The sequence below is a fragment of the Staurois parvus genome, unplaced genomic scaffold (genome assembly GCF_062004578.1).
Source record: "Staurois parvus isolate SC_StPar_1 unplaced genomic scaffold, SC_StPar_1.0 ptg000157l, whole genome shotgun sequence".
Classification (NCBI taxonomy): Eukaryota; Metazoa; Chordata; class Amphibia; order Anura; family Ranidae; genus Staurois; species Staurois parvus.
The window spans coordinates 4,128,065-4,272,243 of NW_028317953.1; the positions used below are offsets into that span (position 1 = coordinate 4,128,065).

Here is a 144,179-nt window from a genome sequence, read left to right on the forward strand (position 1 = left end):
CTACAGCAACTGGATGCCAGAAAGTGGCCGATAGGGCTATATACTGCATGACTACATAGGTGGTTTTTATAGTACTTTATTTTGGCCTCCCTCTCAGCAGGTGTGAAAAAGGCCACCATTTTTGAACGGTAGCGAGGGTCCAACAAGGTTTACAGCCAAAAGTCATCCCTCTGTCTGATGGTTATTATTCGGCTGTCGCTACGCAAGCAACCGAGCATGCTATGGGCCATTTGTGCCAAGGAATGCGAGGGACTCCCTGCCTCCATCTCCACAGCATACTGCCACGGTGCGTCTGGGTCCTCTGTCTCCTCCTCCTCTACCAGATGCTCCTGCTCCTCCACTCCTGTCCGCTGAGTGGAAAAACCACCCATTTCACTCAAAAATTCCTGAGCACCAATGTCCTCCTCTACCTCCTCCTCTTCTTCCTGTCCTGCCCCCACAGGGGTCATGTGGCGTTGAGATCTGTGCGCCACGTCTACCGCAGCCTGACCAGCCATTGTTAACAGCATTTGTTCCAGGACGTGCAACAGAGGAATGACGTCATTCATCCCATAGTCCTGCCGACTCACGAATAGCGTGGCCTCCTCAAAGGGCCTGAGCAAGCGGCAGGTGTCACGCATGAGCTGCCAATGGCTGACATCTAAGTTACACAGGGGAGTACCTTTATCCGCTTGTAACATCAGGAAATCGGTGATGGCCTTTCGCTGTTCGTAAAGGCGGTCTAACATATGTAGGGTTGAATTCCACCTTGTTGCAACGTCGCAGATCAGGCGATGCTGTAGAATTCCGTTCTGCCGCTGCAGCTCAAGGAGGGTGTGCTTTGCGGTGTAGGAATGGCTGAAATGCATGCAAAGTTTACGTGACATTTTAAGGATGTCTTGCAGTGGGATGGTGGATTTTAGGAACCGCTTGACAACCAGATTGAACACGTGAGCCATGCATGGCGCATGGCACAACCTTCCTTGACGCAGAGCAGACACCATGTTCTTTCCGTTGTCGGTCAACATGGTTCCGATTTTCAGTTTGCGCGGAGACAGCCATCTGTCGATTTCTCTGTTCATTACACTCAGAAGTTCCTCCCCTGTGTGACTACGTTCGCCAAGGCATACCAGGTGCAGCACAGCGTGACACCGTTGCGCCCTGCACATGTGATATACCGGTCGGGTAATGGGACTTGGCACGGGGGTGGCGGCTGAGGACACGGCGGAAGAAGAGGTGGTAGAGGCGGACATCTTTGCTGGACCAAGGACGTGCAAACGTGGAGGCAAAAGCGGCGTGACCTGTCCAAGTTGCTGGTGCGGCTGTGCCGGCACCACGTTCACCCAGTGGGCCGTAAATGACATGTACTGTCCCTGACCGTAGTTACAGCTCCACACGTCGGCGCTGCCGTGCACTTTGGCAGAGACCGACATGCTCAAAGACTGGCCCACCATCTCTTCTACATGTGAATGCAGGGCTGGCACTGCCTTTTTGGCGAAGAAATGCCGGCTTGGCACTCTCCACCGCGGCTCGGCACAAGCCATCATTTCTCGGAAAGGTGCTGAGTCCACCACTTGGAAAGGGAGGGACTGCAGCACCAGCAACTTGGACAGGAGGACGTTCAGCTTCTGCACCGTCGGGTGCGTGCTCGCAAACTGTTGTCTCTTGGAAACGGATTCCAAGAAAGACTGCTGATGGAATCCGTGAAGAGGAGTAGCAGGAGAAGGAGCATCTGAACGAGCGGAAGATGCCAACGAGCGACAACTCCCCTCAGCAGAGGTGTTGGAGCCTTGACTGGCTGATAGAGGGCGATTGACGTCGGGTGACGGAGCAAGTAACGGAGCGGGTGATGGAGCGGGGGCTGGGGCAGGCAGAACCGCCGTATCTTTATCACGGTTTTCCCAGGCCACCGAATGGCGACGCTGCATATGCTGACGCAATGCTGTAGTCCCAACATTGGCCCCCTGGCAACGCTTGACTTTCTGGCCACATAGTCGACATACGGCTACGTTTACTTCCTCGGGCGGCTTGACGAAAAATTGCCACACCGCCGAGTAGGAAACTTTGCCCCCGATACTCCTCACTGGCTGACTGCTACTTCCTCCGTGCACACCGGCACCACTACTGGCCGTGGTGGAAGGCTGCAGTGGAGCTGGTGCTCTACTCCGTGGCCGTTTGGCTCCACTGACACTGCTGCGACCCTGCTGCCTCCTGGGCAACCCACCGACTGTTTTGCTCGCTGCCAAGCTGCCACCCTCTTCTCCTGATGATGCGGAAGCAATAGCCTGATGACGACGAGGCTGCCAAGTGCGATCAGCCTCATCATCATCAATTAGGGTCTCCGCGTCACTACTAGCCCCCTCGGCTGCGTGTGGGTCAGGAGACAGACCTGTCTCTAGACCGGCTACCGAGCCACTCTCCTCGCCAGTACTTCTTCGCCTGGCTGCTGAAGAGGCGGATGTCTCCCCCCGTTCCTGACCGCCCTCTGTTAGCTCTTCCTCACTGTACAGTGGGGCTGAGCCCACAGCATGCGATACTTCGCTTGGTGAGGGAACACCAAAGGACAGGGGCAGGTCGAGGACACGTGATTTCAGTGGGCTTGCTCCCGGGCCATGCCAACTAACGGTTGTGTCTGATGTACCCACCGACCGTTGGCTGTAGGTGTCAGAGGTGACCTGGGAAGAGGAAGACGACCGAGTCAACCAATCGATGACGGCAGGGTTGTCGGTGGAGACACGACCGCTGGATGACACCGGGAGCACTGGCCTCTGGCTGCGACTAGTGCTGCCTCGACCCCTTCCTCTGCTGCCACATCTGCTCGCTCCTGAAACATTGCCTCCACTGCCACTCCTCTGCGTGTTGTCTGACATACTCTTTAATTCAATAAGCACCCCAAAAATAAAACCGGATTTAACTCTTTGAACGTACAATAGTGGTTGTGAAGCAGAAAGTCAGTTTATTTAGCACAATCGGTCAATTGCAGCTTGCCGTTGGCTGGAAACTGTACGTTTATGTCACTGGAATGCACTAATCACCCAAAAAATATTACCGCCACCCGGCGTGTATATGGATTTAACTCTTTGAACGTACAATAGTGGTTGTGAAGCAGAAAGTCAGTTTATTGTACACAATCGGTCAATTGCAGCTTGCCGTTGGCTGGAAACTGTACGTTTAGGTCACTGGAATGCACTAATCACCCAAAAAATATTACCGCCACCCGGCGTGTAAATGGATTTAACTCTTTGAACGTACAATAGTGGTTGTGAAGCAGAAAGTCAGTTTATTGTACACAATCGGTCAATTGCAGCTTGCCGTTGGCTGGAAACTGTACGTTTATGTCACTGGAATGCACTAATCACCCAAAAAATATTACCGCCAGCCGGCCTGTAAATGGATTTAACTCTTTGAACGTACAATAGTGGTTGTGAAGCAGAAAGTCAGTTTATTGTACACAATCGGTCAATTGCAGCTTGCCGTTGGCTGGAAACTGTACGTTTCTGTCACTGGAATGCACTAATCACCCAAAAAATATTACTGCCAGCCGGCGTGTAAATGGATTTAACTCTTTGAACGTACAATAGTGGTTGTGAAGCAGAAAGTCAGTTTATTTAGCACAATCGGTCAATTGCAGCTTGCCGTTGGCTGGAAACTGTACGTTTATGTCACTGGAATGCACTAATCACCCAAAAAATATTACCGCCACCCGGCGTGTAAATGGATCTAACTCTTTGAACGTACAATGGTGGTTGTGAAGCAGAAAGTCAGTTTATTGTACACAATCGGTCAATTGCAGCTTGCCGTTGGCTGGAAACTGTACGTTTCTGTCACTGGAATGCACTAATCACCCAAAAAATATTACCGCCAGCCGGCGTGTAAATGGATTTAACTCTTTGAACGTACAATAGTGGTTGTGAAGCAGAAAGTCAGTTTATTTAGCACAATCGGTCAATTGCAGCTTGCCGTTGGCTGGAAACTGTACGTTTATGTCACTGGAATGCACTAATCACCCAAAAAATATTACCGCCACCCGGCGTGTAAATGGATCTAACTCTTTGAACGTACAATAGTGGTTGTGAAGCAGAAAGTCAGTTTATTTAGCACAATCGGTCAATTGCAGCTTGCCGTTGGCTGGCAACTGTACGTTTATGTCACTGGAATGCACTAATCACCCAAAAAATATTACCGCCACCCGGCGTGTATATGGATTTAACTCTTTGAACGTACAATAGTGGTTGTGAAGCAGAAAGTCAGTTTATTTAGCACAATCGGTCAATTGCAGCTTGCCGTTGGCTGGAAACTGTACGTTTATGTCACTGGAATGCACTAATCACCCAAAAAATATTACCGCCACCCGGCGTGTAAATGGATCTAACTCTTTGAACGTACAATAGTGGTTGTGAAGCAGAAAGTCAGTTTATTGTACACAATCGGTCAATTGCAGCTTGCCGTTGGCTGGAAACTGTACGTTTCTGTCACTGGAATGCACTAATCACCCAAAAAATATTACCGCCAGCCGGCCTGTAAATGGATTTAACTCTTTGAACGTACAATAGTGGTTGTGAAGCAGAAAGTCAGTTTATTTTGCACAATCGGCAAACTGCAGCACCAACTGTGCACGACAGCCACCAAAAAAAAAAAGGGTGTATGTCACTTTAAATTTTCGATTCTTTGATAGCTGTGGCCCTGGGTAACGATTCTGTGTCCCTGAGTAACGATTCTGTGTCCCTGAGTAACGAGTCTGTGTCCCTGAGTAACGATTCTGTGTCCCTGAGTAACGATTCTGTGTCCCTGAGTAACGATTCTGTGTCCCTGAGTAACGATTCTGTGGCCCTAAAGTCTCTGTGGCCCTTACTCTGTCCCTTAATACAGACAGGTCTGTCTCTCTTGAATGACCGGAGGCTAATGGAGAATTCTAAGATGGCCGCGATTTATAGCTCCACCATTACACAGTGCTGGCTGGCTGCTGATTGGCTAATGCGATCACATGTCATGATTCATGACTCATGAATGCATTATGGGTCAGCGCGCCTTGTCTGCGCGCCTTCCCAGAGATCCCCGCCCCATCTTCTCTGTCCATTTTCTCCTGTCGCCACACATGCCGCCGCCATTTTTGGGAAAATTTGATTCGTGCATCCGAAGTTTGCTAATCTTCGGATTCGTCGCGAATCGAATTTTTCCAAATCTTTGGAACGAATTCCACTTCGTCATGTTCGATTCGCTCATCTCTAGTTAGGATGCTGGCTCCCTAACAACCCTGAGAAGGATTGTGTCACATTTAGCAGCAGTAGTAATACTGCTGCTAAATGTATCATTTACCACTGCTGAGTTTAAACATGGCTGAACAACCATTTAGCACAGCCATTCGCAGAACCCCAGAACAACTGAAATTCAATCTGAACCACGGTGCTCATTAATGCATGTTCAAGCTGGCCAGTTGTGTCAAAGTAATTCTCCTCTGGCCAATCTCTACTCTACTGTACAAAATGCCAAATATTTGCTTTTATCATATTTGGACATATTGTGCCAATATGGAGCAGACAGACACAGTTGTAAAAGAGTTTATGTGAAATCTCCATTAACAACTGTACATAATATTGTAATTATGAATATATTTCAGTTAGAGCTTTTTAAGTGTGGGTGTGGAATATGTCTTCTCATGAATCCCTGTTCTACAGATAGTGGGGGATGGTTTAAGTCACCACAGGGAATATTATATCCATTACAAATTTCTTTACTGTGTACCAGAAGATTTGACACTCCTCTGCTGAGAATCTTCTTTCAGTTCAGGTTTGGTGCCAGAGTTAATACCAAAGAAATGCAGCGCTTATAATAAAGTGCAATGGTGACATATAATGCGCAATCTGATGTGCTAACAAAGTGAACATATGCGTGATGTCTTTAATAAAGACAATAATTGGTAAAATGCAGCGAGGAGTCCCCATCCTTTGAAAGGAGTCACTAAGAGGTCCGGAGGTTTTACCCAGGTTGTTTCCAGTGCCATTGGAGTGTCACTCATCCATTGGGTCCTAGATGACTACTTACATTATATGCGCATTATTACTATACGTCTGGTGAGTGCAAGCACACCCCTTTTTTCTTCATATCACTGAAGTCACGAGCATATATTACCATTGACGAAAGTTCCCAGGATAACTGGCGCAATTTATTTGAATCATTTAAAGACTTTTTATATATATCAAATTGGTTGTTGTTATGTCACTATGAAATGATATCACATTTTACCAATTATTGTCTTTATTAAAGACATCACGCATATGTTCACTTTGTTAGCGCATCAGATTGCGCATTGTATGTCACCATTGCATTTTATTATGAGCGCTGCATTTCTTTGGTATTATATTTAGGATTTCAGGGGTTAATCTCATGCAAGCTGCTTTTTGATGTCTTAAAGCGCTCGTTATATCACTTTTTATTTACTTAGATTTTGGTGCCAGAGTTAGTTTATCTAATAATGGGACCTTAGCCTGTTGGCTTCACAAATATCCACTTCAAAGAAGTCCTCATTTAGATATGCAATGAAGGTGGCCAGCCTTTCATGAATACTTAATTTCCCAGGAAAAGTTAATGAACTGGAATACTTAATTAATACAAAAGGGTTGTGCTAAGATTTGCCTTAAAGGGGGTTGGTGTATGCTAAATACAGGGGATTTGAAGTTAGCCAATTATTAAAGGAAATAGATTTGGCAACCATTCAGAGCTACTCCATGAAAACTAATGGAGGAGAGGCCTATAATAATAGACACTAGATGGAGAGATAGGTCTTTGGAATACCAGTTACTAGAATGGGGACCTTACAGTTCCATGGTAATTATGGAATATATCCCTCGCACTTATATCTAAATGTTTGTTTTATGTCTTCTTTGTCTCACGTATGTGTTTTGTAATATGTTAGAGCTTTCTTAATAATGTTTCTTTTATGTACCTAGATAGATTATTTTTGTTAGTTTTAGACCTTCATACTATTTACCAATACATCTCTGTTGTTGTGTTTAAGATTCCACTACCAGGTAAGAATTCTTAATTTACCAAATCATATTAGAGAAATATTACATTTCATAATCTATAGATTTGGTCAAAACGAATAACCTTATCAGTGCGGTATTTATATAATGCTGCAGTCAAGCTGATGGGCCATTTTCTGACTGCAGCAGACTGTAGCATACTTGGACATATTCCGCGAATATGGGGCAGACAGACACAGTTAGAGACGCACTACAGACTTGGGGACTGGGCATGGTGAATTTTGCTGATAACTTTAATTGAACTAGTTATCTAATAGCACAACCCATCTGAGGGGCCTTTTTTGTCTGCTGTAGCAGCATGCATTTCACTCACTCTTCTTTCTTTTGGAGCTGGTCATCTAGCTGACGGGACAAAGTCAAAAATGTTTCTTCTGGCAATTGTTAGACTGAGCTTTTAGTGAAGGCTCTTTGGGGGATTGATATAGTATTATATACTTTAGTTTGGTTCGTTAGCTTATGTGAAAGCTTACTTTTGTGATCAGTTTCCTTCTCTTTCCTGGCTCTTGTGTCCATCCCATATGTTTAGCCTACATAAATCACATAAAAGTATATAGGAAACCAGAGATGCACCTATTTGATTAATAAACTGATACTTGCTAAGACTGAGTGTTAAGATTTCTTTTTTTTTACTAATGTATGACGCTAAATTCTATGAACAGTTTATGCATTAATTTTCTTATTTAAGAGTTCTTAGTTGAATGTGCTTGTTTGCATTTAAGTACAACGTATATCATTAGGCAAGATCATTGTGTCACTGTTTCTTAATGCATACTTTTTTACCAGACAAGCTAAGCTACAGTGTTTTGGCTTACTGCATCCTAGCTTTATTCTTTCATTCAAGATTAATGTTATTGTCATTAATGTAGATGAAGGGGTGGTGATAGTTTGGATATTATAAAGTGCTATCTAAAAAATCGAAGAAAAGCAATAATAATTGGTATCATAAAAGTGGAAATTAAAGACACAAAATTGAATTTGCACATTTGAGACATAAATTGCTCATAGTGGACTACATGATTGAAATAAAGGAATATCAGAAGCAATTGCATCAAAGACCATAATCTTATCCATTTCCTATTCACATAGCAAATGGGCACAGTTGTCATTTTTATTATTCTTTTGTGTACTATTGATTGCTTTTTTGTAATGTTAAGCTCGCCAGCAGTTACTTCAGAGCACAAATTGGAAGTCAGTTATTTGCCATTCTCAGCCCTGAGAAATAAATTATTATAGGCCTCTAAAGAATTGAGTGAACATATTAGGAAATAAACCACACTTGCCTCTGTAACACTTTAAGTGCTTAACATTGTTAGCTGCTAACATAGCTTTCATCATTAACAGAAATATTTTAAACTCTGAAAATCATAGCATAAAGTTTGTCTTTTCAGATTATTAACAATGTCACTCCCTTTGTAGGTAGCTACATTTTGAGTGCAGTTTTACTTCAGTACTTTCAAACATTAATTTGTGAGATAATTTGTTATATAAATTGATCAAACTGACAGGTATCCAATATGCAGAGGCCTAACACTTTCACTGCCAGATCAATTTTCTTTATTTTTCATGTGCATACTAAAATATCCATTATTGAAATGAAAATGTAGTCAAACCACCAAACAATATACAGTATGTCTTGTAAAAGCTGAGGAACTCTTGAATAAAACAATGGTAGTTGCAATTTTGTATGTTGCACAATATTTGTGCACATTTCTCAAATCATATTTTCATTAACAAATACACCAAAATTAATTTTAGTGCACAAAAACAAAATACAATCTTCCCATTTCGCATGTATCAAGTTTAATTTTCAGTAACTAATACAACAAATATTTTTAGTGCACACAAATGAAATACAATCTCGATATTATATATCAATCTCTAATAAATATAAATGATGAGACTGTTTCACATTATGGTAACAAAAAAGATAAAATGCGTATTCCCTTAGGGGAGATCTCAACCTACAGTTATTGGTCATAGGTCACTGACTCACCATATATTTTACAGTGGGGTACTCCAAAGCCATAATCATGTATGGAAAAAAAGACAAATAAGGGGCCAAAGGGGCCACTCTTACACAGGCTTTAAAGGAGGACCAACCGCAGTGTAATCAAACCATACAGCTTTATTAAGATCAAAGTTTTATAAAATTGTTCAGAATGACCAGCAATCCTCCAATCACCATTAAAATAAGGATAGATAATTTTATCACCTGAAGTAACAAGCCCGGGCTCCGCTCACCCACTCACACACAATGCCATTCATATGTTGGATCTAAGGATATGTATAGCATAACAGGCCATCAGTCTAAGGAAAGGGCAGTCAGCATAGACAGTTTGTCACATAGCGGACTGATCAAATCGACCCATTTGCTACCATTCAGTGAGTGATGGAACTAACCCTCTCCAAAGAATGCTGGCCAGACCCCAATGAGTCACCCAATATTCCATAAAGCAGGTACACCAAAGTCCATATATGGGTAAATATCCTTTAAAGCTCCACTGTCATGTACAACATGAGTTGCATATAGAAAGTCTGTTGTTGCAGCGGAACATGATATAGAAGTGGATGCCCCAACCTGTGTGGGATAGGGTTAGTCAACAATGAAAAAGCTATATGGACAGGGAAGGCTGAGCAAACGTCTAGTGTGACTCAATAATCAGAAGGCCAGCCATAAGGTGAATCTATTACTCAATTATGTCTGTATGCAGCCAATGCCCTTATGACATATATCGGGATTACACTCTGTATTGTGGACAGTCACAGTGGGCACAGGGAGCATAACTCGGGAATTAATGCAAGATACTAGCAAAATGATGGAGCCACAAACAATGAATCCAATAATTAAATTGAAATAGTAGCATAGGTATCGATACAAAATCACATGTAGTATACCCGAGGGCTCTCACCACTCCCATGTATTGGTCTGTGCTTGTGCCAGGCTATGCTTGCTGATATCCAGTCCTCCACATGTTATGCTGTGGCTTCATGAAGACGGGCTTTTAGTACTGTTGCCGGGCTATGCCCGCTGATATCCAGTCCTCCAAAAAGGGTATACTAGGGCTTTATGGTGACAGGCTATATATGTGGTGCTCTACATCAAGATCCACATGTTTAAGGCAAGTGGGAAGGTCCACCATTAGTTGCCAGATAGCGGACAGCTGGTGGCTGCGCTGCCAGTGGGGACAGGACCTGTGGCTCATTGATGCTGCCTACACCAACACATTTCACCTACGTGACCGTGAGCTTCATCAAGTCTTCTCTTTGTTTCACATTATGCACTAATAAATATAAAAGATGATACTGTGTTGCGTTGATAAACATCAGATATGTCAAACCTCAAAGTTGCAGGTATCTGTGAAATAACAAAAAATTATAATACTCATAATTGGGGTTGATTTGATGATTTTCTTTTTGTCTGGATAAAGTTTTTTTAAAAAAAAAGCGATTACTGAGCTTTGGGTATACAGAAGAACATTAAGCCTTTCTCAAATTATTTCCTTCTTCACTAATATTTTACAATTCAGCTGCAAAAAAAAAACTGTCTGATTTCACTTTGTCTTAATTTGCGTGATATTTTCTTATTTGGTCTATTAGGCTATTCATGATTTCTCAAGCAGTGCTATCAGTCAACTCAGTTCTTCCCTTGGTCTGCAGAACAACTCCTCCCTTATGTAAGGAGTTGAAGGAAGAGGGAGTATTTCTGTAGTGAGATAAGAAATGGACCTGGCTAAAGGCACTGCTTGGGTTTGCACTTATATGTTCACTTATAAAAGAGCATTTTTACTGTGAAATTTTCTTTTAGCTTAATAAGGCAAAGGTTTGCTGACTTAAATCATCAATTTTTCTTGCATTGTGATTGTGAATTCTTTGCAAAGTGAATTTTCACCATATTCACTAATCAAAGTGAAAATTTGCTTTACAAAATAAATATGCTCAACCCATGTTCAGACCACATTTAGCTTGTTTGACAAATGGACAAACTAAATGAGTGCTCAGCTGAGCTGAATCTCCAGCAGTGGCATTATTGTTGCAAAATGTAACAGCTTCCTTCCAGCTGTTTGATAGGGAGCCTACAGTTACTAAAAACCAGTTACATAATCCCACCTGGGCTGACAGGGAAATGTAAAGGAAGGGGTGTGGATTGTAAAATTGTAAAAATAAAAAGGGTGTCCCACCACTCCCCTAAATTCATATCAGGCCCTTCAGGTCTTAGGTTTTAGAGGGACTCCATAAAAAGGGCATAGTTCCTCCAAATTCCATACTAAACCCTTCTGGTCTGTTATGGATTTTGAGGAACATCATGCAAAAATAAGAAAAAAATGGGATACCTCTCAAAATCTAGCCAAGCATGATGCCTAGCAGGCCAGGAAATGTGTTGCTATACTGCCTCCAGCACTGTTTAGGGAACTTTAGAGCTGTTTCACACATGTGCAGTGCAGATTAATGCTCAGGTTTCACAGTTATTTGACACAGTAGTTGTTCAACAGTTCATGTCAGGTTTACATCAGGTTCAGGACAAGATTAGCTCAGGATCTTATCCTGTTCACACATCTGCAGTTTAGAAATAGAAATCAACAGCCTGTAATCCACACCTGAACCTGAAGGCACTACTCAGAAATCATACATGACTTTTTTTCAAACCACACAGAATCGGCACCGCCAGTGCTCCAGACATATGTGAACAAGCACCATAGCAAGCAATGTTTTTTCACATGTCATGCGGATTGGATGCAATTCAATCCGCATCCAATCCACATATATGTGAACCAACACTTAAAGTGCCAAACCATTATACCAGCATCAGAGGGCATTGAAATGTGCGAATCAAGAAGCTGTGAGAAAGGTGTTGGGAGTTAGTTGATGTTTTCATGTTTTTGTGAAAAGGTGAACTAGCTTTTTAACATTGGGTACATGCTTGTGTTACGGACTTTGTTTACATATTTTAAGCAACAACTTTGAACTTACAAAAAAAAAAAGAAAAGAAAAAGTAACAATACATGAATAACTATCAAATACCCAATAAAAAGGACAAAAAAGGACATATAAACAAAGAACATTAAATGAAATAACCTTAACTATCTTATCCTATACCATATCACATACCTAAATATCCTCTATATTTGCAGTACATTCTCTACTTTCTACACTGTTTTATGTAGGAATAAAAAAAGATTTAACCCTGCCCACGGTACAATTATGTTGCAGAAAGCAAGGTCCGTCAAAAACGAATAGTGGCAATGATATTTTAAGTGAAAAGCACTCAGTCTCACCATTTTCCTCAATCATTCTCCATCTACACCAATCCAAAGCTGAAAATTATCATATGAAATAGTAACATTTGACTCCATGTATATAGCAAAGCAAAATAAAATAAGTGTGAAATACACTTTGCAGTCACAGTATGTTCATGCTGATAGAATGCAAGGAGAATCACTGAATTTTGATACTGTGCTGCATTCACATGATCAAAGAGTTGATCTACTGTGCTATAAGGAACACATTCAATCAGCTCATTGCAGATTTTGTAAGATGATTTTTGGACTTCGGTGTGAGACATTGTTCATTACTGAAGTACACTTCTTTTCATGTGAAATTGGCCAGCTTCATGCAGTATAATGTTGCTTTAAGACAAGGTAAAATGAATGAAGACAGAAGGCTATAATAGCATATTTTAATTATCTTACAAGATAAAAGAGTATTTTAAGCTGTTATCTGTGTCTGTAATATATTTTCTGCAGCGATACAGAACATTTCATGTATATAGTATCTTAGATAGGCAGCTATGGTGAGAATATTTTACTTTTTATGTGATCAAAACTGAAGTCTGTAAAATGCATTGAAATAAATTGTTTTTATTTCAGTTTACCTAAATCAGAATAATTAAAAAAATATCCAAGCTGAAAATAGGTTTACAATATCTGTGTCAAGAAATACCCCTTAGAGGTTCATTGTTTTTAGACCTTAAATCAAATTTGGATATATTTTTAGTGCACCCTGTAAAAGAAAAACAAGAATATATACTAGATGGATGGATGGTAAGTTCTATCTTTGCTCTCTTTTAGAGCTATAGCCAAAGAGTCTGACACAGATGATACAACAAGTAAGGAAAAATCTACAATTAGATGCACTACTTATATATAACACTATAAAAAATGGCATTATTGAAACAATTAATATATAATTCAAACTCCACATTCATACAATGTATTTTTGAAATGTATTGCATTATATTCAGCAATACAATTACTCCCCACATATCCCAACTGTAGGTACATGGTCTTTATTTTTTTAATGAGACATTGAATGTCCTTGTTGCATGCATTTCATTTGCAGATGAATTCATGGATTTCTTTACCTTGTACACCAATGAGTAATTTCAAAATTATTGTACCATGTGTCACAGATTCATTGATAATGTTTTTGCTATAAGGGATGGAGAAACAATAGCAAAATTAGGGGGCCACACCACACACATCAACCACACTCACTGGTAAGCTAACAGAGGTTTCAGCTGCAGTCCGTACATCTTGGCTACACCCCCTCTAATGCATTTAATCCTGATTGGGCTTGGTCATAGAGCTGAAGCTTACCAACAAAATGGTTGATCTGTGGTGTGTACCCCCTAATTTTGCTATTTGTTCCATGGATTGTAATGTGCTCCTAGAGGGGATGGCACCCACTGTCAAAGGAAAACCGATGGAAGGATGAAGAGGAGGCATTTGAGTGGTTCTATTTTTTACATGTGGTCATGGGGTGGAGAAACAGACCATAATTTGAACTGACTGTTTTATGTTTTAAAATGTATTCTTACTAATAAAATGGAATACAAAGCATATATGGACACCAGAGTAAATAATGGATATAATAGAACTGACTCAGATCCTCACATTAAAAACTTACATCTCACAACCAAATAGTACAGTTTAATAGTTTTCATCCGTGATTTGCATTCCAGTCAGTTGAAAATGCATTCCACAACATCAGTTTATAACAGTTGGAAGTATTATTAGTGGTCTATTATGTAGAGAAGAGAGACTTCAAGAAGAGATTGAAATCACAATGTTTCCCTGCTGCATAAATTTACCACTCTGGAAGATTTTACCCACTTCATGACGAAGGCATTTTTTGCTATTCAGCACTGCTCTATTTTAACTAGCATTTGCTTGGTCATGCAACACTGTACCCAAATTAGATTTTATAATTTTTTTTCCCACTAATAGAGATTTATTTTGGTTGTATTTAATTACCACTGGGATTTTCAGTTTTTTCTATGCAAATGAAAAAATATTGAACATTTTGAAAAAAATATGTTTTTCTTTATTTCTGTTTTTGAAAACTGCAGTTTGTTTAATAGTTTTGCAAATAAATACTCTTTCTTCATACATTTAGACCAAAAGGTATTCTGCTAGTTTTTTTGTTTTGCAAAAATAAGTCTTCAGAGTCTACAAGGTATGGTATACAGTCATGGCCGAAATTGTTGGCACCCTTGATATTTCTCCAGGAAATCATGTATTTCTCACGAAACGTATTGCATTAACACATGTTTTGCTATACACATGTTTATTCCCTTTGTGTGTATTGGGACAAAACAAAAAAAGGGAGGAAAGAAAGCAAATTCGACATAATGTCACACAAACCTCCAAAAATGGGCTGGACAAAAGTATTGGCACCCTTTCACAACTGCGGATAAATAAGAATGTTACAAGCATGTGATGCTCCTGTAAACTCACCTGGGGCAAGTAACAGGTGTGGGCAATATAGAAATCACACCTGAAAGCAGATAAAAAGGAGAGACGTTCACTTAATCTTTGCATTGTGTGTCTGTCTGTGCCACACTAAGCATGGACAACAGAAAGAGGAGACGAGAACTGTCTGAGGACCTGAGAACCAAAATTGTGGCAAAATATCAACAATCTCAAGGTTACAAGTCCATCTCCAGAGAACTAGATTTGCCTTTGTCCACAGTGCGCAACATTATCAAGAAGTTTGCAACCCATGGCACTGTAGCTAATCTCCCTGGTCGTGGACGGATGAGGAAAATTGATGAAAGATTGCAACGCAGAATAGTCCGGATGGTGGATAAGCAGCCCCAAACATGTTCCAAAGACATTCAAGCTGTCCTGCAGGCTCAGGGAGCATCAGTGTCAGCGCGAACTATCCGTCGACATTTAAATGAAATGAAACGCTATGGCAGGAGACCCAGGAGGACCCCACTGCTGACACAGAGACATAAAAAAGCAAGACTACAGTTTGCCAAAATGTACTTGAGTAAGCCAAAAGCCTTCTGGGAAAACGTCTTGTGGACAGATGAGACCAAGATAGAGCTTTTCGGTAAAGCACATCATTCTACTGTTTACCGAAAACGGAATGAGGCCTACAAAGAACAAAACACAGTACCTACGGTAAAATATGGTGGAGGTTCAATGATGTTTTGGGGTTGTTTTGCTGCCTCTGGCACTGGGTGCCTTGACTGTGTGCAAGGCATCATGAAATCTGAGGATTACCAAAGGATTTTGGGTCGCACTGTAGGGCCCAGTGTCAGAAAGCTGGGTTTGCGTCCAAGATCCTGGGTCTTCCAGCAGGACAATGACCCCAAACATACGTCAAAAAGCACTCAGAAATGGATGGCAAAGAAGCGCTGGAGAGTTCTGAAGTGGCCAGCAATGAGCCCAGATCTAAATCCCATTGAACACCTGTGGAGAGATCTTAAAATTGCTGTTGGGAAAAGGTGTCCTTCCAATAAGAGAGACCTGGAGCTGTTTGCAAAGGAAGAGTGGTCCAAAATTCCGGGTGAGAGGTGTCAGAAGCTTATTGATGGTTATAGGAAGCGACTGATTTCAGTTATGTTTTCCAAAGGGTGTGCAACCAAATATTAAGTTAAGGGTGCCAATACTTTTGTCCAGCCCATTTTTGGGGTTTTGTGTGACATTATGTCATATTTGCTTTTCTGCCTCTGTTTTATATTTGTTCCAATACATACAAAGGGAATAAACATGTGTATAGCAAAACATGTGTTAATGCAATACCTTTTTTGTGTGAAATACTTGATTTTCAGGAAAAATATCAAGGGTGCCAACAATTTCGGCCATGACTGTATATTTGAAAACTGATAAATACAGATGGCCTATCTCATTTTGTGAGGTCCTAAACTGCCAGGACAGTACACATATGCCACAAATGACCCCTTTTTAGAAGGTAGACAGTCCAAGGTATTAGCATGTTGAGTTTTTGAGAATTTGTAATATTTTGGAAAATAAAGAAATTAAACACAATTTGTGAATTCACAATTTTGTATTACATACTGTCACCAGTGTAGTACAGAATCTTCATATGATTGGTATTGTGATGATCAGGGATATTGACTGATGATAATTTTTAATCCAATTTTTAAATGTTTTTGTTCTTTTTTTAACTATTTTTTTTTTTTAGTTGTTCCATTGTACTACTCGGGGGGTGATCAGGGATTTTTTATTTATTTATTTTTACACTGTGATTGCTGTTACAGTAATTATAGATTTCATTGATAACACCTGTGCTTACTCTAGTGCTGCTGTGATTGGCCCTCAGCTGTCACATGATACAGGGTGATGTGGCTGGCCCAGGTACCATGTGATAGCTGTGGGCCAATCATCGCATCACTATAAGAATCACAGCTGTTATGAACTAAGCTCATTCATAGCAGATTTTGTTGACATTGTGACCATGTGATCGCATAGTGATCACATGATCCCCCAGTCGATCAATGCTGTCGGGTACCAGGAAATCTAACAGGACATAGCAGTTATGAGAGCGGTGCACTGCATGCCCCAGGGGGCACGCTAGTGTGCATGTGCTTAGCAAAGTATATTTATGTTGTTGAGCCTAGCCATGCCACCCATCCACAGTAAAGGCACTGTGGGTGGGCGAAAAGTGGTTAAAGGATAAATGTAGGGATGAGCTCAGGGTTCTGACGGAACACAGCTCTGGACAAAACTTTCTTAGTTTGGACAGTTCAGTTTGAATACAAACTTTTGGGAATTACCCACCTGAAAGTCCCGTGCTTTGCAGAAAGCCATCATTGTTCAGAGACTTGCAGCTGACCTCTGGTCTTATCAGCTGACCAAAAATAAAGTTAAATGTTTTGGTCAGTGTTGTCTTTTTGCCAAATCCCAGGCCACAAACTCTAGGGGTACTTGCAAATGGTACTGATGTTTGAACATCAGTATTCCTGGTCAAACATTTTAACAATTTTATTTTGAGTTGATACATGTACCTCAGGCCAATGCCTAGTTGCACAGGCTCTTTGTATTAAATTAGCTTGCCTGTTAGTTCATAAATGGCCATGACTGATTTCTAAGATTAATCTACCATTGACTTAAATAAGACTTCAATTGGATTAAGGCATGTTTTGTTACGTTTGCAAACTTAGGCTGAATCTACACCCTGAGCATTAGGCTTAGAGATAGTCAACAGACAATAAGATAGAACTTTGCTATCCAAAACATGGACACCATCATAGATATGAATTTATGATATTTTACAGTATCATTAAACTTCTAGGCCAATTTTCTCTGTCCATAAAAAAAAGTTTACATGTAGGAAGTGTCATATATATATAGGCAGTACAGTGGCTAAATGGTTAGCACTTCCGCCTGGCAGTAATGGGGCCGTTGGTTCGAATCCCAGCCACGGCACCTCCTGCCTGGAGTTTGCATGTTCTCCCTGTGCCTGCGTGGGCTTCCTCTGGGTACTCCGGTTTCCTCCCACACTCCAAAGACATGCTGGTAGTTGAATTAGCTCCTGTCTGAAATTGGCCCTAGTACGTGTATGTGTACAGGTGAAACTCGAAAAATTAGAATATCGTGCAAAAGTTCATTTATTTCAGTAATGCAACTTAAAAGGTGAAACTAATATATGAGATAGACTCATTACATGCAAAGCAAGATAGTTCAAGCCGTGATTTGTTATAATTGTAATGATTATGGCTTACAGCTCATGAAAACCCCAAATCCACAATCTCAGAAAATTAGAATATTACATGCAATCAATAAAACAAGGATTGTATGTAGAACAATATCGGTCCTCTGAAAAGTATAAGCATGCATATGTACTCAGTACTTGGTTTGGGCCCCTTTTGCAGTAATTACTCCCTCAATGAGGCGTGACATGGAAGCTATCAGCCTGTGGCACTGCTGAGGTGTTATGGAATACCAGGATGCCTCAATAGCGGCCTTCAGCTCTTCTGCATTGTTCGGTCTCATGTCTCTCATCTTTCTCTTGGCAATGCCCCATAGATTCTCTATGGGGTTCGGGACAGGCGAATTCGCTGGCCAATCAAGCACAGTAATCCCACGGTCATTGAACCGGGTTTTGGTGCTTTTGGCAGTGTGGGCAGGTGCCAAGTCCTGCTGGAAAATGAAGTCAGCATCCCCATAAAGCTAGTCTGTGGAAAGAAGCATGAAGTGCTCCAAAATCTCCTGGTAGACAGCTGCGTTGACCCTGGACTTAATGAAGCACAGTAGACCAACACCAGCAGATGACATGGCTCCCCAAATCAACACAGACTGTAGAAACTTCACACTGGACTTCAAGCATCTTGCAGTGTGTGCCTCTCCATTCTTCCTCCATACTCTGGATCCTTGGTTTCCAAATGAGATGCAAAAGTTGCTCTCATCAGAAAAGAGGACTTTGGACCACTGTTTTTCTGTAGCCCAGGTAAGACGCTTCTGACGTTGTTTGTTGTTCAGGAGCGGCTTGACAAGAAGAATACAACATTTGAAGCCTATGTCCAGGATCCGTCTGTGTATGGTGGCTCTTGATGCACTGACTCCAGCCTCAGTCCACTCCTTGTTAAAGTCCCCAACACTTTTGAATGGCCTTTTCCTGACAATCCTCTCCAGGCTGCGGTCATCCCTGCTGCTTGTGCACCTTTTTCTTCCACACTTTTCCCTTCCAAATAACTTTCTATTAATGTGCTTTGATACAGCACTTTGGGAATATCCAACTTCTTTTGCAATTACCTTTTGAGGCTTTCCCTCCTTATGGAGGGTGTCAATGATGGTTTTCTGCACAACTGCCAGGTCAGCAGTCTTTCCCATGATTGTGATTCCTGCTGAACCAGACTGAGAGACCATTTAAAGGCTCAGGAACCCTTTGCAGGGTGTTATGGCTTAATTAGCTGATTAGAGTGGGACACTTTGAGCCTAGAATATTGAACCTTTTCACAATATTCTAATTTTCTGAGATTGTGGATTTAGGGTTTTCATGAGCTGTAAGCCATAATCATCACAAGTATGACAAATCACGGCTTTAACTATCTTGCTTTGCATGTAATTAGTCTATCTCATATATTAGTTTCACCTTTTAAGTTGCATTACTGAAATAAATGCACTTTTGCACGATATTCTAATTTTTCAAGTTTCACCTGTATGTATGAATGTAAGTTAGGGACCTTAGATTGTATGCCCCTTGTTTCACCTGTATGTCCCTTCAAGTTTCACCTGTATGTATGAATGTAAGTTAGGGACCTTAGATTGTATGCCCCTGTGTGTGTGTGTGTGCACCTTTTTTGGATAATATTATAATTATTTTGTTTTGTTATAATATATCCATATTCACCTTCCCTTCCTCACACATTGGAGGGTCCCACTACTACTGTTAACACTTTTAGTGAAGGCAGCGCTGCATTAGTTTATTCACAATATATATATCACCAGTCTGTTTTGTTTGACACTTTTTCCCCATGAAACTTTCACAGTGTTTACTTTATTTACATATTTACATTAGGTATTATTTACATGACCTGTATTGTGAATAAAACAATTGATTAGCATACAATTACAAAGATAAAATGTATTATTCTTTTACAATATTTAATAGTCAGTATCATGTATTGGAGTAGTCATGGTCTCTATAAACATGGCCACCATTATAAAATCTCTTTTAAGATTTGTTTTAAAAAAATGCATGATAATATGTACTTATTTTTTTATGTATTTTTTTTTTATTTTAGAAAGTTGCTGATGTTCTTACCACTTTCTCCCAGATATGATCTTTTCTTAAATTAGGTTTCACATATTCTGCAAATTTTCTATCATAGTCTTTGTTTTGTATGTGCACCATATCCTTTATCTCTTCTAAGGTCATCATAGATGTCATTTACCTTTTTCCTTATCTTTTGGTTTCTGGATTTTGCTAATTTCTCGGCAGTCATGGAGATTTGGTTTTCTGCAGCACCTCAGGAATCTTCCTCCAACATTGTGGTCCAAAATGGTAACCAGAAACTGTGGGAATGGGATTCATTATGGGAGTTCCCTCAAGGAGAATGTTCTGAGGTCATTATTTTACCTGACTGATGACTTTTCTTGTAAGATAGAAAATCTCATTGATATTGTGCATAACACAACCAGTGAAACTGTAGCTTTCCCCACCTTATATGCAGCAACAGGCCACCAAAGCATTGTAACAATAAGCTTAGAGACTGGGTTGCCTGTGAGCACTTGGAGTGAAGGAGCTAGTCCTAAGCCTGTAGCAGATGTAAAAATATTTAGAAGGACTGTACTAGGAGCTAGCAAATTATATTTACTTTTTATTGCGTCAACCATCTGCCGGCTGATGGGGACCTTGAAGACATTGGTGCGCTTATTGAACAGATATTCCTCCACACAGTGTAATAGTCTAAATTAGTAGTGAGTTCCTTATTGTACAAGACTGGGAGTGAACCAGGCAAGCAAGTTATGGCTTGATGGTGAAAGGCCCAGCCAGGCAACACAGATTTCAAAGAGCTGTTAAGTGTTAATATCAGAAAATTGGTGGGTCTGAGATTCACTCACCAGATCCCCCAATCCATATCAGCAGACTGTATTAATGGAGGGGCCCCTCTTTGGTGTGATGGTGATGCCCACCGACCTCCTGCAGCAATCTGGTAGATGGCAGACTGAATTGGCACAATGCACCAGGATTCTGGCTTCTTTGTAACAGGAGTGGGTAACAGAAGAGGTGGATTTTTGCACAGTGCTTTCTGTTTGGGTTCCCCTATGGCAAGTGGATGAGTCTCAAAGTGGGAACTGATAACAGCAGATGGCTGCAGGTACCCTGGCAAACTGTAGTGTTAGTGGCTTTCTGAGGTGTAAACCTGCTGGCATCTCAAAAAAAATCCAGTATATATATTATAGTTTGTAGGCAAACCAACCAATATACACTTATTGGGATTTTTTATCAAAGACATGTAGCAAAATACATTTTGGCCAAAATTTATGAAAAATTGTTTTATTTTTCAAAATTTTCGGTCTTTATTAATTTAGATCGCAAAAAAATAAATAACCCAGTGGTGACCAAATACCACCAAAAGACAGCCTTATTTGTGTGAAAAAAAATATAAATGTTGTTTGGGTGCAATGTTATATGACCATGCAAATACCAGTTAAATTAGTGCAGAGCTGTGTAGCAAAAAATGGCCTAGCCATGATGGGGATAACATGCAGCTCAAGTGGTTAATGAATTTGTTTAATGCACTATGAAATTTGAGCAGATTTACCGATGGTTTTATATATATTGATGTAATAAAGGGTATTTTACACTATTGGAGTCTCCTTCCCCCTTTTAACACATGATACCTCTGGCAAAGCGAATAATGAGGAGCATGGTGGATTGACTTACTGGAGTGGGGGAATCCATACATACAGACAAGTGCATGTAGACCAACTCTTAATTGAGAAGGTCATGGCTGTCTGGTGAGTTATCTTTGGTGATGGTGGTACACGCAGGGGGAGTGGAACACAAGAGCCAGGAAGTGGTGGTTTTGCATGAAGCACTTTATTTTACAGAAGTTTTACATTATTTCACTCTGTTGTGGAAGAACTGTTGCACTTTATGGATGATGGACTCATTTGTAGAATATATATGAAGTTTCTCATAAATGCTATTTTGTTATAGTAATAGGAATCACATGTGGACATTTGTTGGTTCGCATTATATTTACAGGAATCACATGTGGACATTTGTTGTTTTGCACTTTATCTATTTTGCACTTTAACCACTAGGAGACCGCCCACAGCACATACTGTATACTGCGGCAAAGCGTCCCCTGTGTGGAGGATCACGTATACAGTATAAACATGATTCTAAATTTGGGGGCGAGCGCAAGGTGCGCGAATGCCCTACCTGTGCCGCCAAACACGGCCCCGGGAGTCAATCACCGGGTCCCGGCCAGTGATTACCCGCTGGCGCCCGGTGATTACCGACAAACACCGAAAGGCACACTGTTCGGGATGGCTGAACTCTGCAGTTCCAATCAGTGTGCTTACAGTGAAGCACCCCCCCTCTAGTAAAACACTCCCAGCACACAGATAACCCTTTGATTGCCTCTCATTGTAAACCCCTTCCTGCCCAGTGCCATTAGTACAGTGTCAGTGCTTTTTTTTAGCACTGATCACTGTATTGGTGTCACTGGGGATGTCAGTGACCACAAGTTAGTTCACCCTAGTGTCAGAATGTCCGCCGCAGTCCTGCCATAAGTCGCTGATTGCCGCAATAAGTCACTGATCGCTATTATTAGCATAAAAAAAAAATCCAGTATCTATACTGCCATTTGTAAACGCTATAACTTTCACGTAAACCAATTAATTTACACGTATTGGGATTTTTTTTAGCAAAGAAGTTGCAGAATACATTTTGGCCTGAATTTATGCCGAAATTTGATTTTTAAATTTGTTTACTGGACATGTTTTATAGCAAAAAGTTCTAAATATTGTTTTTTTCTCAAAATTGTTAGCCCCAGGCGATCAAATACCACCAAAAGAAAGCTCAATTTGTGGGAAAAAAAAAATAACACAGCACCATCACGCAAATCGCTTCTTTAACTGCTTCCTGACTGCCCTATAGCAGAAATACTGCTACAGGGGAGCACGGGTGCGCAAAATCACGTATATATACGTGATTCACGCTCCCACGGTTTTCTCGCCCCTCCCAGATAGCATCAGATTGCTGGTCAGTACACCAGTAATCACATTTAACCCCTTGATTGCCAGGAACACGCTCATACACAGTAAACCTCTATTGCTAGTACAGTTTCTGAACGGATCAATGTCTTTGATCAGATCAGCACTATACCAGCATTCACATTATTATAGTGTCCCCAAAAAAGCAGCATTAGCGGGATCAGCCCCAGCACCTGCCAGCACCTGCAGTTAGCCTCCCAGCAAGTGCAGTGTCAGTAGGTCACTGTCACTCGATACATTGCACACAAAACCGCAGTGTTCGCAGAATCAGGCCCGATCTCTGTTAGCACTTGCCGGTAAATTTTGATGACTCTCATATGCAGCAGAGTACCAGTACTAGTGCCGCTCTACCTTTTGGTGAACTGGCGAGCACCAGCAGCCTAGTGCATCCTGATCTTTAACATACCGGCACTGCAGTACCACTTGGTGATGTGGCGAGTCCCATAAGTGCAGTAGGAGCTGGTGCAGTGGCGAGCACAAGCATTGTCCCGCAACCATCAAGAATCTGCACACAGGCCTGTAGAGCCCCTAGTATCCTTCTGGATGTGCTTGCAATTCCCGATTGGCAGTCCACAAATTCTACAGCAACCGTACTTCCCCCATTCCCCCATACTTCCTCACTGCCCAACCCTGAATTCAGATGGAAACAGCAACTTTAACTACTCCCCTTGATTTTTTTAAGCTGTTTTTCACGGAATATCTGTATGCATAGCTTGTGGATCAAAGCAATTTATACGCACAACAATTTATCGCCGCCAACCCAAATTAAAACCTTGCCAGACCATTCGCATGGAAACCCATTACGGTTTACGTATTTACATTTTTTTGGGCTTAACCCTCAACTAGGGCATTACTAAAAAAAATTAATTGAGTTTGTATTGGTCCACAGACCTGATTTATCATATGCCAGTGTTCTCTGCTGCCATGGTCAATCATAGATATGAGAGAATAATGTGTTTTATGCATTTCAATGACAACACACTCTGTCATCCTCGGTGTGACCCTGAATTTGACCCGCTCCACAAAATTCGGCCCCTCGTAGTTTCACCTTAACCAAAAATTTGCAGATGTCTATACTCCCCAGCAAAAAATCTGTGTTGATGAGTCCCTCATTCATTTTTCTGGCCGCCTTGCATTCAAACAATTTCTCCCCAGCAAGCATGCCAGATATGGGGTCAAGATGTAGAAGACCTGTGAGAGGGCAACAGACTATACATATAAGTGTTTTGGCTTTATGAGGGAAAATATAGTCACGTGGAGCCCCCCGGATGCCCAGACTACATGGAGAGTAGTGGCAAGATAGTTTGGGACCTGGTGTCATCCTTTTTCCATATGGGGTACCACTTATTTGCGGACAACTTTTATTCAAGTGTGCCACTATTTAGACATTTGTACAATCTTGGAATTGGCGCATGTGGCACCGTGTGACCTAATGTGTACCCACCATTAGAAGTGGGTGGATGCAGGGCAGTATATGCTAATGGTGGGCATACCACACACTTTTTCTGGCAGAGATTTCTTCTCTTTTTTCATGCAGCCAACAAGCTGCATACAAAAAAAAAAAAAAAAAGAACATAGCATATATATCCAACAAGGACCAGCGACGTACTGGTACATCACTGGACTTTGCATGGTTATACCAGGATGATGCCTACAGCTGCAGGCATCATCCTGGTATTGTTTTTTCAGCCGGCGATTGAATTTCATGTAAAAGCAATCCTAGTGACTAATTAGCTGCAGGATTGCTTTTACAAGGAGTGGGAGACGATGCACCCCCTCCCCCTCTGCCTTCCACAGCCTTGACGGCCATCAGGGGAACCTGAGAATGCAGCCGGTGTTTCTGCCAGCTGACCATAGAGCTGATTGGAGACCGGAATGGTGCCAATCATCTTTATAGTCTAAGAAATCAGAAGATACAAGGAGTTCATCACCTCGGTTTCACAGGATATAAACAGTGCCATTTGTAAATTAGGAAAGCATCTGATCACACCGATCTTGGTTTGATTAGATAATGTAAGGGCAGAGGATATATCTAGAGTCTGATAGACCCCAGATTTATCAAAAAAGAATACAGTATATGACAATGCCATTGAAGTTATAGGGGATATTTGCATTCCCTGTGATAACATTAAAAGTGATAAAAAAAAATGAAGTACAGTGTAAAAATAATTTAAAATATCAAAAGAACTTAAAAAAAAAAGCACCCTTGCCCCCCTCCCCACGCACACACCTGTGTGCACGAGCGTGGAACCTGTGCCAGTATGAAAACAGAGGTTGCACCATGCATGTGAGGTATCACTGTGAACGTCAGATTAAGGGCAGTAATTCTTGCACTAGTCCTCTTCTGTAAATATAAAAAATGGTAGCTTGTAAAGGCTTTTAAAGTGTTACCTATGAGCATGTCATGTTTGGTATCTATTTACTCAGCATACCATCATCTTTTATATTTACTAAATAATTGGCCAATATATTGTGCTTTTGTGCATTAAAAATAAAAAAGTGTATTTTTTTTTTAAATTTGCATTTGAAAAATCGCTGAGTGAGTACTAGTACAGCACCCACCATCTTCTTCACTAGGGTGTTTGCTTTAAAAATATACATAATGTTTTTGGGTTTAAATTAGTTTGCTAGCAAAAAATACAGATATTTTTTATGTGAACAAAAAGTGTCAGAAAAGGCTTGGTAGCCAGGTGGTTAGAAGAGTGAGTGATGTGTGGCATAAATTTCTAATGCTGGGCATAAAATGCCCCCACCCCCCAAAAAAGACCCCTTTTTGGATAGTAGACACCCCAAACTATTTGCTGAAAGGCATATTAAATCAAAGAAGAGTTTATGTTTTTACCACAAGTTTTTGGAAAATGACAAAAATATATTTTTTTATGTTTACACAAAATTGTAAATTAAATGATTTATTGCTCACTCATGCCATGGATATATGTGGAATTACTCCTCAAAATACATTCTTCTGCTTCTCCCAAGTATGCGAGTATGGGGGTACCACATGTAAGAGACTTTTTAGCAGTCTAGCCAAGTACAGGACCACAAAATCCAATAAGCACCTTCAGGCTTTTAAAGGGCTTTGTTTCCTCATTACACTTCCTGACTACCTATCACAGTTACGGAGGCCCTGAAATGCCAGGATAGCACCAAACCCCACACAATTACCCCTTTTTGGAAAGTAGATACCCCAAGGAATTTGATAAGAAGCATGAGTATTTTGCAGATTTTGTATGTTGCCACAAGGTTTTGAAAAATGAAGAAAGAAAACAAAAACATATTTTTTCTTTTTTTTATATATATATATATATATATATATATATATATATATATATATATATATATATATATATATATTTCAAAACCCTGTGAGAAAAAAAATAGATCTGCAAAATACTCACCATGCCTCTTTTTAAATTCCTTGGGGTGTCTACTTTCCAAAAATGGGCTCATTTGGGGGGTGGGGGTTGTTGCTATCCTGGCATTTCAGGGCCTCTGAAACAGTGATAGGTAGCGAGGAAGTGAAATGGGGAAGTTATGTACCTTCAGGCTTTCAAAGTGGTCATTGGATTTCAGGCTCCTGTATGTGGCTAGGCTCCCAAAAATGTGATATCCCCATACTCGGTAGAAGTAGCAGAATGTATTTTGGGGTGTAATTCCACATATACCCATGGCTTGTGTGAGAAATATATAATTTACATGACAACTTTGAGTAAAAAAAAAAAAAAGTGGAAAAGAAAAATAATCTTCCATGGACTCAATGGGGTTTATTTACTAAAGCTGGAGAGTCCAAAATCAGACTCCCTTCTGCATAGAAACCAATCAGCTTCTAACCTCAGCTTGTTCAATGAAGCTTTGGCAATGAAACCTGGAAGCTGATTGGTTTCTATGCAGAAGTGAGTCTGATTTTGCACTCTCCAGCTTTAGTAAATAAACCCCAATATGTCTCTCAGCAGATAGCTTAGGGCAGTGATGGCGAACCCGTGGCACGCGTGCCACAGCCGGCACGCCGAGCCTTATCTGTGGGCACGCCAGGAGAATACCGTATTTATCACTCCATAAGACGCACTTTTTTCCCCCCAAAAAAGGGGGGAAAATGTCAGTGCGTCTTATGGAGCGAATATAGAGCGGCCGGTCCGGTATTTCCACCGCCGCCGTGTCAGAATACCGGGCCGGCCGCTCAGCTCTGCAGTGGGACCTTACCTGTCCCTCTATCCAGCGGCGCGCTGTCTTCCCGGCTTCTGTAGTGTGCGTGACAGCCGGGTCCCAAGTGCGCATGCGCAAGAAGCAGTGCTCTTTGTGAATGGTAAGGCGGTACCTGGGACACATGACAGATCCCAGAAGCCGCCGGACCAATCACAAAGCGCAGCGCTTTTCGCGCATGCGCACTGGGCATCCGGCTGTCCGACGAGCGCCCACACTACAGAAGCCGGGAAGACAGCGCGCGGCTGGATAAAGGAACAGGTAAGATAAAAAAAAAACTCTGCGGAAGTAAGAGCGGGTACCTGTCAAATTCAGGTACCCGCTCCCCACCTCCCCAAAGGTCAGCAGTCATCTGTACTGTCCGCAGTCTCTGGTCATCCCTGTGCTGTGTCCGCAGTCTCTGGTCATCTCCTGTACTGTCCGCAGTCTCTGGTCATCCCTGTACTGTGTCCGCAGTCTCTGGTCATCTCCTGTACTGTGTCCGCAGTCTCTGGTCATCCCCTGTACTGTCCGGAGTCTCTGGTCATCTCCTGTACTGTGTCTGCAGTCTCTGGTCATCTCCTGTACTGTGTCCGCAGTCTCTGGTCATCCCTGTACTGTGTCCGCAGTCTCTGGTCATCTCCTGTACTGTGTCCGCAGTCTCTGGTCATCCCTGTACTGTGTCTGCAGTCTCTGGTCATCCCTGTACTGTGTCTGCAGTCTCTGGTCATCCCTGTACTGTGTCTGCAGTCTCTAGTCATCCCTGTACTGTGTCTGCAGTCTCTGGTCATCCCTGTACTGTGTCTGCAGTCTCTGGTCATCCCAGTACTGTCCGCAGTCTCTGGTCATCCCTGTACTGTTAATTAGTTTGCACTACTGTACGAGTTGTTTTTTCTAAACCAAAAGCTCGATATTCAGGTTTCATTGCAGTGTTGGCACTTTGAAAGAAATAAGTTGGTTTTGGGTTGCAGTTTGGGCACTCGGGCTCAAAAAGGTTCGCCATCACTGGCTTAGGGTGTCTACTTTCCGAAAAGGGGTCAATTGAGGGTGTTTGTACTAACCTGGTATTTTAGCACCTCAAGAAATGTGATGGGCAGTCAAAGTAAAAGCTGCGTAAATTCCATTATATATACCATAGTTTGTAGACGCTATAACTTTCACACAAAGCAATCAATATAGACTTCTTGGGAAGTCTATTTTCTTCTATTTTTTTAACCAAAAACATGTAGCAGCATACATTTTGGCCTAAATTTATGACGAAATTTGAGGTTTTTTTTATATTTTTCGTGACAGAAATGAGAAAATAGTGTTTTTTTAAAAAAGAAATTCAAAACTTTTTTTGTTTATAGCGCCAAAAATAAAAAGCGCAAAGGTGATCAAGTACCACCAAAAGAAAGCTCTATTTATGTAAAAAAAAGGACATAAAGTTTATTTATGTACCATATTTCATGATCGTCATTTCATTTAATTGTCAGTTAAACTAGTGCAGTGCTGTATAGCAAAAAAATTTAATTAGAGTATCTATACCATAGTTTGTAGACGCTATAACTTTCACACAAAGTAATCAATATACACTTATTGGGATTTTTTAACCAAAAACATGTAGCAGAATACATTTTGCCCTAAATGTACGACTAACTTTGAGTTTACTGTATATTTATTTTTATATTTTTGTTTATAGAGCAAAAAATAAAAAAAAAACTGCACAGGTGATCAAATACCACCAAAAGAAAGCTCTATTTGTGTGAAAAAAAGGACGTAAATTTCATTTGGGTACAGCATTGCATGACTGCGCAATTATCAGTTGAATTAGTGCAGCACCGTTTAGCAAAAAGAGGCCTGGTCATTAAGGGGGGTAAATCCTCTTGAAGGCAAATGGTTAAATTTATGTAAGTGCTGTATATCTTGGTTTATATTAATTACTGCATATTATTGTGTATATTACAGCAGCTATTGTGCATTAGGGGGGTAATAGAGTGTAAGTGTTTTGGTTATATGTAATTAATTTGTACATTTCAAAGAAAAGTTTAATGACTTATTGTTCATTTTACAAACAATCTCAAAAGACAAAATTTGCTCATAAACATACACTTAACTATTATGAACTGTATGTGCATGTGTTTTTATTTGTTTATATACAATCCTATTTATTTTTTAATGAAAATCTTTTAAATTTGTTTTATCAGATTTCCTTCCACATTTTATTGATATTTACTGAGATCTTCCATGCCTCATGCATATACCAAACTGGCTGAACTATGCCAGAGCATGCACAAAAAAACTGATGTTTTATATGTAAAAACAAAATTGCTAATTTAAGAATTGTCTTCAAGAAGGAGAATATTAAAATTCAGGCATCTGAAAAATCTGGTGCAAAAGCAGATGCAGTATATGTACCATGTTTGTGGTATTTTGAGAGCCTCAGGTTCTTGGCAGGTTAGGAGGTTTTCTACCAAAATCACCAGAACTGGATTAGTACTTATTAATGTACTCAAGTAGGATACTGCCAAGAAAAAAAAAAAAAAAAACTTTACTGCAATATCAATATTTGTTTAAATTCTTTTTCTTATCAATCAATTCACAAAACGATAATTCCTTATTTTTACAAAGAGCATATAACGACTTTCTGCATAACAAGTCAACCTTGAAAAAGTAAAAAATCTTATACACAAGCAATTGACAAGAAATGAAGCTTGTACACCACAATGAGATCATTGGAGCAGATACAGTACATGACATAATCAATACATAAGATAACAATGTATACTGTACTGTATCTGGTAAGGACAATCCCTGAATTATATAGTGGAAATGAAATCCTGCATGTAATTTCTATGCAGTTTATCCTACTCCCTTATAATAAGCCTTCCTCTGAACACTGTTCCTTTATGTTTTGGGTAGGTGACTGACAGTGAAAAATAAGTGATATAATAATTTCCTTTATTGTTAGATATTTCAGCTGCAGAAGATAATGCAAGCCTACACTACACTGCTTTTCCAGGAGAAAGCCTCCAAATCCAACAAAATCATCTATATAATTTTTCCTTTTTTGTCTTGCATTAGATTAGTGGTTGGTAATCATGGTTGTGTTGGTGCAATACCCAGTAGTCCCTTCATGTAAGTTCACCTACCTCCTAGCACAGCTTTTCCTTGCATTGTGTATCCTGTCAACCATAGATTGCGGTATATATCTAGATGTACTGCATCATTTTTGTGCAAAATTGTACAGTATGCAACAACAGTGGACAATTACATCATTTTTGTTAATTGACAGATTGATTGCTGTGTGGAAGATGCAGCTACAATATGCCATGATGCCAAATGCATTATCAACAACACACCATGCCTGGAAAAGTCTGTAGTTGTACATTTTTTGATCTGCTTACATTTTTCATAGGTAAGGGCCAGGGGCGGACTGACAACTCATGGGGCCCTGGGCAATAGGGGATCATGGGGCCCCTGTGTCCTTGCCCAAACTCAAAAAAGCCTATGAAAAAGGTACCAGGGGCATCTCATGGGGCCCCCTGATGACCCCTGACCCTAGGGCATTGCCAAAATGGTCAGTCCGCCCCTGGTAAGGGCTTCAATTAACACTCACTGAGAGCAAAGGTTTCATCAACAACAAAAATCAATCCATCTAATGTTTTCTCACTGCTTGGTATGTTTAAAGTGTTACTAAACCCACAACAGTAAAATTAGCCTGTATATGCAGTAAAGCATGCTTGTTATGCTCACTGTGGAACCTAAGGGCTTAATCCTCTGCATTGTGTAAAAAGGCTATTTGATCCTTTCTTCTCTGTTCCTCCCCTTTTTCAAGCAACCACCACTTATCTCCAGACTAAACTGTAGGCATGCACATGCTCAGTTTGGTGTATATTTCTAGAGAGTTTTTTTTTTCTTGGGAGAGTACATGTGATCAGCACAGGGCCAATCAGCACTGTCCAGACAGAGATCAGAGGATTTCCATCCTCCTAGAGAAGAAAGAAGACTCTTACTACAAACTAGTGCTGGGCTGGACACTGATAGAAGTCACAAGACTGCTCTAACTGCTGAGGAGAAAATCTATTATCACTCCAAGTGAAATCAGAAAAAGCTTTTGTAGGGTTTTAAGGCCCCTAACAAGAATCCTAATAGGCAATGTTTCATATGACTCATTTTGGTAGGAGTGCCAGATTAATGACCATCCATGACAGCTGGAGACCCTTCTATTTTTGTGGCTGATTTTAAAGTTCCCTAAGTAGTTTGAAATGATTGTCATGATATAAATTGGAGACTTGAGATGTAAAATAAATTCAAGTTTCCAGTAATAGTGTAATACAGGTTTATACAGTGGAAAGTGTTTCTTGCAAAACAAATGATGATTTTTATATGAGAGAAATGTCAGACTTGGCCTGGGTATAAAGTGGTTAAATTACCTTTTGGTCAGAGAACAACCCATCTTCATTTCAGGAAACTTCTGCATGTCCTTAAATGGTTTTTGGAAGTATCATAGGAAGTACTGGCAGGGGTCCTATGAATACCATTTGAAATACTGGGTAGGGAGCTGCTAAATCACTCAAACTGACAGACCAGTGAAACAGCCAGGCTGCAAAAAATGTTATGTCTGTGGAACTACAGGTGAAAAACCAACCCACATATCAGAGGAACTACAGGTACCAGAATAGCCTTGCATGTTTGTGAGCTAAATATAGCAGATCAGCTGCAGAGCTGATTTGTGACAGGTTTAGGCAATGTGATCTGAAAAAAAAACAATGGAAATGTTTTGAATGTTGTGTACAAGCTATTACTTCTATCGTAGTATTAAAACAATATTTCATTTTATTTTTTTTGCTCCAACTTTAAACTGGGAAGTGATTTTGACATTACAAATGGCAAAAATAATGCATGCAGTGTGCACAACATTTGTTTCAAATACTCTTAACTGTATATGTTTAGCCTGAATGCATCATTTTGTGTCAAGCCCAAAATGTGGCCTACTACAACAGCTAACATGCTGTTGATGTAGTGTGGACAATACTTCTTCCAACTCCAATTGATTCAATGCTGACTGTACAATATTTTTGCTTTGCGATTGTTATTTTTGATAAAAATTGCCTTGCCTCTACATCTTCAAATGTAGCTTACTACAAAGGATTATATGATGCACAGCATGTCTCTGTAATATTTCTGCAATGTGTCTGACAAAATCTCTTATATTTCTTGTTAAAAATTGCTTCAACTCTATACTGTATCTCTTTAAATGCAGCCTAATAAAAAGGTTTCCAGAATATGCAGCTTTTATCTGAAATATTTCTGCCTACTGCCTCTAATACAATCCACTGGATATTTTTTTAAACCCACTTCAACACCCCCTCTTGCATTACTGCCCAATCCAGCTGCGTATATTATTTTTATTATTCAATATTTTTACATAGTGCCAACAGTTTGCGCAGCGCTTTCCAAAATGAAGATAGAAATAACAGTTACAATACAATTTGGTACAAGAGGAAACAGAGGGCCTGCTCATTAGATCTTATAATCTAGGAGGAAGGGTTGGGTGATACAAAAAGGTAATAGCTGTGGGGGGATGAGATGGAGGAAATAAATGGCGGTTTACTGGGTAGAAGCAGGATAGGCTTCTTTAAAGAGAAAGGTTTTCAGGGATCATAAAAAGGTGGATAGATTAGGAGACAGCTGAGCAGATTGGGGTAGGGAGTTCCTTAGGATGGGAGAAGCTCAAGAGAAATCCTGGAGGCTAGCATGGGAGGAGGTGACATGGGAACTAGAACTTATATACTCCACATTCACTGTGTTTTGTCTGTCAGGGAAGCAGGAATCCAGCAAGGGTGATCAGATCAGTTGGCTGTACCTTAAGAAATCAGGAACCAGACTGGATAAGGTTAAAATAGGTTTATTAGGACAAATGACACACTTTCAACACCAACGCTAGTAAACCATAGAAAAATGCAGGTGAGAAATAAACGTGACAGTACAAAAACCTCAAATAATAACCTAACTATATACAAAATGGAGGGAGCACACGTGAAAAGAACAAGGTCAGGACAGGGACAGAAGACAAGGGGAGGAAATGGAATACAGGGAGCAGGTCACAGGAGCAGGATTTAGGGTCAGGTACAATGATAAGGCTCAGGCAGGGACACGGCTTGCAGGAAAAACAGTGAAGCAATGAACTTCAGTCAAGGGTGGGATTATATACCTCCCAGCAGCCCACGTCAGGTGCAGCCTAATTACGTGGACAGCCCAGCTGCTGAGAGACACCCACTGGTAGCCACCAGAACTGGGCCCTTTGACTCGGGGAACAATAGTGCCACCAGCAGGACAATGTGAATGCCAGTGTATTTACACTTTAGGATAGTTTGTTTTAACCGCTTAAGGCTCACCCACAGTACATTTACTGCTGTAGGGCGGCCCTCTGCGCAAAATCACGTATATATATATACACACATGATTCTGCATTTCCAGGTGGGGGCCACACGAGGCGCATGACAACCCTACCCGCGCCGCCAAACACCGTGTCCAAGCCGGTGATTACCGGCAATCAACGACAGGTAAAAGGGCTGCATTTTTTACAATGCAGCCCTTCTCCCTGTCAGTTTGGGCACACTGCTCAGGATGGCTGAGCACTGAGGCTTTGTGTGCAATGTATCAAGTGACAGTGACCTACTGACACTGCACTTGCTAGGAGAGAAGGGGGGGTAAGCATAGGGGCTAAACGCAGGTGCCGGGGCTGATCCCGCTAGAGCTGATTGGAGGCCGGAATGGTGCTGTGCTGCCACGCAGCTTTACTGTTTAGCAGTTGTTATTTACATGTTATGTTATAATGTTACTTGGCATCATCCACACACCCCTGCTGTTTCTGACTAGTTGGTTGCTTCCACCTTCCATTTCCTGTTGTAACGTCATTTTGTTTAGTGGTTATCAAGATACTGTAGAGTGAGGAAGTTATGTACATCACTGGAAATTTACCTATGAAAACACCTCTATGTTCATACCTTTGCTACCTTGAAGCATAAAGAAGCATTGGAAAAAACCTCTGAAGTTGTTATTCATTGAGTAAACTATCTGTTAAGGCGATCATTCAACTTGCTGCACACATTCTTACAGACTGGGTCTAAACGAATCTCGCCACAAGTACAACCGATGCCAAGACAGAACAGGTGCCAATCATCTCTATAGTCGGAAGCTATGAGAATTTCATCACTTCAGTTTTGCAAGATATAAACAGCGCCATTTGTAAATTGCGAAAGCATCTGATCACACCGATCTTGGTGAGATTAGATAATGTAAGGACAGAGGAGATATCTAGAGTCTGATAGACCCCAGATTTCTCAAAAAAGAATATATGACAATGCCCATTAAAGTTATAGGGGATATTTGCATTCCCTGTGATAGCATTAAAAGTGATCAAAAAAAAAATATGAAAGGGACAGTGTAAAAATAATTTAAAAAATCAAAATAACTTTAAAAAAAAATGCACCCCTTTTTGGAAAGTAGGTGTCTACGTTCCAAAAAGGGGTCATTTGGGGAGGTTTGGTGATATCCTGACATTTCAGGGCCTCCAAAACTGTGATAGGTAGTGAGGAAGTGAAATGAGGAAATTAAGCATCTTCAGGCTTTTAAAGAGGTAATTGGATTTCAGGCTTCTGTATGTGGCTAGGCTCCCAAAAAGTCTCACATATGATGTATCCCCATACTCAGTAGAAGTAGCAGAATGTATTTTGGGGTGTAATTCTACATATACCCATAGCTTGTGTGAGAAATATATAATTTAAATGACAACTTTGTGTAAAAAAAAATGTTTTCGTCATATTCTAAAAACTTGTGGAAAAAAATGAATCTTCCATGGACTCAATATGCCTCTCAGCAGATAGATTAGGGTGTCTACTTTCCGAAAAGGGGTCATTTGGGGGTATTTGTACTGTTCTGGTATTTTAGCACCTCAGGAAATGTGATGCAGTCAGAAAGTAAAAGCTGTGTTAATTCCATTATCTATACCATAGTTTGTAGATGCTATGACTTTCACACAAAGCAATCAATATACACTTACTGGGATTTTTTATCCAAAAACATGTAGCAGAATACATTTTGGCCTAAATTTATGATAAAATTTCATTTTTTTTAATATATTTTTTATGACAGAAATGAGAAAATACAGTTTTTTTTTCAAAACTTTGTTTATAGCGCTAGAAATCAAAAGCAAACAGGTGATCAAATACCACGGAAAGAAAGCTCTATTTGTTTGAAAAAAAAAAAAGGATGTAAATTTCATTTATTGCATGACCGCGCAATTGTCAGTTAAACTAGTGCAGTACTGTACACCAAAAAAATGGATTAAATTGCAGTATCTATACCATAGTTTGTAGATGCTATAACTTTTACGCAAAGCAATCAATATGCGCTTGCTGGAATTTTTTTTACCAAAAACGTAGCAGAATACATTTTGGCCTAAGTTTATGCCTAACTTTGAGTCTACTATATATTTTTTAAAGCCGAAAGTAAAAAATATAATTTTTATTAAAAATTTTCAGTCTTTTTTTGTTTATAGCGTGAAAAATAAAAAGTGCACAGATGATCAAATACCACTCAAAGAAAGCTCTGTGTGAAAAAAGGATGTAAATTTTGTTTGGGTACATCATTGCATGACCGCGCAGTTATTAGTTGAATTAGTGCAGTGCTGAATAGCAAAAAGAGGCATTGTCATTAAGGGGGGTAAAGTTCTCAGGATGGCAAGTAGTTAAGAGAGGGTTGTGTGTGTTCTGTGTTTTTGATTTTTTATACTATTTTACTTTTTTAGTGAAAGGGTTACATTTGAACATTTATTCCCCAGGAACCAATCCATGTCGACCAGATTTTAGCACATTTCTTGGGGCAATTACAGCTTTTATATGTTAATTTATAGAGGGACAAACCATTGTTAATGGCAAATCACCAGGAAGATATAGTGGGAGGTAGGGGAGACTTCCATTGTATAAGGATTTCCTTAAGTGAAAAAGAGGTAGTTTAAAAACAAACAATTTCACAAAATGAGCCAGTTCTGCATCATCCAAGACTCCCAATGGTAATATCTTAGGATTCCGACTAAGAGAAAAATCATAGGTATTCTTAAGATTTGCAAGTACTGCTTCCCAAAAGGGATAGATCTTGGAGCAGGTCTAAACTACATGGAAGAAAATGCCTTCAGTACGCTGAAAGCTACTACACAGGGAGATAACCAGAATGTAGGCATTGGGGTTGGAGGTAAAATACGCCCCATGGAGGAATTTTAGTTGTATCTTTGGCAGAAAGCATATTTGTAATATCATGGCTAACACAGTCTTCCCACTCAGCGAAAAGCATATTAGCAATATAGTGGCTAACACAGTCTTCCTGGTTATCTTCTGAAAAATCCAGCAGATCATCCTGCCATTTCTTAAATAGTCTTGTCAATTTAAGAGAGTGTGCAATGGAAAGCCTAAGATAGATAGAGAAAAAGGTTTTCCCAATTTCCCAATTACTCGTGTGAGTAACCTCTCACGAGGGTAGGATTCAAAGGTGATAGGGGCAGGAAACTGATTGCACTGCATGTGGTAGTTGTAGATATCTAAATAACATCCAATTAGGGAGATTGTATTTCATCTTAAGCGCAGCAAAGCTCATCAATTTACCATTGAACATAATATGTTTTAATGCTATGACACCTCAAGTAGTTACAATTTGTGAATCTGTCAGGGCCCACAAATCGGGAAGGTTAGGATTGTCCCATAAGGGTGTGTGAGGAGAGACAGACAGGGATGAGCAATAGCATTCTCTTCCCTGATTCCAGACTATGATGGTGATTCTCACCAGACAAATGAGTGAAGGATGTGCACAGGGGCCATGAAAAACCAGATTGCTTATAGTGCCATAAGACCCTACAAGCGCAGCCTCTAGAGAAACTGTTCAGTCGTCTAGTGTCTGGGAGAATCATTACCATATACAGTGACTGAGACCTCTGTCCAGTAGTACAGTTGGAAATATGGTAGGAATAGGCAGTCCAATTTGGCCAAAAAATAAATGTAAAGTTATGCACTTGGGGGTTAAGAATATGCATGCATCATACATACTAGGGGGAGTACAACTGGGGGATCAATGGTGGAGAATGATCTGGGTGGTCTGGTAGATCATAAGCTTAATAATAGCATGCAATGCCAAGCTGCCTTTTCAAAAGTGAGCACAATCGTTTCGTGTATTAAGAAATGTATGGACTTCAGAGAGAGATATCATTTTACCCCTGTACAAATCATTAGTAAGACCTCATCTGGAATATGCAGTTTTGTTTTGGGCACCAATTCACAGAGGATATCGGGGAAGCGGAGGAAGTACAGAGAAGGGCAACCAAACTGACAGGAGGCATGGAAGAGCTCAGCTATGAGGAGAGACTAGAGGTACTGAATTTATTCTCTCTTGAGAAGGAGGTTATGGGGCGATATGATCAACATGTATAAATACATAAATATAAAAAATCAGGGATATGGTGCTATATAAATGCTGCAAAAGCTCTGATACCCAGGTTCTGGAAGCAAATAGAGGCGCCGAAGGAAGAAGACTGGATTGAAGGAGTTGAGCAGATTAAAAAGATGGAAAGGTTGTGTCATGCCCAGGAAGATAGGATGGAGACCTATAATAGGAAATGGGAGAACTGGGAAAAAGCTAAGTTATATATGAAATATAGGAAAGATTAAAGAAAATAACAGGAAAATTGCACTTGCTGAGATAAAATAATGCAGAGAAAAGGAAAAGTAGGAAGATGGGATTAGGGTGGGGGTGGAGGAGGGGGGGGGGAAAGTTGGAATAGAGTAAATAAAGTGGAAACGTTGGATAATATAATGTATAAATATATTTATATGTCTGTATATTATGATGATGAAATGTATTTAAAATGAAAATCAATAAATATTTAAATTATAAAAAAAAAAAAAACATGTATAAATACATGGGTGTTCCATATGGTGAACTTGGTGAAGAGTTATTCAATTTAAGGCAATCACAGAGGACAAGGGGGCACTCTTTACATCTGGAGGAAAAGAGATTTAATCTCCAAAAATGGAAAGGTTTATTCACAGTAAGAGCTTTAAAAATGTGGAATAGACTGTCTCAAGAGCTGGTTTTGACCAGCTTAGTAGATTGGTTTAAAAAAGGCCTAGATTTTTTCCTAAATGTACACAATATAACTGGATACTAAAATGTAGAGGTAAAGTTGATCCACTGAATATCCGATTGCCTCTGGAGCAAATTGGATCATATTTTATTGGGTTCTTTTTTGCCTTCCTCTGGATCAACTGTGGGCATAGGATTGTGTATATATGATCGTAATTTTTTTTTCTTCTTTTATTAGTTGAACTAGATGGGCGTGTGTCTTTTTTTAACCAGACTAACTATGTAACCATGTAACTATGATTATGATGATGTATTATCTAATTTCTCCTCATATGTAGATGTCAGTCATGGGAGGTCCACCAAGTGAAAATAGATTCTCAGTTCTTCTCCATATCTCACCCTAGAACTATAGAGGAATTAATAAGAGGAAGCAAACTGTCACGGTCTGGGTCAGGTTCAGAGACCAGTTGCTACAGCAGTTGTAAGGCTTACCTGAAACCAGCAGGATTGGTACAACAGCGGCCCACCCTGGGAATGACGCAGGCTCACCTGAGGTGTGGGGTCTAAGCATCCACCGGTCTTCCCCAGAGCTCCTAATGGTGGAGATGGATTTGGCTGCGTGTGAATGCCAGGTCGCAGATCTCAGGATCACCCCACCAGGGAATGAATAGGCTGGAAACCAAAAGCAGATCAAACAGTTCAGGGATCAAACAGAAGTGGAGTCAGTCACAAGCCAAGGGTCGGTCACCAATGGTAGTAGATAGGATGAGGCAGCATCGTAGTCAGTAGCAAGCCAAAGGTCGGTAACGTAGATGTAGACAGCAGCAGGAACAGTAAGCGGGATATTGGCTGAGAAGGCACAATAATCTGGCAAAGGGGAAGTGCAGAGGCATGGCTTATATAGGAAGTTCATGGGAGGAGCAAGGAGTTCAAGGTTCAAGAGAAAACAGGGCCAAGGCAGGATCATCCAAAGATTTGTCAATTGAGCTGTCCAGCATTCCAGGTGGCTCAGTGAGAAGAAACATTGTCTCTTACTGCAGAAGGCCTAGGTTTGATCCCAGGCTCTGACACAAACACTCATTTATCAACACAGGGACAGTAAAGAGTTCACCAGCTGGGGACTTGATCCTAGAAATAGTAACATGATTATATTGTTCTCCAGTCGGGCACACCAGTAGCTTGCTTTTTTTTTTCCTTGCTTGAAGATTCTTTGGGATTGGTGTAGAAAAGCTTGTTTTTGATAGAGGGACAGACGAGAAGTACCATACTCAGAGTCTATTGCCAATAATTACAAGCTGATAAGTAACAAATTTAGGTATACATCTTCTCCAAAAGTGTTGCCTTTTCTAATTCAGTCCTCTAGGCCTGCTGTACCTGTTTTAAAATTGGTTTGATAGCTGCCCCTTGTGAACACCTTAAAGGAATCCCAGGTAACCACTGGAGGTGCAGAACCAGAATTATAAGTCCAATGCCAATCTAATTTAAAACAGTATGGTACATCTACCTTGGGGTCAGAAACCCAGAATCCGGAAAGTCTCTACAGGCCCTCAGAATGGGCCAGGGACTTAATAAGTTGCAATAGAAGTGGGGCATGGTCTGAAACACCATATTAGAGAATGCAAACATCATGAAACTGGAAAGGACGTGAGCACCCACCAATATCAAATCAATGTGGGAGAAAGATTTATGAGTGGCTAAATGGCAAGTGAGTGTTCATACAGACCAATTTCTCCACCTCCAAACATCTGTAAGATTACAAGTCTCAGCTCAAGACAGGAACTCTGCAGAAGCAGTGCTATCTGGGGTCAACCTATTGATCCCAGGGTCCAAACCCATGTTGAAATCACCAAGAATAAGAACATTATCTGTAGCTAGCTAAGTCAATATTGCAGAAAGAAGCCAATGGAGGTTGAGAGAGACCCAAAAGCACAACCTCAACACAGTCAATTATGGCATGCAGGAAATACAGTATATAGCAACCATCTGTAACCAGTACAAGGTTCATCAGATGAAAAGGAAGGGATTTATGTATCAGTATACTAACTTCCCTAGAATAATTTGTGTAGGAGGAATGGTAATGGTGGCCAACCTAGGGTCTTCTGGTGTATGCAGATGTGGGGCCATGTTTTCCAGATATTTTTACAAGCCATTGCTAGACAGATATGCATCCCCTGAGAAATCTTTCCATGAAATCCAAGTTGTTGAACAAATACATACATTTTTTTGTAGCTGAATAATAGCAGAAGTGGATATTTAGGTATATTTGTGTTAATCATACCAAAAATATAATTTATAACTTGATTCCAAAAGGTAGAGATATGTGGTCAGTGTCAAAAGCAAAAAGACAGGGAGGGCCACATAATGGACAGTTGAAATACTATCGACTATCTTTATTAGTGAGAAATGGTATAAATACTCTATGGATAAAATTGGTAAAGTCTTCAAGAACTTTTTCTACAAGAGTATTACCAGGAAAGTCTTTATTATTATTTTTTTTTAAGTTTTTGTCCAAAGCTGCTGTAGTGGCCTGTATAATGGCCTGTAGAGGTCAAATATAGAGTAAATGCATTTCTGCAACAGGTAGTTGACCAAAGAGAGAAGAAATGTTTTGTTTTTGTTCAAGAAGAAAGGGGACACCTTTGTTAGTCTTTTCGAATGCCAAGTTACATATCCCTCATATTGCATACTTTGAGGAAACATGGGATTGCATTTTATTGGAAGATATTAGCAGCAGTTTAAATGGTACTTTTTTCTTTGTAAATGTCCTTTTGCTTTAGTACATTGCACAGATGTGCCACTTCACATAAAGGTTTAAGGAATCACCAAAGCATGTTACTTAAAGGATAAGTTCACCTTTTTACAAAAAATAATAAATGCACATTTTTTTGCAGGTAAAAAAATGTGTATTTATTATTTTTTGTTTCTGGAGCCTCTAATGCATTGCACCAGCAATCAGCAGATCGCTGGTGCCATGCAGTTCTCCTGCAGACCTGTCAGTGTACCTGTGGTCATCCCATATGGGCAAGCAGATACCTACTGACAGAAAGACTCAATTAATTACCACGGCGCTCCTCAGCGTTATAATAGTTCATTGAGAACTACAAGCAGACAGCCGCAAAGGCTGTCGAAACGTGTAGCGTTCTTATTCACAAAATACTGTGAAAGAGTGACGCTGTCAGGCAGGCAGAGCTACTATGTGTTCACAATTTTTTTAATTGTTCAGCAAATGTACAGCAGAGAAAACAATGCTTGGTTCACTAATCATGACCAACTTTGTTTGCTGCAGCAATTTTCCAAGTTTCTCTCATTCACATTTAACCTTGATTATCAAATGCAAGCAATATTTGTTTTCTGCATATTTAAGACAGAGTAAAACCAAAATAAATCATTGCAATGTTAAGAAAGGTAACAATAAAGAATACAGGTGAAGAATAATACTTTAACCTATAATAAAATACTTTAAATTGAAAATCAGCATGCTCATGTTTTTTCCAGTTAGGAAAAAACAAATAGTAATTGAATAAAAACTAACACAATACTTCAAACCTCTACAGTCAATATATGCACATTGCCATCTGCTGACAGAATTCAGTAAATATCAATGCAATGCAGAGTCCTATATGGCATTTTTTTGTTTTGCTATTTTAACAAAAGGACAGTAAACTGCCTTTGCAAAAAAAGTAGGAATGACCTTTGTACTAAATGAAGTGAACAAACCAATTTGCTCAGCTACTGATTTACAAGAATTAAACCTACAACTTGTCTCACCAGGGAATATACAGTCCACATATCAACAAATTACTAAAATTAGATTTAGGCTTTGTAGAGGGAGCCAATAATATTGCCAGCTATGACTAAAGAATTGGTAAACTGCAAAGATGGCAAATCAGCTTCTTTTTTTTTTTTTGTCAAAGCTCAATTTAACAAGCTGAAGTTAGAACCCGATTGGCTAGCATGCACAACTGCACCAGATTTTGCACTCTCCAATTTTACATAATCAACCCCAGTGTGTCATGTAAATAAGCAAACCAGGACTCCAGAGCACAAAGAAAATAACTGACTGACAGAATTTGCAAGTGGGATATACCATAGCAGATCATCAAGATAGGATTCTAAGGCACTAAAAATAAATAGGATAGCTTTCCACTTTATCTTGCACATGGAGGATCACAGCTAGGATGAGCATCAATCAAGACTCAAAACTAAATGTAGGGAAATAATATAGATTTGCTAATCATTGTGTCAACACATCACCTCTTAGGTAAATTAGCCAGAGGTCTGTAGACTAAAATGAGGGCCCCTCTAAATTGCAGTTCTTTTATGGCCCCTAATAACAGATCTTTATACTAGTCTTCAGTGGTAATCTAATGTCCTATAAAAAGTTCTTTTATAGGGGCGTGGCTGGCAAGAGAGCAAGAGATTCCTGTCACAGGTAAACACAGTCTGGGCCAGGGGTGGACTGACAACTCATGGGGCCCTCGGGCAATAGGGGATCATGGGGCCCCTGTGTCCTTGCCCAAACTCAAAAAAGCCTATGAAAAAAGGTACCAGGGGCATGTCATGGGGCCCCCTACTGACCCGCGGCCCTCGGGCAGTGCCCGAGTTTCCAAAAGGTCAGTCTGCCCCTGGTCTGGGCCCTTTCTTATGGGACTTTCAACAATACGATGTATGGCATTGTCAACATGCTATGGAGCAGGATTACACATTCTTTTCAGCATGCCATAATTCCTATTAGTGCATTGACTTTTTCCTTACAGATCAATGGCTTCCAACAATCTACCGACCACTTGGTCTGACCACTCACCTATCTGCATCACTACTGAGGACAGTCCAGGCTCTACTGCTACCTATCTATGGTGGATGAACACTCACTTTCTGCAATTTGCCCCCTATTCAGAAGACCTTCATAAGAACCTGGAGGATTTCTTTTTAACCAACACAGACTCAGTATCTTATCCAACCACCTTGTGGGCTGCACATAAGGTCTATATACATGGCCTTTTCATACATCTTAGGGCTAAGAAGCAGAGGATGCAGCACATTAATGGACACAAGGGGGCACCAATCTGAGTGTAGAGGGTTAATCATTTATTAAAATGCATAAAAGTTTATAGCTGCTCACAAACAAAAGGAGTATGAAGGCATATAAAAGCAATCCTCAGATGAACCATCAAGAAGCCAGCGGTGTGAATATGGGTCCTGGTCCTACTGGATGGACGGGGATGGAGCCATCAGCTGTCAGCAGTGTTGGAAGCTTGAATTCGGTGCCGTTATCCAGCGTGGAATGCAAGGAAGTGCGAACCCAGCGGGCGACACATTGGGAAGCGAAGAGATGTCAGGTGACACGTTTCGAAGCAACTGCTTCTTCTTCAGACCTGACTGGTTGTGGGGAAGTCAGTCTCTTATAGGGAGAGGGCCAGACAAGGCGGGCTATCTGACGAGGACTGACATCGCTGGACTAGAGACAGGATCTGCAGCATGGATTTGCCGCTGGGATCGGAGTACCGCCGTGCGTCAGCAGAGGCATCGTCATTTAGAATATAATATTCTTATGTAGATAACTGACATGGACAGTATAAAAAATAAAGCTGGTGGTGCAACCAAATATTAATGACACTAATAAAATAAATCATATGAATATGTATTGTCATAAATGGGACTGTAGAACGTTATACAGGGGAGAACGAATGATAAAATATTACATTAAGGAGACCAAATGACGAAAAATAAAAAAACGATAAATACTGAATAATAAATAAGTAATAATAGATAGATAGATAGATAGATAGATAGATAGATTGTCAGCAGAGAGGTCCCTTGCAGAGGTTTAATCATATTGGAGTCAATGCCATCATATACGTATACATTATTATTATACAGTATTTATATAGCGCCAAAGGGTTTGCTCAGCGCTGTACAATAGCGAGGGGGACAGAACATGAGACAATACAGTAACAATACACGAGGGGTTCGAGGGCCCTGCTCTTTCGAGCTTACGATCTAGTATACATGACAGGGAATATGTAAAATATGTATGGGAAAAAAATAAATATATATATATATATATATATATATATATATATATATATATATACACACACACATTTTATGTAGAAAGACCATACTGTAGAAGTGAGGCTTGATGAAGAAATACAGACTTATTACGCAGACTATATGAATGTGTGATATCCTATATTGGGCTATATGTTGCAATAGGAAGAAGACCTGGTAATGGAGTAAATTAAATGTAAAAATAGTTGATACTATTTTTGGAAGTGACGTATGAAAATAAAATCAGAATGGTTTTGGGAATACTGATAGATAAGGAAATATTCATAAGACAGTGTGGACCCCTATTTCTTCATTTAACCCTCCAGGGGCTAATATATTGGGTATATCCAAAATGTTTCCTATTGGCATAACCGTTGGAAATGTTCAGCTGTAGTATATGTGTCTGGTATAGAGTTAATGATCCAAACTTGAAGGTCATGAATGGATTTATAGTGGAATTCAGAGAAATGTTGTGGGACACTGTGTTTTGGATTACCGTCTTGCAGCACATTAATGGCCTACTATCCCAAATTCAAACCACTGGCCTCTTAAACAAGCAACTTCACCCGGACCTTAAGTCCAAGTTAGGTCACCTATGACAAGAGCCAAGAACACTACTGTTAGATAGATTTGAAAAATCGAAAAAACGCTTAAAAATGACTTTATACACCTCAGGTAATGAAGCAGGTAGACTCTTGACCAAACAAATTAAAGGCCACCGCTTTAAATCCATATCCCATTTCTATATCACCCTATAACCAAAGAATGACTAACCAATCCACAAGCAATATCGGATGCTTTTAATTCATCGCACAGCTCCCTTTACATTTAAAGAAGGATCCATCAATAACACAGCCTGATTCTGCTACCATCCAGTCTTTCCTAAATGTAGTACACCTACCAAGCCTCACCAGCATGCAATTGGAACATCTTAATTCCCTATTCACTATCTTAGAGATAGGCAAAGCTACTGTATTGACTCTTTTCCAACAATAAATCTCCTGAGCCTGATGGCTTTGTTGGTGAATACTTTAACCCCTTCACACCCTTTAAGGGGTTTCTGACACCGGGAGGCTGGGCGGAGTGTAGGGTCATGTGACCACTGTGATTGGCTGTCATGGCAATCACATGATCGGAAAGGTCCCGACCGCAAGGAGCGATCAGGACACATGGGATGCCGACACATGTGCTGGGAGCGCACAGGGCGCACCCTCTCAGCACATGTTTGTTTACAAATGATATGCAAATATGCAGCCGCTCGGCATTAAGACCCAGCCACTGAGAGGCCGCATATTTGCGTATGGTCGGCGTGAAACAGTTAAACAATTGAAGTAGATTCTCATTGACCATCTAACCCAGGTTTACAATGCTGCTGCCACCTCAGCTTATTTTCCTGAAGAAATGCTAAAAGCCTTAATTTTCACCCCTACCAAAGTCAGGGAAGTAGTCTACCTCCCCTTAAAATGTTTGCGCAATCTCTTTGCTAAACCATGACCTAAAACTATACGCTAAAGTGATTGCAAACAGATTGATAGATTTACTCCCAAATCTAATTCACTTTGACCAGTCCAGCTTTACCAAGGGACAGCAAACCTCAGACGCTACTGGACGTACGATTAACATTATCCACCATGCTGATTGACATTGAATGCCTTCTCTGCTCCTATCTTTGGATGCAGAGAAGGCATTTGAGAGGGTCCAAGGGTAATATCTGTTGATAACCCTAAAATAAATTGGCTTTCAAGGCCATATTTTCTATGCAATCATGGCTCTATTGCCCTACCCCTCTGCTAAAGTCTACTGTTCAGCCATGCTGCCCAAAACATTTTGAATAACGAATGGCACTGAGCAAGGGTGTCCTCTCTCGACCCTTATTTTTACATGGTCATGAAACCCCTAGTAGAGGGTATTAGATCACAAGAAGACATTTTAGGTTTCTGTATAGGCTCAAGAAAGCACAAAATACATTTGTTTACAGACAATGTCATTCTTGTGTTGACTGAGCCTGTTCTTTCCCTGGCTTTGGTGCAAAATGTGTTATCTGCTGTCAGTGCTATTTCATATTATAAAGAGAATGACACCAAATTTTTTATTCTGGATTTTGGGGTACTTTTTGTAATTTTATTGGCTTTATCATCTGAAGGAGAGAGTGTTAGGGATACAAAATGCCTTATGAACATCTTTAGGCCTGGATAAGCATCTATCTTCCAGTTTCTTAGGCCTATGGAAGAGGTCAGTTTTGATTCTGTATCATGCATGTGTTCAATGTATGTGATGCACATGGGCCCCAGGTGATATGGGGCCCACTGTGCCCTCACATATTGCACAATGCTGTGTGTTTATGCTGGGTCAGGTGCTAAAGGTCAGTGTGGGGAGTGGAGGACGGGGCTATGACTAGCTGTGAATCAAAGCCAATCATAGCCACTCCCCTTCTCCCCAAGCCAGCCTTTAGAACCCCCCCCCTCCTCAGCATTAGTACACAGTGTTTATCCTGAAGCTGCCTGTCATAAGTTCAGCTGCAGAGGAGACACGGAGAATGGATTGGCTTACCTGTATTCTCCTTATCCCTGGATGCTTCACAGCACTCAGGGTACTGCAGCTCCAGCTCGTGGTAACTTAGCCCCACCTAGTGGACTAGGGGATAGAAGAAGAGGGAAAAAAGCTGAAGTACACTGAACACTGTGAAAAGTCCAGAGAGAAGGAGAATAGAGGTAATGAGTGCAGAGGTTAGACAGAGGGTCACTTGCTACTGCATTATGTACTCTGTGTCACTACTGACCTCTGAACGCTACATCACTTACTTTTGACACCTGAACTCTGTAGTAAGTGATGCAGAGATCAGTTGTAAGTGATGCAGCGTTCAGGGATCAGCAGTAAGTGACACAGAGTTCAGGAGTCAGAAGTAAGTGATGCAGAGTTCAGGGGTCAGAAGTAAGTGATGCAGAGTTCAAGGGTTATCAAAAAGTGGCACAAAGGTTAGTAGTAAATAACAAAGAGTTTGCGGTCAGGAGTATGAGACACAGACTTCAGGGTCAGGAGAAAGAGATGTAGAGATCAGGGGTCAGCAGGCAGTGACAAAGAGTTCCGAGGTTGGAAGTAAGTGATGCTGAACTCATGGGTCATTAGTAAGTGATACAGAGGTCAGCAGTAAGTAATGCAGAAGTTAGTAGTAAGTAACACAGAGTTCAGAGGTCAGGAGTATATGATGCAGAGTTCAGGGGTCAGTAGTAAGTGACACAGATTTCAGGGGTCAGAAGTAAGTGATGCAGAGTTCAGGGGACAGCAATAAGTGACTCAGAGTTTAAAGGTCAGCAGTAAGGGATGCAACATTCAGCGGTCAGTAGTAAATGATGCAGATACCAGGGATCAGAAATATATGATACAAAGTTCAGAGGTCAGTAGTAAATGACTCAGAGTTCAGGGGTCATCAGTAAGTGATAGAGTTCAGGGATCAATAGTAACTGATGCAGAGTTCAAAGGTCAGTAGTAAATGACTCACAGTTCAAGGGTCAGTAGTAAGTAACACAGAGTTCAGGGGTCAGCAGTAAGTGACACAAAGGTCAGGGGTCAATAGTAACTGATGCATAGTTCATAGGTCAGTAGTAAATGACTCTGACTTCAGGGGTTAGTAATGAGTCAGGGTCAGTAATAGGTGACGCTCAGATCTGGGGTCAGTAGTAAGTAAGTCACCTACTACTAACCCCTGAACAAGTGGCCCAGAATCTAATGTTTGGCCCTGGACCCTCCAATGAACCTCCACAGATACTGTGCTGTATATTTCCTATTCAACACTGAATAATTCTGTCAGAAATATACCCAAATCCACAACTTCCCGTTTTTCTTCTATCCTTGTGAGCAAGCCACGAGTGATGAAATGCATCAAGGAAGGTTGGTTCCCAGGTGGAGACATTTTTGTATGCAGTAATTTTGTTGACAATTAATAAATATGGCAAGAGGAGCTAAGAGTAGAGTGCAGCTGCTACATTTTTTCATATTACTGTCTCATTCTAAACTATATAAGTCAACTCCAACTCTGTTTAACCACACCTTTTTAAGCCACACTCAGTAATCAGTGCCATTAGAAACACACACATTTCTTGCTATCTTCAAGCACTGTATTTCATCATTCACTGCCCAAATTTTGGTCTTTCACGCCGGCCTACTGTTTCATAAATTGATGCTTCCGTAGGGTGAGCTCCGCCAATTCTCAGCCTTCACAGACCTCCCCCAACTCTTCTGCAGCAGCCACAGATTTGGAAGTGCTCTCCCCCAAGTCAGGACGTCCTCAGGCACACCCATGGGCAAAATCAGGCATTTGAATCCACTCACGCTGCCTCCTCCGGATCTGAGGCCTTCCATGCTGGATTGCTTTTTTACTAGGCCTGCATAGACCTCGAGTAGTTGCGGTGGTCTGAGTGAGTGCTCCGGAGGGTCCGCTGAAATGGAGGGGACAGACACCTCTGCTGCCTTGCTTCCTACTCCGCTGGTCCCCTCTCTGACGGTGGATATCCTGGAAGACAAACTGCAAGTATTTTTACTCGATATTACCTGCACTGTCTCTGCTGAAATCGGGAAACTGGCTCCGGAGCTTACCCAATTGGGAGACAGCACAGACCACCTTAAATCAAAGTTTGACAAATTGGTGCAATATGTACATGTCCTGGAAGAGGATAATGTGAATCTGAAACATTCCATGTCTACGTTACAGCTTCAGCAGGAAGACCTGAAAAACAGGGACCACCGCCAGAATATTAGTGTTCATGGCATCTCTGAAATGGTCCCTGACTCCCAACTTCAGCGTTACTTGCGGTCTCTGTTTACTACTCTGGCCCCCAAGGTCCCAGATGTTGATTGGTGCATGGACTAGGCCCATAGATGTTATCATTCGTTTTCACTACTTTGACAGCAAAGAATCCTTGCTAACTTCTAACCGCAACAAGCCCTCTCTGGAAAATCTGAAGCCTGTCTCCTTTAAATTCAATGATTTGTCCCCTATCACTTTGGCAAAAAGACATGTCTTGAAGCCGGTCACCACTCATCTCCACCAGCACCATATCTCTTACCGGTGGGGGTTTCCTTTTAAGCTTGTTGTCTCCAGAGATAATGCTCAAGTCTTACTCCAAGACCTGCATGAAGTGGACTCCTTCTTGAAACAGTTGGGACTCCTTCCCCTGCCAGAAGAGGCCTTCCTGCAATCTCCTACATCATCCAGGTCCTTTGCTACTCCACACAAGATCTGGACACCCGCTAAACCCGGGAAGAAGAGATTTACACTCATTCTCCAACAACCCCAATTTTTTGGTTCGGTGGGCTCCACCACCTGACTCTTTTAAGTATCAGGTTTCATGCCCTGTTATTTGAGCTTCTATATGTACCCCAGGTACATATCTCTGATGATATCTTTGATTCCAGCCGTAACCCCTGCGGCTTCTGTTCTGTGTGATACATTTGTTTGTATGAGGCCTGTTGCCATGCTAATCACCTTTTTCTCTATTTCTGTTGTATTCTGTTTTGTCTCATCGATGATAATTTTTCTGCATGCTCAGCTGCACAGCTATTACACCCATTACTGTCTCATGATGGATGGCTTTAAGGCTGTTGTCATATAAAGTCAAAGAACTTAATTCAGTCCAAAAATGGTGGATGGCTCTGAAGAAGTTCAGATCCTTGGGAGCAGATATTTCAAACAGGATGGCTCTTTTTGCTTTGCCTCCAAGAGCTTTCCACAATCCTACTCCACTTTTGATCCCTTAGAGAAAGCTGGAATAGCCATTTTGATCTGGAAAACCTGCTCCCTGAGGGTCTCCTCCTCTCGGTTGACCTACTTGGTCACTATGTCTTGTTGGAATGTATGTACGAGGGCTCTCCATTTGTACTTTTGAATCTGTATGCACCCAACTCTGGTCAGCTTCTATTTCTCTCCCAAACTCTAGATAAGTTATGTTTGATATCTACTCCATGTATGATTGTTGGGGAGGATTTTAACTTAGTTATGTCTCCCCACAAGTATGGGAAGGTGCTCTTTGCCCCTACTCCATTGAAGAGACTATGCTTCTTCTCGACGAATTTCCACAAACTGATTCGGGAGCATCGTCTCTTTGATGCCTGGTGGGTCAAACATCCTCTCCATAGGCAATTCACATTTTATTCTACTCCACATCGCATGTTCTCTCGATTGGATAATTTGTTTTGTCACTGCCCCCCTGATTCCTTTTTTGGTTTATTTGGAGATCAACCCAATAACTTGGCCAGACCATGCCTCAAGGGTCTCCTTCTCCCTAACTCCTCCCCTAAAGTCTGCCACTGGCGCTTCAATGAGAGTTTTCTGTACTCAGAACAACTTTGTTAGGAGCTCTCTCGGGGTCTGGATGCTTACTTTCAACTCAATGTTGGCTCGGTATCTTCATCCAGAACCCTCTGGGAGACCCATAAGGCCGTCATTCGGGGCCTCTGTATTTCCATGGGTGCTCATTTAAAGAAGGCATATTTTTGTACCAGACAATCCCTCTGATGCCAATTATCCTTAGCTGAATGTCAATTGCTAGATAACCCGTCTATATCTTGGCTCCAGAAAGTTTCCATATACGGGATAAAATTAGGGCTTTTGACCTGCATAAAACTGCTCAGTCACTTGCCTGGGCTAGGCAAAAATTTTATGAGTTTTCTAATAAACCACATCGCATGCTTGTGAATAGACTTAAATCTCATAAGTCTCCCTCAGTTTTGGGCCACCTACTCCAGTCAGATGGCAAACCCACATATGACCCGTATGTTATGGCTACACCATTTGGGTAATACTATGAGAGGCTTTATAATTGCCTATCCTCTAATATTCACCCTCCTCTTCAGATGGCTGCTTTTGACGCTTTTTTTGCCTCCTTGCATGTTGTCATCTTTCTGATGGTACAGCTCTGAATGCAGACATTTCCATTGAAGAATTATTGGAAGTTGTTAAACACCTTCCTACTCACAAGTCCCCAGGACCGGATGGTCTCCCTTACTCATATTACAAATCCTTTATTGGCATCTTAGCCCCTCATCTTCTGACTTTGATTCTGACAATGATTTTACACGTGCATACATTTCTGTGATCCCAAATCTGGATAAGGACCATTCCCTTCCAGATAATGATCGCCCCATATCCTAATTAAATGCTGACGACAATATTTTTACGAAAATACTAGCTAATGTAAAATTTATTCCTTTCTCCCTCTGCTGTGGTAGAACTTGTGGTAGTCAAGTTCATACATAAAGGGGGATATTTACTAAATCTTGAGAGTGCAAACTCTGGTGCAACTCTGCATAGAAACCTGTCAGCTTCCAGGTTTTATTGTCAAAGTTTAACTGAACCAGCTGAAATTAGAAACTGATTGAGTACCATTCAGTGTTACACCAGATACTGAGTGTTCCACTTTTAGTAAATCTCCCCCAAAGTGTCACTGAATGGGATAAAATTCTAATTAAAAACAATATGTTATCTTACACTTTAAGCTTTTACCCTTATCCCTTATGTCTCTTCTAAACTGTATTTAAAAATGCATCTTGTTGTTACCTTTTTATAGAGTTGTTTATAGATAAATGATATGTAATATCTATATCTAAGTTACATTTCTTGATAATATTCCTTAAATTTTGGTGCAGCATATCTGACCCCATTTGAGGAACGTTGCCTTTCTAATGAAGTGTGCTTGCGTACTATTTCCAAATTCTATGGCATCCGATTGTCTTTAGCTTGCCCCAATCGCACCTTTTTCATCTGAGAATGGGAGTGGGAGCTGGGACAGAGATTCCCCCCAGAAGACTGGGATAAAGCTTTCCTCCTCACTTTCAAAATTACTCTAGACTCCCAAGTGCAGGAACCGAACTACAAAATTTTGGCCAGATGGTACCACTGTAGTGCCATGCTATACAAAATCATCCTGACATTACCTGATATATGATGGAGATGTGGAGAGCCAGGTAGTACACATCTCCACATATGGTGGTCCTGCCCCAAAATCAAATCGTCCTGGGCAGATATTTTTTATTTGAGTTGCCTTATTGTGGGTAAGGCATGACCACAGATACCAGAATTAGCTCTTCTCTCCATGATTCCAGGCTCAATTAAATGCATCAAAAAGAGCATCCACCATCCAGGAATGGGTTGCTGAACTAAATCATATTAAACACATGTAGGAGCTCATAGCTATGGCTAATGATGGCTACTCCAGGTTTTGGTGTTTGTGGTTCCCCTTGGCTTGAATTTTCTGACTGCCCTGAGCTTTTTCCCTTTTTGAGCCCTTAGGAGCTTGCAACTTGTATCAGGACACACATTGTGAGGCCCTTCCTGCCAGACATCACCCCCCCCCCTCTTTTTTTCTCTTCTCCTCTTCTCTACTTCTTTCAAATTTTGGTTCTCTGCACCTACTCCCATCCCTCTTTTTTTTCTTCTTCCTTTAAAAAAAAAAAAAAAAAAACGATAAAAGTGTTGTGGCACATGTAGTAATGTTACTCTGGATTCCTCTGAATATTCCCACTATTTGTAATTTCATTTTTATTTTTTGAGCTGAAGGGTGCCTAATTAGTGGGAAACTTCTGCTGTCCAAGTGGATACCTGAGCCTGAACCTGCTGGGGGACTGTTAATGTCCGTGTGTTGTATGACAGTTAATTTTGACTATTCATGGATGGTTCTTTATGCTCTTGATTGTATCATCACTGCCACAGTCTGAATCTCTTTGTTTGATTATCTATTTGATTGTTACTGTGCCAAACTCTCTAATACAACTTTGTACTTGAAAAAAAACTGGTGCAGCATAACTAAAGTACCTTGAAAAAAAACTTGAAAATACAGCTCATTTCCTGACAGTTTCAAAAGAGAAAAATGAAACATCCTGATTTTTACATAACTGGCAAAATGTGTACAACTTTAAACATGCACACAGGCAATGAACAAAATTGGCTCCAAAGTTTAAGTACAGCACATGCTGCTTCCAAACTTTATCAAATAAATATGCCTTAAGCTAATTTGTACAGAGAACTTCTATATACCATTGATTTTTGTTGTTCCAGTCTATAACATATTAAACATGTAGTAAGCTTCCATAAGATCAACAATTTTTTTTCTTTTTGATGCAGAAGCTGCCTAGGTCTAGAAATAAATGCAATGTTATGAGGTTCTCTAAAATGACTATAGAACAAAATAATCAGAAAACACTTTTCAGTAGATTAGGAAATTGGTATATTAGGTTTGAAAATGTGTCTGCCTTGGATTTAATTATAGAACGATGAATGAATGGCTTGAAATGACCCTGAAATCTTAGTTCACATAGAAAATAATATTGGAAATAGAAATTATTAACTCTTTCATCATATGTTTAATAAAAATTGCTTTACTAAGTTTATGCATTATAAATGAGTGCAGCGTATACCAAGTGAACAATCAGAAGAACACTGTGATTTTCATGTTTATGATTTATCTACCCTCTGACAAATTTTGGTATTTGCCATGTTCCCCTTGTAAATGTACTAATCTTAAATCCAATTAATTTGCATCTATTTATAGCTTGTATTCCCTAGTTGTTTACAAATACAATCCCAGCGATCAGTAATTTTTTCTAAACGAAGACCTTAACAAAAACACCTCTAAATGGTGTCCAAGAATTCTTGGAGTGCACATGCCACTGGATGTGTGTCTAATATTGATGAATAGACGGATGGAAGGATAGGTGTTTACCAGGAGCAGACTGACAACTCATGGGGCCCCTGGGCAATAGGGGATCATGGGGCCCCTGTGTCCTTGCCCACACCCAAAAAAGCCTGTGAAAAAGCCAATGAAAGGTACCAGGGGCATCTCATGGGGCCCCCTACTGACCCCGGGCCCTCGGGCAGTGCCCGAGTGCTCAAATGGTCAGTCCTCCCCTGGTGGTTAGGCAGATAAATGAATGAAAAGTCCTTGTTTATCATCTCTATGTAGAGGTTGTGAAAGCGTTGGCAAAGTTGCTCTGAGGCAATACACCCTGCAAGTGGAAAAGCCACATACACAATATCTTGATATGCTATAATGTGTACATGAAGTGCTGTGCTAATCCAACTCTAAATTATACCATGAAAATACAAAGTGCATATAAAAACTATACAAAAAAGGCTTATATAACACAAAGTCATTAGAATTGCCATGCAAAAATTATACTGTAGAAAAAATATCATTCACAAATAAAATCAGTGTTAAAAAACAGAAATATAATCTTGTGACAAAGATATGAGGTGAGTAAAAGTCCAATTCCAAAACTAAAAGGTAAGTAAAATTCCAATTGCAAAAATCCCAGTGTGTGTGTAATCAAAAATATGAGGGAAACTCTACAGTGAAACCACCACTTATACTGGAAGATAATGACCCTCAGGGGTTTATTTACTAAAGCTGGAGAGTCCAAAATCAGACTCCCTTCTGCATAGAAACCAATCAGCTTCTAACCTCAGCTTGTTCAATGAAGCTTTGGCAATGATACCTGGAAGCTGATTGGTTTCTATTCAGAAGGGAGTCTGATTTTGGACTCTCCAGCTTTAGTAAATAAACCCCTCATTGTCTGAGTGGTCAGAAAAGCATAGAAATCCGCATATACCTGCATGCTACACCAATCATCCAGACATGCCTGGAGCTTTGAAAGAAGAGAATAAGCGCAGAGCATATATGACAGGGTGGAAGTAAAACCTGACAGTATAGGGTTAAGTTGCAGTTGATATATGAAATCTGAGCACACTTACCCTTACACTTACTAGATTGGTGGAGTGGACAGGGTGATGGGAGGAGCTGACAAGAGAACAGTTGGTGAGGTGGAGTGCAGGGCGTCACTTGCAATTCGTTGGTAAAACGTACCTCCCTCCCACCCTGGTAATTAGGTTTGTTTGGTTTGTAGGAGGTGGGGTGCGGCTGGGGTCCTTGACGAGGGTCTAAAAACGTGGTATGTTGGTAAATGGTGGGACCCATCTCAGGTATGGAGTCCTCCAGATGGTCTGGTTCCTTTTAGACTGACTGGGGAGGTAAGGTTGATAGGGGTCTGTAGTCAGCTAGGATAGTCCCTGAAGCCATGTTTAGCGGCTGGGGAAAGAACCTAGCTTAATGGTACCACAGACTCCAAAATGGTGTGAGGAGGTCGTCGTCAAGGATCCACAACTGTTCTTGGAGTTGGATTGTTTGTAACAGTGAATGTTTGTTTTGCTTGCTATTTATGGTTTTGTTTAATAAAGGGCTGATTTGACCATTTAATCCATTTTGTGTGTTGGTGTCATTATTTAAGGAAACAAGGGGATGGAAATGGGGTGCAGTTTAGAGTGGGCATAGGCAACAGGTGTATCTTAACTACCCTAGTCATGCTTCACTTACCAATGTAATATACAGTACGTATCATACAGAAGATAAAAAAAAGAGGGGAAACAGTCCTAATAGTGTAAAACAGTGAGCTAACCACACTGGCGTCACCATGCTCATTGCTCTAGAGGACTAGGACCTGGATATTCCAATCTGTATATAGATACAGGCTGTTGATTTTATCATATGTGATTTATTTTCATGTTATTTTGATAAATATGTCACAGTTTTACGCTTTTGGTAGCGTTTCCCCCCTTTTTATCTCCTACACATATATTATGCTGGTGATCATGTGGAGCTGGATGACTGGTGTATCATACGTGCAGATTTATATGCTTTTTGAGCTTGTTTGACCTCTCAGACAATAGGGGTCATTGTCTTCCAGTAAGTGTGCTCCTGAAATTCACTGGTGGTTTCTGTGGAGGTTCTGCGAGTGGTTGTTTTCTTCCTTTTTGTGATTCCGCACAACTGGAATTTTTAGAATTGAACTTTTAATTATTTTATAATTTTGGAAGCGGACTTTTACTCACCTAATACTTTTGTCACAGGATTTTTGATTTTTTTTTCAGTTTTTAGCACTGTATGGGTTTAGTGTATGGGTTTTTCAAAGTATCACCATGAGAAGGTTGCAACAAGATAATAGGCATTGAGATGTTTAGGGTCTAAACAAGCAGAGGCTTGTAATAAGCATTAGCTGCAGTCAGCAATATATCAATGTTTAAAAATATTAAATTGATATATTGCAGCTTACCAGTCCTTAGACATGGTAGTTGCATTAGTTTTCCATTTTTAGGCTTTTTTCCCTTTCTATTTACTTAGGGATCCTGCCAGAGACACATTTGCTTTTCTAGAGTGACAAGAGGAACAGTGCTAAACCTGAAGAGGAGCTGGCCTCACAGTGAATGTGCACCTACATGCAGAAGGCATGTGTTTAAAGAGGAAGCTACTAGGAGAACTATAAGTTTAATACATTTAATAATTGATTTAGCCCCCATTCACACCAATGCGATTTGCCATTTGACTTGACAGTTCAATATCGCATGACAAGTCACACCCTATTTGTGCTTAAGGAACCGTTCATATCAGTGCAACACCAATTTTGAAAAGGTTCCTGCACTATTTTTGGCGATTTCATGTGTGATTTGCATATACATCTGTGTTTGAAGTAGCACAGATTTAACATTTGAAATCGCAGCAGCTTTAAAATCACGCTACTTCAAGTGAAGTAGCATTATTTCAAAGCCGCAGTCAGTGAAAACCAGGGCTAAAAAACATTTAAAAAAAGGCTGGTATTCCAAAAGATTTTGCCTAGCATTTAGTTACACTCTCGATTTATACAGCTGTGGTTCATTTTTGTAGCTGTCGATCTTTCCTGTGTTGTGGTACATAACCTGGCATGCTTCTTGATGAGAATTTCACTTACTATTCTGACCGATTCCTTAAATCGCCATTGAAATATCTGAATAGCAGACATAGGCATTGTCTTCCAATTATCCAGTCAGCAGACCCCCGTAATGGCATCACTAATCTTGACAGGACCATGGCACAATCAAGATAAACCATCACAAAGGAAGGCTTGGCATGTATTCCCCAAAACTAGAAACAAATGAACCGGGCAATGCTGAACCAATGGTTTACCTGGGTGAGCTGTATAGCAAATATGGAAAACCTCACCTCTGCCACCAGTCAGAAGAACACACAGCCAGATGGTTCTATTGGGGACAGTTTAATTACTCGCATGCTGTACATATGAGAAAGATCTTTCAACTGATCTTATTCTCGGATCTCCCATCCCCAAATATCCTCTGCCTTAGGACTTTCCCTTCCGTAACTGTGTTCCTTCTCATGCAGGTCCTCCCTTCTAGCCCCCACTTCCCAAGATTTACAGTTAACATTTATACCACTACCTTGTCAGAATGTTTCTAGCTCTTTGTTTGGATCCCAATTAGAACCCTACCCTCTTCCCTCCCTGCTTTTATGGTCTTCCCTGTTTTATAAGTACAACAAGTTTTTTTTCACTGAACACTTTACTATACAAATTGATGCTTCCCCCATGGGCAATAGAACTCACTGGGTATCCGATATCAAGCAATACAACTTTATTTGTTGTCTTTTCAAATATGAGTGTATCAGTGTATGCTACAATTGTTACCTATCTCATTTATGACTTTCTAAAATAACTTTATTGCTTATTTTCTGTATTGCTTATATTACATTATTGCTTATATTAACCTCTTAAATAAAGAATTTTAAATATAAAAAGATAAGCCATTACCATGCTCACTGTCAATGACTTTGGTCTGGTTCCTTAGGCTGGTGATGCATTTGGAAACACAAGTCATCATATCAAGCGTAATGTAATAACTGCTGCTACTGGCACTGTTGTATTTCAAGGTATTGGAGGCACCTTACAGAATGTGACAAGAAACAGATTATGCCCATGGTGCCTTTTGTCACTCTAGTGAATCTAGGTAGAAAGTAGAAGGGGAAAAGGGGATCATTCATCTTAATCTGATTATGCCAAAGGACTGGTCATTGGAGAAGGAACAGAACAGCTTGGCACATACCCAGCAGATTGGAGATGGCATACAGCACACATACCAGTGATGATGATGATAAGGAAGAAACTTTGCACTCCAGAGTGGAAAATGTCACGGCTCTATATCTGGAAAGTCTGCAGGCATAACATTTGCTTGCTTTCAGAACAAAAATGTATTGTCGTAATTAAACAGATGAAACAAAACTGGAGACATTTTGAAGACTTCCAAGAGAAACATATGATGAAAAGCTATCAAGCCACGTTCTACCTCCAATTCACCAAAGCTTTTCTCTTTACTGCCCAAATGCCTACTTTCTTTATTCTCAAACTGACCTCATTCAATCCTTCAGTGAATTTGTTCAACATTGTCTTAAGTGACTGTAGCAATACCACCACCATAAGTAGCAGCGGTCACTGCAGACCACATAGTATCAAGAATATTCTTTTTACTGCTGCAGCTTTACAAGGAGGTGCTAAATAATGGCTATAGGTAGTGAATTTAGTCACTGAAGCTGGGGATCCAGAGGACATGGAGGGAGCAGACTGTTAGTTTATCTGTCTGCTCCTAGGTTGTACAGGCAGGCAGATACTGAATAACAGGAAGATTCATTTAACTACTAGAGCGCTCACTACTAAAGCATTCACTGACTGTTGGTACCTGTAGTTCATTCATTTTCAGAGATGTGTGAATGAATGATGCGGCTGTTTGAGTTTAGCCCTGTACAGCAGTGTTCTTTTCAAATTGTGACAACGGATGCCAGGAGAAGATCACTGATCACCTGTGACAAGCAAAAGGAATATCGAGGAGAGGTTGCAGGAGCGGGAACATGTTAAAAATGGGTGGAATATGTAGCAAATTATTTTGCAGAGAGCACCAATTCTGCACAAAATTGCTCCACCAACATGACTTCAATTTCAGGAAATCTTCTGCACAAGACAAGACATGATTTCTCAATCTCAGATCAATTCAATTAACTTCTGACTCTTGGTAATTCCTTAAAGTAATGGAATGACTTTTTCTTCTTACCTTTCTTGGTCATTTTTACTTTGCCACACCATACAGTTAACATAGAGTACTCTAGGTAGAATATTTAGATTTTGCAGAATTACACTTTAAGTGAAATAAACTTTCTATAATAGTTCTGCTGCTGTCATTCAATGTTCATACTTTTGAAAACCTGTCAGAAATAAAGATATTAAAGAAATGAAATTTCAATTATACCTTTTACAATCACTATTTCCTGTCAACAAGAGCAATGGAGGACAGCACACACAACCTGTTCAAGTACAAATTGGGTAAAATCAGAAAACATCAGCCAGTGAATTCTATAATAAGATTACAATACAATACTTTAACAAATAAAAGTTATATTTTAAGTTTTCCTGGAAGCCATGGGTTTGGGGAATTCCAAAATTTAGGTGTATTATTAGATTTCATTGTAATAGGCCTAGCATTTTTAATTGAAATAATGACTTTTCTGTATTCTTGAAGTGTGTTTTCTACACCTCCTCCCAGCTTGCACATACCTGTAGTTAACTGGTGATAAGTGGAAACTAGAACAAATGTTCTTTATATATAATATATATTTCTCATTTTCTCAAAAGAGGAATAGTAAGAGAAATCTAAAAACTAAATATACAAAAGAATTCCTAGCTGCCAAGGTTGTCCCAGTTTTAATCTCTAGTAGGAAATATACATGAGTTAATTTTAGTAATTCAGATAACTTATGCTCTAAAATAGAAAATTAAACCAAGTAGCTGGAAACACATTTTTATTATGTTGCATAAAACTTGCATGAGTGATACTAAGATTCAGTCCCAATGTTCTCAAACATGTCACATATCTTTTTGAAAAATTATTTGATTTGTGACCTTAAAATTCAATTGCCAATGCCTGCCTGTACTCTGAGTACATTAAATATGTTTTCAGAGTTATTAGCATTTTTAATTATAGATAATATTGTTCTGTTCTTTCCTGAAATGTTTATTTATTATTAATGCAATTTTCTTGTTAAGAAGCCACAGTTGTATCAACTGTTGGTCCATATTGGAGTGTGACAGCTTAACAATTCATTTACAGTATCCACAATAGCTTAAATATAAATATACCTTGATATAACATTTATATATTTTATAAGATACAATCAGTGTATACTTAAACAACACACACATTTTTATAAGGGAACAAGCTGCACTTCCTTAACCCTGACATAAGGTATACAGTTGAACAGAATAGCCACCTACTGGCCAGGTCACACTGTCTTACACCATCTACAGTCTTCCTTCTACTATAAACTCATGGTTGCTTTGGCAACCATACACCTATATAAGAAGTGTATTCCTGACTGACCTGATTAAATAACTAGCTATCAGAAGATAAGCTAATAATTATAGCAATTAATTTAAAAAGTGACCTATCTTTCCCCCCACCAATACCACGGAGACTGGCCAGACTGCTGAGTATCGGTAAACAACTACTGTCTCATGCCAGGATTCTCCCTCTGTACCCTCTGGATCCCCTGGTGCTTACCTGCCACACCTGTAGCAGGGGAGAGAGAGGGCTGTGCAGCAGCACCCAGTGAAAGGTAGGTGCTGCAAATAGCTTGATTTATTATTTGCACAGCCTACTGTCTCCACTGTGCCCTCCAATCATCCCACTGCAATCCCTCCACTTGCAGCTGCAGAGATAATGGGCTGTGCAGGGGAGAAGACTTCTGGTACCCAATGGGGAGGATTGATCATTCAGGATGGCCGAGTGGAGGATTTGTAAATATGAGTGTCGTATTTACCAATCCTTGGTCTGTTTAGAATCCTTGATTCCAAGCGTGAATACAATAGAGAAAGAGATTGAGGGTGCTGTGTCCTTCAATCTCTTTCTCTAGTTCAAAAGTGAAATATCAGGGGTCTGAACAATTTCACTAAAGTCCCCAGTAGCAAAATAAAAAAACAAAAATAAAAAAAAATAATATAGTTAAAAAAACAATTCCCTGTCCACATCTGTGTGATCTAAGAACATGCACGCTATTACACACATTGTCATAGCACACAAAAAAGGTTGTGTTCTTGCTGGTGCACTGTGGTGCCATTCATTGCTATGTTCCCCAACGCACTATGGCATGTAATAGACCTTATAATAGATGTAATTACCATGTACTGTGGTGCATTGAATTTTTAGTGCAATCTGTGCGCATCAAGTAGCCTATTCAACGAATGGGTTTCCTAATGCAAAGCATTTCAATGCACCTAAAAGCACACATCAACATGTGTGCTTTGCTGTTATGCATAGAAGTGAACCTACACTTGAAGCGGAACTACACTGCATCTGAGCACCACAAACCAAAAACACTATTTAATTAATTTTTAATATTCAAAGCAAACTCCTATATCCATCCATATTTCCAAGCTTTATTTTGGGAATCACTCTGAGAAACTCCCCTTAGCATTGAATAAGTCCAGACAGTTTAAGTAGCAGTTGCAACTTCCACCCCCCCTTCCCTCCTGAAGACTTCAGGAACGTATGACATAATTTGCCTAGGCACAAAACCAGGATGTAACTGAAGATATGTAAAAAAAAGTTTAAAACAGTTATATATGATATACTTTCCTATCTATTTGCTAATGCTAGCAGCATAAAGAATAAATATAGGCAATGTTGATTGAGAGAGTGAAGTTTGGCTTTAAAGTCGAACTTCACCCTCCGGTAAACTCTGACTATTTTTAATCACGCTAAGAAGCCTATATTACAAGATTGGAAGCCTGAGCAACCATCAACCCATCAGGAATGGATTTACCATGTGGGAAAACCTGCGCCTTGAGTGTATTCTTTTCCAACATAGGAGGTGCTCTGCTAAATTTGAAAGAATGTGGGAATGCTAGTTGGCCATTCTTGGCCTGGCATAATCCTGTGATACACCTGGAATTTATTTTGTTGTATGACTACTGTTGGCTACTGTTCATCTATGTTGGATTTACAGGATGGTATTGTGATATTCTTGAAAACAAAAGGCAACACAAGGGAAGCACACAACTAGTGCAATACAAATTGTGGCTGGACATACTGAGACCCCTTTCACCCCAGGGTCATTTTCAGATTAGCAATGGGGGAAACCCATAGCAGAACCGAGGCATGAAACATTACACGAGGACCCATGTCCAAAACTGAGACCTTGATAGAATAGAGGGGTGGGCAAACACATGAAAAATGAGGTTCAATGTACGAAAATGTAGAGTAATGCACTTGGGGGCTAAAAATATAAGAGCAAGCTACACACTAGGGGGAGAACCCCTAGGGGAATCGAGGAATCCTGGTAGATGACAGGCTCAGCAATAGCATGCAATGCCAAGCTGCAGCAAGAAAGGGAAACAGAATTTTAGCATGCATTAAAAAGGGTATTTATTCAGGAGATAAGACTATAATGCTACCACTTTACAAAATTCTGGTTCGGCCACACCTTGACTATATCATCCAGTTCTGGTCAGGAAGGATGTGCTGGAGCTAGAAATAGCACAGAGAAGGGCAACCAAACTAATAAGGAGGCTGGATGACCTCAGTTATTAGGAAAGGCTACACACATTAAGCTTATTTTCCCTGGAGAAGAGATGCCTAAGAGGAGATATTATTGCAATATATAAATATTTAAATGGAGATTCTAGCATAGGGAGGAAACTGTTCAGTCTCAGGTAACTCAAGAGGACACGTGGTTCCTCAATGAGGTTGGATGAAGATCGATTTAAACTTAAATTGCGTAAGTGGTTCTTTACTGTCAGAATGGTAAGGATGTGGAACTCCCTTCCACAAACCGTGGTGTCAGCAGAAAGTGTTGATCGTTTAAAAAAAAATATTGGATGGGCATCTTAGAGAACACAGTATACAGGGATATAGGAAGTGGTGGAGATATAAATGCATACACACAACCACACAGGTTAAACTGGATGGATTGATGTCTTTATTGAATCTTACCAACTATGTCACTATGTTTACAAATATAAAGGACTACAACCATGAACTTTAATGGAAGACTATTTCTTTAAAATTGAACTTAATGTCCAGTAAATTATAGTTTTGTTTCTTACAATATTTTACCTTCACAAAAAAAGAGGAATGACTACACACCTTTCAAACACTCCATGCAGTATGCACTTGGATCCTTGGGAGCACACTATCAAATCCATATAAATAGAATGGGCACAAGGTACCAGTGCACCAAATAATATTTTTTCTTATTTAATTTCATGTAATATTTCAAATGACTACTATAGCATATCCCTCGGTAGTGAAAACAAGCAGTTTCTATTTACGCAACGTTAACAATATTTTCTCTGACTCTTTTTTTTTTACATCCCACAATTGCACCCATGCTACAGATTAACTACATATGGCACCAAAATACAATGTATCAAAACTAATTTATAGAATGCTTTTTATTACCAAACATGTTTCTCCAAAATGTACTGTTATAATCAAAATAGTAATATTGATAAAAATAGATACCAGTGAAGACAATGTCACTTTAAGTACTATGTTAAAAATCTGAGTTTGCTTAGTAGGAAAAAACAGCAGTAGTTATAAAAAAACCAAACATTATTATTCAGACAAGAGCATGATTTTTATCTTAATCTGTCTGAGTCACACTATCTAGTCACAAGATTGAACAATGTATTACACGCCTGAGTAACACACAATGTATTAGCCAGTATTATTGGAGTTTATAACATCAGTTATGTATTTTTACCACAAATATATTTCTTCTGACATGTATTACTTTTGTTTATGCCTAGAAAACTCTTTTGGATATGTACATGTACCTGATATGTCATAGAATTTCTGAAAACATAAATATAAACACTACTTTAAAATATATAACTAATATACTCCAGGGCTTAAAATTTGGAGTCTAGACCTACTAGCCAGGCACAAACCTTACTCTCCACCAGTTGCCCTGTCCAACCTTGCCCAGGTCTGCCTCCAACCCAACCCCCAGCCCATCCCCTAAACCCCACCCCCAGCCCTGCCCCAACCATGCCCCCTTAAAGCTTATGAAATTACATTTTTCTTTAGAATAAAGGGTCCAAAATATAAAAAACTGAAATTATAACATAGCTTTATTATGTCAATTTAAACATAACAGCAATAGCTTAATAGCAATAGGGTGCAAAAAGGCTTAGAATCTAAGCCTTATTGCACCCTATTGCTATTAAGCTATTGCTGTTATGTTTAAATTGACATAATAAAGCTATGTTATGTGTGTACTATTCCTCCCACTGTCACCAATGATGGGGCACTATTCCTTCCACAGACACCAATGATGGGGCACTATTCCTCCCACTGACACCAAGCATGGGGCATTATTCCTCCCACTGACACCAATGATGGGGCACTATTCCTCCCACTGACACTAATGCTGCGGCAATCTTCCTTCCACAGACACCAATGATGGGGCACTATTCCTCCCACTGACACCAAGCACGGGGTACTATTCCTCCCACTGGCACCAGTGATGGGGCACTATTCCTCCCACTGACACCAATACTACTCCCAATTAAAATCCAGGGAACCTTGGAGTCTCCACCACCATGCAATAGTCCCACTTCATTCCTCCTACACTGAAGTGTGCACACCTCCAGAATCCAAGGAATCTGAGCATCTCCAGCATCATACATGCTGCACGCTTCAGTGGAGGAGGAATGAAGTAGAACTATTGCATGGTGGTGGAGACACCGTGGTGCTTGGACTTTCAGTTAAGAGTGGAGGTGTCCATGGACTGAAATCCAGGCACCTCAAACTCAAAGAGAGGGGTGAGGGTGGGGGGGGTCAGAGAGAGGGGGTGAGAAAGAGAGAGAGGGGGGTAAGAGAGAGGGAGGAGGGTCAGAGAGAGGGGGTGAGAAAGAGAGACAGGGGGTAAAGAGAGAGGGCGGGAGGTCAGAGAGAGGGGGTGAGAAAGAAAGGGGGGGTGTGAGAGAGAGGGAGAGGAGTCAGAGAGAGGGGGTTAGAAAGAGAGAGAGGGGGGGTTTGAGAAAGAGAGAGGTGAGTCATGGAGAGGGGGTGAGTAAGAGAGAGAAGGGGGGTGAGAGAGAGGGAGGGGAGTCATAAAGAGGGGGGGTGTGAGAGACCCCTAGCCTGTCCCTGTCTGCAGTTCCTCCTGTGCCTCCTTGTCCCAGTACCCATCTGCTGTGTGTGATAAGGCGTGTGTGATGCTCAGTACCATACCTTCCATGCCAGCAGGATGTGCATGATAGCCAGCAGCTGGCAGGGTCTGGTCTTGCTCTTGGTGAGGACAGGAGGTGCTCTACTCCTTCCAGTGAATCTATGTGATGTGAGATGGAGCAGTCCCTGGCTGCCTGCACATCCAGTCCGTCCCCATTCTCTGGGATCCCGGTAAGTCTGTCTTCCGGTCTCGGGAGCAGAGAGGAGGTTGTGCGAGGAATGCGCCCAACATCACCATAACAACATCTGAAGCCGGAGTGGCCATCGGATACAGACAGCTAGACGAGCCACAGGGCACAAGTACTGGGGAGGCGGGAGAACCTCATACAGTACAGTTGATAGGTAAAAGAAAAGGGAGTGATAGAAGGTGCAGGAGTGGTCAGTAATGAGCAAGGAGTAGCCAACAATAACACTCGCCCCCATGTTATTTCCACTCGCCAAATGCGAGCAGGCAAGTGGAAATTTTAAGCTCTGATATACTCCATAGTTGTAAATATGCTATATGTATCCTGTTGCCATTATTTCTAATAGGGATTAGCAGAACTGACCAAGTGTCTGTTCGACCAAGGTTCGGTGAACTTTAAACAATGTTGTTTCAGATGCCAAATCTAAATCCAATGTAAATCAATAAAATCAGAATCTATCAAATTAAAAACACCTAATTTCTGGGCTAAGAGACATGCTGGTGTCAAAAAAGTAGAATAGAGGGTAAACACTGCCCTGGGAAACATTTAGCAATGCAAAAGAAAAGTTATAAAAATGTAAACAAAATAAATATAGCCAGGAGCAATCATTTAAAATGTAACTTTAAATGCAAAAAGTGAAACGTATTTAAAAGTGCCAAATTCCTTTAAATTATAGGCCTATCTTTTACAAATTTCCAGATAATGCTCCCAAGAATTCACAAAAATGTATTTCATATATGTTTCTGGCAGAGAGAATTACTATAGCTAAACATTGGAGGCAATCGGTCATTCCACTTGATTATGTTAAAAAAAAACTCAACTGGATTATGATTAGCGACAGACTCAGCTGTATTCTGCACAACAATTCGAAAAAAATTTTATACTACATGGAACCCGTGGATTCAATATCTTTCTGTGCATTAATTATCCTCATTTGGTTTTTCCTTTCTATTCTTTTCTTTGTTCTCTTTGTATTGCTCTATATCGTTCACTTTTTGTTGGTGACTCGAGATATACAGTAGTTAGCCTTGAATTGGCCGTGATTTATGTCTTGCCTTAACTGCCAATTGTTCTGGCATGGAACATTGTTTATTAAAATTGCTGGTTTTACTTATTTTTTTTTTCTTTAAAAAACGTATTCAATAAAAAAATATTGAAAAGTAAATTACAGGCCTATGGGGTACTCTAATTCTGCCTGTGAAGGGGACATTTTTGTGATGTACAGATAGTGCTGCAGCAGCACTGACATTTACAAATGTTTAAAATTGCTAGCAAATGACATGTCATTGACAGCTTCTTTGAAAAAAAAAAAGAAAATACACAGACCTCCTCAATGGATCTGCTATGTATTTCAGGGGCCTTTGTTGGGGTCTATTTGCTGGCAATGAGTGTCATTTGCTGGCAATTTAAATCGCATCAAATTTTTTTCTTTGTTAAGGTAACTTTTTCCATAGGACATTCTACAACAAGAATGAAAAACATATTCGTGTAGCATTCCCCTCAAAATCCATACCAGACCCTTTGTATTATCTATGCTGGCTATATCCACCTGCTGTGCTGTACCTTGGTCCAAGGGAAAAGCATTTGGTTTCTGACATGCGCTGTTCCTCCTCTTGTTTGTGAGTGGCCATTGCTTATCACTTTTGTTTGTAATAAAGTACTTTTAATACTATGCTGCACCCTGCTTGTTTTGTTGTTTTTTGTATTAACCACTGTGGGGGTTAGCTCAGGTGGGGGATCTCCTTCCCTGGGAAAAAGGTAGACTGCACAGCAGGCTTTCGTCAAAATCTGACTGGTTGTCAGTTTTATTTAAAAGGTTTGCAAAAATATCAAAATAAACAAAACATCAAAATAAACCCTTGCCATCCAGGCACTAACTAAACAGGAGACGTTTCCTCTCTCTCAGAGGTGAAGGGCTTCTCCCTGTCACCCAAAACAAAACAAAAGCAAACCTTTTCTTGTAGGTATAGTACACACACACAGCTCTCTCAGAATACCTCTCTGAGTCCCAGGCCACGAGCCACTCCTTGCTCCAGCCCTGCCTCCTTTATACCACCTGTTGGTGGTCATCAGTGGAGCACAAACCCCGGTCCGGAACCACCTCTGCCATTGTGGCCCCGAAAACCCGGAGTGGACTCCGCCTTACCCCTCACAGTATGACCTCATGCGAGGTGACACATAGAGGTTTATTTACTAAAGCTGGAGAGTCCAAAATCAGACTCCCTTCTGCATAGAAACCAATCAGCTTCTAACCTCAGCTTGTTCAATGAAGCTTTGGCAATGAAACCTGGAAGCTGATTGGTTTCTATGCAGAAGGGAGTCTGATTTTGGACTCTCCAGCTTTAGTAAATAAGCCCCATATCATCCATCCATCACTTTGCCCTTCATACTGTCACACCACCTTTGGAAGGTTTTACCCCCTTCACGACCAGGGCATTTTTTGCATTGAGCACAGTGCTAATTTAACTGGCAATTGTGTGATCATGTAACACTGTATGCAAATTACATTTATATCATTTTTTATAAATATAATATAAATATAATTTCCTCACAAATAGAGCTTTCTTTTGGTGGGTTTCTTTTGAACACCACTGGATTTTATATTTTTTTATAATATAAATGAAAAAAGGCCATCAATTTTGAAAAACAAAAACCAACATTATTTTCTATTTTCTGTTATAACACATATGCAATAAAAAACTTAAAAAATCAAATGTATTCATAAATTTAGGCCAACATGTATTCTGCTGCAGGTCTTTGGTAAAAAAAAAACACCCAGTAAGTGTATATTCATTGGTTTGTGCACAGGTTATAGCTTCTAAAAACTGATATATATACTGGAATTTACGCAGCTATTAGACACTATACTGTAATATTGATGATCAGCGGCTTATAGTGGGACTGTGATAGGGTCGCAGAAAATCTGACACTAACAGAAACTGACTGGGAGGGTCACTAACTCATACTGATGTTACTAGTGACACTAGTACAGTGATCAGTGATTTATTTATTTATTTAATTTATTTATTTCAGGTACTTATATAGCGCCATCAATTTACACAGTGCTTTTACATATATATATTGCACATTCACATCAATCCCTAACCCTCAAGGGGCATACAATCTAAGGTCCCTAACTTACATTCATGTATACACATACTAGGGCCAACTTAGACAGGAACCAATTAACCTCCCAGTATGTCTTTTGGAGTGTGGGAGGAAACCAGAGTACCCAGAGGAAACCCACGCAGGCACAGGGAAAACATGCAAACTCCAGGCAGGTGGTGCCGTGGCTGGGATTCGAACCAACGACCCTAGTATTGCCAGGCGATAATACTGTACACTGACACTGTACCAACGATACTGGCTGGGAAGGGGTTAGCACCCAGGGGAAATCAAGAAGTTAACTGTGTGCCTAACAAGTGTAATGTGTGCTGGTTTTACTTACTAATCTGACTGTTTTTCTTCCTACTTTTCAGGGAGAAGAAACAACCAGATCGCTTTTCCTATGTGTGCAGAGTTCAATGTGTTTGTAAACACAGAACTCTGCGTGTGTGATTGGACACGGATGATCAGCTAATTTCAGCTGAAATCAACTGCTAAACTCGAGTTGTGTCCAGTCAAAGCACTGCTCGGCAAGGGGTGCACACATGCACTCCCCAAACCCAGAAGAAGGCAGGTAACATACAGTGCATGTACAGAACTATGCTTGTACTTGCCAGTATATTTACTGTAAACAGCTGGCAAGTGGTTAAAGTTGGAGAGTCTCCCAGTCTTCTACTGTTACTGCAGCTCTGCATAAAAAGTGCTTCATAAGGGGAATACTGATAGCAATAGGGGCAAGAAACAAAAGAACGGGGGAAAAAATAAAGAGGGTGATGGAGGAACTATATAGACTAGAACAGTCGCATAAAAAAATAAAGGTATGGATATATTTCAGAACATAATCCTTAAAAGAGAAGAACTAAAAGATCTTACAGAACAGGAGGTGAGGAGGATATTTTATAGGGTATCTAAGGAAAGATATCAGTGGGGGAATAGACCTGGGAAATATTTAATGATGAGGTTAAAGGAAAAGAAAGTAAAACATTTTATAGACAAAATACAAACTGAGATCTAGTGTATTCCACCACTGATATTGCTAATAGGTTCCAAGAATATTACAGTAGGCTTTATAATGTAAGTTTCAGAATCCAAAAAGAAATGAAGGATGAGAAGAAGAGAAAGAGGCATAAATATTTAAAAGAGCTGGAGATACCTAGAATAGCAGCAGATACATTATTAGATCTAGAAAGAACTATAACTCCGGAGGAAGTTAACATGGCCTTGAAGAATATGGCCTCAAGAAACAGCCCTGGGAGGATGGATTCACTGTAGGTTACTTTAAAAAATGTTGAGACCTTCTGGTCCCTAAAATGTGCGAGTATATGAATGCAGTAGGGGAAGGAATGCAAATGAGAGAAGACTCATTACAAGCACATATAACTATCATACTCAAAGAAGGTAAGGATAATATACAGTGCATGAGTTACAGGCCCATATGCTTATTAAATGTCAATACAAAACTATATGCTAAGGTCCTGGCAACGAGAATGAAGGGGTTGATGCAGTAATCAATACATCTGGATCAGGTGGGATTCATCCCTGGAAGAGAGGGAATGGACAATGGCCTAAAATCATTGCTCTTATTGCAAAAAGTAAAGAGTGAGAAGCAGCCAACATTACTCCTATCGTTAGATGCCGAGAAAGCATTTCATAGGGTAGACTGGGGATTTATGTTTGATACATTAAAAGATCTGGGAATAGGGCCCAAAATGGTTAATTGGATAAATGGGCTTTACAACAGTCCCACAGCGGCAGTGAAGGTTAACGGATCCCTTTCCCAGTCGCTCAAAATGTATAATGATTCGAGACAGGGGTGCCCGCTATCCCATTTGTTGTTTGTGTTATCATTAGAACCTATTCTAGCAAAGGTTAGACGGAGTGCAGATATAGCAGGAAAAAAGATGGGGGAGGTGGAGCACAAGATGGCAGCATATGCAGCTGATTTGTTATTTTATATAGTAAATCCTAGAATAACACTACCCAATTTAATGAGACTCTTAAAACAATATGGAGAGCTGTCAAATTTGAAAATAAATTCAGCAAAATCAGAGATCTTAAATATTAACATCCAAATATTAGTTTCTTTTGAGCCTTCAAAAGGAGTTTCCATTCACATGGAAGGCTGAAGAGATAAGGGAATAAAACTAACACCCGCAATGAAAAGTTTATTTCAGGCAAATGATGTCCCCTTAATTAATGAAATAAAGGAGGAGTTGAGGAGACTTTCAAAGGGGGGCATTTCCTGGTTAGGTCATATAAACTTGGTAAAAGTAGTGATAGTTCCAAAAATTCTATATAAGTTCCACATACTCCCAATAAGTTTGCCAGGGTCTGTTTTCAAGGTAATAAAGAAGTTGATACTCAGGCTTATATGGGCAAATAAGAAACCAATATTCAGATGTGAGGTACTGTGCATGGTAAAAAGAACAGGGCAATGGGGTTGCTTAATTTTAGAACATATTATTTAGCGGTTTTATTATCATGAATAGTTGATTTGACATTTAACTCACAAGCAACAGGGTGGTTAAATATGGTAAGAACACTAAGTAAGGCACCATTAGGGAAGATAGTATGGATACCACATAAACTTCGTGTTAGATGAAGGTATGAGTTTTCTCACAAGAATAGTACTAAGGGTTTGGGATAGAATGTACAAGCAGAAAGGATGGCAATATAAATCAGTATTGATTCCTTTGGTGGGCACGTAGTATTCCCCCCTGGGGAAATATATAATTTTTGGTAAATGGATTAAATATAGAAATGCATGTTTGAAGGATATTTTGAATAAGGGGAAGTTATACATGTAACGGTCGCCCGATCGCCACCCTCAGCATGCGACAATTGCACGACCGCAACCAACAATAATACGTCACGCCTGCGGTGACAGACCCCAGACCTTCTCACCAAACTCATGACCAAAGGACCGGCCGATCTAAAACCGCAATGTGACGTGCGCAACAAGGCCACATTCAGCTGCGCCCTGCACAACGATTGTCCAGCTAATGGAACGCAATCGACGCTCCGGCAGCCTGAATGCACTTGTTACTGGGTCAGGTTAATTATGCAACTAACCCTTCACTGCCACCACCCCTTTTTGTACAGAGAAAGTGGAAACTCTCTTTATCCAATATACACTGTAATGGTTGATAAGTCGCCTGTCCAATACGGTCACCGCAGGCCGATTGGGCAGAGGATTAAACAAACACAGTAGCGTCTCTTCAAAAGGCAGGGATTCATAAATTGCAATTAAGCGCTTTAGAAACAGTTTAACACTTTCAGAAAGAAAGATTTATTACTAAAAGAGTCAAACAGGTGCAATAAAATATTTACAGAAAAAGATGTAACTAAGATATATATTTATATATAAAAAATAGGAAACAGCCCAGCTGTCAGGCTCCACCCAACGGGATCTCTAGTGGTCCACGGCACGGGGTTTCCCAGGGCGCGGAGTCTAAGTCCCAGTCTGCCTTTTCACCAGGGCCCCTGATGGTGGGGATGGACTTGGTGCAAGACTGAAACCAGGTCGCGTTCCTGGGCACCCCCGGCGGCGGCAGAGGGGTCCCGCTGGGGGTATGTGCCCGGGTTGAGCCTGCTGTGAAGGGGATGACAGATCCTGATCCGAGCGGGATGGATGGGATGACAGATTCCGATCCGAGCGGGATGGATGGGCAACTGTCAGGAGTGGACGAGGTCAGACTAGCCGGGTCGGAATTGTGCGGGCAGCGTGGTACAGGGGGAGTAAGCGGAGAATAGTCGGGGTCACAAGCCAGGTTTAACAGGTAGCGGGCAACGAGGTACCGAGGGTCAGGCAGAAGGATGGTCAGGGACGAGCCGGGGTCAGAGCAGGAGAAGGTAAGCATAAGTCAGAACAGGCAGAGTTTGGCAACTAGGAAGCGTACTTACAGGACTGGAACAAGACCTTGCGGCAACCTGGAGATGCACAGGGCAGCTTTAAATAGAGCGCCCTGTTCTCCCATTGGTGCGGCCGCGATCGCTACTGCGCATGCGCGGCCGCCGCCGCGATCGCCGAGGATTCGGCGCTCGCCGGCTGGGACGGATCGGCAGTCTGCGCATGCGCGCACCGCCAAGGACCCGGGATCCCTGACACCAGCACAGCAAAGAGATAACAGGAAGAAGTTAAAAGGTTAAGTTACTTGCCATGTTAAGCCTTAAGGTAAGCAGATCCAAGTTGCAGAGCGGAAACAGTCTTTGATCTCCTGCTGTTACGATGTTAAAAATTAGGAGATCTCTTAGCTTAACTTTTTGGGCTTGCCAGCCTGTCTTTTAAAGTCCCCCTGCGGGGGGGGAGGTTGGCTCTGAATACTGGCCAATACCCTGTTTTGGGCGGGATCCTCGGATGGGCTCTGCATTAAAACTGACAGCTTCATAATCCATGATATGAAACATAGGTGACAGCTGACCTGAGGAATGTTCATTTAACTTCTGTCACCTGGCTGGTAGGGTTTATGAGGTTCCAACTTCTTTCAAGTCCGGAGAAAAAACTATCTTATCTTTTTTATGATGTGTGAGCCTACAGAGGTTCTTGGGTCAGTGCTTCCCAATTCTCTGAGGAACACTGGCCTTATCATGACTTAGGTGAGGAAGGCTACACTTTCGCAGACTGCGTGGCACCGAACTACTGATGCCTTAACTTGCTGTTGACCCATAACCAGCCCACCATCTGTCACTGTGCCTTTCAGGAAGGGAGGGGGAAGGAGAATAAAGGATTGAGGCATACTCCTAATAAAAAAGGGGAACTCCGCGTTCATCTCTGATGAGCAAGTTTGCTACAATACACATATCAAGAGTTAAGGGAGAAAAGTTATTTATTTATCACATTAGATGAGTGGAGGTATGGGCAATTAAAACATTTTGTTTCATCTCTCCCCCATCCATTGAGGATTGGGGAGGATATATATCCATTTGAAAAACTGATGAATGTTAACATAGCTCTGAAACATATTACTTCTAGGATATATAAGATCCTCATAGATATAGAGGGAGTAGATTTTCCCTGGTTTTCGGAAAAATGGGAAAGAGAGTTAGGAACAAAATTATAGGTACAACAATGAAACAAAATTTTTAATTTTACACATGAGGTGATAGTTATGAACACAGTAGAATTGAATTATAAATGTCTGCCGAGATGGTATATTACACTGAGTGTGGCGCATAGGAAGCAAGTTGCTTTACCTTTATGTTGGAGAGGTTGTGGTAAAAATGGTACAATAGCACACATTTGATGGGATTGCCCAAAAATACAAGAGTTTTGGAAGGAAATAATTCATGGCATTCAGGAAATCATTGGGAATGTTATACAAGCAGACCCTTGGATGTGTTTATTGTATTTGGAGCCTGTAGCTACTAATAGTAAAAATAGGATATTATATCATCTAATTAGCACCACCAAGGGCCTGATCCCTAAGTTCTGACAAGTGTTGGAGCCACCCAGAATTAAGGATTGGTTAAATAGAGTGGCAAATATTTTTAGGATGGAGGAGTTGTGTCATGCGGTTGAAGATAAAAAGGAAGAACATGGGAAGGTGTGGGACTGTTGGTTAGAATTTAAAACATCTAAGAGATATTTGGAATGGATCAGGAGTTAGGAGGAGAAAAAATTAGAGAGAATATGACGAAGAACATGAAAAGTAAAAATGGGTGAGAAAGGGAAGGGGATGCAGATAAGGATAGATAAATACTAGAGGAGTCAAAATGAAGTTATTTAAGTAAATCAAGAGATGGAGAGCAATACAAAGCAGCATGCAGGTGCTGACAGGGGAGAGATCTGTATTTTTTACATACAGACCTCTCCCCTGTCAGTGTTCCTTGGCAATTGCTGGGTGCTGGTGGGGAATCTCCAGCTGGGACCTGGTGATTGACAGCTGTAGCCGCCAATGCTGACACGAGTAGGGCAGCGTGCGCCCCCTACCCGGAAATGCAAAATCACGTATATAGAGTAGTTCTGTTATAGGGTAGTTGAGAAGCAGGTAAAAAACATCCTGTGAAATAAAAACAATTGCAGCCAGTAAAAATTAGAAATTTGCTCTATGATCACACACATGTGGCCTGTTATCACTACAGTGCATGTGGACAATGGCAAGTTGTAAAGAGGTTGTAGGATGTCAGCAGTATCGTGATGTAACAAAGAAAGAAACCTTTTTCTCTCCATGCCACAATTCTATAGGATACAAAGCATTTTGCTACCTACATGGCATTTAATAAGGGTTTACATCAATTTATCAGTCCTGCCAGTGCCTACAAGCTCTGAACTAATCTATCCCTATGCAGTTTGTCATCAGCACTCCAGACGCTTTCCTTGTCACCATTAAAGTAAGTAGTCAATATGACTACTATAGCCTCACCGTTTTATAGTGAGGTGACTGGCTTATCCAAGAGCTGCCTTTTTTGGTACATGTAAGCCAGATGCTGTAGGCTTAAAGGTTAGACAGTGCATTATGGTTATAAAGAATTTAGTCCTACAAATGCTGGCATTAATTATCCAGGACTGTAAACCTCAAACGTGCATGGTTGAGCTCAAAATCATGGTAGTGATAAACCTGAGCCACTTTCATAATAATCACCAGAAACACGGTGCTATAAGCTTGTTTACTCAATCACAATACTAATGTAATGCAATTCTAGGTTAAGACAAGTAAAATGAGAAAATGGTGCTTCAGGCATCAAAGGGTGTTTGCCTACAGACTCCAGTAATAAAAGGCAACTGTCACAAGGGACGAAAAAAGCTGAATTTCTTGTTAAAAAAAAATGTAGCTTAATTCAATGACTTGTTGTTGCATACAGAAACAGATGTACATGATGGTATCATAATAATGCAACCGTATATTGCTATATGTAATTTGATGTGAATTCACTTCTCTTTGACAGCTGATCTAGGACTTATGTCTATGCAATACACTGGCTATAAGAAGATACATCATCATTCGCTGTCTGTTTAATCTCACTCTCATCAGTTAGAGGAGGAACTACCATTCAGTGTGTGTTTCTTCTCACTGATTCTTGCTCAGAACAGAGTGGATAAGAAGTAGAGATAGAACTCATTAGGCCATAGAGGGTGATGCAACATTTCCTTCTACTCTGTCATTTAATGCTACAGTGATATGAAAAAAGTTGACAGTAATTAATTATACTCTCAAGAAGAGGTAAAGAGCAGTGCCATCTGAGTGTAGTATTATTGTAAACAGCTTTATTTGCAAGGGTAATAAACACTTACAGAAGAAGAAATAGTAGCAAGCTTGTATCTTCCTCTGCTGGATTCAGTTCTGGCCACTGTGGGGAAGGACCACTTGTCTCAGTCGGTGGCTCCCAGGGCCCCTAGTATGGCCTGAAGAAGGAGCGCGCATGTTCCGAACGTGCGCCATGCCCTCTGTCTGCCTCAAGTTTCAGAATGACATCACAAGTTGCTAGTGTCGGACAAACACCATGCTAGAGAGCTTTTTACCCTTGCAAATAAAGCTGTTTACATGAATACTATTCTCAGATGGCGCCACTCTTTACCTATTCTTGAATCTCTACAGAGCCACTTCTAGCTCCTGCAGCTGGCTGCCACAGCACAGACTCTCAATTACTGAGGACATGTTATTGGCTATGCCATTTTCAGTGGCCTAAGTCCAGTTACACTCATATATTTTATATGGTGATCTCCCTCTGTGTCCAGCTCCACTCTTCTGTTACCTATTATGCATTAATTATACTCTATAGATTACATTATATAATTGCTCTTGGTAAACCTATGATGCAGTTGAAGAAAAATAAGAATAGCAATAATGTGCATTAAGAACAGTCTTCATTACTCTTTGACAATAAATTCACTACAAGCTTTTTTTAGGTGTCTTAGCCAGAAAATTAAATAAGCCTGGTAGTATGCTTTTAAAGTTTATAGCATTATGTTGAGGAAGGCACACAACAAACCATTAGCAAAGTAATCATTTATCTTGGCCTGAGGAGAAAAGCTTAATCGAGAAAAAGGCACAGAGAAAATAGACTGCTATTAAGGCACAAACAAAAGTAAGGATGGCATTTGTAGCCTCTGGAAAGAAATCTTACACACTCATGCATTGCTATACTGTAAACCTTTTACAAGTTGTGGTAAATTACTAATGCACAGCTATGAGCACTATTACTAAATAAACTAAGCAGTACACTTTAAAGGAGTGTCTGGTGTTAAACTAAAATTAGACAACTTCTCCAAGTAGGAACAATGCACCCCATTTTTAAGCAAGATACCATTTCCTTTGATTATTCCCATATCTGTTTGATGTGATGTACTACAACTCATTGTCATACCTTTGTTTATAGTAGTTTAAAAAGAAATCCAATTTTACCATTGCCATTCATGGAGAGGCATTGTTTGGCAGGCTTACAGATAATACATGGAAGTAATATGGGCCTAAAAATATACAGTCAGGTCCATAAATATTGGGACATTGACACAATTCTAACATTTTTGGCTCTATACACCACCACAATGGATTTGAAATGAAACGAACAAGATGTGCTTTAACTGCAGACTGTCAGCTTTAATTTGAGGGTATTTACATCCAAATCAGGTGAACGGTGTAGGAATTACAACAGTTTGCATATGTGCCTCCTACTTGTTAAGGGACCAAAAGTAATGGGACAGTTGGCTTCTCAGCTGTTCCATGGCCATGTGTGTGTTATTCCCTCATTAACCCAATTACAATGAGCAGATAAAAGGTCCAGAGTTCATTTCAAGTGTGCTATTTGCATTTGGAATCTGTTGCTGTCAACTCTCAAGATGAGATCCAAAGAGCTGTCACTATCAGTGAAGCAAGCCATCATTAGGCTGAAAAAACAAAACAAACCCATCAGAGAGATAGCAAAAACATTAGGCGTGGCCAAAACAACTGTTTGGAACATTCTTAAAAAGAAGGAACGCACCGGTGAGCTCAGCAACACCAAAAGACCTGGAAGACCACGGAAAACAACTGTGGTGGATGACCGAAGAATTCTTTCCCTGGTGAAGAAAACACCCTTCACAACAGTTGGCCAGATCAAGAACACTCTCCAGGAGGTAGGTGTATGTGTGTCAAAGTCAACAATCAAGAGAAGACGTCACCAGAGTGAATACAGAGGGTTCACCACAAGATGTAAACCATTGGTGAGCCTCAAAAACAGGAAGGCCAGATTAGAGTTTGCCAAACAACATCTAAAAAAGCCTTCACAGTTCTGGAACAACATCCTATGGACAGATGAGACCAAGATCAACTTGTACCAGAGTGATGGGAAGAGAAGAGTATGGAGAAGGAAAGGAACTGCTCATGATCCTAAGCATATCCCCTCATCAGTGAAGCATGGTGGTGGTAGTGTCATGGCGTGGGCATGTATGGCTGCCAATGGAACTGGTTCTCTTGTATTTATTGATGATGTGACTGCTGACAAAAGCAGCCGGATGAATTCTGAAGTGTTTCGGCAATATTATCTGCTCATATACAGGCAAATGCTTCACAACTCATTGGACGCCGCTTCACAGTGCAGATGGACAATGACCCAAAGCAGACTGCAAAAGCAACCAAAGAGTTTTTTAAGGGAAAGAAGTGGAATGTTATGCAATGGCCAAGTCAATCACCTGACCTGAATCCGATTGAGCATGCATTTCACTTGCTGAAGAAAAAACTGAAGGGAAAATGCCCCAAGAACAAGCAGGAACTGAAGACAGTTGCAGTAGAGGCCTGTCAGAGCATCACCAGGGATGAAACCCAGCGTCTGGTGATATCTATGTGTTCCAGACTTCAGGCTGTAATTGACTGCAAAGGATTTTGCAACCAAATATTAAAAAGTGAAAGCTTGATTTATGATTAATATTCTGTCCCATTACTTTTGGTCCCTTAAGAAGTGGAAGGCACATATGCAAACTGTTGTAATTCCTACATCGTTCACCTGATTTGGATGTAAATACCCTCAAATTAAAGCTGACAGTCTGCAGTTAAAGCACATCTTGTTTGTTTCATTTCAAATCCATTGTGGTGGTGTATAGAGCCAAAAATGTTAGAATTGTGTCGATGTCCCAATATTTATGGACCTGACTGTAATTGATTTGTTCCCTCACTTACACTGATGGCCCTAAACTGAAGCTGTATATGGGCAAAAATAGCCAAGCTGAGCAATCTACTCACAATTTGTGCAATACATGGACAACATACTTGAAAATATCACAGCAGGTGGGCAGCAAATTAGGTAACACCCTGGCAATAATGACAAGACAATATATGGGCATGACCAGAAAACAAGAATGGGCAAGACAATACATGAGCAACAAATCAACATTTGTGGGAATACATGAGCAACAAACAGGCAATCATAACAATACACTGACAATGAACCAGTAATCAGGACCTTACATAAATAAATCAAGTAAAAAGGACAGTTGTGGAGATACATGGACAACAAATAAGTAGTGGTTACAATACACAAGCAATAAATGGGCAATTGTGACAATAAATGGGTAACAAATGCCAATGGCAGAATTACATAGTCAAGAACATTCAGGGACACCGGGATCCCAATCAGCCACCTCTGTCTGTAGGGAGTTTTTATGTTATCAAATGTATGAGTGAGTTTCTTTTATATGATTCAGTTTTCTTTCATATCTCCAAAAATATACTGGAAAGTAACAGTTTTCACTAAAACGTTGCCTAGATTGTGTATGACTTCTCTAAACTATTAAATTGCACACATCTTCCAGAGTAGCAATTCATCTGAATGGTTTAAAGTTTCCTGGTAGGAACTGAGAGATATGTCAGTTATATACACAAATATTTAAATATATTTTGTTAGCTACATAAGTAGGATAAATTGAATCAGTATACACGTACATATTGTTGAATGCATATCTGTCTAAATATATTTGGCAATGGGCATTCTTCATTTTGCACTTCATATTGGTTACAGGATTAAAGTTTGGGATGAATGTCCAAATTCAGTGTAATATAATGTATGTCCATTTAAAAGTTGAAGGAATTTTTACTGTTTGAAAACTTTCCATGAGAAAAGACACTAGAGATTTATAGGAAATATAAATACTGTAATTGTCTCAAGGTTTATTGGATTAATCCCGTGGAGCTATTAAATATCTTGCCAATGTTTTCTATAGTAGTTTTCTATCACAAATGATCTAAATTGCTATTGCATTATAATAAAAAGTAAGAATACATTCTCTGTCAGCTCACCTCCTGCTTCAAACATAAGAACCTTTATTGATTCTTAAGATTTCTCCTGCAGCAACACCAGTCTTTCATCTTCCAGCTGGCGCTATAGTGGCTGAATTGTTTAATCAGATGTTGTGTACTCCAGCTGAAAATTTGCCTCTGGGAAGCAAAGAAAATTTGTATGTCATGTAATACCTGGAAAGCTCAAGTACAACTGCACAAAGGAACATAAATTGCACAAGTGATTAATAATATTACTTTGGCCATTAAAGTACCATATTTTTTTGCATTTTGTATTATTAGAAAAATTCCTAAATGTGCAATAGTTCTTAAACTACAAAGCCATGGACATTTTAGTGACCCTTTTGCAACATGAACACTTTAGTGCAATTACAGTAACAAAAATCACTTGCAGTCTTTGAAAGAGGCTACACTTTATCTGAAGACTGTTTTACTATTATTCTGAAGAAGAATTGATGGTGAAAGGCTATTTTTGGAAATATAAAGATACATTTTAAGTTCACGATGTGTAATTTCAGATCAAGCTGCGATACAAAAAAAGTATATTTTTATTTTGAAAATAATAACAATAATGTTTTAGAAAAGGAAAGCTGTATATTTTATTAGCAACAACTGTTTCCCTAATTTTTTTTCTTGAAATTCCAGAACAATAATCTCATATGCACTAATGCTGTTGTTGGTACTCTGATGTTTTGAAGCATGGCATGTGTAACTTTGGTAGCACACAACTTTGGTGATGTGCAGCAGGGCTTGATGCATAAGAGAAAGATTGGATATATTTGATGGAAGAAGACTCTACTGGTTCACAACTGAAGTAATTTTGATCTCCCCACTGACCAGCGGAATGAGAATGCTCTATGTGTGATATAATATCATAATCATAATAAAACATTCTATTTCCAAAGGGCAGTAAGGTTATACAAAGTTTCTACTCCTTTCCAAATTATCAGCAGTCTGTATACAGGGACCCTTAAAAACTATTTTAAGTTGGGATTTTAGCTTCCTGATTAGGATTCACTTAAGATTTAATTGTAGAAAGAGGAAAAACACATTTGCAAAGACAGGTGCTACTGATTTCACTCTCTGCAGCAATCGCAACAACTGTTTCATTATTTTCAGACGCAGAAGGTTTGCCTGGTGTAGAAGACTTTTAGTAAATGTCATATTGTCCCCTTTTGGAGGCTTCTTGAGCAGCTAAAATAGGCAAGTCCATCTAAAAAAATTCCTGGGGAATACCTAGAAGATGTTGGCAGGATTATTTGTCCTAACCAGGGGCGGACTGACTGTTTGGAAACTCGGGCATTGCCCAAGGGCCTGGGGTCAGTAGGGGGCCCCATGAGATGCCCCTGGTACCTTTTTCATAGACCTTTTTGAGTTTGGGCAAGGACACAGGGGCCCCATGATGCCCTATTGCCCGGGATCCCCATGAGTTGTCAGTCCACCCCTGGTCCTAACTAGTCTGAAAATGCCCTTGGGTTGTTTAAAAATTGTTGGAGCCCATTACTGTGATAACATTTGGGCTGGATAATTCATCCTGCTTTTTTTGCATCCAGGTAAGATGAAAAGTCTGCAAAAGCAATAAATAACTGAACATATCAATGGATGGGTGGATGAGGGTGAGAACAGATGAATTTATATATAATGAAAGATGAAGCAGTTATTAAAGAGGAAATTTATCCTTAAATAGCAAGCTCACTCTTTGAGAAACATGATCTTAGGATGATGTGCGGAGTCATGTGGTCAAAAATACAATGAAACAAGGTATGAACCTGCCATTTATGGGCTAATTCCTTCTTTTATCAGCACATTACTTGCAAAATATATGAATGTTATCCCTTGGAACTTGTTCAGATTCTGATGCTCATGTAGCTTGTCATCTCTTTTCTAGATAATGACTATTCTTGGGGGATTGTTTCTTTTTCAAGGATATGCTGTATATTGAACAAATGTTTATATTTCTATAATCACAATTTTGGTGAATTACCACCTTTTATTTAATTATTGTTAGCAGTTCTTTATGACCATATTGTTAATAAATTCATTTTCGTTATTATAATCCACATGAGAGCTATCTAGTACACTTCAGTAAATGGTATATTTAGTGAAAAAATGTGGACCTTTTCAACTAGAACTCATTTAATTTAGAATGCAAATTCAGTCTAAAAACAGCTGTTAGATATCAAGGTCACTGTCATCAGAATTAATGAATAATACACCATATTAGACCAAGTCAGCTCCAAAAAAAGATGGTTGCTATGGAAATATGATTTCCTATTCATCTTCTATTATCAATTACTCATTGTAGAGCGTTGTGTATGCACCAATGAAATTGTTTAGATTGTGTGGTTTTTATCCACAAGTTTATCAACTTTTGTGTTCTGATTACCCCCTAGTTTTCCATCATCACAGCAGTAAGTGGGACTATACAAAGACAAAATAAACTCTTCAGGGGTTCACTTTCCAATTAAGCTGATCTTTCAAAAGAAGAACTCATTAGCTGCATACTGTCTAATGTATCACATGCAATTACTCATCCTCTCAGTGTTCCTATTGGTACTTTATTACTGTTTTGTGATGTTTGGGAATAGATCAAGGACTTTAGGTAAACACACAAATGAAAGCACATACAGACATTGAGATCACATTAAGTGTTTCAAGCAGAAATGTATGAATATTTTTGGGGCACTATACAATTTTTTATATAAACATGGCAGAATGTCACACTTAGGTAATACAGTATTTTAATATGGAAGAGAACAATTATTCATGAAATTCTTGATAATGAAGAAAACATCAAGAGACAGAAAATAAGGAGCTTGCATTTCTCCTGTGCAGTATACCGTTATAGGCATACTCTTTTTTACCTAATGATAAATTCTCCTAAAATGTTCAATTCACAAATATAATCATCACCAAAGTGTGCAATGTTTAGTTTTTTTCCATGTGAAGTGAACATTTATCAATTGAAAGCTTTATTTTTTCATAAATCATTATTTTATTTTGTGAAGTGCTACTTTATTACAATCCTAGTGTGATTTTTAAGGGGTGACAAACCTGGGTATTAACCCCTATAAATTGATCTTTATTCATAAAGGATGTTGAAATAACACTGACAGTAATATTATAGCATGAGTAGTATTTTGCTACTTAAAGAACAGGATAAATAAAGCATGTTTTTTTTTTGTGAATTGAAATATAACAGATAGGGGGGTTGATTTACTCTAAGCAAAATGTAAAAGCATGTATTTCCATTAGCTTAGGGAATGTGGGGAAACTGTGTACATGCATTGAGAATTCATTTCAAAGTGAATTGTCACCACATTCACTAAGATAAGGGATAAATCCCCTGCAAATTGCAATATCCCCTGCAAAATGACTAGTCCATTTGTCTCTTGTAAACCAACCCTTGGGGTAAATAAGCTGAGGTATCAGGAAAAATATCAGGACAAGAGAAATACAAATTTGTGAATTTGTGTAGTCTTCTAGACAGTTTAATGGATAGCAGCTGAGCAACTGTGAACAAATAGGCGTTGTATCAGCAATTTAACCCACATGTTGCTCCCCAAACTAGTGAGGAAGTAGGTCGGTATATTTAGTAATTTGTGTTGCAATGCAAATGTGTTCTTGATTATACTGTGGATGAATTTCCCATCTGGCAATTGTTTTGAATGCTTTAGCAGGACTATGGGTGTGTAAGAAGGTATTTCCTCTCATAGATAAAGGTTGTTAGTCAATTGTTGGGCCAGGGAAAACCTCTGCTCAAGATTGGCAAGCTCAGGAATGGCATGAATTCAGTTGAATTGAATCTGAATAGCAAATAAGATACATAATTAAACTTCAACTGTTGAAAAGAAAATTATAGTTCAAACCTGTGTGCTGAACACTCTAAATACATCATGTATTTGCCTCACTGTAAAAAAAACTGTGTTAGTAGATCGCATAATGGGCATTCTACTTCCGGGGAATGCCCACGCAATGTCCTTGCACTGTCATTGTCACTGTCAGAGCGGTAAGGGTGTGAAACTCACTTCCACAATCAGTGGTGTTCGCAGGTAGTATTGATAGTTTTAAAAAAAAACCTCTTAGATGGGCATCTTAGTGAACAAAATATACAGGGATATAAGATATGAGTTTTAGACATGAAAGACATATTATAATTAATTACTCATACAAAATTAAAATTGAATGATGGTGAACCTTATAAAAATTTCCTGAAAACCAATGAAAATGTGACAGTCCAAAAAATCTTCAAATCTGCAACTCCAAAACGGTGTTCCACCACCAAGTGTAGACAAAATGGGGACTCACCAGACCAATTTGGCCACAAAGTGGCCACCCAGCTTTTTGAATACAGATCCCAGATGCTTTAGGTGCGGTGTACAATCCTGCAGAATCCTTCTGAGCACACCCAATCAAATGGCATAACACCACCTCTTCTATTCTTAATTATAATCTCAGAAAAAGGCCAGAGATAATAATCATGGGCAGCACATTCTTTATTAAAACCATAGTAAAAAACAGGGAGCACCAACCCAAAAAGCTCAATAGAGGGATCTATAGCTCCACACCACCGCTCTTCCCACGGCGTTCCAAACCCCGGATGTGACATCAGAGGAACCGGAAATAGCATCAGCAGCTCTAGCCTCAATGCATTTTGTGCAGATGAGCATCTTCAGGAGTCCCCATTTTGGCTACACTTGGTGGTGGAACACAGTTTTGGAATTGCAGGATTTTTGAAGATTGTTTGGACTGTTACATTTTCACTGGTTTTTAGGACTTTTTTATGGAATGTGCAGGCAAATACATTTCTGCGGACTAGTATGGGGAGATCTATGAGAAAGGGTCATTAAAAAAAGACATACAACAAAGAAGTGAAAATTGTTGTGGACACTACTGTATGGTGTGTGTGTGTGCGTGCGTGCGTGCATGTGTGTCTGTGTGTGTGTGGTGGGTACAATAATAAAGGTATTGCTGCAGATTTGTATTTAGACAGTATTATAGTAAACAATGCAAGGATTCCCAGGCATGCAATCAGCTACCACCATATTCTCCTTTTGCTGTGTTGGTAAGCAAACTTAATGTGCAGTTTATGTGTTCCACTGTTTTTTTGTTGTTTTTTTTTTCATAAGCTAACATCGCCACTCCTCCCTCTACACCTTTTACTTACCTATCCCCTATCCACTAAGGTCTTTATTTTATTACCTACTCATCATTGCACATCTGCTCTTTAAATGCATTGCCATCAGAGCTGGCTCCTCCCATATATAAGTGCCAAAATCTCTGTTCAATCCTATGTAGAATTAGTAGTCTATCAATCCTGACCTAGGCATTATTAAAATACACATATTATACAGTTTGTATTTTAGGAAAAGTATAACTTCTCTACTTGTATTTTTAAACACATATGGAAAACAGTGAATTTTATTCTGTAACAGAAATAAAATATTTACAGCCAATAAACTAAAAAAAAAATTCTAAATCAGTGACAAATCTAAACTAAGCTAGACGTCTTTAGAAAGATCAAATGTGAAGAGCTAAATCAAATGAAATAACAACAGGCAGACTCCAGTCTGACAGCAAGAGTAATCAGTATGTTACATTATATGTCTTAATAAAATATACCTCATTGTTGCATCCTTTGAAAGATAGCACAAGGTCTTGGGTATGTAATTAGAATTTTACCACTGTCTAATGTGCACTTCAACTTGTTCATTCTGGGTCAGGCAATAACGCTAATTATTACCCTTCAATTTTTCCTCCCGTCAGTTCTCAAATAGGAAAATACAATAGGATTTATGGTTAAATTAGCAGAGCGTGGAAGACAGAAATCAATTATTGGAGACATACTTATTATGCACCTGCATTAAAGTGCAAATCACAGTGGCCCATTTTGGCACAAAAAAAAAAAAGGAATACTTCACTGGCAGGATAAATATAAAAAGAAGGCTAAAGAGTGAAGGGGCAATACTGAAGTCATAAAAAAGTTGCGTTTTTAACACTTATTTATTATCTAAAAAAAACCCTGATTGTACTTTTACTTGTAGTTAATGACATTTTGGAAATATGTGTAAAAAACAAAATTTTTAAGAAAAATACACATTTTTAAGAAAAAAAAAAAGACTTACAAAATTCATACTAGATATACAGTTGTGTTCAAAATAATAGCAGTGTGTTGAAAAAAGTGAATAAAGCTCAAAATCCTTCTGTAGGGGGGCGTGTCCAAGATGGCGACGGGACAAGTCGCATGAGCTGGAGCTCCGACGGGGTGCAAGACAATCCGCTGCCATCCGAGTGGCAGCGGACCTGAAAGTCTGGTCGGAGGCACTGCGGCAAGTGAGGGCACCAAGCGGAGGTGGGATGGGTGATTATTGCCCCCCCTCAATGGCGGTGATTCACCGCGGCTAGTGCGGCCTACTGAAGCCGCGGCGGCGGCAGACATCACGTCCCAGCGGTAGCAGGTGAGTGCGAGCTGGGGTGGGAGAGGACGCATGTGGATCAGGGCCCCCTTCCCGGAACAGCTATCAACCCCCCGGCCTGTTGGACCCCCCCGTGCTGACCCAGGGATACGGCCTGCAATAAAGGCTGAGAGGCACACCCAACACTACAGGCCTCACTAGGCCCCAGCAGGCCACCATTAGGCCCACAAACCCACTAACCTCTGCATCCCTGCAGCTGGGGAGCATAGAAGGGGCCCACTGCATCCCCCCTGGGGACACCTAAGGTTCTACCGAATCAGACATCAGCTTCTCTACCTGCTGACCTACTCTTGTAATCTGAGACCTCCACTGGGGCCCTTAATCTATCTGTTTGATCTGAGAGATCCTTGCGCACGTTTATATATACTGAGGGGCCAGGAGTAGGCTCAGAGAATATGATGGCCTAGTTACAAAAGCCCTGACACAAGGTGGTGGATTAATTAATACTATCAAGAAGAGACACCGCTGCTATGGGGAAAGCGGATAGGAAGCTCTCTACCCCACGTTCCACATCCCCCGCCGGCCAAACGATCCTACAAAGCGCAGCATTCCAGAGTTATTCCAGTACCAGACGCCAGAACACATAAAGGCTTCCGATCCTGCTTCTCCCACAGAGTCGCCACGCAAAACGCTTCCCGCGCAAAGCAGGACACCAGCCACTTCATCCACGGCCTGTCATCTTGATACACCACCTCTCACTATAGAGGACTTGAAAGCGGTTGCATCAGATATTAAAGAAACACTCTCTGCTGCAATAGCAGATTTACACTTCGACATGCAGGCAGTAGCCCAAAGGCTTGAAGCGGTGGAAGATAAAGTTATCACACACGACCTTGCCATTCATGATATGCGCATGCTGGTGGAAACACATACTATGCAACTAAGAGAGTGTGATCGCCACATTGACGACCTGGATAACAGGGGTCGACATCATAATTTGAGGGTACGAGGCGTTCCTGAAGCAATCGAACCCGGTCAACTCACTCAAACGCTCTTAACCATTTTCAATGATCTATTAGAAAGACCGCAAGAGTCTCCTACTGAGTTTGAACGCCTCCACAGGGCACTGCGTCCGAAAGGTAGAGAGTCTGACCCCCCTAGAGACATAATTTGTTGCTTAGTTGATTTGCGTCTTAAGGAGGAAATATTGCATAGAGCGCGGGAGCGCAATCACGTGCTATATAATGGTGCAAATATTAAATTTTTTCAAGATCTATCCCACCTTACCCTGCAATGCAGAAAAGATTTACATCCTTTACTGGATCTCCTACGTTCAAGGGGTATTGCCTACTGCTGGAGATTCCCATTTGGCCTCTCAGCAACACACATGGGGAGATCGGCGCTCCTGAGTTTCCCGGAGGATGTAACACCATTCTGCGAGGCCCTTGACATTCCAAAAGTGGATATACCTGCTTGGTCTGGAGACTCCCAACTCCCACCCCAGGAAGCAGAGGAAGAACCAATGGAGGCCCACTCAGCTGGTTTTCAAGGAGGAACAAGGCGTCGCAGACTCGTCCACCACACCTCGTCCTCTCCTGCAAACCAAAGGCTCAACATTAGGGACAATCCTCCAGCCTCTCCTGCTCACCGTAAGGCACGTCATGAATGACACTTTTCCTTTCGCCCTTCACACCATACTCGTGCAGTATAGTTTAGTCATTTAATGGCTTTTTCCGCAATGGGGCTATGATTTCAAATGCTTTTCTTCCAAACCCTGCCTCCTTTTTATATGTGATGAGAATTCCAACCACCTGGAGACATAACGCTAAGGTATATGTATTACATCGGACTGTCCTCTCTTGCATGTACAATATCTGCTTATTATATGTGTACACTGATTTTGACCGTGGACACCGAAACCATAGTGGCGCTTGCTGACCGACTTTGAAGTTTGTAGGATCGATCAATGATGTCCTATCACACCATGCTGGTGACCTCGGCTGAGGCAGAAACATGTTACGGTTTTGAGATCCAGTGACGTAGACTGTTTATCGCCCCGGGCATGTGTCTGAGTCACTGAATCTTAACATATTTTGCAATTAGTCTCCCTAGTTTGGGCAATTCTTGCGATTGTGATCTCATGTTTATCTTCATTTGGTATAATGCAGCCTTCTTGAGTTGCCCGTCAGATACGTTTTATGATCCATGAGCTATTCTGGAATGAGCCATATATTTGTAAGTTCTTATGTAACATTATAGTTCGGTGATATTGCTGATACAGACCTATGCCTTGCCTAAGCACATTCCTCGCCCATTATGTTTATCGTCAACAGTATTAATTACCTATGTAGGCTTATAATGTCTCCCCATACGCATACATACGCATTCAGATTCATGCAGTCCCAAGCGTGAAATTGCGGTTAAAGCACTACTGCCATTTCCCCTTTCTCCCAGTATCTAAACAATACTAACCCCCCCCCCCCCCTTATAGCTTAACTGCCTCCACATCGTTCCCAATTGTGGGCATAATTTCCCTAGCAATCTAGGTTCCACCTCACTCCCCACCAATAACCCTTTATCTGCCTTTAGACATGATGTGGCACCTTGTATACTAAATAAGATTTCACTGAAATGGTAGGCACAATATCAGTGTGCTTTGAAGTTGTGTTAGTTTTTAACTATGTATTTTTGGATTATGTTGGACTACGCTCTAGACCAGCCACAACCACAAGCTACTTTTTCAGTGGGGGGGGGGTTTCTCATCCGTGAGTAGCCGGAGTTTAACTACATATCAGGTTGTGGACGGTAGTACAGCGTACGACGTACTGGTTGAGATCAAGATGTCTCCTATTTCAGGAATATAAAACCTCGGTTTAGCTTGAGGGTAGGCTCTCGGCTTACGTTTCAGATTGTTACAATGTTATGTACAACTAATGATTTCTCAGTCTACAATGACATTTTATAAGAAACCGTCTCATGCTGTCTTCTTTGGCCGTACTATATGACGTAGGACCAAACACAGATTGGAAAAATCACTACTAGTATCTAATGCGTATCTTGGAATATTCTAGTATTATAACTGTACAATTACACCACATCTTGTGTCATAGTAGCACCTTATGGTCTCCCCAAGACAGTATTACACATGACTAAACACATTAGCAAGGACCCTCAGACCATATTCCCTCTATACCCACGAGAGACCATCTTGATTCATACGCACAAACTTTCACGGTCTTTTAACTAACACACCTTTATATGTCTTAGTTTACACCTTGTCCCCCATGCTTCCACGCAAACCTCTCTCCTTAACAACTAGCTGAAATCCACCTATCTCCTTGTGTTATGGCTGTCTTTTATTAGACGTTACCTTATACATAATTTTCATCTACCCGATACAGGGTGGGCCTTTGATGTCTTTGGTAGGTCTGCCCTGAGGTACCTCACGGAGGCCGCCTCTGGTTCAGACACATTTCCGACCCTTCTATACACCCATACACAATATGCTAAGTAGATTTTCCACACATAAGACTACTTTTTTTAGGACGGCGTAGCTGGACTACTCTGTCCCAGGAGTTTATTTCACTAGAGAAGTATTGGAATCACACAGCATCACATCTTTTGGTTTTTGAGTGTGAATATCTAATGCTTCGCACCTCTACTGTTCTCTGATTCTCTGCACCTCTTTTCTTTCTGTCTTTCATTCTATCTCTCTCCTCTATCTCGGCCCTTCTCCCAACCTCCTCACCTCTCCCAAGGAAAGGGGTTTTTTTTTTTGTTTTTTTTCTCTCTCTTCTCCTCTTAAAACAAAATGTCCAGTACACGCACACCAGTACTAACTCACCATACACTCACTGTAGCATCTCTCAATGCGAGAGGCTTAAATATACCGGAGAAACGTTCTCAACTCTTAACATACATGAAAAGTTTACGAGCAGACGTGCTTTTCATGCAAGAAACACATTTTCATGCTGATTATACCCCCAAGTTTGCTAATGTCCACTATCCCACAGCGTACTATTCAATTAATACAGAGGTAAAAGCAAAAGGAGTATCCATTTTGATCTCCAAAACACTCCCACTCGTAATTACCGAATCTCTTGAGGATCCAGAAGGCAGATTCCTCTTCCTTAAAGGCAGCTTACACAACAAACCGCTAACTCTAGTAAACATTTATAGCCCTAATACAGTGCAAGTGAGTTTTTTTCCACAAAATCTCCAAAATTCTAGCAGCATTTCAATCGGGTATCTTGTTTCTTGGAGGTGATTTTAATGTGGCACTGAATCCTTTAGTAGATACGTCGACAGGCTTCTCATCGAAACCCTACCGAGCTCTTAAACAGATTAAGATCGAATTGAACGACCTTCTTCTCCATGATACATGGCGTACACTACATCCCTCTGACAAAGACTACACTTTTTTCTCAGCGCCGCACAAACGTCACTCCAGAATTGACTACCTATTTCTGTTGCAAAAAGACTTACATACATTGAAGTCAGCCTCCATTGAACCAATGATTCTATCTGACCACCATCCCATTACGATGACTTTGCAGCTTCACGATGCACCTCCTACTTCTAAAACATGGAGATTATATCCCTTTCTTCTTACGGACTTACTCGTTATCATTCAAATGCGCAAATCTTTGACCAATTATTTTAGGGAAAACTCGTCCTCGGAAACGACTCCCCTTACTCAATGGGAAGCACACAAATGTGTGATTTGTGGACTCTTGCTTTCCATAGCTGCCTCTCGGAAACGTAAGGCTCAGGCGTCCTTTACCTCCATACTTCAAAAAAAGTACGTACACTGGAATGCTTAAATAAATGTTCTAAGGCTGTCGATTCTGCGCACGAACTCGACCTAGCCCGCAAACAACTTTGAGATATAGTGGAAAAGAAAACAAAAGCGTAATTACATTTTAACTCAGAAACTCTTTTACCAACATGAAAATAAGAGTGGCAGGTTCTTAGCCCGGGCCTTGCAATCCAAAAAAGCATCTCGTACCATCTCTCACCTTCACTCTAAACAAGGTCACTCACTTACCACCTCCACGGATATAGCAGCTGAATTCGAAAACTACTATACCTCCCTGTATAATCTGCCTTTACCACCAAAACCAACAGGGGACGCAGGCCAAGTAAGGCCATTATCCAGTCTTTTCTTGCTCAATTCCTCCCTAAACCCATCTCCCAGTCACAAGCAAAAGACTTGGAAGGTGCTTTGACACTGGAAGAATTGCAACAAGCCATTGCACAATTAAAACCAGGCAAAAGCCCGGGACATGATGGATTTACGATCACATATTATAAATCTTTCATCGACGTCCTAGCACACCCATTCTTAAAAGTTTTCAACTTATTAGATACCCCAGGACAGTCCATGCGCCATCTATCAGAAGCCCATATCACACTAATACCTAAAGAAAATAAAGACCGGACTTTACCAGCAAACTATCGCCCGATATCCTTACGGAATGTTGATCTCAAGATTTTTGCCAAGATATTAGCCAATCGCTTACTGCATATCATAGACTCTACTATCTCCACTGACCAGGTGGGGTTTGTACCCGGTAGAGTGGCTAGAGACAATACGATAAGGGCAATCAACATACACCATTGGTTAACACAGAAGAAACAATCTGGCTTTTTTCTCTCTTTAGACGCTGAAAAGGCCTTTGACAGATTGCCATGGGACTACATGGAAGCAGTACTGGTTGGCCTTGGGCTCCCTCCCTGTCTTTTGAACTTTATTATGTCTCTATATACTGCACCAATGGCTAAAGTGAGAGTCAATGGTCTCCTTTCAGAAGCCTTTTCCATAAGAAATGGGACCAGACAGGGCTGCCCACTATCCCCCCTCCTATTTATTCTCACGTTGGAACCCTTTTTGAATTGTATTAAAGAATGAAAATATTAAAGGGATTTCTATCAATGGCAATACTCATAAAATAGCAGCCTTTGTTGATGACATCTTACTCTTCTTGACACATCCACATACTACACTACCTAATCTATTGCAAGACTTCAATCTGTTTCAGTATCTGGCCAATTTTAAAATAAACTTTAACAAATCCCAAGCACTTAATGTTTCCCTAACTCAGGACACGATAAGACAAGCAAAATCTAATTTTCCCTTCACGTGGCAATCAGAAGCAATCACATACTTAGGAGTTCAATTGCCAACCCATCTCACAGAGCTTTACACCAAAAACTTTCTACCCCTTTTGCGCACCATCACTAAAGATCTGCAGCAATGGGATAAACCATTTTTCTCTTGGTTTGGCAGAGCGGCTATCCTCAAGATGAATGTGCTTCCAAGACTTTTATACCTACTACAAGCAATTCCAATTAAATTGCCCAACTCCCTCTTTAAGTCTTACAAAACATTATGTACCTCATTTCTATGGTGCAATAAACGCCCTAGAATTGGTTTTGACTAACTAACCATGCCTAAAACGGGTGGAGGTATAGGGCTACCTGACATCTCCCGATATTACCAAGCTTGTCAAATGGCAAGAATAGTTGATTGGTCCACGAACCAAGCTCGTAAGGCCTGAGTTGAAGTGGAAGCTGCTTTTTCGGAGACCCCACTCACCACTTCTCCCTGGCTACAAAAATCTCACATTTCATGTGAGCTCAAGGAACACCTTCTTATAGGCCCTACTTTGTCCTGTTACCACCAGATCGGCAAGAATACAGCATTCTCATCCACCCGGGTTCACTCACTCCTGTCAGAATGAATCCAGACTTCCCCCTGGGTATATCGCATGCCTTTCTGGTGGGATCTGGCCCCACAGATGGCTTGAGTCTGCACCAATTCTTTAAAGACGGAGTGCTCTTATCCAGAGACCATCTGCTGAATAAATGGCCTACCCGGATCTTAACGCAATGGATGTATAGACAACTCCACCATTTCATCCACAGCTCCCCACATCTAAAAGCTTACACTAGAAATTTGACTCCCTTTGAGAAACTTTGCGCAACGGACTCTCCCCAGAGACATGTTATTTCCCGGCTTTATTATAGTCTAGAAAACACCAATGACCTCTCAATGAGGAAAGCTTGTAAGGCCTGGAGCGTGGACCTACAACTCCAACTATCGCTGGAAGACTGGGACCACATATATGAACACCTACACAAAGGGTCTATATGTGTCTCCATGCAAGAAAATAAACTTTAAAGTGTACTCTAGATGGTATAGAGTTCCATCATTGCTTCACCGCTTCAACCCCAACGTATCAGATTTGTGTTGGAGATGCCATCAAACAACGGGTACATTCCTACACATTTGGTGGGACTGTCCATTGTTGCAACCCTTCTGGGGGAAAGTCCAATACACAATTGCACAAGTTACTACGTATGACCTAGACCTTTCCCCGCGCAATTCCTACTCCATCATACCGTACTTCCATTTCAGACTTACCGCAAATCACTTGCCATGCATATGGTAAATGCTGCTAAGCAATGTATCCCAGTCCACTGGCGCTCAACACACCTTCCCACTATACGAGAATGGTTTTCTAGGATCGACAAAACTGAGGAAATGGAGGAACTAATTTCTGTAGCTAAGGAACATCCCGAGAGATTCAGAAAAACATGGGCATGCTGGAGTCATTTCAAATCCACACCTACCTATCATCTAACAGTACACGATCAACAGAAACCCTCTGGCTGAATGTCTATTTACAATGCTGTAGGGGGAAATACCCTGACAACTGAAGACACCTCTCTCACACATAAGGATGGTCTGTGGATCTACACCTCAATATGCCTTTTGGGGTTCATAATCCACGGGTTACCCCACTGAACGATCCTGTATGTATATTTTAAGCTCTAATAATACCTGTCTGGCTTGGCTAATACATGAGGAGGTAATCCCTTCTTTACCCCCCCTTTTTTTCCTTCCCCCCCAACCTCTCTCTGTCTTTCTTTCTAACCTCCTTTTTTCATACCTGTTATTTACTTGTATCACTTAGTCTCTACCAGCCAAATAGAGCATTTACCTGTACACAGTTATGACTAACTTCAACCATAGCATATACTCTAGTTATGAATATGTAAACAATGAACGTCACAATATCCAATGCTTTCCCCACCCCTATCATCACAGTACCTCACCATTAAAAAGTTGACGAGAGTCAAGACGTGATAACACTCACCAACACTACTTCACCCATTTGCCTCTTGGTATCCACCATTTTGCATTGATGTAATGTTTTACACCACTTCGTCTTGTACGACTGTTTACAATTTGCCCCGTCTGCGAAATGGGAAGCAACATGTTATGTCGCTGTTTTGACTGTGATCTATGGCTGTACATGCTCTAAATGCTTTTTTTTGTCTTCTATTATAACAACAAAGTATTTTTTGAAAAAAAAAAAATCCTTCTAATATCTTTTATTTCCATACACACAAATGCATTGGGAACACTACACATTCTTATCCAAATCAAAACATGAAGAAAAATATATCAAATTTGTGTTGTTCCTCTAAAAAAATTGAAGAAAAGTGAATATTAGACTGTTCAAAAAAATAGCAGTGTTTGTATTCTTCTTTACAAACTCAGACATTCACTATATAAACTGAAAAATGTTTGAAGATTTTGCTTTCCTTTGAATCACTTAATATTTAGTTGTATAACCACTGTTTCTGAGAGCTGCTATACATCTGTGTTGCATGGAGTCAACCAACTTCTGGTACTTGTGAACAGGTATTCCAGCCCAGGATGATTGGACTACATTCCACAGTTCTTCTCTATTTCTTGGTTTTGCCTCAGAAACTGCATTTTTGATGTCACCCCACAAAGTTTTCTATTGGATTAAGATCTGGGGATTGGGCTGGCCACTCCATAACGTCAATCTTGTTGGTCTGGAACCAAGATGTTGCACATTTACTGGTGTGTTTGGGGTCGTTGTCTTGTTGGAACACCCATTTCAAGGGCATTTCCTCTTCAGCATAAGGCAGCATGACCTCTTCAAGTATTCTGATGTATTCAAGCTGATCCATGATCCCTGGTATGCGATAAATAGGCCCAACACCGTAGTATGAGAAACATCCTCATATCATGATGCTTGCGCAACCATACTTTACTGTCTTCACAGTGTACTGTGGCTTAAATTCAGTGTTTGGGGGTCGTCCTACAAATGGTCTCCGGCCACTAGACCCAAAAAGAACAATCTTACTTTCATCAGTCCACAAAATGGTGCGCCGTTTCTCTTTAGGCCAGTCAATGTGCTCTTTGGCAAATTGTAACCTCTTCAGCATGTCTTTTTTTCAACAGTGGGACTTTGCGGGGGCTTCTTGCAGATAGCTTGGCTTCATATAGGCGTCTTCTAATTGTAACAGTACTCACAGGTAACTTTACACCTTCTTTGATCTTCCTGGAGCTGATTGTTGGCTGAGTCCTTGCCATTTTGGCTATTCTTCTATCCATTCGAATGGTAGTTCTTCGCTTTCTTCCACGTCTTTCATGTTTTGGTTGCCATTTTAAAGCATTTGCAATCATTTTAGCTGAGCAGCCTATCATTTTCTGCACTTCTTTATATGTTTTCCCCTCTCCAGCCATCTTTTTAATCAAGGTACCCTGTTCTTCTGAACAATGTCTGGAACGACCCATTTTCCTCAGAATTTCAGAGAGAAATGCACTGTAACCAGCATGTACAACATTTGCTGCCTTCCTTCCTTAAATAAGGGCAATAATTGCCACCTGTTTTTCAAAGAATGAATGACCTCACTAATAGAATTCCACACTGCTATTATTTTGAACATGCCCCTTTCAATTAGTGATTCAATTGCACAGAATCAGCAGCATGCATGTCATGACTGTTGGGTCTGTTGGATTTCTATTACTCTACTACACCTGCTAGTAAATTATTTGCCATGTAGAAATATCATTTCTACCAAAAACAGTGATTTATCAGGTTAGTGATGTCTGACTGCTATTATTTTGAACACAACTGTAAATGTTAAAACTGTATTGAGTTGATAAAAAATAAATACTTGTACTTTTTAAATTGTGCCTTTTTGCGAAGCAGTGAAAATCGCAGGTACACAAAATTGTAAATAGGATACTTATGCTAAAAACTGGAGGTTGGCTTCATGCCTATGAGAGAAGAGACAAGAAGGCGCTTCTAAGTGCAATACGTCCAAATAGGCTTTAATAAGTACAGTTAAAAACAGTTACAGGATAGAAGAAATAACAGGCTCATAAATGGTTTGTCAATGTGTGGGACTCTTTCCACTGTATAGAAGCCTGCTGTGCCAGCCAGCCAGCAGCTGTAGGGGGAGCTCAGGATGAGGTGTCAAGATGGCCACCACTCTTCCAGAAACATTGGAGCGAACGCTGGAACGCACTCTATCCAGATGGAACGCAAACTGGATGTGAGCGTGGGGCGGTGATGCATTTCGGAGCATGTGCAGCGCTCCTGCTTCAAGACCGATCCCAGGGTAAAGGACGAGCCTAATAAAATAGGAGAAAGGGGTGGGGACAGGCGGCCTTAGAGATTGATATATGCATGCTCCTGGGAAACAAAACAATGTGGACGAACAGCATTGAGATAAAAATGAAGGTGACTAGAATCAGGGGAATTATTCTATATGAGATAACAAAAGGTGGTAAATATAAGCACAAGATGCCACTATACAGTGGCAGAGTTCCCAATGAATAATAAATGTCAGAAAATCATGGTGCTCATGTGCCCTGCACAAATGGAAATCATATAGGCGCCACTGGTACAAATATATAAATTAAAATAAGACAACATTGGTGGATTAAGTGATTATCCATGCTGATAATATTATATAAAACATAATGGAAATAAAAGTGTATAAGATATAGGAAATGAATGCATACATAAATAATAAAAGCTGTAATATACTAAAGACATGACATCATCTTAAAAAGAGAGAAAAATTAAATACCAAGTGTGTATTAAAAAAGGGGAGGTGAATAGACAGATGTTACTGCAAACGTAGATGGTAATGATAAATGGGCTGATCTTAGTCTATATGGTGAGTACTACTAATGGATGGTGGCTATACAGTAGAACCAACAGCCAAGTCCACCAGCCCCCCATAAAGAAGGCAGATGGAGTATGAAGCAGATCTGGAAAAACCAAATGATACATGAGCATGGCTGTGATATATAGAAAAGGTAGCGACATGTCTGGGGACACTATGTTTATCTATGCCTTCCTCAATGAGACAGTGATGCTCCCCAAAACGTTTTGCAGAGTACGAATGGTTCTCCCTACATAGTGTAGACCACATGGACCTTCCAAACAATATACTACGCATTCAAAAGAGCATATATGGAATTCTAGGATCTTGTATGGTTTCCCTTTTGTACTAAAGTCTTTTTGACCATGTTGGACAAACTGGCATGTCAGGCAAAGTGGTTTGTGACATCGATACATGCCAGAGATAGAAAAGAGCCGAAGGGGGACAGTGTCTGGTTTTATGGATTTTAATTTACTAGGTGCTACTTTGCTTTTGATGTTTCAAGCCTTTCTGTAGGAGAACCTGGATTTAGTGGGTATGTTATTTAGTACATATGGGTCTTGTAGCAGTATGGACCAGTGCTTGTGCACCACTTGTTCCATGTCTGTGTGATGACTATGGAATTGAGTGGTAAATCTGATGGTGGGATTTTCCTCTGTGGAACGAGGGCAGGTGGTGTTTGGTCCTGTATTGTACAGTGATTGGGCTTCGTCAATGAGAGCAGATGGATAGCCTTTTTCAAGGAACTTATACTTCAAAATGATACTTTGTGATTGATAGTCCCTGAGTTTAGTACAGTTGTGTCTAAGTCTGCAGAACTGACTTTTTGGGATGTTCTTGAGCCACCTAAGATGGTGGCAACTTTTATAGTGAAGAAAGGAATTACCAGCAGTGGGTTTGGAATAATTTCTAGCAAAAATTTGATGGCCTTCATGGCACATGAGTAAGTCAAGAAAGGCCAAGGTATCTTGGCATCTCCCCCTGAGCTCCCCCTGCGAGCTGCTATACAGTGGAAAGAGCCCTGCACATTGACAAACCATTTATGAGCCTGTTATTTCTTCTGTTTTTAACCTTACTTATTAAAGCCTATTTGGACTAATTACTCTTAGAAGTGCCTTCTTGCCTCTTCTCTCCTTCACCCAGAGTCTGCTTCATACTCTTAGAAATGCTGCCCAGTGCATGTCTCCATTCCACCACAAACTACTGGCTCCTTATCTCCTTATCCACCGTCTCCTCTACAGATGCGCCCTATAAACTTTTTCCTTTTGGCTTCATGCCTATGCCTTGTGATTAATGCCCAGTGCTATGTGTCTGCTGAGCTGAGATAAAATGATGCAAACATACATATTTATGTCAGCTCTGCATATTACAGCATGACGCAACAGATTGATTTGCACTGCTTCACATAGAGTTGATTGAATATAATTTAAAAAAATGGAAAAAATGAAAAAGCACTGTGATGCCTTGTAACAATGCATTGCAGTTTGTGTGCACAGCACACCCCAGTGAGCACATTTTGCACATAAGAATGCATGGCAGCTGGTGTGAATGTGAAAAAAGGTGTAGGAACTTTGATGTGAGTTCATACAATGTAGTGGGAGGAAAATTTATCCAGAGAGCTCACTGGCTCAGGTTAAATTACTTACAACAGACAGGGCTACCCTCCAGTGGATACCTAGTAGGTTGCACTTGCGCTGGCCAAACCCTACTGCACCCCATTTAAGAGAAACAGAATTGTTTGCTTCAGTGTAGGCACCTATATCCAGGTTAGGAGGAACTTGTTTTGAGTGCTCCCATACCAGATCTGGGCCCCAATGTGCTGGCCAGAAGGGAAAAGGTTTCATACAGCCTGGCAAAGTATTAATGTAACATTGTCACTTAGGCAGGACCTTCTCTAGTATAGAGTTTAGGGGTCATCCTCTGAACAATTTCCTTATTTTCAAAATTCCTATTTGACACTTTATGGCACTGTATATATACACATTTGTTTACCAACTGTATACCCTATTTGCTACTGTTTTATATATTTGTTTGAGGGGCAAAGATTCATCCTGAGCACATGTGACAGACATGAAAGGGTCTGGCGAAGCCATGGAGAACATTATGATGCTTGCAACATCGTTCACCATGACCGTTTTGGTGGTGGCTCAGTGATGGTCTGGGGAGGCATAACCATGGAGGAACACATAGACCTCTAAAGGCTAGACAATGGCACCGTGACTGCCATTAAGTATCTGGATTTGGACCCATTGTCAGACCCTATGCTGGTGCAGTGGATCCTAGGTTCCTCCTAGTGCATGACAATGCCTGGCCACATGTGGCGAGAGTATGCAGGCAGTTCCTGGAGGCAAATACCTGCATGTAAGATCCATGGATCCTCTGGCTGCAAGGCTTTTCCAGATCAATAAAGCGCTTAGGGTCTGACAATGGGTCCAAGGATTTTCAGGGTGTCTTTGAATTCAGTCCCCTATAGGTTGATAATTTTAATTTCCATCAAGCGATGGGGAATCCTTACGTTCCTAACACATTAGCCAGTCCATATCAGTATAGATATCCACCATGATATTTTTCCCCATTGAGATCTGGTGTTTTCAAAGTGGTTCTTTAATTTTTTTTGAGCAGTATATATAAATTCATATAGATTGGATACAACAGAGATACACAAAAATGATAGATTTTGCAAGCAGAAATACAATGAATAATGCTAAACACAGGCATCATTAAAAGTGTATCTATATTCAAAATCAGATATTCATGTCCACATCCTCATTACCACAGAGGTACTGAGAGGAGGAGTTTCATCGTTCAGCATGACCATTGTGAAGGTGGCTCAGTGATGGTCTGGGGAGGCATAACCATTGAGAGACACATAGACCTCTACAGGCTAGACAATGGCACCCTGACTGCCATTAAGTATCAGGATGAAATGCTTTGACCTATTGTCAGACCCTATGCTGGTGCAGTGGATCCTAGGTTCCTCCTGGTGCACGACAATGCCCGGCCTCATGTGGTGAGAGCATGCAGGCAGTTCCTGGAGGCAAATACCTGCATGTAAGATCCATGGATCCTCTGACTGCAAGGCTTTTCCAGATCAATAAAGCCCATTACCATTGGAGGTGTGTCGGTGTTCCTCAGGTCTAGGTACAAGGCAGATCATCACTGGAGCAGGACAAAGGGACCCAAACAAACCAGTGTCTCCTCCAGTGGTAACACTACTTACAGATCTTTTGGCAGTGCCCGGGCAGAACGAATTACATATTCATCGATATCTATAACAAGATACATGCGTTTCTGCTTGATTATATGGGCGTTTATGCTGTATTGACAGCCAGCATCTCTGGTGAGTTTGAAATTCATTGTGAAAGTGAAATTGTCTTCTCTACAATCAAGAGCACTTGCAGGGGCAGACTGAAAACTCATGGGGCCCCCGGGAAATAGGGGATCATGGGGCCCCTGTGTCCTTGCCCAAACTGAAAAAAGCCTATGATGGAAAAAAAAAAAAAGTACCAGGGGCATCTTATGGGGCCCCCTACTGACCCCGGGCCCTCGTTTCCAAATGGTCAGACCGCCCTTGAGCACTTGTATATGGTGGTGGATGGACATTCAGTTAACCATTTTTTCATTTGTTTATATGGACCTATATTTTTGGACACTGTATATCATTATTATAATCATATTATTTTATTGATTGTTTAGCGCTGCACTTTACACTTTCACAGTTCCTGGAGAATGAAGGAATTGATACCTTTGAATGGCCCCCTAGTTTACCTGGCCTAAATCCAATAGAACACCTCTGGGATATCATGTTTCAGTCCATCAGACGCCACCAGATTGCACCTCAAAGACTGTCCAGGAGGTCAGTGATGCCCTGGTACAGATCTGGGAGGAAATACCCCAGGACACCATCCGTTTTCTCATTAGGAGCATGCCCCAACATTGTCAGGCATGCATACAAGCACGTGGGGGCCATACAAACTATTGAGTACCATTTTGAGTTGCTGCAATGAAACTTTAGCAATATGGACTTGCCTGCTGCATCATTTTTTCACTTTTATTTTCAGGGTGTCTTTGAATTCAGTCCCCTATAGTTTGATCATTTTCATTTCCATCAAGTGATGGGGAATCCTTACATTCCTAACACATTACCCAGTCCATATCAGTATAGATATCCAACATGATATTTTTCCCAATTGAGATCTAATGTGTTTTTAAAGTGGTTCTTTATTTTTTTTGAGCAGTGTATATAAATTCATACAGATTGGACACAAGAGATACACAAAAATGACAGATTTTTACATAAGAGATTTTGCAAGCAGAAATACAATGAATAATGCTAAACACAGGCATCATTAAAAGTGTATATATATTCAAAATTTACATTCATGTCCACAGCCTCATTACCACAGAGGTGCTGAGAGGAGAAGTTTCAGCGAGCACAGTCAGTACAGAAAGCACACCACATCATCACTGAGGCGCTAAGGTACCAATGGATGTGTAGTCCGTAGAATTTGAAAGTTGGGTGGTTTATATTGGATTGTCACAATAACTATTGTTTGCATTGCTATTACAATGCTGGTGTTATAAATAAAAGTGCACGCTGTGACTATAGATCTGTTTTAACAAATATAACTTGAAAAATAAAAAAAATCATCATAACTAGAGATGAGCGAATCGAACTTGGCGAAGTGGAATTCGTTTCGAATATTAGGAAAAATTCGATTCGCGCCGAATCCGAAAATTAGCAAACTTCGGATGCACGAATCAAATTTTCCCCGATCGGCCGATTTTCATCCCTTCTACAGCCGGCAAAAAGTGTCCCTGCAGAGAGCTCCGCTATTTCTGACAGTTCTCTGACAGTTCCTTCACATTTACAGCGGTTGAAACATTGTATCTATTTGTTTCCATTTAGGATACAGATGTTTTTATTCGGAAACAAATAGATACAATGTTTCAACCGCTGTAAATGTGAAGGAACTGTCAGAGAACTGTCAGAAATAGCGGAGCTCTCTGCAGATACACTTTTTGCTGGAATGGAATTCTTCTTATTTTCATCCTACTTCTTCTTCTTCTTCTTCATCCTCATCCTCATCCTCTTCTTCTTCATCCTCATCTTCTTCTTCTTCTTCATCATCATCCTCATCTTCATCCTCATCCTCTTCTTCATCCTCATTCTCTTCTTCTTCATCCTCGTCCTCTTCTTCTTCTTCATCCTCATCCTCTTCTTCATCCTCATCCTCATCCTCCTCTTCTTCTTCTTCTTCATCCTCATCCTCTTCTTCATCCTCATACTCATCCTCTTCTTCATCCTCATACTCATCCTCTTCTTCATCCTCATCCTCTTCTTCTTCTTCTTCTTCCTCATCCTCATCCTCTTCTTCTTCTTCTTCCTCATCCTCATCCTCTTCTTCTTCTTCATCCTCATCCTCTTCTTCTTCTTCATCCTCATCCTCTTCTTCTTCTTCATCCTCATCTTCTCCTTCTTCATCCTCATCCTCTTCTTCTTCTTCTTCCTCACCATCATCCTCTTCTTCTTCTTCATCCTCATCCTCTTCTTCATCCTCATCCTCATCCTCTTCTTCTTCTTCTTCCTCATCCTCATTCTCTTCTTCTTCTTCTTCATCCTCATTCTCTTCTTCATCCTCATTCTCTTCTTCTTCTTCTTCTTCTTCTTCTTCATCCTCATCTTCTTCTTCTTCTTCTTCTTCATCATCCTCATCTTCTTCTTCTTCTTCTTCTTCTTCATCTTCTTCTTCTTCATCCTCTTCTTCTTCCTCATCTTCTTCTTCTTCATCCTCTTCTTCTTCCTCATCTTCTTCTTCTTCTTCTTCATCCCCATCCTCTTCTTCTTCATCCTCATCCTCTTCTTCTTCTTCCTCATCCTCATCCTCTTCTTCTTCGTCTTCCTCATCCTCATCCTCTTCTTCTTCTTCCTCATCCTCATCCTCTTCTTCTTCTTCTTCTTCATCCTCATCCTCATCTTCTTCTTCTTCATCCTCATCTTCTTCTTCTTCTTCATCCTCTTCTTCTTCTTCATCCTCATCCTCTTCTTCTTCTTCATCCTCATCCTCTTCTTCTTCAATTGAAGCTGCTTCTGCTCCGCCACTCTGCCATTGGACTCTTGATAGTCGTCTCCCCACACTGCTGCTGGGGGGACTTTTTAACATAGGCCTCTGTATGGCCTTCAATTTAAGCTGCTTACGCTTCGCCACTCTGCCATGGGCCCCTGTACCGCCTCCTCATGCTGCTGCCAGGTCCAGAGTGTGTCATGGGTCCCTGTACGGCCTCCCATTGCTGCTGTCTCCATCGCCACACTCTGCCATGTGCCACTTTCAGGTCTCCTCACAGTGCTGGTGGGTTCCATTTTGTCATAGGGTGCTGTATGGCCTCCCATTGCTGCTGCCTCCACCGCCACACTGTGGCTCCACACTCTGGTTTTGGCCCCGTGACTGCCCAAATGAGTGAAGTGTGCGGTGATTCTAAGATCGACAGCACTCATCTGCATGTCATACTGACTGACAGTATTATTTCTCTTCCCCAGCAGACTCCAAGGGCATTTAAATTAAAGGTACAGTGTTCTGCACTAATATAAAGGCTCTCTGAAGCCTAGAAACCCTTTTAATAAGTTAAATTCGCAGCGAAAAAATTCGCATCGAATCAAATTTATTCCGCAAATTCGGCAAATCAGCCGAATCGAATTTTTGAATAATTCGCTCATCTCTAATCATAACCTATGTACAGAGACATTTTTGTATGAAAAACTTGAGAAAAAAAAATATGCTTCTCATTACTACCAAACAGACATTTTCTTCTATTTTCTTTTAGGCGTCAGATAGGTTACATCATTTGAAATACAATATTCTACTTATACAGTCAGGTCCATAAATATTGGGACATCGACACAATTCTAACATTTTTGGCTCTATACACCACCACAATGGATTTGAAATGAAACAAACAAGATGTGCTTTAACTGCAGACTGTCAGCTTTAATTTGAGGGTATTTACATCCAAATCAGGTGAACAGTGTAGGAATGACAACACTTTGCATATGTGCCTCCCACTTGACAAGGGACCAAAAGTAATGGGACAGAATATTAATCATAAATCAAACTTTCACTTTTTAATACTTGGTTGCAAATCCTTTGCAGTCAATTACAGCCTGAAGTATGGAACGCATAGACATCACCAGACGCTGGGTTTCATCCCTGGTGATGCTCTGCCAGGCCTCTGCTGCAACTGTCTTCAGTTCCTGCTTGTTCTTGGGGCATTTTCCCTTCAGTTTTGTCTTCAGCAAGTGAAATGCATGCTCAATCGGATTCAGGTCAGGTGACTGACTTGGCCATTGCATAACATTCCACTTCTTTCCCTTAAAAAAACGTTTTGGTTGCTTTTGCAGTCTGCTTTGGGTCATTGTCCATCTGCACTGTGAAGCGTCCAATGAGTTGTGAAGCATTTGGCTGAATATGAGTAGATAATATTGCCCAAAACACTTCAGAATTCATCCGGCTGCTTCTGTCAGCAGTCACATCATCAATAAATACAAGAGAAGCAGTTCCATTGGCAGCCATACATGCCCACGCCATGACACTACCACCACCATGCTTCACTGATGAGGTGGTATGCTTAGGATCATGAGCAGTTCCTTTCCTTCTCCATACTCTTCTCTTCCCATCACTCTGGTACAAGTTGATCTCGGTCTCATCTGTCCATAGGATGTTGTTCCAGAACTGTGAAGGCTTTTTTACATGTCGTTTGGCAAACTCTAATCTGGCCTTCCTGTTTTTGAGGCTCACCAATGGTTTCCATCTTGTGGTGAACCCTCTGTATTCACTCTGGTGAAGTCTTCTCTTGATTGTTGACTTTGACACACATACACCTACCTCCTGGAGAGTGTTCTTCATCTGGCCAACTGTTGTGAAGGGTGTTTTCTTCACCAGGGAAAGAATTCTTTGGTCATCCACCACAGTTGTTTTCCGTGGTCTTCCAGGTTTTTTGGTGTTGCTGAGCTCACCGGTGCGTTCCTTCTTTTTAAGAATGTTCCAAACAGTTGTTTTGGCCACGCCTAATGTTTTTGCTATCTCTCTGATGGGTTTGTTTTGTTTTTTCAGCCTAATGATGGCTTGCTTCACTGATAGTGACAGCTCTTTGGATCTCATCTTGAGAGTTGACAGCAACAGATTCCAAATGCAAATAGCACACTTGAAATGAACTCTGGACCTTTTATCTGCTCATTGTAATTGGGATAATGAGGAAATAACACACACCTGGCCATGGAACAGCTGAGAAGCCAATTGTCCCATTACTTTTGGTCCCTTAAAAAGTGAGAGGCACATATGCAAACTGTTGTAATTCCTACACCGTTCACCTAATTTGGATGTAAATACCCTCAAATTAAAGCTGACAGTCTGCAGTTAAAGCACATCTTGTTTGTTTCATTTCAAATCCATTGTGGTGGTGTATAAAGCCAAAAATGTTAGAATTGTGTTGATGTCCCAATATTTATGGACCTGACTGTATATACACATTTTAAATTTGCACATTCGGTACCAATTGAAGTTATATAAAATTTCAGTAGAGATTTTTGTGAGATGAAAAAGACACTAAATCTCACTGAACCCCAAGAGAACCAGTCAAATAAATGATAAAGGAAGATTAATATCTCAACATATCAGTGGAAGCAATCAGTCACAAAGAGTAACTTCATATGTAATGCAATAATTATTTGACTTTTGGAAAACAATATATCCAATAAATGTTTAATTCAACTTTTGCTTTATATTATAGTAGCAAATCCCAGAGATTGCAAGTATTTGTACTTTTTATAAGAAATCTGCTTGAAATTAGTTTCAAGTATCAGTTTTTTTTTTTCAAGTAAAGTCATATTTTGCTGAATTACACCTTATTTCCCCTGACCCATCAATGTCACAGTAAGAGATCTTGTTCTTAAATTAGTCTGGCAAAATACTTCCCACCTAAATACTTTTGAAGAACTTGAAATGCCTTGATTAAATGTTTAATAATTGAAGAATGGCAACAGCCCAAACATATAGTGGAATGATTATATGATAGACCAAAATCTTGCACAGTAACTTGATAAGTGGACTTTAACTGATGATTTTAAAATGAATATGGGTGATACGTAAAATAATGTTTCCAGTATATGGCTAAACATAGGGCGCTTCATTATCATCAATAATATTATCATCACTTAAAGCTGAACTTAAAGGAGAAGAATGTATTTAATACAGTTGCCTTCTCCCTGTCATTTGTGACCAAATACCTGTGCTCATCTTTTATGGGGCCAATATGTTTTGACCTCGCCTTTTTACTATAAATATATTTGAACAAATGTGAGTTTTTTTTTCTTACCTCAGCAATGTTTTCTGTGATCTATTTTAGCTGTCCTCATTGCAGTCTTACATTTCTTATTGTATTTTTTCTAGTTTTGTAATGCAGATAGTGATCCTTCAGCCTTGTACAGTATTTATTATAGAATAATTTTTTTTTTTGATAATCCTTTTAACCTTGTTATTCAACTATCCAGGCTTAACTTTTATTTGTTGCTCATTGGAATGCACTGACAAACGCCATGCTTTAATATGTCCTTAAAATACTTCCACTTTCATCAGTGTTATTTGTTAGAAGAATGTGATCCCATTTAGTATTATGTAGTATGGGGCGCAGCTCGGTAAAGTTGGCCATTTTGAAATTGAATGTTCTTGTCCTACCCTCATGTCTCCTTTCCCTATATTTTATGGTAAATGTAATTACTCTGTGATCACTTTTTCCTATGTAAATCACTATTTCTACTTCTGCAATAAGCTCTGTATTGTTTGTAATTAGAAGGACCACCAGAGTATTATTTCTAGTTGGGGCTTCCACCATTTGATTCATTTAATTGTCCTGCTTCACATTCAAGAAATTTTGAGCTGTTAAGTTCTGTCAGCCCAATCAATATCAGGATAGTTGAAGTCCCTCAGTGATTATAACATTGCCTACCCCCTCACCATTCTTAAATGTAAAAAGGAGATGGGTCCCATCATCCTCCTTAACATCAGGGAGCCTATAGCATATACACACACAATTAATTTACTGTTTGTGTCCTTTTGAAGCCCAAGCCAAATAGACCTCCTCATCAGCCCCTTTAGCAATCTCATCCCTCATATTTACTATCAAATCACTTTTGACATACACGCCCACCCCTCCCCCACATACAGGCACACCCCCACCCATGAACAATTGCATGCCAGTAAGCTGACAAACCATGTTTCTGATATTCCTACAACATCAAAATCCTCATTTAGCATATGATTGGATGAAAGGATGACTATAGGCAGGATATCTGGAGCTCCTTAGGAACATGTCTGCTCCAGCTAACATCCTAGCCATGCCCTTCATGCCCCTTGCTTGACATTTCCTTGCCTAATAGGCTTAAAAAGGAAAGATGCATGCTAATAACTTCAAGGATGAGTGGTAAGGATGTGGAACTCTCTTCCACAGTTGGTGGTGTTGACAGGGAGTTTAGATAAAAAAAATTAAAAAACAAACATTTAGATGTGTTTTAGTGAGAGCAATGTTCAGAAATATGTAAAGTGGTAGTGACATAAACACACACACAAAACACTTTAAACTGAATGGACTGATGTCTTTATTCAACCTTATCAATTATGTAACTATGTAACTATATGCTCCCGTGTATCACATTTTTTCACTTGGGTGATGTGGGATATCCCTTACAAAACCTTCATGGCAGCCCAGAGAGTTAGTAATGTGTACTGCCACCGCCATCTTACCTGCATCTGCTGGTCATGCTCATCTGCACCTGGATGCTGCAATGCAGGCCTCTTCAGACCTAGAGACTTGTTCTCCCACAGAGGCCAGGTTCACAAAAGATCAGGAGTCAGGGCTCAGGCTAGAGGCAAATACCAAAGCTGTCCTGGAGGCTATTGAACAATGCAGCACTGATGACCAAAATAGATCACTTGTCCTCTGACTGCGTACTCATCCTAAATAGACCCGAGATTAAACTCTGAGGCTTAATGACATATTTGGTGGAGAATGCCACTTACTCTCAGGCTTCTTCCCTTGCTGACCTTCAGCATACAGTTAAACTGCTGGACACAGTCTGAGGATGCAAACAGCCAGCAGTGGCAAAACAATGTTTGTGTGGTCAAGGGAGGTAAGTGATCCAAGCCCAATATCTTTGTGGAACAAAGGATCTGCTGAATTTGAAAGAGGTATCCCCCATCCAGTAAATGACCACAGGTTCCCCTCTGGGTATTTTTTCTTTGCATCCTTTTTTAATTTCTGAGATGAGGACATGGTACTGGCAACTGCACCAAAGCTTTACAAGATGCAATATGAAAGTTTTAAAATCCTGCTGCTTACTGGCTTTTCTGTAGAAACAGAGAAGTGCTGTAAATCCTTGAGATTGGAAAGCGGTTACGTGAGTGTGGTCTCCAACACAGCATAATTTACCCCTGCAGGCTCTGCATGCAACATGTTGGCATGGACAAGCTTCTTGACAACCCCCTGGCACCTAGCAAATAGTTGGACTGCCTGAAACAAGACACCCACATGGGTCCCTTGAATGAACCTCTGTTTACTTTTTGTTCAATTTACCTATATTATTCTTATACTTTAAAAGTACCTAGAGTTCCAGGGCTATGCTGCTGTGCATAGCTGTTAAGGACTTTGGGGATCCTCTAAGCCACATCCTCAGGTGAATCCATCCACCATGCATTTCTGGGTTCCCTAGAAAAGGGTGGTGCTCACTGGCTTTTGGACTTCTCTTCATAGAGTTGTTGTCCTCTCAAATTGGGCACTGTTTTGTGTAAAATCTGCATACTACGTTTTTCAGGTTTAGGTGTAGCAGTAGGATTGTTCATTTGTATTTTAATTTTACCATGTTAGCACAGTATTTTTCATATCTGTAGTAGGATTTTTGCCATATTATATACTAACTCAAATTGGTCATGCCCCAATAGCATTGAATTGTATTATATCTGACATTTTTCACTGGAGCCTTAAAAAGAGAAGCGTGGGCTTTATTTCCTCCAATTATACTTACCTAAGTGAATGCAGCATCGGACCAATGGCTGCATCTGTCCCCTACTGGCTCTAAGTGTTAGAACTCAGTGATCACAGGACTGCTGATTGCTGAGTTCTCACATCTGCTCTGAGTAGAGAGCAGGACTGTCAGTCACAGTCACTGCTCTCTGCTCAGCCTCCCCGCACTCACCCAGAGGCTGAGCCAGGTGCTGCTCCAGACCTTGGGATAGATCTCAACTTTAAAGTCAGGATCTTTCCCCAGCCTGGACTGGCTACTGTCACATACCCAGTGCATTAGCCTGACCTGATGAAGAAGGCCTCTTACACCTCCAGCTCAAGGACCCTGGTAGAGTGGATAGATGGCACGAGTGCATGATGGTTTTGCAGTGGATAAGAGCAAGGTGTTCAAGTTAGAACAAAAATAAGTTGATAGCAGACCTTGGAAGGGTAAACTGGCTGTGTGGCAGCAGGTGAACAGAAGGCTGGAACAAGCAGGTACTATCTGGCAATTGACAGTGATAAGCAGGTATTGGCTGTTTAACAGACAGGTTATGAGCAGGTACTGGTTGATCAGTAGACAGGTGATGAGTGAGCTTTGGCTGGTCAGTAGACAGATGTGACCAAGCATTGGCTGGCAGCAGGTAGGTCCTCGGAGCAGATATCTAGGCAGTATGTGCAAGAGACACGCTGAGTTGGAAACTGGTAATTGGATTGGGTACAAGCACATACACTGGATCATGGCCAGGATACAGGCTGTGGTCCGTAGAGGGTAAGACGTACATTAGCAGCAGGTACAGGGAGAAGCAGAGATCAAGAACAAGAGTGAATTGGTACAAGGGGAGTTCAAGGGATGGTTAGAGCATTCAAAGTTGGTTACTGGTAATCAGATGCAGATAATAGGTCACAAAACTCACAGTAAATGCTGTAAGCATAACATAACTGAACAAGAGCAATGGCTCGGTTAAAGGGCCAATATTACTGACAGGCACATGATATGTGGATGTGGGCACATTCACCTTCTCTATGTGCACGTGTATGACTATATGTCAGCCTGTTCCTGCATGCAGAGATTTGTCAAGCCCTCTTGCCTGCTGGAATGCAATTCCTGTCACCTAATTTTTTAAACTCTGACATGTTTTATGTTATTTTGTAGCCCTGATAAAGGGGTAGCTGTGTGGCCCTTGATATGCATTGGCTCATTAATTCAGTATAAGTTTAGAATAAAACTCACTTTTATGGACCCTAAAAAAATCTTTAGTGGGGCACTTACATTTTGAGACTGCAAACATTGCATTAACTCCCAAAAGTTACTGTGACAGTTCCTCAGCATATGGAAACAGCTCACAGATTCCATTGTTGCCCCAGTAGCTCACCATTAGTACAGTTGTGACATATCAAATCCTAACATGAAAACTCTGTTCACCTAAGGTTCCAGCACCCTTAATTCCCCACTGCAAGTAAAATTCAAGAGAGGTGTCAGTTGTTGTGCTAAAATGAAAATTACAGTGCCACATTTCAGAGACAATAGCCAGATATAAAGCACAGTGGCTGAAGAGTATGCAATCTTAATTGGGCTGTAAAGTAGAAGTGAAACTCAAGGCAGCTTTTATCATGAAAAAAGTTAGAATGTAATATTTTGGAGTCAGAACACTCACACAATTATCCAACTTTGGAAAGCAAACACTCCAGAGTGTTTAGGAAAAGTCACTTTTCGCAAGTTTGCAGAAAATGCATGAAAGAAAATGAAAATGTATTTTTGTACACAAAGTTATGAATGAATACTATACTTCTAACAAACAGCATAGGCATACTTAGAATTACACACCAAAACACTTCTGCTACTGTTCATGAGGATGGTGATACCATATGTCAGAATTTTTTTACAGCCTAGCTATACAGAGGGCCCAAAAGCCAAGGAGCATTTTCAGGCTTATACATCTAATTTCCTAATTGCTTATCACATTTTTGTGGCCCCTGGGGAACCAGGACAGTAGAAAACCCCACAAAATCATCAACATTTTGAGAATAAACACACCAAGATAGTTTTAAGAGGTATAATGAGGAATAATCAACTAATTGTGTCAAAACCAATGTACTGTGGTGGTCACCTCTATATGAGTGGTCAGGGAATATACCTTAATGTAGCATCACCTATAGCAGTCCCAGTTCTTTAAGCCAAGCAAGCCTAGCCTACTGGTAAATGGCTTCCCAGGCAGTTCAAGCAGCAGGCAAAGACATGGTCAGCAAACAGGCTAAGGATCAGTCAAGGTAGCAGCAGAATTGTGGTAAAAAAAACAGGCCAGTATTAGTACAGGTAGCAGGCATGTGCAATACTGCACTGGTGTGGCAGTGATCTGGGACAATATGACTGGTGCGATGATGATTAGGGACACTGTGAATGGGTGGTGGTGATTAGGGACACTGAGTGGGATGCAATGATTAGAGACACTGTGAATGAGTGGTGCAGGGCTGTAGATTAATTTTTTTTTTCTGGGTGGGGTTCAGCTTGCATCTGAGCTGAAATTTTACCCCCCCAACACCAACTTCTCTACCCTGAAGAAAGGAAGCGAGGGGTGGAAGGAAGGGAAGGGTGGGTGGAAGGAAGGAAGTGAGGGGGAGGGTGGAAGGAAGAAAGGAAGGGGTGGATGGAAGGGAATGGTAGGAAGGCGTAGATGGAAGAAATGAAGGTGTGGGTGGAAGGAAGGGTGTGTAGAAGGAAGGAAGAAAAAGGTGGGTGGAAGGAAGGAATGGTGGGTTGTAGGAAGGGTGGGTGGAAGGAAGGAAGGAAAGGAGGGGTGGATGGAAGGAAAGATGGGGTGGATGGAAGGAAGGAAGAGGTGGATAGATGGAAAGAGGGAAGGGAGGGGTGGGTGGAAGGAAGGGGTGAATGAAAGGAATGAAGGAAGGAAGGAAGGAAGGAAGGGGTGGATGGATGAAAGGAGGGAAGGGAGGGGTAGGTGGAAGGAAGGGAGGGGTGGAAGGAAGGAAGACATGGGTGGTTGGATGGAAGGAAGTAAGGGCTGGGTGGAAGTAAGGAAGGGAGGGGTGGAAGTAAGGAAGGGAGGGGTGGTAGGAAAGAGGGAATGGAAGTCAGACTCACTATAACTCATTCAGATGCATCAGAGCTGTTGGCTGCAGTTTTCAGTTTCCCACCCACACATCCTCTGAAGCTGCACAGACTGGAGTGTTGGCAGGAACAGGGGGAGGCAGAGCAGATCAAGCCTTTTTCCCCTCTTCTCCTATTGGTGCAGAGGATGGAGGGAGGGGCTGGGCAATGAGGAGAACACAGCGGCAGGGAGAGAGAGGAGGGGGGCAGAAAGAAAACTGAACAGTCAGATATGTTCTGTGTAGCGGTGGGGGTGGTGACAAGCAGCGATCTCCTGTGTGGCTTTCAATAAAGCAGTTGGAAGATGCTTCTCCTCCTCTCCCTCCCGCGGCTTCCAGCTGCTTTATTGAAAGTCATACAGGAGATTGCTGCTGGTCACCACCACCCCTCCCACACACCCATAGTCCCTGAACTGCTTGCCTCCCCACCTTATTTCCACTCACAAGCGAGTGGAAATTTTGAGGGCTGCAGGGATGGTTGGCAATGCTCCTCTGGGGTGGTGGTGATTAGAGGCACTGAGTGGGTGAAAGTGATTAGGGATACTGTGAGTGAGAGGTGGTGATTAGAGACACTGTGGGTGGGTGGAAGGGATTATGGACTCATGCATACAGCAGTGATTAGGTATACTGACTGGCAGCACTGGTCTGGTGACACTGTACTGTTGTGGCAGTGATCAGAGATAATGGCTGGGACCACTGACATTAGAATAAAAAGGCATAAAAGTGAGCACTATGGATGAGCTGCTGTAACACCGAAAGGCACCAATAACCTTCTGAAACCAAATGATACAATTAGGTGCAGCGCTAAAATAATGTAAATCTCAATATAATAAAGTGCAATAAAATTATGGAAAAACGATCTTAATATCATATAAAGTGCAAGTAGTGCTAATTCAAGTGACAATTCAATCAGCAAGGTAAATGCATAAAGTGACAACAGTGTAAATGCACATCCATCAAAGTGCAAATAGTGCCTATAGATGATAAAGTCCAGATATCAATGAATAAACATGAAGCTTCAAATATAAGTGATCCTTAGTGAGTCTTCTGGTGATAAATAAATAACGGAATTATGCACTCACCAGATGCGTAAGACCATCACGCATTTAAGAATAATTATATCTCAGTGGGCCATCTGGATCATCTTATGGACACCTCTACCCTAGTATGGACTCTCCTCTGGGCCATCAATGGAATGCAGTACTTTTCACCTCTTCCTGCAGTACGCTCTGTGGGTGGTGAGGCTCATCAAGAGCCCTAAGAAGCATGCCAGAATAGTGTGATACTGCTTCAAAGGGTTTTATTGATCCATTCACAAGTAAATAACAAACGTAAAGGTAAATCACAGACTGACCATAAGATGAAGGTAAAGATGGCCGCTGGACCAGCAGGGGCCTCGGTGGCATGATGTCAGGACGCTGCAGCTCCTCCCTTAAGTGTTTCATGCTCTAGCAAATACTCATAGGGGTGCGCCTGCAAACGTCTGACGTCCAGTATGTTCTATCCATAGTGAAAAATGGCGCGTGCGTGCATCGTGTCCGTCAATTTGTCGGCTATTTTGCGCATGCGTGGTACGACCCACGCCATGCTATCGGCTACCATGCACGTGCGCCGTACATCAGCGCCATTTTGTTGTGGACTCAAGATCAAAATACATTGATACAGGATGCACACGCATCCAGGGGACATTTACTTGATGCCTTCCTATGCGCATTACACTACGATCACCAGGGAATGAAAGCCAAAACATTGTATTCATTATTCCTAATCAATACACCACGAACAAGCGGTGTTTAAATAGTGATATAAATATATATGTTATTAGGTTGTGTGTCCTCCCGTCGACTTAATACATCTGTGCATGCGCAGTACCCGTACCATGTATGCATATTAGTCAGACCCATTAAACTTAGGCTGCTAAAGATATTCATAGATATCACCATAGCTTCCAATAAGAACATCAATGTATCCATAGAACCATAATGTTCAAATAAATGAACAAAATCAACTAAGATGGTGATCAATATTAATGGCCAAAATAGGTAGGTATCATATATATAACATAACATATATTACAATATGTATGAGTACATAATGATATATATAAGATATAATAAAATATGGTCAGTAAAATACAAAATTAAAATTGAATATAAACTTAAAAACAGATCTGTGCTGGTAACTCAACGTCAGAGTTGTGCAGCATAAGTAACATAATAAAATCCCTATATCTATAAAATATGCAAAGGGAGCACAACCCAATTATGCCATATAAGAGAATTAAAAATTATTAGACATATAATAAAAATATCATAAAAAAAATCATAAAACAAATATCAGTCTGGTAAAATATGATGCATATAGCTTAAAATGGAATAGAATAGCTATAAAAAACAGAATAAGATACACTAAAAAACTAGTAAAACTAATAAAAATATGATGACAAAGAAAGGGAGTGTTAGTGGAAACAAAAGATAGAAATATTCCTGATAAAAAAGTAAAAAAAATTAAAACTAACTGTTGTCTATAAAACAATTGATATCGAACTCAACATTGAGCCCTTTGGGATATAAGGTATCCAGTTCAAATATCCACTTTGATTCTAGCTGAGAAACTGCCCTTATTTTATTCATTCCTCTCCAATGTGTTTTTATGACATCAATGCCTGTAAATTTTAATGAAGAAGGGTCTCTGTTGTGGCATAGACAATAGTGTTTAGAAAGGGAATGATCTTTATAGCACTTTTTAATGTTATTTACATGTTCCCTTAAGCGGTCTCTCAGCCTTCTTGTAGTTCGACCAATATATTGTTTTTTGCACGGACATTATAATAAGTACACCACATGTTTACTATTACATGAAATGACATTTTCTATTGTATATACCTTCCCTGAAGTTGTAGAAATAAAATTATCCATTTTCCTTTTCCTCATGTTATTACAGAGGTAGATTACACACTTGTTACAGGGGAAAAAACCCTTTCATCTCAGCAAAGAAAGTTGCACTTATTGGGGAGTTGATCACATTTGGGGCTATCCTATTCCTTAGGGGCATAGCGTTCCTGAAAGTGATCTCGGGTTTATCAGGTAGGAAACCCGCTAAGATAGGATCCGCTTTAAGGATCCTCCAGTTATTGTTAATGATTTTTGCAACTGCTTTGTGTTGGATGGAAAAACCAATAATGAACGGGCATATTTTGGGTGTCCTTTGTTTATTCACATTATTCAATATTTCATCTCTATCAATATTAGCCACTGCTTCTAAGGTGCAATCTAACATAGATTCATCATAATCTTTCTCCAAGAAACTGTTTTTTAGAATCGCTGCCTGGGAGTAGTAATGTCATGATATAAGGTCAGGTTCAGAGACCAGTTGCTACAGCAGTTGTAAGGCTTACCTGAAACCAGCAGGATTGGTACACCAGTGGCCCACCCTGGGAATGCCACAGGCTCACCTGAGGTGCGGGGTCTAAGCATCCATCGGTCTTCCCCAGAGCTCCCAATGGTGGAGATGGATTTGGCTGCGTGCGAATGCCAGGTTGCAGATCTCAGGATCACCCCACCAGGGAATGAGTAGGCTGGAAACCAAAAGCGGATCAAACAGTTCAGGGATCAAACAGAAGCGGAGTCAGTCACAAGCCAAGGGTCTGTCACCAATGGTAGTAGATAGGATGAGGCAGAATCGTAGTCAGTAGCAAGCCAAAGGTCGGTAACGTAGATGAAGACAGCAGCAGGAACAGTAAGCGGGATATTGGCTGGTAAGGCACAATAATCTGGCAAGGAGGAAGTGCATGGACATGGCTTTTATAAGAAAGTTCATGGGAGGAGCAAGGAGTTCAAGGTTCAAGAGAAATCAAGGCACAAGGCAGGATTATCCAAGAATTGTCAAGGGAGCTGTCCAGCATTCCAGATAGCTCAGTGAGAAGAGACATTGCCTCCCACTGCAGAAGGACCAGGTTTGATCCCAGGCTCTGACAAGTAAGCTTCAATATTAGTACAGTTTCTTTGAATCCTAAGGAACTGTCCTTTTGGAATATTGGTTAGCCAAGCTGGATGATGGCAACTGTCAAGGGGGATATAACTGTTCCTATCTGTTTGTTTAAAAAAGGATTCAGTTATGATCTTATCCCCTTGATTCAACAAAGTTAAATCCAAAAAGTGTATGCTATGTACCCTATATTCAAAGGTAAGTTTGATATTTAACGTATTGTTGTTTAAAGTGCTGAAAAAGTTAATTAACACCTGCTCTTCACCATTCCAGATTAAAATAATATCATCTACATAGCGTTTATAAAATGAGAGCTCCGGCCATTCCCTGGCATATATAACATCTTCCTCCTACCTGGCCATAAAAAGATTGGCCAGGCTGGGAGCAAATTTTGCTCCCATGGCAACTCCCTTGATTTGTAAATAAAATTGATTATTGAACCAAAAATAGTTCTTCATCATCGCAAATTCTAAAAGTTCAAGTATAAAGTCTTGTTGTAAACAAGTCATATCTTTAAAATCATTCAAATAAAATTGTACTGCCTCCATGCCATCCACATGATTTATGTTTGTATAGAGTGATGTAACATCTGGGGTAACAAAAAATGTTGTGGTTTCTATTACTACATCTCTAATATCCTGCAGTACTTGTTTGGTATCACGTAAATATGCCAGCATTTTGGTTACTAGTGGTTGCAGAAAATGATCTATATACTCACCTGCCCTTGAACATAATGATCCAATTCCACTAATGATTGGTCTACCCGGGGGATTATTAGGATTTTTATGTATTTTTGGCAATATGGCAATACTGGACGTCGGACGTTTGCTGGCACACCCCCTATGAGTATGTGCTAGAGCACAAAACGCGTAAGGGAGGAGTTGCAGCATCCTGACGTCACGCCGCCGAAGCCCCTGCTGATCCAGCGGCCATCTTTACTTTCATCTTATGGTCAGTCTGTGATTTACCTTTACGTTTGTTATTTACTTGTGAATGGATCAATAAAACCCTTTGAAGCAGTATCACACTATTCTGGCATCCTTTCTTAGGGCTCTTGATGAGCCTCACCACCCACAAAGCATACTGCAGGAAGAGGTGAAAGGTACTGCATTCCATTGATGACCCAGATGGGGAGTCCATACCAGGGTAGAGGTGTCCATAAGATGATCCAGCTGGCCCACTGAGATAGCAGATATCTAGGCAGTATGTGCAAGAGACACGCTGAGTTGGAAACTGGTAATTGGATTGGGTACAAGCACATACACTGGATCATGGCCAGGATACAGGCTGTGGTCCGTAGAGGGTAAGACGTACATTAGCAGCAGGTACAGGGAGAAGCAGAGATCAAGAACAAGAGTGAATTGGTACAAGGGGAGTTCAAGGGATGGTTAGAGCATTCAAAGTTGGTTACTGGTAATCAGATGCAGATAATAGGTCACAAAACTCACAGTAAATGCTGTAAGCATAACATAACTGAACAAGAGCAATGGCTCGGTTAAAGGGCCAATATTACTGACAGGCACATGATATGTGGATGTGGGCACATTCACCTTCTCTATGTGCACGTGTATGACTATATGTCAGCCTGTTCCTGCATGCAGAGATTTGTCAAGCCCTCTTGCCTGCTGGAATGCAATTCCTGTCACCTAATTTTTTAAACTCTGACATGTTTTATGTTATTTTGTAGCCCTGATAAAGGGGTAGCTGTGTGGCCCTTGATATGCATTGGCTCATTAATTCAGTATAAGTTTAGAATAAAACTCACTTTTATGGACCCTAAAAAAATCTTTAGTGGGGCACTTACATTTTGAGACTGCAAACATTGCATTAACTCCCAAAAGTTACTGTGACAGTTCCTCAGCATATGGAAACAGCTCACAGATTCCATTGTTGCCCCAGTAGCTCACCATTAGTACAGTTGTGACATATCAAATCCTAACATGAAAACTCTGTTCACCTAAGGTTCCAGCACCCTTAATTCCCCACTGCAAGTAAAATTCAAGAGAGGTGTCAGTTGTTGTGCTAAAATGAAAATTACAGTGCCACATTTCAGAGACAATAGCCAGATATAAAGCACAGTGGCTGAAGAGTATGCAATCTTAATTGGGCTGTAAAGTAGAAGTGAAACTCAAGGCAGCTTTTATCATGAAAAAAGTTAGATTGTAATATTTTGGAGTCAGAACACTCACACAATTATCCAACTTTGGAAAGCAAACACTCCAGAGTGTTTAGGAAAAGTCACTTTTCGCAAGTTTGCAGAAAATGCATGAAAGAAAATGAAAATGTATTTTTGTACACAAAGTTATGAATGAATACTATACTTCTAACAAACAGCATAGGCATACTTAGAATTACACACCAAAACACTTCTGCTACTGTTCATGAGGATGGTGATACCATATGTCAGAATTTTTTTACAGCCTAGCTATACAGAGGGCCCAAAAGCCAAGGAGCATTTTCAGGCTTATACATCTAATTTCCTAATTGCTTATCACATTTTTTGTGGCCCCTGGGGAACCAGGACAGTAGAAAACCCCACAAAATCATCAACATTTTGAGAATAAACACACCAAGATAGTTTTAAGAGGTATAATGAGGAATAATCAACTAATTGTGTCAAAACCAATGTACTGTGGTGGTCACCTCTATATGAGTGGTCAGGGAATATACCTTAATGTAGCATCACCTATAGCAGTCCCAGTTCTTTAAGCCAAGCAAGCCTAGCCTACTGGTAAATGGCTTCCCAGGCAGTTCAAGCAGCAGGCAAAGACATGGTCAGCAAACAGGCTAAGGATCAGTCAAGGTAGCAGCAGAATTGTGGTAAAAAAAACAGGCCAGTATTAGTACAGGTAGCAGGCATGTGCAATACTGCACTGGTGTGGCAGTGATCTGGGACAATATGACTGGTGCGATGATGATTAGGGACACTGTGAATGGGTGGTGGTGATTAGGGACACTGAGTGGGATGCAATGATTAGAGACACTGTGAATGAGTGGTGCAGGGCTGTAGATTAATTTTTTTTTTCTGGGTGGGGTTCAGCTTGCATCTGAGCTGAAATTTTACCCCCCCAACACCAACTTCTCTACCCTGAAGAAAGGAAGCGAGGGGTGGAAGGAAGGGAAGGGTGGGTGGAAGGAAGGAAGTGAGGGGGAGGGTGGAAGGAAGAAAGGAAGGGGTGGATGGAAGGGAATGGTAGGAAGGCGTAGATGGAAGAAATGAAGGTGTGGGTGGAAGGAAGGGTGTGTAGAAGGAAGGAAGAAAAAGGTGGGTGGAAGGAAGGAATGGTGGGTTGTAGGAAGGGTGGGTGGAAGGAAGGAAGGAAAGGAGGGGTGGATGGAAGGAAAGATGGGGTGGATGGAAGGAAGGAAGAGGTGGATAGATGGAAAGAGGGAAGGGAGGGGTGGGTGGAAGGAAGGGGTGAATGAAAGGAATGAAGAAAGGAAGGAAGGAAGGAAGGAAGGAAGGGGTGGATGGATGAAAGGAGGGAAGGGAGGGGTAGGTGGAAGGAAGGGAGGGGTGGAAGGAAGGAAGACATGGGTGGGTGGATGGAAGGAAGTAAGGGCTGGGTGGAAGTAAGGAAGGGAGGGGTGGAAGTAAGGAAGGGAGGGGTGGTAGGAAAGAGGGAATGGAAGTCAGACTCACTATAACTCATTCAGATGCATCAGAGCTGTTGGCTGCAGTTTTCAGTTTCCCACCCACACATCCTCTGAAGCTGCACAGACTGGAGTGTTGGCAGGAACAGGGGGAGGCAGAGCAGATCAAGCCTTTTTCCCCTCTTCTCCTATTGGTGCAGAGGATGGAGGGAGGGGCTGGGCAATGAGGAGAACACAGCGGCAGGGAGAGAGAGGAGGGGGGCAGAAAGAAAACTGAACAGTCAGATATGTTCTGTGTAGCGGTGGGGGTGGTGACAAGCAGCGATCTCCTGTGTGGCTTTCAATAAAGCAGTTGGAAGATGCTTCTCCTCCTCTCCCTCCCGCGGCTTCCAGCTGCTTTATTGAAAGTCATACAGGAGATTGCTGCTGGTCACCACCACCCCTCCCACACACCCATAGTCCCTGAACTGCTTGCCTCCCCACCTTATTTCCACTCACAAGCGAGTGGAAATTTTGAGGGCTGCAGGGATGGTTGGCAATGCTCCTCTGGGGTGGTGGTGATTAGAGGCACTGAGTGGGTGAAAGTGATTAGGGATACTGTGAGTGAGAGGTGGTGATTAGAGACACTGTGGGTGGGTGGAAGGGATTATGGACTCATGCATACAGCAGTGATTAGGTATACTGACTGGCAGCACTGGTCTGGTGACACTGTACTGTTGTGGCAGTGATCAGAGATAATGGCTGGGACCACTGACATTAGAATAAAAAGGCATAAAAGTGAGCACTATGGATGAGCTGCTGTAACACCGAAAGGCACCAATAACCTTCTGAAACCAAATGATACAATTAGGTGCAGCGCTAAAATAATGTAAATCTCAATATAATAAAGTGCAATAAAATTATGGAAAAACGATCTTAATATCATATAAAGTGCAAGTAGTGCTAATTCAAGTGACAATTCAATCAGCAAGGTAAATGCATAAAGTGACAACAGTGTAAATGCACATCCATCAAAGTGCAAATAGTGCCTATAGATGATAAAGTCCAGATATCAATGAATAAACATGAAGCTTCAAATATAAGTGATCCTTAGTGAGTCTTCTGGTGATAAATAAATAACGGAATTATGCACTCACCAGATGCGTAAGACCATCACGCATTTAAGAATAATTATATCTCAGTGGGCCATCTGGATCATCTTATGGACACCTCTACCCTAGTATGGACTCTCCTCTGGGCCATCAATGGAATGCAGTACTTTTCACCTCTTCCTGCAGTACGCTCTGTGGGTGGTGAGGCTCATCAAGAGCCCTAAGAAGCATGCCAGAATAGTGTGATACTGCTTCAAAGGGTTTTATTGATCCATTCACAAGTAAATAACAAACGTAAAGGTAAATCACAGACTGACCATAAGATGAAGGTAAAGATGGCCGCTGGACCAGCAGGGGCCTCGGTGGCATGATGTCAGGACGCTGCAGCTCCTCCCTTAAGTGTTTCATGCTCTAGCAAATACTCATAGGGGTGCGCCTGCAAACGTCTGACGTCCAGTATGTTCTATCCATAGTGAAAAATGGCGCGTGCGTGCATCGTGTCCGTCAATTTGTCGGCTATTTTGCGCATGCGTGGTACGACCCACGCCATGCTATCGGCTACCATGCACGTGCGCCGTACATCAGCGCCATTTTGTTGTGGACTCAAGATCAAAATACATTGATACAGGATGCACACGCATCCAGGGGACATTTACTTGATGCCTTCCTATGCGCATTACACTACGATCACCAGGGAATGAAAGCCACAACATTGTATTCATTATTCCTAATCAATACACCACGAACAAGCGGTGTTTAAATAGTGATATAAATATATATGTTATTAGGTTGTGTGTCCTCCCGTCGACTTAATACATCTGTGCATGCGCAGTACCCGTACCATGTATGCATATTAGTCAGACCCATTAAACTTAGGCTGCTAAAGATATTCATAGATATCACCATAGCTTCCAATAAGAACATCAATGTATCCATAGAACCATAATGTTCAAATAAATGAACAAAATCAACTAAGATGGTGATCAATATTAATGGCCAAAATAGGTAGGTATCATATATATAACATAACATATATTACAATATGTATGAGTACATAATGATATATATAAGATATAATAAAATAAAATATGGTCAGTAAAATACAAAATTAAAATTGAATATAAACTTAAAAACAGATCTGTGCTGGTAACTCAACGTCAGAGTAGTGCAGCATAAGTAACATAATAAAATCCCTATATCTATAAAATATGCAAAGGGAGCACAACCCAATTATGCCATATAAGAGAATTAAAAATTATTAGACATATAATAAAAATATCATAAAAAAAATCATAAAACAAATATCAGTCTGGTAAAATATGATGCATATAGCTTAAAATGGAATAGAATAGCTATAAAAAACAGAATAAGATACACTAAAAAACTAGTAAAACTAATAAAAATATGATGACAAAGAAAGGGAGTGTTAGTGGAAACAAAAGATAGAAATATTCCTGATAAAAAAGTAAAAAAAATTAAAACTAACTGTTGTCTATAAAACAACTGATATCGAACTCAACATTGAGCCCTTTGGGATATAAGGTATCCAGTTCAAATATCCACTTTGATTCTAGCTGAGAAACTGCCCTTATTTTATTCATTCCTCTCCAATGTGTTTTTATGACATCAATGCCTGTAAATTTTAATGAAGAAGGGTCTCTGTTGTGGCATAGACAATAGTGTTTAGAAAGGGAATGATCTTTATAGCACTTTTTAATGTTATTTACATGTTCCCTTAAGCGGTCTCTCAGCCTTCTTGTAGTTCGACCAATATATTGTTTTTTGCACGGACATTATAATAAGTACACCACATGTTTACTATTACATGAAATGACATTTTCTATTGTATATACCTTCCCTGAAGTTGTAGAAATAAAATTATCCATTTTCCTTTTCCTCATGTTATTACAGAGGTAGATTACACACTTGTTACAGGGGAAAAAACCCTTTCATCTCAGCAAAGAAAGTTGCACTTATTGGGGAGTTGATCACATTTGGGGCTATCCTATTCCTTAGGGGCATAGCGTTCCTGAAAGTGATCTCGGGTTTATCAGGTAGGAAACCCGCTAAGATAGGATCCGCTTTAAGGATCCTCCAGTTATTGTTAATGATTTTTGCAACTGCTTTGTGTTGGATGGAAAAACCAATAATGAACGGGCATATTTTGGGTGTCCTTTGTTTATTCACATTATTCAATATTTCATCTCTATCAATATTAGCCACTGCTTCTAAGGTGCAATCTAACATAGATTCATCATAATCTTTCTCCAAGAAACTGTTTTTTAGAATCGCTGCCTGGGAGTAGTAATGTCATGATATAAGGTCAGGTTCAGAGACCAGTTGCTACAGCAGTTGTAAGGCTTACCTGAAACCAGCAGGATTGGTACACCAGTGGCCCACCCTGGGAATGCCACAGGCTCACCTGAGGTGCGGGGTCTAAGCATCCATCGGTCTTCCCCAGAGCTCCCAATGGTGGAGATGGATTTGGCTGCGTGCGAATGCCAGGTTGCAGATCTCAGGATCACCCCACCAGGGAATGAGTAGGCTGGAAACCAAAAGCGGATCAAACAGTTCAGGGATCAAACAGAAGCGGAGTCAGTCACAAGCCAAGGGTCTGTCACCAATGGTAGTAGATAGGATGAGGCAGAATCGTAGTCAGTAGCAAGCCAAAGGTCGGTAACGTAGATGAAGACAGCAGCAGGAACAGTAAGCGGGATATTGGCTGGTAAGGCACAATAATCTGGCAAGGAGGAAGTGCATGGACATGGCTTTTATAAGAAAGTTCATGGGAGGAGCAAGGAGTTCAAGGTTCAAGAGAAATCAAGGCACAAGGCAGGATTATCCAAGAATTGTCAAGGGAGCTGTCCAGCATTCCAGATAGCTCAGTGAGAAGAGACATTGCCTCCCACTGCAGAAGGACCAGGTTTGATCCCAGGCTCTGACAAGTAAGCTTCAATATTAGTACAGTTTCTTTGAATCCTAAGGAACTGTCCTTTTGGAATATTGGTTAGCCAAGCTGGATGATGGCAACTGTCAAGGGGGATATAACTGTTCCTATCTGTTTGTTTAAAAAAGGATTCAGTTATGATCTTATCCCCTTGATTCAACAAAGTTAAATCCAAAAAGTGTATGCTATGTACCCTATATTCAAAGGTAAGTTTGATATTTAACGTATTGTTGTTTAAAGTGCTGAAAAAGTTAATTAACACCTGCTCTTCACCATTCCAGATTAAAATAATATCATCTACATAGCGTTTATAAAATGAGAGCTCCGGCCATTCCCTGGCATATATAACATCTTCCTCCTACCTGGCCATAAAAAGATTGGCCAGGCTGGGAGCAAATTTTGCTCCCATGGCAACTCCCTTGATTTGTAAATAAAATTGATTATTGAACCAAAAATAGTTCTTCATCATCGCAAATTCTAAAAGTTCAAGTATAAAGTCTTGTTGTAAACAAGTCATATCTTTAAAATCATTCAAATAAAATTGTACTGCCTCCATGCCATCCACATGATTTATGTTTGTATAGAGTGATGTAACATCTGGGGTAACAAAAAATGTTGTGGTTTCTATTACTACATCTCTAATATCCTGCAGTACTTGTTTGGTATCACGTAAATATGCCAGCATTTTGGTTACTAGTGGTTGCAGAAAATGATCTATATACTCACCTGCCCTTGAACATAATGATCCAATTCCACTAATGATTGGTCTACCCGGGGGATTATTAGGATTTTTATGTATTTTTGGCAATATGGCAATACTGGACGTCGGACGTTTGCTGGCACACCCCCTATGAGTATGTGCTAGAGCACAAAACGCGTAAGGGAGGAGTTGCAGCATCCTGACGTCACGCCGCCGAAGCCCCTGCTGATCCAGCGGCCATCTTTACTTTCATCTTATGGTCAGTCTGTGATTTACCTTTACGTTTGTTATTTACTTGTGAATGGATCAATAAAACCCTTTGAAGCAGTATCACACTATTCTGGCATCCTTTCTTAGGGCTCTTGATGAGCCTCACCACCCACAAAGCATACTGCAGGAAGAGGTGAAAGGTACTGCATTCCATTGATGACCCAGATGGGGAGTCCATACCAGGGTAGAGGTGTCCATAAGATGATCCAGCTGGCCCACTGAGATAGCAGATATCTAGGCAGTATGTGCAAGAGACACGCTGAGTTGGAAACTGGTAATTGGATTGGGTACAAGCACATACACTGGATCATGGCCAGGATACAGGCTGTGGTCCGTAGAGGGTAAGACGTACATTAGCAGCAGGTACAGGGAGAAGCAGAGATCAAGAACAAGAGTGAATTGGTACAAGGGGAGTTCAAGGGATGGTTAGAGCATTCAAAGTTGGTTACTGGTAATCAGATGCAGATAATAGGTCACAAAACTCACAGTAAATGCTGTAAGCATAACATAACTGAACAAGAGCAATGGCTCGGTTAAAGGGCCAATATTACTGACAGGCACATGATATGTGGATGTGGGCACATTCACCTTCTCTATGTGCACGTGTATGACTATATGTCAGCCTGTTCCTGCATGCAGAGATTTGTCAAGCCCTCTTGCCTGCTGGAATGCAATTCCTGTCACCTAATTTTTTAAACTCTGACATGTTTTATGTTATTTTGTAGCCCTGATAAAGGGGTAGCTGTGTGGCCCTTGATATGCATTGGCTCATTAATTCAGTATAAGTTTAGAATAAAACTCACTTTTATGGACCCTAAAAAAATCTTTAGTGGGGCACTTACATTTTGAGACTGCAAACATTGCATTAACTCCCAAAAGTTACTGTGACAGTTCCTCAGCATATGGAAACAGCTCACAGATTCCATTGTTGCCCCAGTAGCTCACCATTAGTACAGTTGTGACATATCAAATCCTAACATGAAAACTCTGTTCACCTAAGGTTCCAGCACCCTTAATTCCCCACTGCAAGTAAAATTCAAGAGAGGTGTCAGTTGTTGTGCTAAAATGAAAATTACAGTGCCACATTTCAGAGACAATAGCCAGATATAAAGCACAGTGGCTGAAGAGTATGCAATCTTAATTGGGCTGTAAAGTAGAAGTGAAACTCAAGGCAGCTTTTATCATGAAAAAAGTTAGATTGTAATATTTTGGAGTCAGAACACTCACACAATTATCCAACTTTGGAAAGCAAACACTCCAGAGTGTTTAGGAAAAGTCACTTTTCGCAAGTTTGCAGAAAATGCATGAAAGAAAATGAAAATGTATTTTTGTACACAAAGTTATGAATGAATACTATACTTCTAACAAACAGCATAGGCATACTTAGAATTACACACCAAAACACTTCTGCTACTGTTCATGAGGATGGTGATACCATATGTCAGAATTTTTTTACAGCCTAGCTATACAGAGGGCCCAAAAGCCAAGGAGCATTTTCAGGCTTATACATCTAATTTCCTAATTGCTTATCACATTTTTGTGGCCCCTGGGGAACCAGGACAGTAGAAAACCCCACAAAATCATCAACATTTTGAGAATAAACACACCAAGATAGTTTTAAGAGGTATAATGAGGAATAATCAACTAATTGTGTCAAAACCAATGTACTGTGGTGGTCACCTCTATATGAGTGGTCAGGGAATATACCTTAATGTAGCATCACCTATAGCAGTCCCAGTTCTTTAAGCCAAGCAAGCCTAGCCTACTGGTAAATGGCTTCCCAGGCAGTTCAAGCAGCAGGCAAAGACATGGTCAGCAAACAGGCTAAGGATCAGTCAAGGTAGCAGCAGAATTGTGGTAAAAAAAACAGGCCAGTATTAGTACAGGTAGCAGGCATGTGCAATACTGCACTGGTGTGGCAGTGATCTGGGACAATATGACTGGTGCGATGATGATTAGGGACACTGTGAATGGGTGGTGGTGATTAGGGACACTGAGTGGGATGCAATGATTAGAGACACTGTGAATGAGTGGTGCAGGGCTGTAGATTAATTTTTTTTTTCTGGGTGGGGTTCAGCTTGCATCTGAGCTGAAATTTTACCCCCCCAACACCAACTTCTCTACCCTGAAGAAAGGAAGCGAGGGGTGGAAGGAAGGGAAGGGTGGGTGGAAGGAAGGAAGTGAGGGGGAGGGTGGAAGGAAGAAAGGAAGGGGTGGATGGAAGGGAATGGTAGGAAGGCGTAGATGGAAGAAATGAAGGTGTGGGTGGAAGGAAGGGTGTGTAGAAGGAAGGAAGAAAAAGGTGGGTGGAAGGAAGGAATGGTGGGTTGTAGGAAGGGTGGGTGGAAGGAAGGAAGGAAAGGAGGGGTGGATGGAAGGAAAGATGGGGTGGATGGAAGGAAGGAAGAGGTGGATAGATGGAAAGAGGGAAGGGAGGGGTGGGTGGAAGGAAGGGGTGAATGAAAGGAATGAAGGAAGGAAGGAAGGAAGGAAGGAAGGAAGGAAGGGGTGGATGGATGAAAGGAGGGAAGGGAGGGGTAGGTGGAAGGAAGGGAGGGGTGGAAGGAAGGAAGACATGGGTGGGTGGATGGAAGGAAGTAAGGGCTGGGTGGAAGTAAGGAAGGGAGGGGTGGAAGTAAGGAAGGGAGGGGTGGTAGGAAAGAGGGAATGGAAGTCAGACTCACTATAACTCATTCAGATGCATCAGAGCTGTTGGCTGCAGTTTTCAGTTTCCCACCCACACATCCTCTGAAGCTGCACAGACTGGAGTGTTGGCAGGAACAGGGGGAGGCAGAGCAGATCAAGCCTTTTTCCCCTCTTCTCCTATTGGTGCAGAGGATGGAGGGAGGGGCTGGGCAATGAGGAGAACACAGCGGCAGGGAGAGAGAGGAGGGGGGCAGAAAGAAAACTGAACAGTCAGATATGTTCTGTGTAGCGGTGGGGGTGGTGACAAGCAGCGATCTCCTGTGTGGCTTTCAATAAAGCAGTTGGAAGATGCTTCTCCTCCTCTCCCTCCCGCGGCTTCCAGCTGCTTTATTGAAAGTCATACAGGAGATTGCTGCTGGTCACCACCACCCCTCCCACACACCCATAGTCCCTGAACTGCTTGCCTCCCCACCTTATTTCCACTCACAAGCGAGTGGAAATTTTGAGGGCTGCAGGGATGGTTGGCAATGCTCCTCTGGGGTGGTGGTGATTAGAGGCACTGAGTGGGTGAAAGTGATTAGGGATACTGTGAGTGAGAGGTGGTGATTAGAGACACTGTGGGTGGGTGGAAGGGATTATGGACTCATGCATACAGCAGTGATTAGGTATACTGACTGGCAGCACTGGTCTGGTGACACTGTACTGTTGTGGCAGTGATCAGAGATAATGGCTGGGACCACTGACATTAGAATAAAAAGGCATAAAAGTGAGCACTATGGATGAGCTGCTGTAACACCGAAAGGCACCAATAACCTTCTGAAACCAAATGATACAATTAGGTGCAGCGCTAAAATAATGTAAATCTCAATATAATAAAGTGCAATAAAATTATGGAAAAACGATCTTAATATCATATAAAGTGCAAGTAGTGCTAATTCAAGTGACAATTCAATCAGCAAGGTAAATGCATAAAGTGACAACAGTGTAAATGCACATCCATCAAAGTGCAAATAGTGCCTATAGATGATAAAGTCCAGATATCAATGAATAAACATGAAGCTTCAAATATAAGTGATCCTTAGTGAGTCTTCTGGTGATAAATAAATAACGGAATTATGCACTCACCAGATGCGTAAGACCATCACGCATTTAAGAATAATTATATCTCAGTGGGCCATCTGGATCATCTTATGGACACCTCTACCCTAGTATGGACTCTCCTCTGGGCCATCAATGGAATGCAGTACTTTTCACCTCTTCCTGCAGTACGCTCTGTGGGTGGTGAGGCTCATCAAGAGCCCTAAGAAGCATGCCAGAATAGTGTGATACTGCTTCAAAGGGTTTTATTGATCCATTCACAAGTAAATAACAAACGTAAAGGTAAATCACAGACTGACCATAAGATGAAGGTAAAGATGGCCGCTGGACCAGCAGGGGCCTCGGTGGCATGATGTCAGGACGCTGCAGCTCCTCCCTTAAGTGTTTCATGCTCTAGCAAATACTCATAGGGGTGCGCCTGCAAACGTCTGACGTCCAGTATGTTCTATCCATAGTGAAAAATGGCGCGTGCGTGCATCGTGTCCGTCAATTTGTCGGCTATTTTGCGCATGCGTGGTACGACCCACGCCATGCTATCGGCTACCATGCATGTGCGCCGTACATCAGCGCCATTTTGTTGTGGACTCAAGATCAAAATACATTGATACAGGATGCACACGCATCCAGGGGACATTTACTTGATGCCTTCCTATGCGCATTACACTACGATCACCAGGGAATGAAAGCCACAACATTGTATTCATTATTCCTAATCAATACACCACGAACAAGCGGTGTTTAAATAGTGATATAAATATATATGTTATTAGGTTGTGTGTCCTCCCGTCGACTTAATACATCTGTGCATGCGCAGTACCCGTACCATGTATGCATATTAGTCAGACCCATTAAACTTAGGCTGCTAAAGATATTCATAGATATCACCATAGCTTCCAATAAGAACATCAATGTATCCATAGAACCATAATGTTCAAATAAATGAACAAAATCAACTAAGATGGTGATCAATATTAATGGCCAAAATAGGTAGGTATCATATATATAACATAACATATATTACAATATGTATGAGTACATAATGATATATATAAGATATAATAAAATAAAATATGGTCAGTAAAATACAAAATTAAAATTGAATATAAACTTAAAAACAGATCTGTGCTGGTAACTCAACGTCAGAGTAGTGCAGCATAAGTAACATAATAAAATCCCTATATCTATAAAATATGCAAAGGGAGCACAACCCAATTATGCCATATAAGAGAATTAAAAATTATTAGACATATAATAAAAATATCATAAAAAAAATCATAAAACAAATATCAGTCTGGTAAAATATGATGCATATAGCTTAAAATGGAATAGAATAGCTATAAAAAACAGAATAAGATACACTAAAAAACTAGTAAAACTAATAAAAATATGATGACAAAGAAAGGGAGTGTTAGTGGAAACAAAAGATAGAAATATTCCTGATAAAAAAGTAAAAAAAATTAAAACTAACTGTTGTCTATAAAACAACTGATATCGAACTCAACATTGAGCCCTTTGGGATATAAGGTATCCAGTTCAAATATCCACTTTGATTCTAGCTGAGAAACTGCCCTTATTTTATTCATTCCTCTCCAATGTGTTTTTATGACATCAATGCCTGTAAATTTTAATGAAGAAGGGTCTCTGTTGTGGCATAGACAATAGTGTTTAGAAAGGGAATGATCTTTATAGCACTTTTTAATGTTATTTACATGTTCCCTTAAGCGGTCTCTCAGCCTTCTTGTAGTTCGACCAATATATTGTTTTTTGCACGGACATTATAATAAGTACACCACATGTTTACTATTACATGAAATGACATTTTCTATTGTATATACCTTCCCTGAAGTTGTAGAAATAAAATTATCCATTTTCCTTTTCCTCATGTTATTACAGAGGTAGATTACACACTTGTTACAGGGGAAAAAACCCTTTCATCTCAGCAAAGAAAGTTGCACTTATTGGGGAGTTGATCACATTTGGGGCTATCCTATTCCTTAGGGGCATAGCGTTCCTGAAAGTGATCTCGGGTTTATCAGGTAGGAAACCCGCTAAGATAGGATCCGCTTTAAGGATCCTCCAGTTATTGTTAATGATTTTTGCAACTGCTTTGTGTTGGATGGAAAAACCAATAATGAACGGGCATATTTTGGGTGTCCTTTGTTTATTCACATTATTCAATATTTCATCTCTATCAATATTAGCCACTGCTTCTAAGGTGCAATCTAACATAGATTCATCATAATCTTTCTCCAAGAAACTGTTTTTTAGAATCGCTGCCTGGGAGTAGTAATGTCATGATATAAGGTCAGGTTCAGAGACCAGTTGCTACAGCAGTTGTAAGGCTTACCTGAAACCAGCAGGATTGGTACACCAGTGGCCCACCCTGGGAATGCCACAGGCTCACCTGAGGTGCGGGGTCTAAGCATCCATCGGTCTTCCCCAGAGCTCCCAATGGTGGAGATGGATTTGGCTGCGTGCGAATGCCAGGTTGCAGATCTCAGGATCACCCCACCAGGGAATGAGTAGGCTGGAAACCAAAAGCGGATCAAACAGTTCAGGGATCAAACAGAAGCGGAGTCAGTCACAAGCCAAGGGTCTGTCACCAATGGTAGTAGATAGGATGAGGCAGAATCGTAGTCAGTAGCAAGCCAAAGGTCGGTAACGTAGATGAAGACAGCAGCAGGAACAGTAAGCGGGATATTGGCTGGTAAGGCACAATAATCTGGCAAGGAGGAAGTGCATGGACATGGCTTTTATAAGAAAGTTCATGGGAGGAGCAAGGAGTTCAAGGTTCAAGAGAAATCAAGGCACAAGGCAGGATTATCCAAGAATTGTCAAGGGAGCTGTCCAGCATTCCAGATAGCTCAGTGAGAAGAGACATTGCCTCCCACTGCAGAAGGACCAGGTTTGATCCCAGGCTCTGACAAGTAAGCTTCAATATTAGTACAGTTTCTTTGAATCCTAAGGAACTGTCCTTTTGGAATATTGGTTAGCCAAGCTGGATGATGGCAACTGTCAAGGGGGATATAACTGTTCCTATCTGTTTGTTTAAAAAAGGATTCAGTTATGATCTTATCCCCTTGATTCAACAAAGTTAAATCCAAAAAGTGTATGCTATGTACCCTATATTCAAAGGTAAGTTTGATATTTAACGTATTGTTGTTTAAAGTGCTGAAAAAGTTAATTAACACCTGCTCTTCACCATTCCAGATTAAAATAATATCATCTACATAGCGTTTATAAAATGAGAGCTCCGGCCATTCCCTGGCATATATAACATCTTCCTCCTACCTGGCCATAAAAAGATTGGCCAGGCTGGGAGCAAATTTTGCTCCCATGGCAACTCCCTTGATTTGTAAATAAAATTGATTATTGAACCAAAAATAGTTCTTCATCATCGCAAATTCTAAAAGTTCAAGTATAAAGTCTTGTTGTAAACAAGTCATATCTTTAAAATCATTCAAATAAAATTGTACTGCCTCCATGCCATCCACATGATTTATGTTTGTATAGAGTGATGTAACATCTGGGGTAACAAAAAATGTTGTGGTTTCTATTACTACATCTCTAATATCCTGCAGTACTTGTTTGGTATCACGTAAATATGCCAGCATTTTGGTTACTAGTGGTTGCAGAAAATGATCTATATACTCACCTGCCCTTGAACATAATGATCCAATTCCACTAATGATTGGTCTACCCGGGGGATTATTAGGATTTTTATGTATTTTTGGCAATATGGCAATACTGGACGTCGGACGTTTGCTGGCACACCCCCTATGAGTATGTGCTAGAGCACAAAACGCGTAAGGGAGGAGTTGCAGCATCCTGACGTCACGCCGCCGAAGCCCCTGCTGATCCAGCGGCCATCTTTACTTTCATCTTATGGTCAGTCTGTGATTTACCTTTACGTTTGTTATTTACTTGTGAATGGATCAATAAAACCCTTTGAAGCAGTATCACACTATTCTGGCATCCTTTCTTAGGGCTCTTGATGAGCCTCACCACCCACAAAGCATACTGCAGGAAGAGGTGAAAGGTACTGCATTCCATTGATGACCCAGATGGGGAGTCCATACCAGGGTAGAGGTGTCCATAAGATGATCCAGCTGGCCCACTGAGATATAATTATTCTCAAATGCGTGATGGTATTACGCATCTGGTGAGTGCGTAATTCTGTTATTTATTACCAGAAGACTCACTAAGGATCACTTATATTTGAAGATTCACGTTTATTCATTGATTGATATCTGGACTTTATCACCTATAGGCACTATTTGCACTTTGATGGATGTGCATTTACACTGGGGCCACTGACATACAATGATATCAGAGCAACCAGACATTGTACATGATCATCGCCACGGCAGTACAGTCAGAATAAGCAATTGGTGTGTAAAAAAAAATCCCTGGTCATCCCCCAGAGAAGTACAGTGTCACTATGGTGACACTGCACTGCTCTAGCAACAGTATGTAAAAAAAGAGTTAAAGCAGTTTAAAAAAAAATTATAAAAAAATATATTTTTTTTCAACATACTGTCTCTAGAGCAGTACAGAGTCATCAAAGTGACACTGTACTGCTCCGGGAGATGATCAGGGTTTTTTCTTTTTACACTTTGATTGCAGTGATGATCACTGCATATGCAATCAGTAACACTATTTAAAGGTTTAATTCATTAAACTTTTGCTTATTATTGTGATGCCGTGATTGGTCACAGCTATCACGTGGTACAGGGTAGCTGTGATTGGCTTGGGTACCATGTCATCTCTGTGACCAAACACAGCCTTGTTTACTACTGTAACTGTGATTTCTGTGACTGGTCACAGCGATCACATAGTACCAGGGCTGCTTGCAGCACCCCAATACCATGATCGATGATTTGCTGATTCTGTGTGACAGGACAGGTCAAAGATCAAGCTGCTGTGCACTCCAAGGGGTTGTGCATGGTGTGCGCTTCTGGGAGTATGTATGAGCACAGCTGTTTATGTAAATTGGCTGGGTGGGAAATAGTTAAAAGTAAAAATTTTAAGTAATATTTCTGTAGGCTTCTTTAGCTAAATTACATCCCTCATTTACCTTTGGAGGTAAAAAAATATTAAAATTACAGGTTTATGCATAAAAAGCATGCTTTGCAAAGGTCTCACCATTTGCACAAAGGTCACAAATAATAATGTTTATACTATTTTGTAATGCCAGTTTGAATTTGTTGTCTTTTGCAGGGTGAATAGATATTCCTTAGCATTAAATACTAAAACAAAATAGCCTTAAGAACATTAAAAAAATGGAGAAAATAGCCTAACATTATAGGCTAGGAACATTCAAACATAATAAGAACCATAGTGAAAATCAGGCAAAGAAAACCTGCTAGTGCTGTAGAACAATTGGCTAGGTGTCAGCATATCCAAGATGGTGCTGATGACCATGAGGTAGCAGGCTCTTCTACTGCACCAAGAGCATCCTAAATAAAGGGAAGGACCCTGAAGAGTATCCACATGCTCTCCTACAATGTTTTCTCCCTCTTCTACTATCTCCCATGAGCGCAGTTCTCTGTTTTACCTCACAAATGGAGACTGTACGTATAGGCTTCTTTTTACTGAAAAAAAAAAACCCTTCAAAATGTGCAGAACGTTCATGGAATCCTGGCTCCAGGCAAATCTACCTGATTTGTAGGTTTCCCCCTCCTTCACCAATAAAACGGCGCATTGAACCCCCTTTACTTCCACCAATGGGAGAGTGCACCGGACCTTTAATTTGAAAGTTTCTAATTTTCACAATCATGTTGGTGTCCTATGCTCTGCTCAGCTGTCTAGTCAATTAAATCATAATGCCAAATTCCCAGACTTTTCACATGAGCAAGTATGCTGCCGCCTTTGTGGAAGTCAAAAAGTCCCTTAAAGAAAAAACATATTTTATACTATGATATATCCTACTGACTGCAATTTTCTTTAAAAGGGAAAACATCCTTCTTTTCTACACCTAGTGAAGTTTCTGAGTGGCTGGACAATCATGAATCTTTACCTCAATACAAGAGGCCTAGCCATAGGAGTGACACACAGAACTGTACTTGATAATGTTTTCTCACACTACATCTATGGCCTTGAAACAGTCTTACTGTGATTTATGAGTTACCTGCTTTATACTCTACTAGCTCTGCTTACCACGTTGTTTAATGATTCCCCACAAGGTTATCAATGCCAGAGACATTATTTTCCTGGTTTAACGTTGGCTCTACTTAGTCCAGATGTGTTGCTCCCATTTATAATATTCAGCAAGATTACCCTGAGACTCTACACTTATATCACTTACTGTGAACCTTTGCTTTCTCTCCTGTACAATGTATTATACTATAGCTATATCTATAGCCTATAAACTTTATTTAGTAAAGGTGCGTTTCCATTTTATTACAGGAGCTGTCTATGACCCCCAGCTCAAACTGTTCTATTTTGTCTGCTTCTACCATAACCTGCACACTACATTTCAATTTCTATTAGCAATCTCCACTTTATTATCCACTTGACCTTAGGAAAATTTACCCCCCTTCCTGACCAGCCCATTTTTGTGATATGGTGCTGCATTATTTTAACTGACAATCGCACGGTCATGAATCACTGTTCATAAATTAAATTGTTTCATTTTTTTTCCTGAAAAAAACCCAATTTTTTATAGTGGTATTTGATCACCAATTGTTTTATATTTTTTGCACTATAAACAAAAAAAGACCTACAATTTTGAAAAAAAAACTATATTTTTTGTTTTCTGCTATAAAACATATCCCAAAAAAAAAGAATCTAATTTCTTCATAAATTTAGGCTAATATGTATTCTGCTACATATTTTCACATATAATCATAAATATATATATACACAGTATATATAATTATTGTTTATTGCAGCATAGAGCTAGGTGGTTTAAAGGGACAGTCCACCTATCCACAACTCTTATCTCTGCAGTCCTCCTCCCCACAGCTTTTACTTCAACAGCCAGCTCCCATCCCTCCACAACTCTCATCTCTGCAACCACCACTCCACAACCTTCCCCTCTGCAAACAGACCCCCACAACTGCACATCTTTCACCTCCTGAGACCCTCATCTACAGCTCTCATCTATGTAATCAGTTCTCACCATTCCACAGCTCTCACCTATGCAGACACCTCTCCTCCTCCCCCACCCCACAGCTCTCAGCTCTGCAGCCAGCCCCACTCCACCACAGCACTTGCCTCTGAAGCCAGCACCAACCCTTCTACAACTGTCACCTGTGCAGCCCCCTCCACAGTTCTCATTTCTGCAGCCAGCCCTCACCCTTCCCCAGCTCTAACCTCTGCATACCCCAACCTCACCCTACCACAGCGCTCACCTCTGCAGACTCCCGTCTACAGCTCTCACCTGTCTCCTTACAGAGGCTGCTGCCAGCACTCATGGAGGATACACTATTGGTTGATATTGATGACTGTTATTATACCATTTTATGTAGTTTACATTTTTTGTTTAATCTCCCCTTAGCTGTGTCCTTTTACAACATCCACTAACTGGGAGATTATAATTATCATCAACCTAATTTTGCTGCCTGATTGCTGCTTTTCTCTTCTCGTTCGTGACGATACCCGTGGGGAGGAGCCAGGTGACGTCAAAGCTGGAACACTGCTAGCACAGTCAGAGACACTGCTCAGTGTATTGTACAGCTTGATAACTTCTGTCACGCTGCAGTATTTATTACTGTAACATGTGAGTGCATTATTTATAAACTTTATTGAGGTTTTAAGAAATGTGCTGCACTATGGTCGCGTTATATGGTTGTGAGTTCTACCCACAGAGCCAGCTATACCATTAAAGGGTTCACTTGGAGGATACAGTGGCCATATATAAGGAGAGGATTATCCGTAGAGGAAAGGTCATTTTTTCACCCTCACTAGGAGGGGAGATGCCTGGTTGACCTGTTTCTTATACGGGCCCTGTAGGGAATGGACTCACCACTGGTGGTGCTGTGGCTCACTTGCTCTGTGGGCTACAGTACCAGCTCCTACCAGAGGGTGCTTTCAGCAGCCAGTGTCTCACTCCTGCAATCAAGCCATCACCTGAGGCTGATTGCAGGAGGTCTATTTAAGCAGGACCAGGCCTGCAATCTGCCTTGATGTTTGTTTCCCATGAGCCCCTGTACTTGGTCCTGTCATCTGCCTGCCTGTTTCCCCTGCTTGACTCTGACACTGATTGAACTCTGTCTGCACCGACCTCGGCTATTCCTGATCTTTCTCCTGCCTGCTCCGTTTGTACCTTGTCTGCCCGATTGTTCCTGACCCGACCTGCCTGAGCACTCTATCTCTCCAGCCTGACTACGCCTGTCTGTTCCTGAACATACTGACATTAGTTGGAGGTTTGGTTTTGTTTGTACTGTGCGTTGTATACTTGTGTAGTTCCTAATAAATTATATTCTTATACATCACTCCTGAAGCCTGCGTTTCCCTGTGTCAGTCCACACACCTCTGGTCATACTGGGAGCCCTAACAGGCCCATACATGAAGGTAAAAGTCCACCTATTCTATATGGTCACTGTAGTGATGCACCATTTAAAGATCTACAAAACAGGAATTGCAGGCTCACTCTCCAGTAGGAATACGGCTTTTTCCACCTATATTTGCTGAAGAGTTTTTTTCCTTTTTTCTTCCTTTTACACTTTTATATTGACGTTTTGCACATATGTTTTGGACTTTATGTATGCCATGTTATGTTTTAATGTTTTTTTGAGCAGCGCAGCACTACACATTAGTATATTATTTTTTTCACATGTGATGAACACACATTCTATGTGTTTGCAGCAGCTTGTATTTTTTATTGTTTCGCTATTCATTTAATTATTTGGCAGCGCACAATTTTTTTCACTTTTGTATAACCTAATTTTGTTGTGCAATTACTGGGTGAGTCCCTCGCTCTAGTTCTTTCTTTGTCCACTCTCTGTTCATAGAGATCTGTCTGTCTGCAACAGACTGGAAACTCTTTTCCTCTTGATCCTTTCTGGATGAGATCTTTACCTTCTCTAGCAGACTGATGGGGCCAAGTTGCTGGGATTGACTCACTCACATTATTCACCACCTTGTTTCCCATGTTGATTTTGTGTTTAACCTTTTTGGGGATCTAGGATCTTGTTACAGTTGAGTATATCAAGCAGGGTGTGTAGGGTATTGTTACTAATAGAACCATTAACCTGGATAGTAAAATTAGTTTTAACCCCTCCAGTGTATCACAGACACTGCGTATCTAGTGATATGGTCATCCTAAGAGACTTCCTCTCCCATGTAATTTTGATAAACAATGGCTAACAATATTCATATTTTATTGTGGAACACATGAAGCTGGGTTCTCTCAGGTATTTTATTATCTATGTAAACACAACCCACGTTTAATTTGCTTATGCAAAACTCATTCAACTTGGGCCAGGGTTTTCGCACTGAGGCAGCCTTGGATCACTAGATCATTACATTACAAACATCTTAGTCGAGAGAGGTTTGACACATGCTTACCAAATTTCTTCTATTTGAGGTAATGGAAGTTATATCTTATACATATCCCTAAACTGCATTTGATCCCTAAACTGCTCTGTCTCCTTGAGCCCTTTGTGCGGTGAAATGCATTGAAGCAGGAGGTGGACATGCAAGATTAAATGCTATGAATCTTCTATTTATTATATTCAAATTGGTTTTACATCCTAACTTATAATATTACTACCTAGCCTTCCAACTAAGATACACAAAAGATTGGCTTTGTCCCTCCCAACATCACTTCCAACATGTACAGCAAAAGAGGCAGAAATTAATGAACTCATACGAATCTATGTTATTTCATATACAGAAAGCTCCCTGTATTGCCTCCAGTACCCAAAGTATTAAAATTTCTCCCCAAATCTTCTCTCAAATTGTTAAACGATTCCCTCAAAATGACTGGTCTTTCTACCCCAAAAATTCTAATTTGGACTAACCCCTCTCTATTCCCATACTGACATACTGGTATGCATGAGATATTAAATTCCTGCATTGATTATTTTATTATGGTAACTTTAAATTTATGACTAAAATGTTTGAGGAAAATATCCCAAAATCCATAGAATCCTATTACTTCATACAGCTCCAACAAGCCACGTAGGCACAGCTATCTATCAAATATTTTTCTTACTTATACAGCTCTAGAAAAACCTACCTACAGTATAATGTCTAGGTCAGGTAAATTAGTTTACTTTTTTATTTGTCCTGATTTGGCACCAAATCAGCTAAATTTGACCAGTCTAAAGAGAGATAGGTACTCTGTATACTGAAGTTGATGAAGTGGAATTGGAGGAAAGCTGGCAGGAGTTACAATCTTAAAACAAACTAACTGTACATAGTGGTGCAACGAATTAATCTCAAGTCACTAACATTGTTGAATAATCAGCAGTTATGAATCCAAAAATGTTGTGATGAGTAGTGATATCGCTATTCATCATGACATTTTTGGATTTATAACTACAGATTATTTGGCAGTGTTAGTGATTTGAGATTTGGTGGTTGCACAGCATGGCACATGTTGCTTGTTTTAATTTTGTGAAAGTTGTGTAACTTTGAGTACTGGTGGTTTTATTTATTTGTTACAGTATATCAGATTTTGGATGGTGAGTGTGAGGAATTATTTCACATATCATATAGGAGTTACACTCTTATCTCAGCTAGGGACAAGCTCATACAGTTTAAACTGCTTAATCGGATTTAATATACTTCTGTAAAACTGTATTCCTTTGGTCTACATGCTCATCAGTCCTGCTTCAAGGGCTTCAAGGAAGAGGCCCATTTTTTCACATCATCTGGGAATGCAGCTCAAATTTTTTTTTTGGTATCAGATCATTTCATTTTTCTGTTATTTGTTTGGTCTACCAAATATCCTTTTCTTTTTTGGCCCTTTAATATCATATTGTAAAAGTTCTTTCTGAAAGTGGTACTTTTCCCATAATGACTTGATAAAAAATAGTGTTATTTAGCAAGAAACATACACTCACTGGCCTCTTTATTAGGTACACCTGTTCAATTGCTTGATAACAAAAATTGCTAATCAGCCGATTACATGATTACATGTGATTACATGACAGCAACTCAATGCATTTCCGCATCTAGACGTGGTGAAGACGACTTGCTGAAGTTCAAACCGAGCATCAGAATGGAGAAGAAGGGGGGTTTAAGTGATTTTGAATATGGCATGGTTGTTGGTGCCAGATGGGCTGGTCTGAGTATTTCAAAAACCGCTGATCTACTGGGATTTTCACACACAACCATCTCTAGGGTTTTTAGAGAATGGTCTGAAAAAGAGAAAATATCCAGTGAACAGCAGTTGTGTGGCCGAAAATGCCTTGATGTCAGAGGTCAGAGAAGAATGGGCAGACTAATTTGATATTATAGAAAGGCAACAGTAACTCAAGTAACCACATGTTGTAACCAAGGTATGCAGAATACCAAATTTTTTTCATTTATTTTTACCTGGTGACCCTGCCACTAACACAAGTCCTGCTCTTTGGGGACACTGTTTACTTTCTGTAATGTGACGATAGATAAGTAGTGTTGCCACGCTAGCTGATCACTCCTGATTTGAACTGCAGAACACCTACTACTCTATTTATTGACAGAACATGGGGGGTGTTCTGTAGTTCACAGAAGAAGACTGGGCAGGGTTGATAACACTGCTTGAGATGTTACTGCAATGAGGCTGATTTAAGGATTTGAGAATGCTCACACAAAAACTTGTGCGAATATTCATTTCAAATTATCCAGTCATGTGAAAACAAAAACCCAATTTATTTAATCTTCATGAGTGGTCCATTGAACTAAATATTTGCAAATTATTGCATAAACATTTTCAAATCCTTTAGTAAATCAGCCTGTGTTGTCAGTTCACTCTAAAAAGTTAGCCACTCACTAGATTTCTGTCAGGATTAGTAGTTACCTTTTTATGTAGGTATTGAGCAGACATCAAAACCTGTTAAAAGGTATATTTGGTCTCTCAATGTGAGTGAGATCTGGGTTTCTAGATTGCGGCAGAGGATTGGCATAGGGCCTGGGGGATGGTAGCGAAATGTTCCTTCAATACCGTCACTCTTGAGGCAGCCTACAAAGTTCTCCTGTGGTGGTACTGGGTCCCGGCTCAGACTGCTCACTTTAATCTGACTGGCGGAGATAGGTGTTTCCGGAACTGTGGTCTACGTGGGGATGTCTTGCACATTTGGTGGTCGTGCCCGCGATTGTTAGGCTTCTGATCTAGGGTTTTTGGTTTGCTGAAAACTTTATTTCGTATTATGGTCTGTAGGGATGCAGGGGTGGCCCTCCTGCATTGCCCAATTTTGGGTCTGTCTAGGTCTCAGAAGAAATTGGCATCCTACCTAGTTATTTCTGCCAAAAGTGCTATAGCTCAAGCTTGGAGAACCACTTTGGTTGTCTTCCAGGGGGTGAAGACCCAGATGAATGCTATGCTGATCAATGAACAGTTGTCTAGCATTCTTCAAGATGTTCATCCAAAATTCCTTAAGGTTTGAGAACCTTGGATCTGTTATTCCCTGCCATTCCTGCCTCCTACTAGTTATGGCCTCTTATAGTCTTTGCTTGTGCTAGCCCTGGATCTGTGATTCTTCTAGTTTTCTTTTCTTACATGTTTTCTCTCTGAATCTTTCTTTTTTTTTTCTATGTTTCTATATTTTCTTTTTCCTTCTTTCTAGCAGATTTTTTTTCTATTTTCCCGGTAATATGATGGATTGCTGCTGCTATTATTTGGTTCGGCTTTTTGCCGTCCCTCCTTGATGTCATTGGACATTCCGTTATTTGGCTAATACAAGTCAGCAGGATGTATCTGTTTATGTATGTTATTGTTCTGCTCTGCCCCTGCGTGGGCATATCTTGAGCTTGTTGTATTATTAAAACAAAACTTTCTTAACAAAAATATTGAAATAGAAAAGGTATATTTAGCAGACTAAATAGGAACAAGATATAGTATGTAGTGCAGGAGAGGTCACTCAATGTGTTTCGCTTTGCCCACTGGAGCTTAATTGTGATTAAGTTCTGGTGGGCAGAGCGAAATGTGTTGGGGCGTGGCCTAGCTGGAGCTCAGGCTGAGACTGACACATACTTATCCATTAGCTGATCTGCAACAATGTGCAGCTTAACCACTTGCCTACCAGGCACTTTTACCCCTTTCCTTTTTTTTTCACACAAATAGAGCTTTCTTTTGGTGGTATTTAATTGCCACTGGGGTTTTTATTTTTTGCACTGTAAATGCAAAAAAAGAGCAAAAATAAAAAAAGGTTTTCTTTGTTTCTATTATAAAATTTTGTAAACAGGTAATTTTTCTCCTTCACTGATGTGCGTTGATGAGGCTGCACTGATAGGCAGCACTGATGTGCAATGATGAGGTGGCACTGATAGGTAGCAATAATGAGGTGGCTCTGATGATGTGGCACTGGTGGGCATTAATGAGGAGGCACTGATGATGCACTGATAGGTGGCACTAATGGGCACTGGTAGGTGGCACTGATGGACAGCACTTATGGGCACTGACTGGCAGCACTGACTGATAGCTCTGAATGGAGGCATTGACAGATGGCACTGACCGGCAGCACTGCTTGGCACTGATACGGGGTACTGCTGGGTACTGACAGGCACCATTGCTGGGTACTGATGGGCAGCACTGCTGGGCACTGACAAGTGGCACTGCTGGGCAGCACTGATGGGCGACACTGCTGAGCAGCACTGAAGGGTAACACCGCTGTGACCGCATGAGGAATGTGCAGCCAATAACCTGCAACTGTATTTACATTGTCATCTGCTGTGTCATTGGACACAGCTGATCATGTGGTAAAAGGCCACTGTGATTGGCCATTTACCTGATCACATGATCAGCTGTGTCCATAGGCTATGCACCGCTGGGTGGCACACGGGGGGCATGTTCTGGGAGGACATCCATGGACACCCTCCCAGAACTGGAGAGGAACCTTTCCTTCACTACATGCTGATGTTTGGAGTCAAAATAAGCTCCATTCCCGGCCGGCACTCCCAGCAGTTGGCAATCAATTGGGATCATCTAGGAGCCTGAGTGGAACCCACATTTGCACATACTGTAGGTTCACAGGAATAAACTAGAGTTATTTATTAGGGACTACATAAACTTTAATAAAGCCTATGCATCCCTCCCATATAGATCTCTATAAACACATTCATGATGTTCACAACATGGAATATTAGACAGCTCATATCCATAATAAGATTCCAATGCTTAAGAAGATATGGAGACCCATGGCAACTGCGTCATACTAATTAATATTTTGGCTCTGGTGTTTGGTATGATCCAGATCATCTCTGGGTGTCCCATGGGGTGAATATTCCCTTCTTATGGTTCCTGCAAACTAAATAGCTGTACCATCTGACTCCGTAATGTGTTGGATATTTATGTCATGATGACTAGGTCAGGATATTCCTTTTTTTCAGAACTATAAAGATATATGGTTGATACCTGTATTAAGCTCAACTTTCTTATTAGAATGTTGCTGGTCTTTTTGATGGAAGTTTCTTGGACAGCAGTCATGTGCTTTTTATAATCTATGTGGTACATATGCTACTTTATTTTCATTTTCCTGATGCTTCATCCTACTGTATTTTGTCACTGTATATGTAATTTCTTGGATTAATGAAAAGAAGGTTATAAAAAAAATAAAGCCTATGCAAGGAGATATATGGGGGATGCCTTTATTAGCTTATCAATAAAAATACTAGTTGTTTGGCATGCTAATCTTCTCACTTTAAAGTAGAACTATAGGCAAAACTTTCTTTTTCATTTTGGATAGAGCAAGGGAGAATTATAACCACTGTCAGATTTTTTTTCGACATCTGTTTCCCATTGTGGAGATTTCCTTCACTTCCTGGGCCATATTCAAACAAGTGAGAGGAACTACCTACAAATTAAGAGAATTCCTTGGGGACCCTTAGGTCACCAGAACTAATGTCCCCATTGGAAGATTTACCCTCTGTTACTTTCTTGTGGACAACCCAAGATTTGGGATTTTGTTTACTTTCATTTTCAATGATAATGGTAAACAGGACAAAAACAGAGAGTGAATCTTCTTAACAGAGGCACATACTGCAATAACAACTGACAGGTGTTCTAATCCTTCTCCACTCTATCCAAAACTAAAAAAAAAGTTTTGCCTTTAGTTATACTTTAATAGTAGAAAAAAAAACTTACCCAGAACTAGCATGCACCCAGTGAAGTAAAATTGCAAAACTTATGATCTGCATGCTTATTTCAGGTGAGCGCCTTGAACAGTATTGTTAGGTTATAGGATCAGAAT

The 144,179-nt window shown here is 40.7% G+C and overlaps 1 long non-coding RNA gene across 1 annotated transcript; it reads right to left on the bottom strand.

The window, feature by feature from the left end:
* Positions 1-8,799: 8,799 nt before the first annotated feature.
* On the bottom strand, positions 8,800-113,988 carry LOC149463187 (uncharacterized). The gene is made up of 3 exons (XR_016312509.1): positions 113,588-113,988; positions 79,933-80,070; positions 8,800-10,377 (listed from the first exon to the last, which is right to left on the bottom strand). It is a non-coding gene; the product is annotated as an uncharacterized LOC149463187 (long non-coding RNA).
* Between the last annotated feature and the right edge of the window lie 30,191 nt (positions 113,989-144,179).